This window comes from Microtus pennsylvanicus, chromosome 3, assembly GCF_037038515.1.
Source record: "Microtus pennsylvanicus isolate mMicPen1 chromosome 3, mMicPen1.hap1, whole genome shotgun sequence".
Lineage (NCBI taxonomy): Eukaryota > Metazoa > Chordata > Mammalia > Rodentia > Cricetidae > Microtus > Microtus pennsylvanicus.
In genome coordinates, this window is record NC_134581.1 from 4493954 (window position 1) to 4638132 (window position 144179).

General features: G+C 46.9%; 1 protein-coding gene across 1 annotated transcript; it reads left to right on the top strand.

Annotated features, from left to right (window-relative positions):
• Positions 1-19918: 19918 nt before the first annotated feature.
• Positions 19919-90971, top strand: Scn11a (sodium voltage-gated channel alpha subunit 11). The gene is made up of 26 exons (XM_075967683.1): positions 19919-20185; positions 24461-24579; positions 27530-27622; positions 30033-30161; positions 30891-30985; positions 33216-33389; positions 34137-34203; positions 36143-36284; positions 37217-37414; positions 38328-38501; positions 50222-50351; positions 51847-52085; positions 53496-53687; positions 56543-56899; positions 59601-60002; positions 61412-61525; positions 62495-62609; positions 63371-63525; positions 67514-67687; positions 73667-73768; positions 74199-74468; positions 75712-75765; positions 78493-78634; positions 83507-83607; positions 86111-86381; positions 89421-90971. Exons 1-26 carry the CDS (start codon positions 19919-19921, stop codon positions 90440-90442), a joined length of 5298 nt encoding a protein of 1765 aa, XP_075823798.1. The 3' UTR covers positions 90443-90971.
• Positions 90972-144179: the final 53208 nt, after the last annotated feature.

Below are 144179 nucleotides of genomic sequence, written 5' to 3' on the forward strand. Positions count from 1 at the left end.
TACTGTTCATGGTGTGTACTGCTCATGGTGTGTACTGTTCATGGTGTGTACTGCTCATGGTGTGTATTGCTCATGGTGTGTACTGCTCATGGTGTGTACTGCTCATGGTGTGTACTGTTCATGGTGTGTACTGCTCATGGTGTGTATTGCTCATGGTGTGTACTGCTCATGGTGTGTACTGCTCATGGTGTGTACTGTTCATGGTGTGTACTGCTCATGGTGTGTATTGCTCATGGTGTGTACTGCTCATGGTGTGTACTGTTCATGGTGTGTATAGCTTTTTTAGAAGACTAGAGTTTGACTCTCAGCACTCACACCTGTTAGACCACGATTGACTGTAATTCCAGCTACCTGGGATCCAATAACTTTTGCTTTTCATTAACATGTGCACACACACACACACACACACACGAGAGAGAGAGAGAATAATAAAAACATCTTTAAATTTTTGTGTCTTTTGTATATCTGTGTTGTATTTTCACTTAATTTACTTTTGTCAACCTTCCAGATTACTGATTTTCTCTTCATATGTGTCTAATCCGGTATTTAAGTGTGTGTGTGTGTGTGTGTGTGTGTGTGTGTGTGTGTGTATCACTTCTTGTTACTATGAGAAAATATTCCAACAAAAGCAGCTTAAGAAACAAAGGGTTTACTTGACTCTCAGTTCCAGGAGACAGTCCATGGTTGTAAGTAAGTCACACTGAAACCGAACTTTGTAAGATCTTTACAGTCTCTTGTATTTTATTTTTTTGTTTAAAAATTTTCCATCTATAATTCAAATACTGAGTTATCATAAAGGACCTGTGTTGCACCCTCAAGCCTCCCAGAGGCCCCTGGGCACTTGCTTACCTTCCACTCCACGTGTAGCCTGTGACATTGGACTCCCTTAGGCATTTGATTTTAAAGGACCCTGGGATTTTTGCCTTTCTTGTCTTGTGTATCCACCTGAAAGGAAGCATCCAGCACCCAGAGCTTGACAGAGGTGTGCCAGGTAAAAACTGTTTCCGACACATTCATTCAGCAAGAGGTGGCTTGTGCTAGTATCAACTCACAGAATGCACAGTCACCTGGGAAGGAGGGCTCCGTGAGAGACCGTCCAGATCACAGGGGTCTATGTCTATGCAGAGACAGACTCGCTTGTTAGCTGAACCAGCCCACTGTGGGCAGCGCCATTCCCTACGCAGAGGATCCTGCACTGCGTAAAAATGGAGGACGTGGGCAGGATAGATGGCTCAGAGGTTAAGAGCACTGGCTATTCTTCCAGAGGTCCTGAGTTCAATTCCCAGCAACCATATGGTGGCTCACAACCATCTGTAATGAGATCTGGCGCCCTCTTCTGACCTGCTGTCATACATAGAGACAGAATACTGTATACATAATAAATAAATGAATAAATATTTTTTAAAAAAAAGTGACGGATGTGAGAAGCGTGCAAGCATTTGTGTGTTAACTCACTGCACATGTCTTGACTGCACATGTCTTGTAACTAGCAGCTTCACGTTCCCAGCACGGTACTTCCCTGGCATGAAGAACTGTCCCCTGGATTGTGACCCTTTGCCCTGTAAGTTGCTTTTGCTGTGTTATTTTAGCATATCAACAGGAAGTAAAACTTAGATACAAAGGCTCCTGCTTCTTTTATAGGTTGCTCTTTAAATCATGGCAGCTTTTAAAATGTTTTAAATTTTCATCTTTGATTGCTTTATTCATTGTGTTAGTTGTTTTGATTTCAGGAATTATTCGAAGTACTTAATTCTCCATTCTGATGGAAATATAATTCTGGGCTCTTTAAGCACCATGGTTTTTAAATATAAAGTTATTCTCTTATCTGCCCTTCTTTGTTAGCATTTTAATTTGTGTGTGCGCACACACACCACACACACACATCACACACATCTGGTATTGGTGTTGACTTCTGATTTACAAGGAGAGGCTGTGAGCCTCTAATTAACAAGCTTGTGAGAAAGCTTTTTCTCTTGAAAAATGAAAGCTTTACTCAAAGGATTCTGGTTAATGGAAATGTTTGACTGTTTTCTGGTGATAACGCGGAAGGTTGGGAATAGTCTTTAAACGTGAGATTAAATATGAAATGTGAGTGAAAACTCGGGTCTTTGACCTTACACCTGCACCAAATCGCAGCGCCCACCTCCTCTGCTTCAGCAGTCACAGAATCGCCTCTCCATCCTGTTGGTTAAACAGCTCTCAGACTCGCTGATCTCAACATTTTGATGTGGACTTCAAGACGGTGTCACTCAGACTTTTCAAGGGTTGTCAGGTAAACATCGTGCACAGGATGTTTTTTCTGTCAGCCAGCTCCGTGTTCCCGAGTTTTCCTCTTTGCTGCTGATGTTATCAAGTGTTCTCCTCCCGTCCATCACGGGGTTAGTAATAAGATTCAAGACTGGCAGGCTATCGTCAAAATCTCCTCCCTCCTTTTTCCTTTGTCTCTTCTTCCTTCCCTCCCTCCTTCTCTTTCTTTCTTTTCTTTGTTAGTTGTACAACTCAAGAATGTTACCTGGGGCCTGGAGAGACGGCTCAGCAACTAAGAGTGCATACTGCACTTGCGTGAGTGTCTGAGTTCAATTCCCAGCACCTACACCAGGCAGATCACAATCATCCAAAATTCCAGCTCCAGGGATCTGACACGCCCTCTTCTGACCTCCGTGGGCACTGTATTCTCATGCAAATACCCACACATAGTTATATACATAATTTTTTAAAAAGTAAGAGGGGGATGGAGAGATGGCTCAGTGGTTATGGGTGCCTACTGCTCTTATGAAAGACGAGAGTTTGGCTCCCAGAACCCACATTAGGTAACTCTAACTGCAATGAATCTGGAGCCTCAGACTTCCAGGGGCACCTGTACTCAAGTTCACATACCTACCCACCCCCACATAATTAAAAAAAAAGAACCAGCATTAATTGCATATATGGGGATGTACGTGTGTGTGAGGTCATGCATGTACAAGTACGCATATGTGTGTGGAGGACAGAAGTCGAATGTGAATGTTAGTTTTTAACAAACAGCCATTTGTTTGGTTTTGTATGTGTATGTGTCTGTATGAGTATAGACACAGGTGTGTATTCCAGTTTGTCTGCCTGTGTATGTATGTGGAGGCCACAGGAGGGCATTGGGTGCCCATCTCTGTCACTTTCTGCCTGGCACTTTGATGCAGGATCTCTGTCTGAACCTTCCGACTTGTGCTTTCTTGGTTAGACTGGAAACCAGCAAGTTCCAGCGATGCCCTGGTCTCTGTTTCTCTTGGAGCCAGTGTCGCAGGGAGTCCGGGGCACCTGGCTTGCTTTGTGAATGCTAGGATCTGAACTCTGTGGATGTTATTAATGTCACTAGATGCTTCAAGTTCCTGCCACTCTGACGTCTCTTGCAGTGATGGAGAGCTACCGGGAATTGTGAGCAGTGCTCTTAACTTCAGCCCCATCTCACCAGTATCTACCGTACTTCGGGTCTCTTCCTGTTTCAAAGAGGCTGGTGAGCCCTAACCTGTCCCTGGGACCCTGGGATCCAAGCATGCTACCGCACCCTGTCTCTAATGTGGACCCCGAGGACTGATAGGTGTTCATGCCTGCACGGCGAGCATTTGACCCACTGAGCCGTCTCTCTAGACCAGCGCTTAGCTTTCCTTAGGTGAGGCAGGGTGGGGCCCAGTCAGGGGACGGAGGGTGCTCGGAGCCAAGAGCATCACACTACTCCCATCCTCTTTTCTTTGGGCCACTCTGTCTTCAACGGCTCGAGCTTTTTAGGGGACCAGAGTGCAGGTAAATGGGGTGTGGCCCCTGCTGAAGCTGGGAACTGAGCCGTGGTCCCGGGGTTAGCTGTGCCTCCAGGTGGCTGCGTGGTCCTTGAGAAACCACAGCCAGCGCCTGCAGGAGGTTTTCTGTGTTCTCACCTCCACCCCGCAGAGGCAGGCCCAGCTCCGAGGTTTTTCTCCAAAGCATTTTTTCCCTCCAATTAACTGTTCATAATAAGAAAGAGCGCAAGCAAGTGATTTAAGTAATAATCTCTCATATTCAGTACGCCATTAACAGCCATCTAGTGTTTCCTTCGCCTTTTAAATGAGCTCTGGTTCTGATGCTCAGTTCTTCTGTGCATAAGCTTTTAGCCTCCCTCCCTCCCTCCCTCCCTCCCTCCCTCCCTCCCTCCCTCCCTCCCTCCCTCTCTCCTTCCTTCTGCTCCTCCCCACTCCCGCCGTCTGTGAGTTTCAAGTCACTAGCATTTTTGTGGAAGCAGCTGCACCATCTCTCACCTAATGGCTTCTGTCCCATTTAACATGAAACGTGTTAATTAATTAATTTTTTTTTTTGGTTTTTCGAGGCAGGGTTTCTATGTGGTTTTGGAGCCTGTCCTGGAACTAGCTCTTGTAGACCAGGCTGGTCTCGAACTCACAAAGATCCGCCTGCCTCTGCCTCCCAAGTGCTGGGACTAAAGGCGTGCGCCACCACCGCCCGGCTTAATTTTTTTTTTATGAGACAGGGTCTCATGCAGTTCACGCTGGCCTCACACTGCTTACATACAGAAGATGACCTTGAACTTCTGGCCCTCCCTGCCTCCACTTCCTGAGTGCTTGGATAAAGGATGTGGTCCACCATGCCTGGTTTTATGCAGCACTGGGATTTGAACCCAAGGCTTTGTTCATACTGAGCAAATGCTCTACTAAGTAAACCATGTCCCTAGTCTCTGTGGGTTGACTTAGTATGAACTCCAGGCTTCGTTTTGAGAGATTTGGGGAAGAAGATACAGTTTTTGTCCTGGACCAGCTTTTAGCCTAACCGGACAGACAGGGTGTGGTGTGCATCAGGGTCCATGATGTAGGATAGGCTTAGAGCCCGACACAAGTCAAATGTGGAGCCGGGAGGTAGTGGTGCATGCCTTTAATCCCAGCAGGATTAAAGGAGGAGGAGGAGGAGACAAGTGCACCTCTGTGAGTTCGAGGCCAGCTTGGTCTACAGAGTGAGTTCCAGGACAGGCTCCAAAGCCACAGAGGAATCCTGTCTCAAAAAGCCAAAAGGAAAAAAGAAAAAAAAAAGAAGTCAGATGTGGAAAGAGATGGTTTAAACTAGCAAGAAATGTTAGCGTGAGTGGTCAGCTAGTTCCTGGAACAGAGTCAAAAAATGACTAACCTAGATTTTTGGTTCTTCTCCCTGGTAGATTTTTGGCTCTATTTTTCCTGCTAGAGGGATCTTTCACCTAGCGTGTGTGAAGTCCTGGGTTCGAGTCCTGGTGCCACATACACGAATGTGGCGCTGCATATCAGCAGTCCTAGCAGTTCAAGGCTATCCTCAGGTACTTTTCAAGTTAAAGGCCAACCTGGGCTACACGAACCCTTGTCTTAAAAACAAAGTTAGGCTGGAGATGTTGAAAGACATATGCTTCATTGCCGAAAGGAAGGGGGGTGGGAGAGAGTAGATGAACTGAAGGTCTAGTGGGCGTGGGGAAGGTCGAGAAAGATTCCTTATTTGTCTGCCTCCCACAGAAGCTCCTGGGAGAGCCATGCTGTGTCTTACTACTGCCGTGGAAACAGCAGGTCAGAAGAGAAGGTGTCAGGGGTGGGTATGGAAGACATTACAGAGACAGTGTGCTCCAAACATCTTTGTAACATACTTGGTCACAGCCACCCCTCACATTCACCAACTCTTCCCTGGCCCCTTCCTGTGCTCATGTGTGTAGGACCAACTACAGGAGCATGGGCAGCCTAGCAGGGGTCACACCTCTGAAGGAAACTGGCTGTCCCTGACCCAGCAGGATCGGCTCTGGCATCAAGTGATTAACTCAAGGCTGAGAGAGAGCTGGAGGAGGGACTTCCAGTCAGTCTGTCTGAGACCCTAATCGTCCTGCTGCTGCCCTTGGACCTGAGTTTTCGGATGTCTCTGCTGGTGTACATGAGTCACCGATTCACTCCCAGATGCCGTTAAATTTCCCCCAGGAGTTCTAGCAGTCAAGTGTGTTTCTTCCTGTCACTGCAGCCCAGTTTCACTGTGTTCCCCAAGGAGTGGTCCCCAAGGTATGATGTCATGGCAGGACACTGAAGAAAAAAGTTGGTGTGTGTGTGTCTGCTTGAGCACCGGCGCATATGTCCTCACGTATGCACGCCAGAGGCCCACTTTGTGCGTCCTCCTCTATTCCTTCCCTCCCTGTTTTCCCACAAAGAGTTTGTCACTGTGCTTAGAACCTGCCTTTGTGGCTAGGCTGGTGGACCAACAGGCTCTCCGATCCTCCTGTCTCTGCTGGGTGGCCCCACCTTGATACACCCACTTTTATGTGCTGCCCCTTTAAGACTCCACCTCCCCCACCTACCCAGTTAGGGCCAACCAAGAAGAATAAAGCCAGAGTAAACTGAAGAAATATTTAAAGCCTATTTAGCATGGCAACAAGTTTATTGTGATTCCTAAGCTGATTATATCCCTTTTGACTTCTAGCCAGTCCCTTCACCGGGCTTCCGTATAGACTTGGGCATCTAGCTCAGCTGCAGGCTGGCGGCACGCCTGTCTGCCTGCATAGGCCCAGCTCTCTTCCTCCAAGCAGCTCTTGCCCGCTTGGCTCTCACACTGATGGCTAGCCCACTGCAGCAACTGTTCGTTAGACGCTGGTGCGGTGGGCATAGAGAATGTCGAGTGTGTGCTGGGAGGTGGCTCTGCAGGTAACGAGCGCTTGCTGGGTAAGCATGAGAACCAGAGTTCAAATCCCCAGAACCCACATAAAATAATAACAGTAACAGTAAACAGTTGTGGTCACACACATCTGTAATCCCAACACTTTCTGGCCACCAGCCTAGATCCAGGTTCATTGAGAGATCCCGTCTCTACACGTGCACACAGGCACGCATGCCCGCCAAAGATATGGAATGTATGTAGAACATTTACCTCTGTAGTGGGGCTGTGGTGCTGAGTAGATCATACATGCGAACATGTGAACGTTAGCTTTCAACACGGCCACAGACATCTTGCCCTTGTTTCTATATATACCGTGAACCAATGAATCCATTGTTACCTGATCCTGTGATCATTTAAATCTCACAAACTTAGATGTTATCACTGAAGAACCAAGACTGAGGCAGCAGAGCAGCGTGGAGTCAAGGCTGGGTCTTATTTTAATTCTGAATTCTGTGTCTATGCGTTTTGCATCTATTTGTCTGCTGGCCAGCTTCCTGTTGCTGTGACAGATAAGTCAGATACATCCAAGATAAATAACTTTAGCAAGGAAAGGGGCTGGCAGGATGGCCTATCTGGTAAGGGTGCTTGCTGCTAATCCCGATGCCCTGAGTTTGATCCCTGGAGCTTATCTGGTGGAAAGAGAGGACAATTCCTGGGACACGGTCTTCTGACCTCTACCTGTGTGTCAGGTGTGGGTGAACGTGCACACAAACAAAATAAGTGTGTAAATTATTTCCTTTCAAAGGAAGATCCTTTCTGTTCAGGGCTTGGAGGTCTCAGTCCACATCTCTTCCTGTTGCTCTGGGCCCATGATGAGGAGGACACAGAGACAAGCGTGGCAGAAGAAGATGTTCATCTCAGGGTGGCCAGGCCGCGAGGAGAAGTGGAGGCGGGGTTCCGACAGCCTTCCTGGATGCTCTGTGTTAGTTACTTTCCTTGTTGCTATGACAAAACACCCAGCAGCAGCAACTGGAAGAAGCTGAGGGGATACAGTTGGCTGTGGAGGGGAAGCCGTGGTGGCTGCGGCTCTGCCTGTGGCAGCAGAAACTCACAGCACAGCTTGTAGATCAGCAGGCAGAGGGAGTCCCGACTGGAAGCTGGTTGGCTCGTACCCTGCAAGGCCCATCTCTTGGTCACCCGCTTCCTTAGCACCTGTGAACCAAGTGTCCCAACGTGGCGAGTCCGTGGGGACATTTCACATCCAGACCACAATATGTCCCCAGCCACCTGTTTTCTCCAGATAGACCTCATCTCCTGAAGGTCCCTCACCTCTTAGCCGTGTCATAGCCTGGGACAAAGCCTACAACCCGGTGCTTTGCGGGGGTCATTTAAGATGCGAACCACGAAAAGTGTATTAGTGCTCAAATAAGAGCCCAGCTGTACCTTGTTTAACCTTGTAGGGAGCAGAGAGAATGTTCATGCTGCCTCCTTTAATTTACAGTGGGACAATATTGCCATTTCGGATTTCTCTTTCCTCCATTTTCTTAATGTGAGTGTGTATGTGTGCATGCGCTCATATTTGTGTGTACACTTGTGTGTGCATGTTTGTGGAAGCCAGATGTCAGTGTCTGGTGTCTTACTTAATCTCACTCCACCGTATCATTCTTTAAAACTGTTATTTGTGTGTGTATGTGCCATACGTGTGTGGGTATTGTGTAGCAATTTCCTTCAAGATAAAAATCTGCCCATCTTTGAAGAAAGCTCGTTAAGGCATGGGGTGTTCTAAGAGGAGGTGAAGTATCCCATCCTGCAGGGAAACTAGGAAGTACACAGCTCAAGGGTTTTAGGAAGTCCCTGAAACCAACTAGATTCACTAGACCCCTCCCTCCCTGAGCTTATAAAGGCTCTAAGAACTGCTAAGAGATACACCCAGACCAGACAAGCTGAATAGCTGGAAGAAGCAGACACCAGACCGGCTGCCTGGAAGAGGCAAAGAACAACGGACACACATGGAAAGGGCACCCTCCAACCTGCTGAGTGCCTGTAGGCTGTGCAGTGTGCTCCAGGGGTCTAGCTTTCATGAACCATTTGTTGCTCATGTGCTGGGTTGGGCTTCTTGTGAAGCAACTGTCTTTGAATCATTTCCATCTGTGGTAGTTTGAATGCGAATGGCCCCCATAGGCTGATATATTTGCATACTTTGTCCTCAGTTGGTCAAACTGTTTGGGAAGGATTAAAAGGTGTGGTATTTTTGGAGACATGTGTCTTGGGGAATGGGTTTTTGAGGTTTCAAAAACTGACTCCATTTTGAGTGTTTCTCTCTCTCTCTCTCTCTCTCTCTCTCTCTCTCTCTCTCTCTCTCTCTCTCATTCTTGTAGATCAAGGTGTAAGCTCTCAGCTACTGCTGCCTGCCTGCTGCTATTCTTGCTATCATGCTGGTCAGGGACTCACCCTGTAAGACCCTGTGAGTCCCAAATAGACTTCCTCTGTAAGTTGCCTTAGTCATGGTGTTTTATCATAGCGATAGAGAAGTAGCTAAGACAGGAGTTGGTGCCAGGGAGTAGACTAGTGCTGTAACAGGCCTGACCATGCTGTTTTTAGAAGAACGTGAAAGACCTTGGGACTTTGGACTAGGAAACAAGCTGAACACTGTAAACAGGAACTCCTCACCCATACTCCCTGTCCCATACTCACCCATACTAATCCCTGTCAAACTCATTGACTTGCCAAGTTGGGCTTCAGTGGTATTCTTACTCTGGTTTGTTGTTGATAGTGGATATCTGTGGTTGCCAGAGCAGTGTATCAGATTCATGGGAGCTGGAGTTACAGGCAGTTGTGATCCTGTGGTGAGGTGTTGGGAACCAAATGTAGGTCCTTTGGAAGAGCAGCAAGTGCTCTTAACCACTGAGTCATTTCTCCAGCCCCACCGTCTTTGTTTGTTTTGTTTTTGGGAGACAGGGTCTCCCACTAAACACAAAGTGCATGGATTTGGGTAGACTGGCTGGCCAGCAAGCTCTCGGGACCCCCACGCCATCTCTGTCCTTCCCAGCACTGAGCTTAGAGAAGGGCAGTGCTTGCACCTGGCTTTTTAGTGTGGGTTCTGGAATTTGCACTCAGGTCAGCACTACGCTGTCTGAACCATCTCCCCAGCACCCCCACTTGAATTGGGGTTGCTGAAAGAGAATTTCTTCCTAATCCTTCTGGTGGTGCACAGCGTCCTGACCCCATCTCCCTCCCTCTGCACATCGGTTCAGAGTCAGGCTACCAGTCAGTCCCTTCTCTAGGAGTTTTGCACCTGGAAGTAACAGAGGTGGACACATAAAGACCACAGCAGAGGGTGCATGTTTCTGTTAGGTCTGACAGGAGCACAGTGAGACAAGAGAGCAAAGAGGCCATTGCATAGCTGCAGAAACAAGAGACAAGCAGAATTCGAATTCAATCCAACAAGGACCATCGGTTTCGTTTCTCTTGGCTTCCATATAACACCCCAGTTCCCTGTAATGAAGTCTCCATTCTGTATTAGCTAAGGTTAGGCATTGGTAATGTGCAGCCGGAGGAATCTCTAATAATAGACGCAGCAGCTGGAAAGTGGAGTGCACAGAGCTTTCATCCAGGTCCAAGGGATGAACTGTGGAGTCAGGGAATGGAGCAGTTCTTACTTTTGTACTGCAAGGAGTTGTAGGAGCTGGGGTTTGATGACTTGGTTAGCACTGGAGTGCAGGCACAGCCATTTAGGAGACCCTGTATACATGGAAACTGCCGTGTGTGTGTGTGTGTGTGTGTGTGTGTGCGTGCGTGTGTGTGTGTGTGTGTGTGTGCACGCAGGTATCTGTGGAGGGCAGAGTACGGTCTTGGGTGCCATTCTTCAGGAGCCATCACCTTTTGGTTTGAGTCATGTCCTCTCACCAGTCCCGGGCTTCCTTGGTCCCGACAGGCTGGCCAGTGAGCCTCTGAGATCCTCTGTCCCTGCCTCCCCAGTGCTGCAGCTGCCATTCTTTTCCTTGTTATTATTTACTTTTATGTGTGTACATGTGGAGGTCAGAAGAGGGCACCAGATCCCCTGGCACTGGAGCTACAGGTGGCTCTGAGCATCCTGGCCTGGGTGCTGGGAACTGAACTCAGGTCCTCCGTGGCTAGCTTTTTATATGGATTCTTTCTGAGCTAGCACCCAAGCCTCCTGTAAGAACTATCTTCTGTGGTGTTTCTGAGTACACTAGCTGTCTTCGGTGCCCCTGCAGCATTCCCTCAGCTTGTCATTGATTTTGGCTAACCCCATGCTGGCCAGCTTTCTTGTTTACTAAGAGCCTCCCACTCTGAGGTTTGCCTTTTGTCCCTTGGTTTTCTGTCTCAGTGGGTGCTTTCTGCAGGCTTTGAAAGCTCAGTCCTTGAACAAGGACAACCCGTGGTTTGGAAGGAGATAAAGCTCCCAAGGTGACTTACTCCTGTAGCTGCTAAGTTGGCTCTGGCTGTTGTCAAGAGGCCTCAGTTCCTCCAGCTGCAGACTCTGCACAGGGCTAAGTGTCCTCACAGTCTTGTGGCTAGCTTCCTACCAAAGCAGGCAGCCGAGAGGGTGGCCCAGAACAGGCCACTTCTACATCCAAGCTTCAGGGACCACAGACGTTCATGTCTTAAATAGTGTGTCAGTGACATGGGTCAGTCTGTTTAGTTTGAGAGGATACTACTTAAGCAGATGATACTCTGGACATTAAGACCTCCTCACTGTGGAGGTTGGGGACCATTGCTCCACTGCCATCAGAGAATGTGAGTCAGAGGATAAATGTCCCAGACTCCTACTCTGCGTATATATTCTTCATGGCTCCTCAGAGGGTCCCCAGAGAGACTGATCACCATATTAGCCACAAAGACACATCATTATTGGCTTCTGCTCCTTCGCTGGGTTCCTTCTCTCTCTCCTTTGGTCCCATTTCCTGTACACATCTTCTGAGTGAACGCCTGCACACTGAAATGTTTGTCTGATGCTTTAAGAGGAGCACAGCCCTGAACCGAGAGGGAAGGTCTTGAAGGCTTTGGGAACGGATGGAACTGACTGTTACAATGCATGCTGCACTAATTAAACATGGTCGTCTCACGGGTTGTCTCGGTGTCCTGGTTTCTTTCTCACTGCTGTGCGAAAAACATCCTGGCAAAAACAGCTGAAAGGGGAAGGCGAGACACAAGGCTCCTTGCTCAAGTGGCGTGTGCTTGTGTATGTCTCTCCCTGTCACTAACCCTTACACTTGAAGTCATTTGCATTTACCTCAAAGAGGAATCTACAAGGATTCTTTGAAACTTCAGGAAACGCAGATACAACTTAATAGCTTGGAAAAATATTTGAAAAGAATTGGTATTAAAAAAAACAAACTAGGGGAGCTCTTTAAAGATAATGGGCGTGGAGGCCTCCTACTTCTTCAAAGGCTCGGGCTTTCATTCACGTAAGAAATGTGCCTAGTGGTTCTGAGTACGCCTCCTCTTCTTTACCCTCCTCTTATTCTGAGAGCTGTCCTGACTCACACAAAGGCTGCCAGTTCTGATTCGTTCTTTAAAGGCCAGGCTATGTGCACCGTGTGAGGACACAGGCTGCCTCCATGTCTGAGCTCTCAGTTCTTATCCTCAGGACCTAGGATGCTGGGTTGGTAGGATGAGAAAGCAATGCTCAGGTAATGGATTGGAGAGATGGCTCCGTGGTTAGGAGTGCTGCTGTTCTAGAGGACCCGAGTTCAGTTCCTAGTACTCACACGGTGACTCACATTGTGTGTAACTCCAGCTCCAAGGGATCAATTGCTTCTGGCCTTAGCGGACACCCGCACACATGTGCACATACCCAAATGCAGAGACATGAACATGTATGCGTGATTACTGGTGGCACACGCCTTTAACCTGGCAGAGGCAGAAACAAGTGGATCTCTGTGAGTTCGAGGTTAGCCTGGGCTACATAGTGAGAACCTGTCTCAAAAATAAAAAATCTTAGAAAAAAAAAAGCAACAAAAATCCCTCAAAACCCAAACCAAAAAACAGCAAACAAAGCCAGGGGTGGTGGTGTGTGTTTTAATCCCAGCACTGGGGAGGCAGAAAATGGCAGATCCCTGGGGCTTGCTGACCAGACAGTCTCACTCAATACTGAGCAAGATCCATACAGGTGAGAGATTGTCTTAAAAGAAAGGAAGAGAAAAAGGAAAGTGGCCAGTGCCTGTGGAATGACATGAGATGTTATCTTCTGACCTCTACATACAACGCGTGTGCGCACACGCAAACACACACACACACACACACACACACACACACACACACACACACCTAGAGTCTGTGAGGTTGCCAGGTGTTTGCCAGTTACGGCCATATTCATTCCCAACAGAAGATTTGAAGGAGTCATCCCATTTTAGAGGGAGAAAACTAAGGCTTGGGAACTTCTGCATCTGTCTAGCATCTCAGGTTAGAAAAGTGGGGAGAAGATGGTCTCCAGTGTCTCTGGGGCATTTGTCCAATTTCCTTCACACCCTCCTTTGGGCAGCGGCTTCTATTGACTGTCTGCTGGTAGAAGCTAGCTGTACATCTGCTGGTCTCCTGACTAGGACAACCCCTGAGAATGGTTTATAGAGGGACATGTGCCAGGCAGACTTTTTCATACATGAATACACTCCGTTTTGATCATTTTTACCCCCAGTCCTCCCCATAACTCATTCCGGATCCATCCTCACCCCTCACAACTTCACATCCTCATTTTTTAATTAATTTTTTTGTTATTGTTGTTTTTCAAGATAGACTTTCTTCGTGTAGTCTTAGCTGTCCTGGAACTTGCCCTGTATACCAGGCTGGCCTTGAACTTAGAGATCCACCTCATTTTTTCTTTTAAATTTAATACTCTAAGTGCAGTTTGTTGGGCCTATATGCTCGTGGGTGTGTGACCACTCACTGGAGCGTGGTTGACCCATCAAGGACCACACCCTCTCTTTCCCAGCAGCCAACAACTGTTCCTATCTCCTGAGCTCCTCCCACCTCCACCCTGGAACGAGGATTGGCTTGGTCTCGTGCAGACAGCTGCTCTGAGCCCATCAGTTCTGTCCTGTCCAGGGAGCTCTGTTTCCTGTGAGCCTCCCTGGCCTCTGGCTCTTATAACCTTTCCACACCCTCTTCTTTGATGTCCCTGAGTCCTGGGCTTGGGGGTGTGACATAGACTCCCCCTTTGCGGATTCGTAGTCCCTGACACTTAATCTCTGCACTCTGACCAACTGGGAACCTCTGCATTAATCTCCATCCTGTGCACAAAGAGCCTTCTCTGAGGAGGTCTGAGAGCTGCATGAATCGCATTCTCCAGAAACTAAAAAAATGAAAAAAACAATAAGAGCAACAACCACACAGTCCAGCAGCTTACTTGGAAGTCTTGGGGCTTGGTGACAGGACCCCTGCAGAACTGGTTTGGTAGCCAAGGCTGTCATCTTGGCTTCTCTGTGGTTCCCACATGAGCAGAGTATATAACTCTCCAAGGTCTAGATGATGGTATAAACGCACAAGAAAAAGAAAGAGGGTGGAAAGCTGACTGGACCCCTTGCAAGGGACAACATGAAATGTAGGTTTCAACAGCTAGGCTCAGGTGGCCCACATAGGCCTAGGTGACACAGAGAATGGTTTTTCAGAGAGAATTTTCTGTCTTCTCTCACACTCTTGGATGAGGCTAAAGAGAAAAACCAACCTGTTTCTTTATTAATGATGCTCTCTGCAGAGTTAGATTAAGCACTGATTAAAGGCAAGATGTAAGTACCCTCTCAGTCACTTCTCTGGTTGCAGGGCTTCCTTCTCGACTCTTTAGAATCACTTTGGCTCTCTTCCCAATTGCTGTCCTCCTCACGCTCCACCCAGCTTCCCAGCTGCCCCTCCCAGAGCTGCAGCCCACTGCCAAGAGCGAGCGTCTCTGGAGCCGGACTCTGCCGTGAGCCTCCTCACAGAAGGACAGGTAAGCCGTGGGTCGGGGCTACCCTGATCCTCTGTCTCAGAGAGCTTTGTTTGTGTGTGTGAGGTTAGGGATCAAGTCCTTTTGTGATCATACCCCACTGAAACCAGAGGTGAGACCAGACAGGAGATGCACGGTCAGGTGACAGAACCCACCAGGTGCTTCTCAGAGAGCCTGAGAGAAGGAGACAGGAGAGGCTGCCATGCTCTGATGGGCACTCACCACTCTGGGGACTTGATGCCAGAAATTGGGGTTTTCTAGAGAAGGTATGCATCAATCTTGTCTCACATTTAAGAGACTCTGGTACAAATCTCCCAGATATTTTCTGGGTCCCCTATGGACTCTTAACCAGAAACTATCGAGCAGTGTCTTTGTTGAAGAGCTAATCTTGTGGTTGGCTTTCTATGGGGGCCATTGCGTGAGCTTCCGGGCTTTCTTATGGAATCTATTAATGGGGATGGCATCCTTTTTGCTGTAATCCACATCAATAAACATGGCTTAGGGGTCGCCAAAGCTGAGAACGTGGTCAGCACCATCACCCAGCATGGACAAGGAGGCACCGTGGAACATACTGACTGTTAGCCTACCTCCCTGGCGCATGGGCGAGCATGACCTGTGGGGGGGGCAATGGGATGCCTGAGACAAACATGGAAACAGGAAGGTCCTGGGAGGCATGTCACACACAGTAAAAGAGCCGTAGGCCTTGCTCAGTCCCACTGGAAGCGGTATGACTTTCTCCTCCTGATCGCCTCCTCCTGCCTTCCTTGGGGTGAACAACTAGGTGGAATTACAGGGTAGCTGACAGTTTGAGACCTGGCAAGTGATTGGCTGGGCTTGAGGTTCTCGAGAACTTGCTTACAGGACCCTATGCAAGGCTCTTGGCTTCTCTAAACCCCGGTGCCTACTGCTGTCAAATTGCCATGTTGCAATGCTGCCTACCTTGTAGACTTTCAGAAATAATCCACGACATATTGGGTCGACCTTTGATATTCTGGCTATACGGAAAGGATCCCATCCGAGATGTTCTTGGTGGGCAGTTGCAAATCTTTTGTGATTTCTTAGTCACTTCTCCTATTGGCTGGGGTGAGGGTCTGACCAGTCAGAGAGAAAATGAAAGCCCCTAGCTGAGAGCCCCTCTCTCAGATTGTTTTGAGAATGAAATGGGATTTTCACACCCACAGTTTTTACCTGGAACTGAATAAGCACCGTTAAGTGGTAGCTACGGCTGTTAAAGTGTTTATGATCCAGGGCTCAGTGAGAAGATGACCACGTATAACGGCGAGCAAGTGACAATGACAGCCGTGCGGAACATGAGCCTGCAAAGGAGACTGACGAGAAATAGGCCGGCACATTGACCCTGCATGTGTTTGGTGGCTGTGGCCTGTGGGAGACAATTTCCTTTCTGTCCTCTCCAAATGCTATTGAATGGGTGGCTTCACCAGCTACAGCAGGAAACAGATGGCACTTTCAAATTGGGCATTTGGAGAATGTTTTAGTGAAGGGACTTTGTAAAAAGGTGCAGGGAGGTCCCAGTCACGGAAACAATCATAAGTTCTTCCTTGGGGGGCTACACCCCATATCAGAAGGGGTAAGGAAAGGCCAGCAGGACTGACTGGAGAGATGGCAACCTTCCAGTGTGGCTGACAGCCAGCGCCAGGAAGGAGGGAAGAGGATATTCCTGACCCTTCTGTGCTAGTCACTGTCTAGACACAGCCAGAGGACAAAGGACCCCAACCTTTGGTCCTGAGCGAAACATGGGTCCCTTCAGGGCACTGAGCGGGGCTGAGGGGATGAAGGTGGTGTACCAAACAGTAGTCATGTCACTTTGATAAACTTTATAAATGGAGCCCAAGGGCATTGTGCAGGCACAAGTGTCTTCATGCTGTGACTCTGGCTCTCTAGGGTACCATCCTCTCTCCTCCTAGGGGAGTGGCTTCCAGCTCTTCAGATCCCACCTTTGTCCCTATGCACAGCTTCTGCGTTACCCATGTTTGCTCTCAGCCGTGGATGCTTGAACTCCCAGGTTCTTCATTTATCAAAGCTTAAGTAACAGTTACTGAATTGTCCGTTAGTAAGACAAGGATGGAGTTTGCTAAGGGTTATTTCTCCACCTTCTCTGACCCTTCCAGTTTTCTCACTTGTGATTGCTGCTTACTTATTGTTTAATACTTTACTAGTGTACGTTGACTGCATAGGACAGCGGGTGTCCCTGTATTTCCATATGCGCACATAATAACTTTTGATCTCAGTCCTCTCTCCCTTGCTCTCCACTTCCTCTTCCTCAGTAGTCATCCCTTAGGACTTTGTCCCCCTATCCAGGTTCCACAGGTGAGAGAAAGAGTCTGACTTGTCTCAGTGAACATGGCAGTCTCCTGTCCCATCTGTCTTGCTGCAGGCACCATATTTTCATTTTTATTTATTGTTGAACAGCACACATATATTTAATTTAAAGTGATGCTCGTTCATTGCCGAACTTTGAGGGTGAGTCCAAAAGCTGGATATCGTGAGTGCCCCCAAAAGCCGTGGGTATGCAGCTATCCCTGCTGGGTGCTGTCTGAGTTATCAGGGTGTAAATTTAGGAGTGTTGTATCTGGTCTACACGGTACTTCTGTTTTACGGATTTCCATAGCGATTTAACAATTTCCTTTCCCACCAGCAGTGTGTACAGTTTGCTCCCTCTGCCTCCTCAATGGCCTTTGTTTGTTTGTTTTAATTATAGGCAATCTAATTAGGGTGAGATAAGATCTATCTATCTATCTATCTATCTATCTATCTATCTATCTATCTATCTATCTATCTATCATCTATCTATCTATCATCTATCTATCTATCTTTCTATCTATCATCTATCTGTCTGTCTATCTTCTATCTATCTATCTATCTATATCTATCTATCTATCTATCTATCTATCTATCTATCTATCTACTATCTGTCTGTCTATCTATCATCTATCTGTCTGTATATCTTCTATATCTATCTATCTATCTATCTATCTATCTATCTATCTATCTATCCATCCATCCATCTATCATCTTCTACTTATCATACTGAGGATTAAACTCAGGGCCGCCCACGTGCTAGGTGTACTCTCCACCAATGAGGTGTAAGCTCCAGCCTTAGATGTAACCTCAGCGTGTCTTTGATTGGCTCTTCCTTGGTGGTTAAAGACAGTGAACCTTTCCTATACATTAGCCACTTGTCCTTCCTCTTTAGAGAGTTGTCTGTGACCCTTTGCTCATGTCTCGATTGGCTTATTTGTCCACTTGGTGTATTTCTTTATACATGATGCACATTAATCCTATGCTGGACAAATGGCCAGGGAAGATTTTCCTCCCATACTGTAGGCTGTCTGTTCACTCTGTTTATTTTTCCACCGTTATAAGACACTTTTCAGTGTGATATAATCCCAGTTCTCACTTCTTGACATTATTTTCGGAGATACTGGAGTCCTTTTCAGAAGGGCCCCATTTCTCCCTTTGTTTTTTGTTGTGTTTAGCTATAATACGGTGGGGGGAATCTCTCATCTGGTCATGACGCCTCCTATACGCTTATGTCCATATCTTTTCCAAGACTTAGGAGGGTTTTTTTTTTTTGACACCATTACCCTAAACACTTTTCTGTGTCTTTGCTCAATAATATGTAAATTTGGTCTTTGATTTTTGAGACTGAATGTCATGTAACCCAGGCTGGCCTCAAACTCGCTGTGTAGACAAGAATGATGTTAAACTTCTGGTTTTCTTGCCTCTCCCCTCCAGAGTTCTTAGGATTTTTCTTCACCACTATCTACTGTTCTAGCTCCTCACTTGGGCTCAAGTCCTGAGGCTCTCTTCTGTTGGAGCTGGTCCCAGAGGGAGTGGGGCTTTCTGCTCAGATCTTTTTACTGGCTCAATGAGCATTTCATTCCCAAGACTTGCTTTGCTTTTTTAAAAAATATCTTTTTATTGAATTTCTCGCTCGTATCCTATTTTGTCTTTCTTAGTTTGTCCCACTATTTTCTTGCAATTCAGTGATCTCTAAAAAACTAATAGTTTTGAATTCTTTATGTAGCGTTTCACCCATTGCAACGTCTCGGGGTCAGTTGCTCGTGCACTCTAACCTCTGGAGCGACTGCTGCCTTGCTTCATTGTATTGATATTCCAGTGTTGGCATCAATTGCTGTGTTGGAATGGATATATTTCCTACTTTAAAATTTTTTAATTTTTAAAAGTCTTTTGTCTTATATATATGGGTGTGAGGTCTGCATGTATGTCTGTGCACCGCATGCTTGAAGTGCCCACAGGGACCAGAAGAGGACGCTAGATCCCTTGCAACTAGATATATGGATCATTACGATCTTTATTGTGTGGGTGCTGGGAATTGAACTCAGGTCCTTTAGAAGAGAGCAGTCAGAGCCCCTAACCTCTGAGTCATCTCCCGAGCCCCACTTTCATGTGAGTCTTTGTAGGAATAGTCGTCTCTGAAACGTGGACCTGAGGTTTGGGCTCTTGTGAAGTGCTGGAGAGGTTTCTGACCGCATTTGTAGGCATTTCCTTGTTACTCTTTGACAACATTTTACCACGCCCCCACCTCTCTCTCCCTCCACCCGTGTTCCACAGCATGGTGTGGACTTACTAGAGTTGGTTCTTTCCTTCCAGCATATGGGTCTGGGGGAGTGGGCTCAGCCCATCAGCCTTGATGACAGGCACACTTACCCCCTCGTTTCTTCTTTTGAGGAGATGAATGCATTTTGAATCAATGTAAGTTACTTCCTTTCCTGTGGGTTCTTCAAGAGCGTGCTATCACAGCAAGTGGTACGGATGCCCCCTGGGCAGTGTGCTTCACTGCCTGCAATTCCAGCTCTGCTCTCAGCAGCCTTGTGTTTTCTGAAGGGTTGGCGTGCTCTGTGCTGTGGGCTCTGACAGAGCCAGGCCCCTGGTCTGCTTCTCTCTGCTATCGCAGCAGGAGTAGGCCTCCTGGCCCTCAGACATACACGGAGTCTGGTTCCAGTTGGTGCTTTTATCTCCCTTATCCTTTTATTGATTGAAGGTGATCGTGTGTCAAGATGCTGGCTCTGGGGCTGGAGGGATGGCTCTGTGGTTGAGAGCACTTGCTGCTTTTCTAGAGGACCAGTTTGCAATGTATACATGCAGAACCCTTTCTACAACATGAAAGTCACACAGAATATGAAGCGCCCCTGTCTGTCCCTCCTGTCCCCTATCAATTCTATGCCGCAAGTTTCTACTGCGTCCATATGGTAGCCCTCTCCTGTCTACCCCACAGACAGCCAATACCCAAGCCTTGTCACCTCAGCATCTATAGACCGCCAGGACAATGTCCCCACCCTGAGAGCTTTGTTTCTGCCACACATCTCTGTCCCAAGGGTGAAGATGGAGGACAGGTACTACCCAGTGATCTTCCCAGATGAGAGGAATTTCCGCCCCTTCACCTCTGACTCCCTGGCTGCCATAGAGAAGCGCATTGCTATCAAGAAGGAGAAGAAGAAGAGCAAAGACACGACAGGGGCTGAGCCCCAGCCTCGGCCTCAGCTTGACCTCAAGGCCTCCAGAAAGCTACCTAAGCTTTACGGTGACATTCCTCGTGATCTGATTGCAAAGCCCCTGGAAGACCTCGACCCGTTCTACAGAGACCATAAGGTACTTCCTCATGGATGCGGGGTGTCCCTGTCCTGAGCTCACAACCACACTGGTTCTTGGGCTGTGTTGAGGGCAGGCAGCACCTCTCTTCTCCCTTGCTTTCACCCTTGTCTTTGTAACTCTGAGAACCAACTTGTGGTCTCATCTGCTTTCTCTAACGCTTGTGCCAGGGAGGGAGATGAGGCTCAGTCCGCAGAAAGGTTAAAAGGTCAACACAGGGAACAGGCCAGCGTGGCAGACAGGGAAGGGAGGTCAGGCCACTACTGCTCGAGACTAGCTTCATGACTCCAGACAAATGGTCACCCGGACCCTCACTTCCTGTCTCTAACGTGGGAACAAATGGCTGATATCCCCACCCCAGGGCAAGACAAGCTGTGGAAGCACTTTCTAAACTGCCAACCGTGCTGACATCAGCAATGGACAGCCCTGTGAAGGGATGCCCCTTTCAGATGGCATCTTAAAGACATCTGGACAGTAGGCTTTCTAGGCTGTTAGGTGAGATAAATGAAAGTCACACGGATTGATGTAGAGTATGCACTCCGTCAGTGAAGGCTACGTGCGTGGTACACAAGCCCCAGGTGACCCTGTGGAGGCTCCACGATTTATCTACTGCATATATTCTGCTCTTTCCTTTTGTCACATTTATCTTTCTATTTTGTGTAAATGCATGTGTATGCATGTACCGTGGCACATGTGTGGAGGTCAGGGAGCAGCGTTCGGGGAGTGGGCTCTCTCCTACCACATGCCTTCTGGGATCACTCTCAGGTTTTCAGGCTTGGCAAGAGCCTTCACCTGCTGAGCCATCTTCCATCCCTATATGTAATTTTGCTTTTTCTAAATTAGTTTTTAATTTATGTACATGGGTGTTTTGTCTGTATATGTGTGTCTATGTACCATGTGTGTGGAGTGCCCACAGAAGTCAGAAGAGGGGGTGAAATCCTCTGGAACTGGAGTTGTAGATGGTTGTGAGTTGTCATGTGGGTGCCGGCGACTGAGCTCAGGTCCTCTTGAAGAACCGTCAGTGTTCTTAGCCACGGAGCCATCTCTCCAGCCCCCTTAGATGTAATTTTCTTTTCAGGAAATTGTAGAATGATTCTAAAATAAGGAAGTATGATTCTGGGCTCTCCTTGGCTCCTTGGAAGCCTGGGCTGTGAGGCCATCACCCTGATAGGATTCAGATTCTCTCTTTTAAAGGGCTCAGAAGACCTTGCCATCCTCAATTGTATGGTCCAGCAGAGGATTCTGGGAACTTGGGGGGTAGTTTTAGTATAATGACCATGGTGCTAACAGCATCTTTTGGTGGCACCAGTGGAAACCTGACCTCTCAAAGAGTGCCTGGGTGTATGTTGTTTAAGTGGAAACATCAGACTTGCCAGACCAATGGGGATGGAGATGAACCAGTTAGAAGAAATGGGGAGTACATGTGGAAGGGATGGAGAGATGACGAGAAAAAGAGAAGGCTTCATTTTTCCTTTTAATTATGCTCCAGAAACCCAGGTGCCTCTTGAAGGCATGGTTGTAGGAGAAGAGTTGGTTGGGAGAATTCTCTCTGCCTTGGAGCTGGCTAGGAAGCCCACAGAACAGGCAATGACTTTGTGAGCCACAGACTCCTCATGGAGGGGGCAGGATCTGGGTTTAGGGCCATCACTTCTTAGCCTGGGCTCACTCTTTGAACTGGAAGGCAAGGAGCTTGTTTTGAGCCCTGCACACCTATCATCTCAGGTGGTATGTGTGCTCAACACTGATGTGAGAGGCGCCACCCTAAAGAAGAGGAACCCCGGTGTTTATAAGGTCCAACAACGGGGACCTAATCTTAAGAGTTACTTAGTTCTTGGCGACTTAGGTCCCCGCTCCCTCCTTTGGGGATTCCTCCACAGGAAAGAGGTGGGATGTGTCAGCAGGTTGGAGGAGCTGCACCCTACCCTTCTGTCGTTAAAGCCCTGGCAAGTGTTGTGAAATGCATCATTAGCTAAAATATTTAAAGCAGCAAGTGGAAGCCTCAGGACAGCCACAGTATACAGGAGCAGGACCGTACTGTCCCCCTGTCGTCAGGGGTGACCGTCCTCAGACAGAAGGCCACTCTCTGTTCTGGAATTCAGTTTACGCAAAGGAAGGCACAGGACCCTTCTAAGAAGTCTTGGACTCAAAGGCTGCTAGCACTGAAGGACCCCACGGCCCGTTTCATATTGTTGTGTGGGATAAGAAAGGTTCTCTTGCAGACAGATGGCTTCCAGATCAGTGCGTCCAGCCACTCACTGATGGGAGAAGTGGCCGGAATGACCTGGTGTAGAGCCAGAACTGCATGACTCTCCCAGCTCTGGGTTTGTCCTTCTTGTCTGAGAACATGCTCGATCACGAGGACGGGCAGTGTTTCCCTAACACCAGGGGAGCAATGGAGTGGAAGAGGGCGATGCCTCCCACTCTGTGAGGCTGTTGTGACTGCTGCTCTCCATACAGCTAGGAGAGCAGGTCTACTGTTAAATGAAAAAGAGAATTTGGTGCAGATGGCAGAAGCCGGTGAGTGACAAGCTCTTGTCCAGGGCTGCTTTGTTCCCAGAGCCCAGGAGCACAAGTTAGGAAGAGCTGAGCACCGTATGTGCACTGGTTGGTTGGTTGTAAACTTGATACAGGCTGGGTCATCTGGGGAGAGGAAAAATTAGTTGAGAAAATGCCGCCATCAGATTGATGTGGGAGGGCACAGCTCACGGTAGGAGGTGCCACCCTGGGTAGATCATCCTGGGCTGTGTAAGAAAGCAAACTGAACAAGCCATGGAGAGCAAAATTAGCAGACAGTGTTCTTCCATGGTTTCTGCTTCAGTTCCTGCCTGGAGCGCCTGCCCTGACTTCCTGTCAAGACGGACTGGGATGTTTAATCCCCTTACTCCTGAGTTGCTTTTGGTAATGGAACAGAAAGGAAGTAAGAAAGCCCTCTGGGCTCTGTCGAGGTGGGGACTCATCATTTGGCAGGGCTGTCCCGTGTCTGGCACCTGTGGATCTCCCCAGTAAGAGCCAGCAGAGCCCCAACCACTGACAGATGGCAACGCCTCCATGCCTAGGGACAGTACCCACCTCCTTCCTCAGGCGAGGACCACAGACAGATCTGCCCTGCTGTGTCGGGGATGAGAGAGCGAGGGCCTTTGTGTGGCGGCCACTCTTCTTGTGGTTGTTGCCAAACTCCTGTCAGGAAGCAACTTAATGGAGGAAAGGTTCTTTCGGCGTCACCCTGTGGGGCTACAGTCTGTGAGGCCAGGAGGTCCTGGTGGCTGGTCACATCTCATCCACAGTGAGGACGTGGGGACTGAAACTGCCGCTCTGCTCACTCAGTCAGGACCCCCAGGCCGTGGGATCGCATCACCCACATCTCGGATGGGTCTTTACACTTTGACTAACACAACCTAGAAAGTCCTCGTAGATGATTCCAGATATTGTCAGCTCAACAGTCAACATCATCCGTCACACTATATAACAACTGACATTTCCCTGGAAATTTATTTGTTCAATCAATCAATCAATCAATCAATCAATCAATCAATCAATCAATTTTAGTGTGTGTGAGTGAATATGTGTGTGTGGGTCTGTGTGTGTTGTATGCAAGCGCATGTCTTAGCACATGTGTGAAGGCTGGAGGACAGCTTGCCAGAATCAGGTCTTTCTGTGGTCATCATGTGGGTCCTCAGGATCGAACTCAGGTCTTCAGACTTGGCAGTAAGCACCTTCAGCTGCTGAGCCCTCTCCTCAGCCCCAGACGTATTTTAAAGTTTAGGAACAGATTAGTTATTTCATTAGAACTGCTCAGACCTGCTGCGTAATGACCATATAGACTCCAACTCTCTTTGTCTCATAAGACGAATTACAGAAATGTCTTTGAGAATGGTAGTAATTTAAGATACCTGCTATATGTGGCTATTCAAGCTCACTTCCTAAGCGGGCTCCTTCTAGTCCAGCTCCACACATATGTCCTGTGGAGTGTTCCACATCAAAGGTTGGATTGCCCGGGTATGACTCCACACCCTGCTTTCCATGGCTTTGGGGCTGTGTTCTCCAGCATGTGTTATAACGTTAACAGCCCACAGCACACTGATCTTGGATCCAAGACCATGTAATGTGAGCCGTTGGCCTCCAAAGTCACAGGGTAGCTGGTCAACCATTTTGCCACCAGAAATTGCGGTTACTAGTCAGGGCTCAGGCCGTGGTGCCCTAGAATTCGCTCCAAATGTGTTCTTGAAGAATATTGTCTGCCAATGTGTTAATGTCTGTGTTGTGATTTCTTCACAGACATTTATGGTGTTGAACAAGAAGAGGACGATATACCGCTTCAGTGCCAAGCGGGCGTTGTTCATTTTGGGGCCTTTCAACCCTGTCAGAAGTTTAGTGATTCGGATTTCTGTCCATTCATATCCTTTCCCTAAGTCCAGGCTGTGGGAAATAAACATGTGCAAGCCCCAGGGATCCATGGGTGTGCTATTGTTACCGTTATTATCGGTTTGAATCAGGGCCAGGCTGTCCTTGAAATGCCTATGTAGCAGAGGATGATCTCAGACTTTTGACCTTCGGGCCCTCCTCCCACCTTCTGGGGTTATAGGAATGCACCTCCACACAGTTTATGCAGCGCTGGGAACGGAACACCAGGCTTTCTGGGTTCCAACACACCAGGCAGGCACTCTACCAACTGAGCCTCCTCCCAGCTCCAGTTTCAGAGGAAGCCAACAGTCCTTGCTTCCACAGTGCTACTGCGGTGCATCCGGTACTGTGTGGGGCGGTGTGTGTGAGGAGCTGGTCCAGGAGCCTCAGCTTCAGGAGACAGACCCTTAGGCTCTCTGTTCTAAGTGAGCATAGAAACAGCAGGACAAGCAGATGCTGCAGAACTCGGGAGGCATCAAAGTGGCTTCTGGGAGTACGCTGGCAGCCCGTGCAGCACACTGTAATGGAGGCTGCATTTGTTTCCTGGCCACCCAGACCTGCATAATCACAACACTGGCCAATGGCTCAGGTGTATTCCTAGCTAACTCTTACATCTTAAATTAGCCCAATTCTATTATTTTGTGTATCACCACGAGGTTGTGGCTTACTGGTAGAATTCTGGAGTTCTGCTTCAGTAGTTACATGGCATCTGCCTCACTCCGCCTTCTTTCTCCCTGCCTTCAGTTTAGTTTTCCTGCCTACCTATATTCTGCCCTGCCACAGGCCAAAGCAGCTTCTTTATTAACCAATGCTAATAAAACATATTCACAGCATACAGGGGGAAATCCCACATCAGCACACCGTGCTGAAGGATGTACCCTGATGGACCTGCACAGTGTTTGAAACATCTCGGAGATGTTTTCTTTTTTCTTTTTTTTTGGTTTTTCGAGACAGGGTTTCTCTGTAGCTTTGGTGACTGTCCTGGAACTAGCTCTTGTAGACCAGGCTGGCCTCGAACTCCCAGAGATCCGCCTACCTCTGCCTCCAGAGTACTGGGATTAAAGGTGTGCGCCACCACCGCCCGGCTCGGAGATGTTTTCTAACATAGATATCCCTATTTCCAGGTTTTCTTCCTCCCTCCCTCCCTCCCTCCCTCCCTCCCTCCCTCCCTCCCTCCCTCCCTCCCTCCCTTCCTCCCTCCCTCCCTCCCTCTCTCCCCCTTCTTTCTTTCTTTCTTTCTTTCTTTCTTTCTTTCTTTCTTTCTTTCTTTCTTTCTTTCTTTCTTTCTCTCTCTCTCTCTCTCTCTCTCTCTCTCTCTCTCTCTCTCTCTCTTCTTTCTTTCTTTCTTTCTTTCTAAAGGACTCTACCTCAGGCTGGGGAGATGACTTAGTGCCCCCTACAGGCTGGGGAGATGGCTTAGCGCCCCCTACAGGCTGCGGAGACGGCCTAGCTGGTCAAGCATTTGCTACATGAGTGTGAGGACCAGGATTCAGATTCACAGCAACACTCGCATCAATGCTGGGCACCTATAATAACCTGCTTGTTATGCCAGCTTTGGGTTCCCCAGAGCGACATGTGTAGCTACAGTAGCTGAATGGGTGAGCTCTGGATTCAATTGATAAACCTTACTTCAGTATATAAGATGGGGGAGTTATTGAGGAAGACGCCTGAAGTTAGTACAGATGTGCACCTGTGCACATGTCTCATCCTGTCAACATTTGAACTGCACACACATACATACACATCACACACACATACACATCACACACACACTCCACATACTTGTGCACACACAAACAGCAGATACTCTAGCAAGGCTAAGCCTGTATTTCTCTCTGGCAAAAACAGTGTATTGAGAGGCCTCTATCTCTTAGGGGGGATTATGCTGGCCATTCAACCCCACTTCTCACCCCATGAAGCCAGCCATGGCTCAGTTCATAGACACATATGTTCTTCTAGGCTCTTAAGATGCAGAACTAGTAGCCACCGGTTTAAAGGGCAAAGACATCTGGGGATTATCACGCATTCTGCGTGTGTGGAGGTTGGTAAGAGGCTAAGTCGTGAGAGGGAAGGCCAACATGCACCAGACACAGAGGCATACTGCTGAGAATGATAATAAGTGTTTATGCTGGTCCCCTGGAAACAGAGTTTGTGGCAGGGACTCTTATTTAAGTGATTTAGCAGAGAAGAACTCTCTAGAAAGGGAAGAAAGGAAGCAGGCTAGCAAAGAGGAAGGGCTAAGAAGGCTGGGAGTGTATTGGGGAGGGGACAGACAGCTTGCTTAGCACTGAGCAAGCTGGGAGTGTACTCAGGGTAGAGTACCTACTTAGCACTGAGTAGGCTGGGAATGTACTCAGGACAGAGTGCTTGCTTGCTTAGCATGCAGAACATTCTGGGCTTTACCCTCCAGCACTGTAGGAGATGGGATGAGGATGTATCAAGCAAGGCTGCAGTCCCAGCTAAGTGAACCTGAGTCCTCTCTGTGAGGGAGTCCCTAGAACACATGGCATCAGAGGCTCATGTAGCCAGGCTGGCCTCAAACTCTCTGTGACCCAAGGGTGGCGTTGTATTACTGATACTGCTGGGATTACAGGTGTGAGCCGCTGTGCCTAGTTCATGCAATGCTGGGGACTGAGGCCAGGACCTCGTGCAAGCTGGATAAGGACTCAACCAATTGAGCTATATGCACCCCCAGTTTAGGGCCAGAGTATTATTTTTTCATCTCTATCAGCCAGATGTGTGGAAGGAGAGGGTAGCCCACCAGATGAGGAGGCTGCTGTTTGGCAGGAAATCTTCTCCAGAGGTGGGGAGAGGCCTGCATTGTTTGGCGTCTTCTCTCACAGAGACTAGATGCACCTGCATGCATGCAGCTTAGAGGTCTCCATCACCATCCCGTGGTCAGGATCATCCAACAAGGTATGTGCCTTAATCAGGACGCATCACACTCTTCAGCGTGTTTATCATCTGCACGGTGGTCGTCAACTGTATGTTCATGGCCAATTTTGCGGACAGAATTTCAGACATGGGAATTTCTGAGTGAGTACTGTCCCTGCGCCCACATACCCTAAAGTTTTTTCTTTTTCTTTTTTTTTAAAGTCTAGCTGAGGGCTTGGGGGTGTGGTTCAGTTGTAGAGTGTTTGCCTCAAAACCACTAAGCCCTTGGGTCCATGCCCAGCATGACATAAACCAAAACAGAACCTCTTCTCTAAATTAGACTCAAATTTTAAAGTCAAGGTCCCTTTAAAATATACATGTTGGTATAGCTTACCAGCCCCTACAGTGAAATGTCTCTCTGTAGTTAGGGCATTCACAGTCAAAAAATTCAAAGAAAACACAATGTATATGCAATCCAGAATCTTTGTGTTTTTCATCTTTACGTGGCTTTTTTTAACTCTATTACTTTTTAATATTTATTTTATTATCTTTACTCCTTCAATCTACGACTGTTTGTACTCTTTTTTCCCTCTGTTTCCTGAGCCCATGTACATTTTTAAAACACACTGTGTCTCATTTGGAGGTCTTTTACTTCTGAATCTGTCCTATTGTATAGCTGAAACCCAAACCCTTTTCTGGCAAGGAGCAGTGAGTTTTTTTTTTTTTAATGGTAAGCGGTGTGGTTGCTGCGGCCTTGGATGCTGGTTCCACCTCTCTCAGCCTCTCAGTATGGTGGAGGTATGTTTACTCCCAGCTCATATGATTGCAGCACTTGGGAGGTAAGACTGGAAGATCAGAAGTTCAAGACCATCCTCAGATATATATTGAAGTTAAGGCCAGCCTGGGCTACAGTGAGACTCTTATTTTAAAACAATGTATTCTTTCTTTTAAGAATGACGGTCTTAAATTGGAATTAGGGTGGCAGTGTGGGTCTTACTTCCCCAGCGTAAATGGTGGCAGGCTCAATTTTATTTTTGTAGATTAAAAAAAAACCAATTGGATTTAGAAGAATTAAAAATATTTCTAACATAAAAAATTGTAACAAACAATACACATAAGCTTTCATTATTTATTCTTTGGTAATTTCATACATGAATGTATTTAGATCATATGCCTCACCTCCAAACACATGCATTTTTGTGTCTAGATTTTAAATGATTTTCTTTGTGCCCACAAAGAAAGGACCCATTGTAAGGATCTATTTTGGCGGCTATATGATATTTTACTTGGTAAACTATAATCATTCAAGAGTTCTAGTATTTTAGCATCTTCCCAGCCATCTTTTTGTAAAAGAAAATACTTTTAGATTATTGTTATTTTCAGGATAGATGATTAGAAATAGCTTTCTTGAATCAAATATACATTATAATGTATTCAAATACATAGTCATATGCTGGCAATATTTTCTGAAAAATTTGTGTCAGTTCATTCTGCCACCATCAGCATAGGAAACAATCAAATCATGGTGTAAATTCACATTTTCCTGTGGTCAGCATGCTTCCCTTTTTAGCCAGGCAACAGTGACAGAAGCTTGTGGTACTGGCACCCAGGAGGCAGACGCTCACATATTGGAGGGAAGCCTGGACTACATATGGAGACTTGATCTGAAAAAAAAATGTGTTTAAAATACATATATTTCTTGGGGACTGGAGAGAAAGTTGAGTGGTTACGAGCACTCTGCTTCTGAGGAAGAGTAGGTTCAGATCCCAGCACCCACATCGGAGAGATCACAACTATACACAGCTCCAGCTCTGGAGGGCCTGATCACTCTTCAGACCTCTGAGTGCATCTGCATTCATGTGCATGTGCCCACACATATGCACGCACACATACATATAAATAAAATAAAAATAAATCTTTAAAAACAGTTTTCTATATGGGATGGGGCCTGACAGCGCTTGTTTCTCATCCCAGGACTCAGGAGAAGTTCTGCAGAGGCAGAAGGACCAGTCTTGGTCACACAGTGAGATTATGTGAAATTTTTTTTTAAAGTTTCTTTACACTGGGCATGGCTAATTCATCTTTCTTAACAGTCTTTGTGCTGTATATAATTTTCTATCCTTTACCTTCAACTCTTGTTTTTCTGCATTTAGGGTATTTTATTTTTATTTATATATTTTATGTGTATGTGTGTTTTGCTTGCATGTATGTCTGTATGCCACATGGAAGCCAGAAGAAGGCATTGGATCCCCTAGAATTAGAGTTATAGACAGCTGTCAGACTCCAAGTGGCTGCTGAGAACAGAACTCTGTTCCTCTGGAAGAGCAAACAGTGCTCTTAACCACTGGTCTTCCCTCCAGCCCCTTTGACCCTCCTGTTTCTGTCTCATCCCACCAGTGCTGGGACTACAGGTATGCACAGCAAGCCTGGTTTATGTGGGTCTGGGGGTCGAACACAGGACTTCATACATGGCTAGGTAATCACCCTGCCTGCTGAGCCACATTCCAAGTGGGTCCTTTCTTTCCTCCTCACTGATCGCATCCCTTCTTTTTATGAACAATTTGTTTTGTAGATACATCTTCACTGGGATTTACATTTTAGAGGCTGTGATTAAAATACTGGCAAGAGGCTTCATCCTGGATGAGTTTTCCTTCCTCCGAGACCCGTGGAACTGGCTGGATTTCATTGTCATTGGAACAGCGTAAGAGTGTTAGAAGATTTTTGTGGGAGACACTTGGGGTGGGAGCAAGGTCCCTTTGCTTCCTCTGGGGCTCTGTGCAGATTCACAAGAATGGCCAAGGTGACCTGAGGTTGCCGGGATCTCTTGGTGTAGCACTGGTTGATCCTGAACAACACCAGGCAGACTCCGGTCAGAGGCCTCCCGGCACACACCCATCTCTCGAATTCTCACTCATTCACTGACCAACTGTGGCTTCTTACAAGCCAGGATCTATAAGTACAGGATTGTAAGAACAAAGCACAATATAACTTATTTCACTCCCTGGCACATAACAGGCAATGAGGTTAGCATTTGCCTATGTTTTCCCCATTTCAGCGGCAGAAGTCATTAGAGGCAGTGCTCTTCACCTCGGTTTCACATTTGAAGATCACCACTCATGTGCTCCACGACCATGGGCTCCAGAGCAGGGAGGATGGCTCAGTCGGAAAAGTCCTTGCTGTGCTCCCCCATGAAAGCAGCTGGTTGTGGCCGCATGTGCCTGTAAACACCAGTTCTATGAGGCAGCTAGATCCCTGGGGCGTGTCCATCAGCTAGTCCATCCTAGCCAGGAAGCCCTCAGTGAGAGAGCCTGTCTCACAGCTAAGATGGAACAGAGATGGAAGAAAGCTGCTGCCAATCCCTGGCCTCTTGGAATCGTGATGTAGGGGCTGCACCAAGCAACCTGGGCTCTCCCTGTCTTTTGTCTCCTAGGATCGCAACTTGTTTTCCAGGTACCAAAGTCAATCTATCGGCTCTCCGTACCTTCCGAGTGTTCAGAGCTCTGAAAGCAATTTCTGTCATCTCAGGTGAGCCACTTCCAAGACTGACTCGGAGCTAAAATGTTCTCTGACATTAATAAGACATTTCCAAATGGGGGCTGGAGAGATGGCTCCATGCGTGGGAGCTCTTTTTGATTTTTCAGAAGAACCATCCCCATTGGTGGTTCACAGCCATACCCCATTGGGTGGGTTCACAGCCACACCCCATTGGGTGGGTTCACAGTCACACCCCATTGGGTGGATTCATGGCCACACCTCATTGGGTGGGTTCATGGCCACACCCCATTGATTGGTTTCAAGGCCACACCCCATTGGGTGGATTCATGGCCACACCCCATTGAGTGGGTTCACGGCCACACCCCATTGGGTGGGTTCACAGCCATCTATCTGGTTTTGCTATTGTGAGTGACACCACCATATACATGGGTGTGCAGACATCTCTACTGCATGCTGACTTTGGAGATCATACACCCAGGATCGGTACAACAATGTCCTCTGGTGGCTCTACGTTTAGTCTTTGAGGGTCCATGTTGATTTTTATAGCATCTGCATTGATTTATAACCCCACCAGTAATGTACAGAGACACCTTCTCCCTCCACCCGCGTTCTTGCCAGCCCCTCTCTCACTCCTTCCCCTGCTCCTCCTTTCTCCCTCTCCCTTCCCATTTTTTCTCTTCCCCCCACCATCCCGTCTCTCCTTCTAGACTTCTTCTCTTCCTCCTTCCCTCCAGTAGCAGTAATTGGAAGTAAAGCCTCTAGCTGGTGACTCATACCCTGACACTCTCATAACCCCTCAAGAAAGTATCTTTCTCTCCGTGAGTTTTTAGCTTTCGGCTCCTTTATGGTTAAGGATGCTGAGCATTCTTCTGTACACAAACTGGCCATTTGTTCTTGGAGTGGTAGGAACCACACAACCAGAAGAATCCAACATGTGTAACTCCTCTGAGGTGGCCGTTGTGGGCACTGGGATTTCTTTTTAATTCCTTGGACCATTAGCATGACTGGAATCAGACACAGCCAAAAGCACTTCTCTCAGTGACCCACTCAGAAAACGTGATTTTAAAGAGCAGCTTGTTTTGAGAAATGGGGGCTCGATAACCTGAAAATTTTCTATTTCTTCTTCAGTTTAAGACTGTATTAAATCATTCCATGACTGCTATTTTTTAAAGTATGGGTTGAGAAATTAAAATATACTTAATTTAATTTAAAATTTCTTGTTTAATTCATTTGCCCACTTAGTTACTGGATCGTTTTATTAGTGCTTAATTTTTTGAGTTCTTTGCTTCTTCATACTGCTCCTGTGCAGTTGTGCGGCAGGCAAAGGGCTGCTCCCAGGCTGTGAGCCGCCTTACTGCTTTGTTGGTTGTTCCTTTGCTGCTGATCTTGGAACTGTCTCCCAAGCCCTCGGCATCTTTTCCTGAGTGTCATTGCCTACCTGTGTCAGGAATTGTTCCTCCCTCATTTCTCTCTCTCTCTCTCTCTCTCTCTCTCTCTCTCTCTCTCTCTCTCTTTCTCTCTCTCTCTTTCTCTCTCTCTCTCTCTCTCTCTTTCTCTCTCTCTCTTTCTCTCTCTCTCTCTCTCTCTCTCTCTGTCTCTCTCTGTCTCTCTCTCTCTCTCTCTCTCATTGTTTCCTTTTTTTTCAAGGATTTCTCTATACAACAGTCCTGGCTGTTCTGGAACTCACTATGTAGATCAAGCTGGCCTTGAACTCACAGAGATCCACCCGCCTCTGCCTTCCAAGTGCTGGGCTTAAAGGTGTGCGCAACCAGTGCCCGGTTTCTCCCCTATTTTTCTCTAGCAGGTTCAGAGAATCTGTTTTTTTTTTCTTCCCTGCTATGTGACAGAGATTCTGGTCTTATGGTAAGGTCTCTAACCCGTTTTGAATAGACTTTTATGCAGAAGTACCAATCAAATTTTGATAGCCTGTAAGTGGACTTTCAGTTTGCCCGGCATCATTTGTTGAAGAGGTAGATACTCCTTTTCTGATGTTTATCTTCAACATTTAGGTGACTGCACCTGTGTGGCTTCATTTCCGGGTCTTGTGTTCTGTCCTGTTGGTGTCTAAGCCGCCTCCGTTTGCCTTTGCTACCATAGCTCTGCCGTGTAATTGGAGATCACGTACGGTGATGCTGACAGCATTGCTTAGCATCGCTCTCTCCACACGGCCTCCGAGACCTTCATTAACCCCTCCTCCACCCTTGCCTGTTTCTGGTCAGGGACTGAGGGGTGTTTCTCCCCAAATGTCTCATCCCCCCAGGTCTGAAGGTTATCGTCGGGGCCCTGCTGCGCTCTGTGAAGAAGCTGGTGGATGTCATGATCCTCACGCTCTTCTGCCTCAGCATCTTTGCGCTGGTTGGGCAGCAGCTCTTCATGGGGATTCTGAACCAGAAATGTGTCAAGACCAACTGTGGCCCTAACCCTACATCCAACAGTGAGTTCCCCCTCCTACCCTTTGGTTTGTGGGTGGTTGACTGCTCCCCATCAGCTCCCACTCATACTGTTTGGTTATTCTGTCTATCCACCCAGAGCTTTCCACATATTTTTAAGGGAATTCCCTCTTTGAGTTTCTTTGGAGAAGGAAAATCTGACTCACCCCCACAAGAGCAGAGACTGCCGCTGCATTTGCTCTTTAGATCTCAGCCCACTGATTCACCATGGTTTGCAGAGTGAGTTCAGAATGCCTGGATTTGGCTAAAGAGCACCAGACATTTGGTCAGAGGGAGCAAGACCCCCTCCCCACTTCAAGTATTTATTATTTTTGCTGTGTCAGTGCTTTTCCTGTGCCCACCTGCTCTGGCTTGAGGTCAAACTTACTGCGTTTTGATTGGTCCTGAACTTCACGTAGCTGCATCCTCTTCATGTCGGGCGCGGCTGGGTCTTGTCCAGCTTTCCCTTGGGACTGGGGAAGCACCCTCTGGTCCGTTTGGGGTGATGATGTGTGTTACTTGCTGAACAGGGACGTGATGGTGACAATCCATCCTCTCGTTTCTCCTGCCTTCTTTCCATTTACTCTCTTCTCTTTCTAAGACCTCCTTCCTCTCTGGAGGCCCATGTTGGTCATTTCAGAGGATTAAAGTCAGCTGCTTGAAAAATAGTCAGATATATTTGCTATTCTTTTTTTATGTTGGTCTTTCTTTTTTCTTTTTCTTAATCTGATTCTATGACTTTCATCTCTTAGAGGACTGCTTTGTAAAGGAAAACAATAGTGACGACTTCGTCATGTGTGGCACCTGGTTCGGCAGCAGGTAAGAGGTCCAGACTGTGCTCCTCCCACATGGACCACCCCAAGACCTTTCAGAATATGTGCAGACAGTCTTCGTGTAATGACTGTGCCCAGTGGGAGTGCCCAGGGAGGACTTTCCCGGGCCTAAGCAGGCTTATTGATTGATTTACTTTTAAATTAGTTTTAAAATTTTTATTCATTTCTATGAGTGCGGATTCTTTGCTTGTATGCATGTCTGTGTGTCGTGTGCATGCAGTATCTGTAGAGGCTAGAAGAGGGGTTCAGCTTTCCTGGGACTGGAGTTACAGGGGGCTGTGTGCTGACACGTAGGTGCTGGGACAGGAAGCTTGGTTCTCTGGAAGAGCAGCCAGTGACCTTAAAACTCCATCTTTCCCGGCTCCTAACTTTTGCTTTTAATGACAAAATCTCATTACAGACCACTCAAACTTAGCATCCTTCTGCCTCCCAAATAGCTGGGATTACAGGCACGTGCTGTTGTGCCTTTCTTACATAAGCTTAGACTTGTATTATTCAAATAAAAACTATTTCTAACTGGGCAGTCCTGGTGCACGCCTTTAACTTCAGCACTCAAGAGGCAGAGGCAGGCAGATCTTTGAGTTCAAGGCCAGCCTGGTCTACAGAGTGAGTTCCAGGACAGATAGGACTCCACAGAGAAACCCTGCCTTGGAAAAAAAAACCCAAACAACAAACAACAACAAATTATTTCCAAGTGTTGATAGCGGATTTCCCCCCAGTTATGTGGAATTGGTAGCTCACAAGAAATGTACAGAAAATTCAATGATACTTCAAATTTGGGGGATGGATCTGCAAGTCTCTGAAAGGGGACTGAGAAGTTAAATAAATGGAAAAACTATAAGACACCAAAAGATACTCCTGTATTTATCCATAAGAGAGCCGATGATACTCTTTCGTGAGACAGCCCCACAAGAGCGGCTAAGACATACTTCTGTGGGCTTATTAGAAAAGTATGTGCAGATGAATGAATAAATAAATAAAAAGTGTGTGTTTCTCTCTTCATGCAAAACTGGAAGCTTATAAACCTGATTGTTCCTGGCACCTGTGGTTAAGTGGGTGGGACCCAAGGCTAGGAGAGAGAGGTGAATGACCACTATTTATACTTTTTCTTAAGCTGCAGAATTTTTATTTTAAATCACGCAAATCACCATTGTCTCAAAGTTCATTCTTTTTCTGTTCCTCCCCCTAATTTCATCTTTGCTCCCTCTCATTTCATTTTTGCTTTTCAGTTTGTTTTGACAGTTTTGTACATGTATATGATGAATTTTAGCGATTTTCCCCATGGCCTCCTTATCCCCACTCCTTCTGATGAAATCTGTCTTCTTTCCAAAAATGTCTCCCTCCTGCGTTTGTGATGTGTGTGTGTTTGTGTGTGTGCATATGTGCATGTGTGGACGTGTGTGTAAGTGTGTGTCCCACCCAGTTTAATTAGGGTTGCTTTCACAAACACGGGTGTGTGGTTTTCTACTGGAGCACTAGCAGCTTACCAGTGGCTACACCCCTGAAGAAAGGGATGCCTGCCCCTTCTCCAGCCACCCTTAACTGTTAATAGTCCCTCATTAGAGGGCGGGCCTCTTGAGTTTCTCCTGTTTCCATAATGGAGGCTGGCAGGCCCCATCTTGTGCTGATACCCACAGCTCCTGTGACATGGGCTTTTGTATTGCTATTGGGCCTTGTGTCCACATTTAGTCTTTCAGTGACAGCCTGGCTAATATGATTTCTTCATCAATCCACTGGAAGTGTCAATGAGAGACCCCGAGGGGACATCATAGAAACTCAGCAGGCAGGGGGATCGGTGAGGTGGCCATTTTTCCTCTATGTTTTCTTGAGGGAGCCCAAGGTTCTCTGAAGGTTGGTGCCGTGGCAGGAAAGTTGGGCTGGGGGAAATAAAACCTCTTCTCTATTCCTTTGCTTCTAACATCTAGCTCCTGTCCCAATGATTCTACATGCAACAAAACCTCATTTAACCCAGACTATAACTACACGAACTTTGACAACTTCGGCTGGTCTTTTCTCGCCATGTTCCGGGTCATGACTCAGGACTCCTGGGAGAAGCTGTACCGACAGGTTCCTGTTTACCTTCTCTCTCTCTCTCCCTCGCGCCATCCCGACCTCTGCCCTGGATCACCAACTCATGCATCATTTATTTCAGACCTACCCTCCCACTCCCGCTTTGTCATCCAGTGCTTATCTACAAGGGCAGCACAACTGGATTCTGCTTCCGAAATAGCATTAGAAACCCCGAGACAATGGATGTTTGAGTGAAGCGTACAAACAGATCTCTTTCTACATGCATTTCCCCTGCCTAGGTTTCTACCCTTAGCAATTCTCTCTCTCCCCCCCTCCCTTTTTTCTGCCTCTCCTGTTTGGAAAGCCTGCAAACATCACTGAGAGAATCACAGACAGGAAAGTCTGTGAACGAATGGCAGTCCCACTGTGAGAGAGGACGTTAGGAGTGGCTGTGTGTCCAACCTGTGACTTCCCTGAGTCACCATGGGCCACGCTGCGCTTGCAGGTTGCAGGCCACACATATGCTTCTTTTGCGTGATGTTGCAGCAGGACTTTGTCATTCACAAAGTTCTCTTTTACGTACCATGCATGGCTCAAGAGCTAAAAGCACTGGTTCCTCTTAAGTTCAGTTTCTAACAACCATGTCATACAACTCACAACTGTATATCACTCTTGTTCTAGGAGACCTGACGCCTTCTTCTGGCACACACACACACACACACACACACACACACACACACACACACCACATACCCTTATGGAAATACACATAAAGAAAAAAATCTTTAAAAAATCCATGTGATTAAGTAATAAAATATTGCAAAATAGCTTGCATTTTAATAAGTTCACCATCTTGTCTTAGGCCACATTCAGAGCTGTCCTGGCCACTGGCTGGATACCCCTGCTGGATGTCTGAGTATCTGAGACTGTATTATCGTTCTGAGCTATGGGAGATAAAACAGAAACGAGCTATGTTCTGCCCCTCACAGATCCTTCGGACCTCTGGCATCTACTTCGTCTTCTTCTTTGTGGTGGTCATCTTCCTGGGTTCTTTCTACCTGCTCAACTTAACCCTGGCTGTTGTCACCATGGCGTATGAGGAGCAGAACAGGAACGTGGCTGCTGAGACAGAGGCCAAGGAAAAGATGTTTCAAGAAGCCCAGCAGCTGTTAAGGGAGGAGAAAGAGGTGGGGCTTAGACAGTGCGGCCGGCTGTAGAGTCAGAGGGGACCCAGAGGCAGTGTGATGGAAGCTGAAGGCTGCCTCTTGGGGCCAGGTTTCAGACCTTTGGTACCCTGCGTTTTGCTGAGAATTTAAGCCCTTTTTAGGCTGGCTATGCTACTATTATTCTCAAGCTGGTCTGGACACAGGATTCTTGAGAATGTAGTCTTGATGCTTTTTGAATTCTGGAAGCCTGTACCATCTAGAACAAACACAGATTGTAATTTATTTATGTGCAAATTTAGGCTCTGTTGCAAATTTTCTATTTAATTAATTAATTTAGTTTTTTTTTCAAGACAGGGTTTCTCTGTAGCTTTGGAGCCTGTCCTGGAACTAGCTCTGTAGACCAGGCTGGTCTCGAACTCACAGAGATCCGCCTGCCTCTGCCTCGCGAGTGCTGGGATTAAAGGCGTGCGCCACCACCGCCTGGCTGGGCTGGGTTCTTGCACAGCTCTAGGCCACCCCAAGTTTCCTTGGCATCTTCCATTCTCTGCTCCAATTCTAGGATTTCCGGGGTAGGAGCCCTATTTTTACACTCTGTGTTATCTTCTGTATAATACAGATTTGTCAGATGGAAGCCCCTGGTAAGACCTTAGTGTCCTCAGGCATAAATTCATATCGCCCCTAGCACAGCCTAGGGTTAGTCATGGGGAAACTGTGCAAAAGTTAACTCTGCTTTTGACAACTGTGAGGCCTGTGCAAAACCAAGCCACTCCTTGGATGAGCAAGAGCCCAGCTAACACATTCAAACGAGGCGAGGAGCAATCTGAAGGGTTCAGTATTAAGGGAGAGGAGAACAGCCCACTGAGGTTGAGGTCATCTGCATGATCATGGGGGGGGCGATAATCTGTTCATTAATTGCTTCTGTTCTCTTTCAAAGGCTCTGGTTGCCATGGGGATTGACAGAAGTTCGCTTAATTCCCTCCAAGCATCGTCCTTTTCCCCAAAGAAGAAAAAGTTTTTTAGTAGTAAGACAAGAAAGTCCTTCTTTATGAGAGGGTCTAAGACGGACAGGGCCTTGGCGCCGGAGTCGGAGGATGATTCCGCTAAAAACGTAAGTCCGCTCCCAGGGATCAGCCATTCTCCCGTGCACGCAGGGCCACGGATCTGCCGATAGTCCAGTGAAGGAATTCCTCTCTTCGTTCCCGTCATTTCTCTAACTGTGCACTCGGGCGCACCATCCTTCATCTGTGCCGTGATTCCAGTACACGTTTATAAATATCTGTGTGAGCAGTCCCCGTGTGTGCAAGACTTATGTTCCCTGTCACGGTGACAAGATTCCCGACAGAGCAACTTCAGGGACGGAAGGTGTGTCTTGGTCCACAGTTTTAAGGCCCTTAGTCCGACCTGGCAGGCAAGGCATGGCTTCAAGATCGGCTCAGACCATGTGAGCAAGAGACTGAGGCAGCACTGTGACTGGTCACGTGGCGAATGACCGAGAAGCAGAGCTAAACTGGAACAGGAGGTGTGACTTTCAAAGCCCACAGTGGCCTATGTCAGTCAGCGAGGCACCATGTTCCCGAGGGTCCTTAACCTTCCAAAAATAGGACTACCATCTGGGGATGAAGTTACAGAGAGAAACTTAGCGATTGCCCAGGAAGATGGAGAGAGAGGGAGGGGTAGAGGCAGGAGAGCCAGTGAGCGAGCGAGCTGGGAAGTGGGTACAGAGTAGGTTCAGGGTGCCCACTGCTAGGACTGGAGCACCAGAGTGAGCCAGCAGAAGCGGCTGGGAGCTGCAGAGCATCCTAGGGAGGGAGCAGGAGAAAACAGGGCTGGGGTAAAAGGGAGGATGGTCCCTGCAGCCAGAGAGAGTTTCTCCATGGCTTCTAAAAGCTCTTTTCCCAGCTGTATCAGGAACAGATGGAGCTGTTGGGGGGTGAGAGCCGTTGGGAACCATTATGTGGAACATTTTGTTTGGGTCTAGGGGGTAGTTCAGTAAGTAAAACATTTAAAGGACAGGGTGAAAATGCAAGTGTGGGGATAATAAGGAGAAAGATACGGAAGGGAGGAGCCAGAGTGAGAGGGACCAGAAGCTCACACAGAGGCGGAGGCTTTTGGCTGAATTTCTGTCTGGTCCTTGTGCCATGTCTCAAACCAGTTAGGATCTGTTGATGCGGAAGCAGCACTGTTTACAGAGGAGGGCACCGATCCCATCCTTAGCAGTGGTCAGTACTAGCCTTGGAGTACCACAGCAGCCAGAGTCCAGTGGGTCCTGAAGGCTAAGCTTGTGAGTCAGAGGTCTGTTGATGCAAAGAGGGTTTCAGTCCAGCTGTTTAGTTCTGAACACAATGCCCAGAGCGGCACCGAGGATGAGTTGGATGGCCCATGTCCCATCCGGCCCCTCTCAGGGATCACTTGAACTGTCCCCAGCAGTTTGGGGGCACTGATCTTCTTTTAGTTGCTTCACACTGTCCAAGTGGGGGCCGTATGAGGGACTGGTATCAGTCAGAGTGCATCCAAGGGCCACGATAAAACATAGCAGATGGTGTGGATCCCGAACCTTCGTCAGGAGGCGGGAACTGTATGACTATGGGGGCAACTGTAAGAGACAAAATGAATGACAACAAGGTTTTACATTAACATTATCATAATTTTTAGTCAGGTTGAATGCAATTGTACAAGTGGCTGGACTTCACGAGGTGACAGATCATTAGTTTTTATGTCTTAATTATTTTTAACAATTTACAATAAGTTAGCAGCATTTATAAGAATTAGAATATTTTGTAATTTTATCCCTGTTAAGATTTTGAGTCTCAAAATTACAGTCTTGAACTGAAGAATTTTTAGTTTATAGAATTTTAATTTATAGGCACAGTTCCCAGAGAGATTGGGAACCTCGTTTTCCTGCTGTTTTATTGCTTACTCTTACATCACAATTTTTTATATGTCTCAGTTTCTACAAATAGCTAAAACTTATCAAATTAACAAAGACAGGTTAGATATGCATCTTTAAACCAGTTTTTGTTAGTACAAATAGACCATTATAACCTTAGGAATTTATAAACCTTAATCATCAAACACATGTTATTATTAAGTCTTGTTTTTCATTGTTTAACTTATTTAGGCCATCTATGACTTGACTTTATGATGCAGAACACATGAAATGGAGGGAACGGGATGCAAATAATCCCAAGATAACTCCAAATAGAGTATTCTAAGGTTTTTCTTTATTAAAAGGAAACTCACGGATCACAGAAAGGAAATAGAAATGGGGTCCAACATCCAGGTGTGGCTTGTGGGAAGAAGAGATCAAGCTTGGCAGGACTGTGGCTTTTTGGTACCCTGGTCCAGCCTCTTAAAGGCGGTTGGCTGAAGGAAGTTCCCCATCATCCCCTTTTGTCTAAATAAGAGAGTTCCAAACCCAATACAAAACTACATACACTAAGAACAGGTATCTCTGTTGACTGAGGTTTCTGTCCCACCCAGTCCTGCAATCGTTCAGTTGCAAATAAACACACAGAGGTCTACATTAATTATAAACTGTTGGGCCTATTAGCTCAGGATAACTCTTGTCTGTGTTAGCCACGTGGCTTAGTACCTTTTTTGATGAGGCAGCCACATCTTGCTTCCTCTCTGCTGGGATGACGACTGCAGACTCTTCCCCAAAATTCTCCTGTTCTCATTGCCCCACCTCTACTTCCTACCTGGTTGCTCTTGCCTATACTTCCTGCCTGGATACTGGCCAATCAGCATTTATGTAAAATACAACTGATAGGATATAGACCATTGTCTCACAGCACTCCTCCCCTTAAAAAAACAAACAAACAAGAACTCCGAGTCAAATCTCCTTTGTTTAGTTTTTCGCCTGACCATCATCCATAACTACTTGTAACTAACATTCTAAACAAAGACAAACATCCATAATCCATTTTTTGGGAATGTGGGTATAGTTTTCCAGGCTACTTCCTGCTGATCGGGGACACTGATAATCTTATGGGGACCTAAAGAAAATTTAGAATTATGATCAAGTCCTGACTGGAGTATTCTGTGAGGCTTGATCATTTCCAGCAGCAGTCTTGAATCTGTTTTGGATGTAGAACTCAGACATCTGGGTCATTCACTTCTATTGGAGATTCTTTGGGGGGGGGGTCCTTCCTTGATCAAACCTGATTTTTCTTAGCCCAGAATGAATCCACAGCCTCTCGTTTCTTGTGGAAACAAAAACAAAATCTCTTCTCCAAAGTAGCATATCTTTTGACTTAAAATTTAAAGTCAAAGCATTTTATATATGTGTGTGTGTGTGTGTGTGTGTGTGTGTGTGTGTATGATTAATCAAGCAGGATTTATAATCAAATGTCTTTTAGCAGCTTTTGCTCTTTCCTCAGCCATAAAACAATTTAACAACAACATAATACATACAGTATCCAGACTCTCTGTGTATTTTTCATTTTTATGTGGCTTTATTTTAAACTCTTTTATTTTAAACTTTTATTTTATTTTAAACTTCTTTTGTTTTTGTTTTTAATTTTTGGCTTTTTTTAGACAAGGTTTCTCTGTGTATCTCTGCCTGTCCTGGAACTCACTCTGCAGACCAGGATGTCCTTGAACTCAAAGAAATCCATCTGCCTCTGCCTTCCAAGTGTTGGGATTAAAGGTGTGCGCCACCACACCCAACTGCTCTCTTTCTTTTTTATTTTAAGGACTTTAACCTTTTTATTTTCTCTCCCAAGTTCGCACATATATATTTAAACACACTGTAAACCATTTAAAGTTTTCTTTTTGTCCAAATCTATCTTTACTGTGTATCTCTCTTTCTCTGACCACATAAGTCTTTAATTTGCTAAGCGATATGGTTAGGATTAAAGCCGTGGCTTTGACGGCTGAATCCACCCCATTCCTTAGCTTTCTGAGAGTCTAGCCTCATGGCAGAGGTACTGGCCAGAGCCATGTTTAGTACCACAACTCTATGGAGTTTCAAAGTCCCTGCCACCACCAAGAAGCATGCTGTCAGCAATTCATAAACACCATTTAAATGTTTGGTGGCAGGGCCTCTTAAAAGAGCTGCAAAGTTTCGCAGCTAAAGCTGAGTCAGGAAGCCTCTCTTAAATGAGATGTACTTGCCTCCAGCAAATAGAGCAAACCCAAGAAATTGCTGCTAGCAAGAAGCCATGTTTGATGCTGTTATTTGTGTCTAGAATGACTTCCCAGTCTCTCCCAGGTTTCCTCTGGATGCAGTTGTCTACACATTGGGCACCATTTGTTGACTGAGGTTTCTGTCCCACCCAGTCCTGCAATTGTTCAGTCCCAAATAAACACACAGTGGTCTGCATTAATTATAAACTAATTGGCCTATCAGCTCAGGCTTCTTATTAACTCTTTTAACTTATATTAGCTCATAATTCTTGTCTATGTTAGCCACATGACTTGGTGCCTTTTTCAGAGAGGCATTCACATCTTTCTTCCTCTTTGTCTGGGTGACAACTGCAGACTGAGCCTTTCCTCTTCCCAGAATTCTCATTGCCCCACCTCTACTTCCTGCTTGACTACTGACCAATCAGCGTTTATTTAAAATACAAGTGACAGGGTACAGAGCATTGTCCCACAGCAGATATCAAGTATAAAAATTAGAATTACAACCAATGTAAGCTATATTAAGCAAGGAGAATATGCTAAATATTTTAATAATAATTTTATCCGAAGGAGTCTAAGTCTTGTATTAGAATGGCTTGGCTAGATCATAAGAGGACGGTAACTATGACGATCTATTCTTCAACTCCATTGAAGGCCTGAGAAGGGAGATAATATTACTTGAGTAGGCAGGAAGTGCAATCAAACAGCTTCCAAAATGTGCAGTAGATGACAGACACAACTGGCTACCTGGGCAATCACCCAAAGTCTCATTTGCAATATTAAGCAACCAACTTTGGCTCAGGCCTAGAGTAACCGATAGACCATTTTCAGAGGCAGGAAAAAATTTCAGAACCATCTTACTCTGTCATGTCTTTTTTTTTTTTTTGTATCCTGCTTGTTCAGTTTGGACATTATGCACTTTGTCAGTGATCAAGCCTTGGGCATTTCCGTGCCCAAAGGCCAGTTGTACCAATAAGAAAACAAGCTCCAAGTGGAGTGTCTTGGGTGTTCAACATTCTCTCAGGAATAGGTGGATGTTGCCAGGAGCACTCATATCTCACATCAACAGAATCCCAAGTTATTTATATGGCATGTTCTGCAGATCTTCAACGTGGTGGTTGAAGATTTGATTACCTATCAATGCAGAATACAGTCTCTATGTATCTGAAGAATCTAATTAGTCTGATTATAAGCATGACAAACATGGATGACTACTGACCTATAATACTTAATACCTATATAACTTAAAGACTAAGACTTTATATCAGAATATTAAACAATCTGTAAACAACTGTGCAGCAAATGAGGGCAGTGACCTCAAAATGTAAACAATGTATAAGCATCTTCATCCATGGTAGAATATGTAATGCAATATGATAAATATATCCTAAAATTGAATCAATATACAAAATGTCTTAAACAGATGGAGTTGAAGAATAGTTATAATTATAGTTTTCCTTAGTTATGATAAAATATAAAGTAGATATAAATATTGTAACTGTAATTCTTGCTTGATATCTGTTTTGTTATAAGTAATATTACTATGTTAAAGTTAAAATCTTCTTTTTTACTTAAACAGAAAAGGGGAAATGGTGTGGGAAGTCTTTCTGTAGATTTGTTGCTTTTATTGGTTAATAAGTAAGCTGCTTTTGGTCAATGGCTTAGCAGAATATAGCCAGGGAAGCCATGGTGCCACTGTAGGAGACAGATGCCTCCTCTGGAGCCCATTGGAACCTTGCCAGTAAACCACAGCCACGTGATGAAACACAGATTAATGAAGATGGGTTAGTTTAGTAAGAGCTAGCCAGTAAGAAGCTAGAGCTAATAGGCCAAGCAGTGATTTAATTAATATAGTTTTTGTGTGGTTATTTCAGTCTGGGCAGCAGGAATAAATGAGTAGCCTTTGCCAACAACTTTAGTTTTTGTGATTCTGTCTTCATCTACTATTTTTTTATCCTTATGGCAAAAATCATCATATAAAATATCTATCCTTAGCTTGGTGATAGTTGTGCCTGCCTTTAATCCCAGCATTCAGGATGTAGAGGCAGGCAGATCTCCGCGAGCTCAATGTCAGCCTAGTCTATAGAGCGAGTTCCAAGACTATAAAAAAACCCTTATCCCAAAAAACAAAGCTACCCTTACTAAAATATTTACTGCTACCTTTTTTTAAAATTTATTACGTATACAATATTCTGTCTGTGTGCATGTCTGCAGGCCAGAAGAGGGCACCAGACCTCTTTACAGATGGTTGTGAGCTACCATGTGGCTGCTGGGAATTGAACTCAGGACCTTTGGAAGAGCAAGCAATGCTCTTAACCACTGAGCCATCTCTCCAGCCCCTTATTGCTACCTTTTAAACTAAAAACATAACCTTATAATTTACATCTACTTGAACATTTTTCTCAAACCTATTCAATATTTTCTCTTATTTTCCTAGAAGTTGAATTGAAGTTATATTCATGGCAAGTTGTAGCAAATTAAGATTAGATTACCTGTACATAAATTTTTAACTATTAACCCTTTTTGTTACAAAATTTAAGCTAATTTTTTCTCTACTTAAGATTTTGCAGTTTTTTAAAACAGCAGTATTACAGATACTGAGATAAAGTTTACATTCCAGCAAAAGCTTCAAATATATCCATGATCTTGAGTATTCAGAAAAGTAGACATCTGTGATTATTATTAGCCATTCTAGTTTTTATATATAAGTTTCTTTTGATTAAAAAGATGTAAAACCAGACAGTAGTGCTGCATGCCTTTAATCCCAGCACTCAGGAGGCAGAAACAGGTGGATCTCTGAGTTCAAGGCCAGCCTGGTCTGTAGAATGGGTTCCAGGAAAGTCAGGGTGATACAGAGAAACCCTGCCTCAAAAAACTGAAACAAAAATGCCATTCTGTGAGATAAATATTAGTAATCCCTGTTGGAAGTGGTTTGTTTCTTATCTGAACATAAAGTCTTTTTTCTGGGATGTTCAGTTGTTTTCCCTGCTACAAAGTTATGACAAGAGATGCTAGAGAAAGCTTTTAGATAAACATGCTTGGGTCTAAAGTGGGCAGACAAAATTCACACTTCCAGGTCTAGCTTTTCAGTGAATTTAAACATGTAATAATTTTCTAATATTATCTATGCTCAAAAGACATTTGAATATAAGCTGAATTCTGTGACCTACACATCCATAACTAGTTTGTGTGTGTCTGCAGATGGAAGCAGACAACAGGAAAAGCTTAACAAGTATTCTTTTCTCTTATGAAGATATCGAGTTGCCAATAATATAAGTAATGTAACCTAGAGGGCATCTAACAGAAAACTATTAAAATACAAGCAAAAGCATCCAGGGTTGGTGGGGCAGAGAAAAAGGCAGATCATAGCCATAAGACAAAGGAGTCTCACCAACAGAAAGTTACAGGAATAGTTATCTCAGCTATAGGAACAGATTCAGAGACCCGGTAGAAATGGTTGGTATCCAGGCTCTGGTGTGGTGAGAGTTGAATGTCTGGATGAGAAGGATTAAGAAGAGCTAGGAGTTAGTTATATGGGAGGAGAGGCCTTGGACCATCCTCCATTCCATTTTATCACATCATTTAAATCAGTCTAGATATTAAAATGAGAAGTTCTGCATTTTGGCTGGCAGTGGGACCAAGAGCTGAACAAGTGAGCCTGGTTTTGGTCTCCCAAATGGGATTTTTTAGACTAGCTACAGACAGGCTAAGGGTGTGTCCTTTGGCACAGACAATTCGGAAAGGGCAGTGTGGCTTTTGGCTCCTTCTGAAGCAAAGCCAAAGGCATTAGAGTACAAGTTGATGACCTGAGCAGATGCCCCTGGCAGAGAGGAGTAGTGTGTGCTATGAGGAAAGGAAGGAGTCCAACAAAACCACATTATAGAGCCATGACCACCGAGGGTAGCTGGAGGTTAAACCCCATGGAGTTAGGGTGTTAGAGTTTATCTGCCTGCATGCCTGCCTGTCTGTCTTTCTGTATCTGTATTTGTTTTATTTCTGTATCTATATATGGATGTATTAATTTTAGCCTATCACTAGTTACAGATTGCTAGGAACTGGGGATCATAATTTTGCTTTTAATTTGCTGTGTAATGAGACAGAGGGGTTTAGGGTTACAAGAGGAAGCTCTCAAGGCGAGGCCCTAGGACATATGTATAGAGCAACCAGCAGCATCTGTTTGGTGCAGACCAACCTAGATGGGACTGGAGCAGGAGGAAGAGGAGAGAGTTAGAAGCCAATAGGAAAGATCCCCAGGAGAGTAGTGTCCAAGCCAAGTGGGATACACCAGGCAAAGGAAGAGCAGGCATTGCCAGTGGAGAAGGGAATGCGTGCCAAGGTCTGGAAGCAAAAATAAGCAGGAGAATGTGGCCCATTTAAAAGTGTGAGCGTGTGTATATTTGTGCACGTGTGTGTGTGTGTGTGTGTGTGTGTGTGTGTTTAGGGGACAATGACAAGAGTCTGGATTGGTAGAATGGGGCAATCACAAAAGATCTTGAAACAAAGCTGAGAAGTTCATTCAGTCTTTGTGCTGAGGGTAGGCGGTAGGAAGCTGTGAAGGGCTGTAACCAAGAGAATGAGATGTGTGTCTTTTGTTTTGTTTTGTTTGTTTTTGAGACAGTGTCTCGCTATATAGCTCTGGCTGTCCTGGAGCTTGCTATGGAGACCAGACTGACTTCAGACTCACAGAGATTCCCCTGCCTCTGCCTCCCAAGTGTTGGGATGAAAGGCATGTGCCAGTACTCCCAGTTAGAGGTTCATTTGTTTTTATTTATTTAGTGGGTTTTGTTGTTGTTTTGAGAAGAGGAGTCAATATGTAGCCTTGGCTGCTGGGAGCTTGCTATGCAGACCAGGTTGGTCTCAGTTTTACAGGCATCCATTTACCTCTGTCTCCTGAGTCCTGGGATTAAATGCACCACCAGGCCCAGCCGGTCCAGGCCCAGCTGGAGATGTATGTTTTTGAAACCCTGGATGTAGGTTGATATTAAAGTAACTGTGCTTTTGCATTGCTGACATTTACTGCTTGCTATTGGAATACAACCTTAACCACCTAAGATTTGTTTTCCCTCATTCCCACGCTCATCTCCTGACTGTGCTTCCTTGCTAATGATTTATTACTCGCTGTGGGCATTATATTTTTTTACTCATCTCAGTGGCTCCCCACCCTCCTACTGATGCGACCCTCCTGTTGTGGTGACCCCCAGCCACAAAACTGCTTTGTGGCTACTTCATAACTGTAATTTTGCTACTGTTATAAGTCATGATGTAAATGTCTGTATTTTCCGATGGTCTTAGGTGACCTCTGCGGAAGGGTCATTCAACCCTCAAAGGGGTTGCCACTTAGAGGTTGAGAATCTCCACTTATACTGTGGAAACAATGTTGGGTGAAATGAAGATGCTAGTGGTTTTTGTATTTGATTTCAAAATGGGTCGCAAGGCAGAAGAGAAGACTCGTGACACTGGTGACCGGCCCAACAGTACTTCTAGTGCAGTGGTGGCCCAGCAACAAGTCTCGCAAAGGAGACAAGAGGCTTGAAGATGAAGGGTATAGTGGCCAGTCATCGGAGTTGACAGCAGTCATCAAAGCCCATCCTTTTCCCACTCGAGAGAAGTCGTCAGTGGACTCAGCACGGACCGTTTAAGGCTGTTTGACATTTGAAGCACATTGGAGAGCTGAAAAAAACTCATGAATGCCTCATGAGCTGACTGAAAATCCAAGAGGTGCATTATTTACGTTACACAACAACAGGCCGTTTCTCTACTGAATTGTGACATTTGAGGACCAGCGCATCTCATACGACAACCAGGTATGACTGGTTATGACAAAGCATTTTCGACAACCAAGCCTGCTCCAGACAAAGGTCTCGGGCACTCTTTGGTGGCCTGCTGCCAGTCTCATTTCCTGCAGCGACATCATTGCATGTGAGGAGTGTGCTCAATAGGGGAGATGCAGTCAAAACTGCACCGCCTGCAGCTGGCCTGGGCCAACAGCAAATGGCCAGTTCTTTTCCACAAGAAAACCTGAACGTACATCACACATCGAGCTCTTCAAAAGTTAAAAGAATCCAAATGTTGTTTCACCTGCCACATTCACCTGGGCGCACCAACCTTCCACCATGTCTTCGAGCATCTTGACAATGTTTTGCAGGGGACACACTTCCTCAGCCAGCGAGTTGCAGAACAGGCTTTCTGAGAGTTCGTGGAAGCCCAAGGCAGGGATTTGTATGCTATTTGGATAAACACACTTAGTTCTTGTTGGCAAAAACATGCTGATTGTAATGGCTGCCAGTTTGATTAATGAAGGTGTGTTTGAGCCTGGTTATAATGATTTAAAGCTCACGATCTGAAACCGAAATTTCTTTTTCAACAAGCTAAACACATTGAAGAGAGGGGATTGGAGGAGACTAGAAAAAACCAATTAAGACGTTGCCACAGTAACCCCAAGCAAGAGGTGGCGGCAGCAGCTTGTGTGAGGACTAGAGCAATGTGTAACTTTTCCTGATGGAGAATAAAACATCTCACCCAGATAGGGCACCAATGACAGATCAAAGAAAGAATTCCACCCAAGCCTGGCTTGGTGAGCAAGTTATTTTATTGGGGTTTCTTATAGGCACACTGGAGGACTCAAAGACTCCTGTATTATTGAAAAGCCCTCCCAGGGCTAAGAGATGACTCACAAAAGCTGCACCCCTAGAAGCCCATGTCCAGCTGTGTGCAGCTCAGCCAGAGTCGGCACTTTCTGGCAGCTGCCTACTGCACTTACGGTCTCATGGAAGCAAGTCAATGAGACGGCCCAGGGGGTAAGGGATGTGCTTCTAAGCCTGAAGACCAGAATTGAATCCTTGAAACCGTATGGTGGGGTGGAAGGAGAGAACCAATCCCTTCAAGCTGTCCTCTACTCATATGCTGTGATACAGGCACCTGTCAAATAAACACAATGTTTTAAGAACCTCATGACTTGACCTTCTGGATCTTCTAATCTTTCAAATCTCTTGAATCTTGGGAGATTCCCTAGCTTTCTGAGCCTTAGGATCCTCTGTCATTCTGGGATGGAATGTTTGAATTCATAAGAAATAGCTAAAGGCAAGAATGAAGAAAGATAAGCAAGCTGACCCACAGAAAGTGATACCCAGTGAACGAGCTGAAGTAGGCCACATGCTCGTGGCTTATTGAGTAGGTGACATGTTGAGACAAGAAAGGACATACTTTAGGGGTGGGAAAGATGGCCAGTTCCATTTTGGATATGTAAGTGTTGACGTGCGCATGGGACATCCCAGAAAATATACTGAGTGGATCGTGTGAATCACAGAATTGAGACATGGTTAATGCTTGCTAGTAAAAATTATTCTTTTTTAAAAAAATATGCTAATATTTATTAATCCTTAAAAATTATTCTTATCATTAAGGTAGAGAATATTTGTTTGCTCTTTGTTGAAAGTGAATAAAACATAAAACCCAAAAACTCCAGAAACGCATGTGTGTAAGAACAGTGAATGGCCAAATCCCCTTTCTCTGATCTGTTTCACACAGGCAAAAAAAAACCCACAAAAAACAAAACAAAACCCCAAAAACCCCTGAGCATCATACATGCTGGGGAGATACAGTACACTGCTCCGTACAAATGCTTAGCATCTTTACTTGGCGTCTCTATGAGATGTGGGGAGTCAACGCCTGCCTTTAAAAGGCCCACTGCACTTTCTCTTGCAGCCACAACTCCTTGAGCAAACCAAACGACTGTCCCAGAACTTGCCCGTGGACCTCTTTGATGAGCACATGGACCCCTTCCACCGGCAGAGGGCACTGAGTGCTGTCAGCATCTTGACCATCACCATGCAGGGTGAGTTCCCCACTGGAGTTCTTTGTGTCCCCCCAGAAGCCCTCCACAGAGGCCATGGCGCGAAGGGAGACTCCTCGTGTCCCAGGAGCCCCTCAGTGGAGTGACTTGAGTGGATGGGCCTTCCTGGGAGTTAGCCCCTCCCAGTGTGTCCCTGGGTGGGAACGGGCTAGAGAGCATAGACGGGCAGACTGGGCAACCTTAGAAGATCTGAATGACAACAGTGAGCCAAAAAGAGCACTCAAGACCTTGCTGGGAAGTGGCAGTTGTTGGCTAAGTTAGAGCCAGGAACCTGGTGTTGGCCAAAGAAGACCTTATAGTTGAGCCAGGACACTTGCCCCAGACATGGGACCAATGCTCAAGATCATGAAAGCTGGGAATATGTGGGCCCTTTAGCACTTCTGAATTATTACCTGATCTTACTTGGCTTTTGTGAGTTCCTGAAATGGTACCCAACAAATCAGGGGTGCAGGCAGCTATGGGGCTGAGCCTAAGTAGCTGCCAGAATGCCTGAATTTGTTCCTTTTTTTTTCCATTTTGACAACAAAATAACCGAACAAAAGCTGCCTAAGGAAGAAAGGGAGGAAGGTTTATTTGAGATCACAGTTTGAAAAGCTCCATCATGATGGGGTGGGCATGGAGGCAGGAATGAGAGGTGACTGGTCACATTGTGCCTATAGTCAAGGGGGAGAGGGAGGGAGGAAGAAAGGGAAGGGGAGAGAGTGGGAAGGAGGGAGCAAGAGAAGGGAAGAAAGAAGAGGAAGAGATGGAGGGAGAGAGAGAGAGGGAGAATGGCAGGGGGGAGAGAGAATGAAGGAGAATGGGAGGGAGGGAGAGAAGAAGGGGAGAAGGGAGGGAGGGGGAGAAAGAGAGGAAGGGAGGAAGAGAGGAAAGGGAGAAGGGAGGGAGGGAGAGAAGAAAAGAGGGAGAAAGAGAGACAGAGAGAGAGAGAGAAGATTGCTGGTGTTCTTGCTTTTTTGTTTAATTCAAACCTCCACTAATGAAACAGTGCCTTTTCTTTTAAGGTAGGTCTTCCCACCTCTGTTAATCTAGGAAATTTCCTCACAGATGTGCCCAGAAGTTCGTCCCCTTGGTATTTCTAGATCCCACGAAACTGACAATTGACATTAACCATCACATAACCTTCCATTGCCTCCGCCCTTTTTTTTCTCCTGAGCTCTGGCACCCCTGTACAGCCGTAGTCTCCACCAAGTCCTCTCTTGAGAAAGCAGAGTCTGTGCTACCTCTGTCTCTCGCGGCCTCGTGGCCAATCTGTGTTGCTCTCTCTGCGTCTGTGTCAGATACACTTGACTTTGCGGCATCTTAGCTGTGTGCAGAGAAGTGTGTCTCCTCTGTGCCATGCTCGGCAGGAAAACCTGTGTGACTGGCTACGTGTCACAAAAATCCCGGGGAAGAGGGGGGTGGGGGCACACGCAGGCAGAGAGCAGCCAGGCTGGCTCAGAGCAAACGCCTTCCCCACCCTTCCATTCTCTTCCAGAACAAGAAAAATCCCAGGAGCCTTGTCTCCCATGTGGGAAAAACTTGGCATCCAAGTACCTGGTGTGGGACTGTAGCCCTCAGTGGCTGTGCGTCAAGAAGGTCCTGCGGTCCGTGATGACCGACCCCTTCACTGAGCTCGCTATCACCATCTGCATCATCGTCAATACCGTCTTCCTGGCCATGGAGCATCATGACATGGATGACACGTTTATAAATCTACTAAAAATAGGAAACTGGGTAATCTCAGGCTCTTGGAAAGCATACAGAAGCTTGAATCTTAACTCTGTCCAGGTGCAGACTTTTTCAGTAACCATAACCCAGACTACAACCTTGTTCCTGTAAATGGAATAAAGGCAAAAGGTGGTGTTGGATCAGAGGTTTTGCGCAGCTCACCTCTTTGGTTTTCACGGGCCTCAGTTTAACCTTCTAGCATGTTTAGTCACTTAGAAGCCATAGTGGACAATCCTAAAAGTAACGTTCTGAGTGATTTGAGAAAACTCAGAAGATGCTGACCAGGGCTGGGGATGTGACTCAGTTGGCAGAGTGCCTGCCTAGCCTTCATGAAGCCCTGGGCTCAGTCCTCAGCGCCACAAAAATTAGGTGTGGTGATGCATGCCAGTGATCCCAGCCTTCAGAAGGTAGAGGCAGGGGGCTCATTCGTTCAAGGTTATCCTCAGTCCCATAGCAAATTCAGCGCTAGCGTGGGCTACGTGAGACTCTTTCTCACAACAATCCCCCCACCCCGGAAAAAAAATGTGAACCATTTCCAGAGACCCACAGTAATGACCCCCAGGCCCCACTGTGTTACCGGGGAAACCGTTGTTGTAAAACAATACAGGTTTGATCCATAGGTAAATCCTCAGGAAAGATGAACCAGGCAGATATGGGAGGGTCATGCTTGTGAGAGAGTGTATCATTACTTGGTGGGGGAGTGGGGTGGGGACTTCCTGATTATGTGTCACTGGTTCTTACTGCACAGACGGAGTCTCAGTTAAAATGGGAAATTGAAGATAGGGAGGAAGCTGAACTTTGAACAATTGCTCAGTCTCATTCACGGTTCCTGTGGGAGGCATCTTCTTTTCCTCAAGGGAAAATGAGTCTCTTAGAGATATCAGATACAACACACAATTAGTCAGTGGCTGCTTTACTCTAATTAGCTAATGGATTGAAAAATCTTACCAGAATATCCAATCTTCTCCTCGTAAAATTTCATGTTTCTAGCTGAAAAAGCAACACGTTCTCTTAAATTCTTAAAATAAGGAAACTCTCCCACTTTATGTATTTTCCTGGGGTCAGGCTAGCAAGAGAGAGCCTGAGGAAAGGGGGGCAATGGAGGAGAAGGGTGAACAAGAAGGCATGCACGTGTCAAATGTCACGTCAACCCATGGCTTTGTATGATGAGTTAAGACTTTAATAAAAGTGGTGTAAAGCAGAAATGTGCTGGAGGTAGAATATGGGTCTAGCCCGACTTTCAGCGCCTCCTCGTGGGCTGCAGCTACCGTCATGTAGTGAGGTGCCTGTCGCCGTGTGCCTGGTGCCTGCGCCTTGGCTTGACTTCAGCCAGCATGCTGATTTAACGATTTCTTCCCAACTGCTGCGGTTCGCTCTGCCCATCCTTAAGCAGGAGTCTCCTCCGTCCCATTGCAGGTTTTCACTGGAATTTTCGTAGCGGAAATGTGTCTAAAGATCATCGCGCTGGACCCGTACCACTACTTCCGCCACGGCTGGAACATCTTCGACAGCATCGTCGCCCTTCTGAGTCTCGCTGACGTCCTTTACACCAACCTGTCTGATAAGAGCAGCCGCTCGAATCGCTCCTTCTTGGCTTCCTTCAGGGTGGTAAGGCGCTTCCTTCTGTTTTAAACTTATTTTTATTGCGTCTGTGTGTGGGTGCACGCAGTGGCACATGAGTGGAGGTCAAAGGGCAGCTTGCAGAAGTTGGTGACGCACCCCACCCTGTGCATTCTGGGGCCCAAATTCACACTCCGCAGGAAGTGTGTTTATCCACTGAGCCATTTCACCTGGTCTTTCTCCTCCCCTCCTCTCCCCTCCTCTCCCTTACCCAGCTTTCACCTTCCCTCTCCTCTCCTCCCCTCTCCCCTTTCCTCCTCTCTCCACCTCCCCACTTCTCTCCTTATTTCCCCTCCTCCTCTTCTTTCTTTGTCCTGGACTCACCAATATAGACCCTCCTGGCTGTGAATTCCTATAAAGCGCTTGCCTTTGCCTCCCAAGCCCTGAGGCTCAAGGTGTGTCACTATACCTGGCCCTGGCTCCTCTTTCTTGATTTACGGTGTAACAACATTCTGAATAATTAATACTAATACTACTACTAATAATAATAAAATGAGTGGAGTCAATGGCTATCTTGGACCAATTCATCTCGCCTTAATTCCAGGACACAATCTGCATATATACTCACCTCCCTGGGTAACCCAAGCTGGCCTCAAATTCCCAGTCTTTCCAAGGTCGGGATTACAGGTGTGTGCCACCATACCCAGCTAGCTGAGGTTGATTTCTTAAAAACAGTTTCAGAAAGTTTTATGTATGTGTACATGTGTATCTGAATGCACACTGCATGTGTGCGGGTGCCTGCGGAGACCAGAAGACGAGGTCAGATCTGGACGCTAGCACCCAGTGTGGGTGCTGGGATCTGGGCTCCAGATCTGGGTTCTCGGCAAGAGCAGCAAGAGTTCTTGACTGCTGAGCCATCTTTCCAGCCCCAGAACAAGGTATCTGCTATTTTAAATAAAAATACAGGGCTGGTGAGATTGCTCAGGTAGGGTAAAAGTCTTGCTGCCAAGCCCAAGGACTCGAGATCGATCCACACGGCAGAAGGGGAACTGATTCCTGCGAGCTGTACTTTGACCTTTGTTCTAGTTTTGTCCTGTTACTGTGATGTGACACTCTGGCCCAAAGTTACTTGGGTGAGTAAAGGGTTTATTGGCTTATACTTCCAGGTCATAGTGCATCAATGAGGGAAGTTAGGGCAGGAACTCACTCACAAAAAAGGAATCAGAGTAGAACCATGGATCCATGGAGGGATGTTACTCACCGGCCTTCTAACTCATACACACACACACACACACACACACACACACACACACACACACACATATTATATATACAGCACAACCCCACACGTGTAGGGGTGGTAATGGCCACCATGGACTCATCAACCAAGACAATATCCCTTAGGGTTTGCTCTGACCTGGACAGCCCTTCAATTGAGATTTCTCCGAACAACAGCCATCATATATGTGTGTTCCTCTCTCCACAAATAAATGAATAAATATAATTTTAAAAAGTTTTGGATAGGAGCTGGAGAGATGGTCTTGTAGTTAGGAGTACTTCCTGTTCTTCCAGAAGACCCAGGTTCAATTCCCAGCACCCACATGGTGGTTCACAACTGTCTGTAACTCCAGTCCAAAGGAACCTGACTTGAACTTCTAGTCTCCACCAATGCTAAACATATATGGCACACACACAGGCAATGCACCCATATATATAAAATAAAAGGATGAAAAAAGAGATTTAAGTAAAAAAAAATGTTAGATAAGACTCTGCCCCAGGTGAGTGTAACCAGTTTTGAAAGTCCTAATGGCCATGGCTGAGAAATGTCACCTGCTTTCTGGATAAGCTCACTGATATGTGAGCATAGCCCTGGATATGTGAGCATAGTTCTAGATTAGCTCCCTGATATATGAGCATAACCCCGGGTGTGTGAGCATAGCCCTGGATTAGCTCCCTGGTGTGTGAGCATAGCCCTGGATTAGCTCCCTGGTGTGTGAGCATAGCCCTGGATTAGCTCCCTGATATATGAGCATAACTCCGGGTTTGTGAGCATAGCCCTGGGAGTGTGAGCATAGCCCTGGATTAGCTCCCTGATATATGAGCATAACTCCGGGCTTGTGAGCATAGCCCTGGGAGTGTGAGCATAGCCCTGGATTAGCTCCCTGGTGTGTGAGCATAGCCCCGGATGTGTGAGCATAGCCCTGGATTAGCTCCCTGATATATGAGCATAACCCCGGGTGTGTGAGCATAGCCCTGGATTAGCTCCCTGGTGTGTGAGCATAGCCCTGGATTAGCTCCCTGGTGTGTGAGCATAGCCCCGGATGTGTGAGCATAGCCCCGGATGTGTGAGCATAGCCCTGGGAGTGTGAGCATAGCCCTGGATTAGCTCCCTGGTGTGTGAGCATAACCCCGGGTGTGTGAGCATAGCCCTGTGTGTGTGAGCATAGCCTTGGATTAGCTCCCTGGTGTGTGAGCATAGCCCTGGATTAGCTCCCTGATATATGAGCATAACCCCGGGTGTGTGAGCATAGCCCTGGGTGTGTGAGCATAGCCCTGGGAGTGTGAGCATAGCCCTGGATTAGCTCCCTGATATGTGAGCATAGCCCTGGATTAGCTCCCTGATATATGAGCATAACCCCGGGTTTGTGAGCATAGCCCTGGGTGTGTGAGCATAGCCCTGGGAGTGTGAGCATAGCCCTGGATTAGCTCCCTGGTGTGTGAGCATAGCCCCGGATGTGTGAGCATAGCCCTGGATGTGTGAGCATAAGCCTGGATGTGTGAGCATAGCTCGGGTGTGTGAGCATAAGTCCGGATGTGTGAGCATAACCCCGGATGTGTGAGCATAACCCCGGATGTGTGAGCATAACTCTTCTTCCCTTTTTGTTTGTTGTCTGTCTTCACAGCTGAGGGTCTTCAAGTTGGCCAAATCCTGGCCCACTTTAAACACTCTCATTAAGATCATCGGCCACTCCGTGGGTGCGCTCGGAAACCTGACCATGGTCCTGACCATTGTGGTCTTCATTTTCTCCGTGGTTGGCATGCAGCTTTTCGGCACCAAGTTCAACAAGACCGTCTCTACCGGCCAGGAGCAGCGCACGCGGCGCTGGCACATGGGCGATTTCTATCACTCCTTCCTGGTGGTGTTCCGCATTCTCTGCGGGGAGTGGATCGAGAACATGTGGGAATGCATGCAGGGCATGGACGGCTCTCCGCTGTGCGTCATTGTCTTCGTGCTGATCATGGTGGTGGGAAAGCTCGTGGTGAGTCCCCAGCTTCCTTTCCATCCTTTTCCTCTTCCCTCCCACCCAGCTCAGTAACCCGTGTAGTCCAGTTTGCACCGCTCATATTCTTGGCTGTGTAGCCTTCCCCTGAAGTGTGGTGAATTTACCAGGAGCAACACTTTTTTTTTTTTAAAACAATCTATTTTGCACATCATTCCCAGTTCTCTCTCCCTTCCTTCTTCCCGCTTCCTCCACATTCTCCCCACCCCACTCCCACCCACTCCTCAGAGAGGGCGAGGCCTCCCATGGGGATTCAACAAACCCTGTCACATCACTTGAGGCAGATCCAAGGCCCTCCTCCCTGTATCTAGGCTGAGCAAGGTATCCTTCCGCAGGGACCGGGCTCCAAAGAGCCAGTTCGTGCACTAGGGATACACACTAGCAGTGGAACCAGTATTTATCCCACACACCGCCCAAGCCACACAGCTGTCACCCACATTCAGAGGGTCTAGTTCTGTCTTATGCAGGCTGGGAGCAACATTTTAAAGAAAAGGGATCCTCTCCTGATAGCCATCAATTACAAATATCTCCTTGGGTAGGGGTGGGACTTCACGGCCCCTTCCCCTCTCCAGGCTGGGATTTGGTCCAGCTTAGGCCTGAACAGGTTTGTGCATGCTGTCGTAACTGCTGTGAGTTTGTGTGTTCAGCTGCCCTGCTATGGCTCAGTGGTCATGAGTCTTAGAAATATGCACAAGAGGGTGTGGGAAAAGAACTCACGTGGGAAGATCTCGATGTACAAGCACAAGGGCCTAAATTCCATCCCAGGACGAAGGAAAATGAAAACCTCTTGTGGTGGCTGGCACTTCTGTGCCAGTGCTGTGGGAACGTGGAGACAGGCCATCCTAGCCTACCTGGTGAGCGTCAGGCCAGAGAGACATTGTCTCAAAAAACCAAAACAACAGGCAAGATGGCTCCAGAGGAACAAGATCTGAGGTTGACCTCTGTCTGTCCAGCCCTCCCACACCACACATGTACACACACACATGCATATACACACATGTACACACCCACACCCATACACATGTGTATACACATAGACACACACATCACACACATACACACATGAAAAATGGTCCTCCCTCTGGGTCTTCTCATGACTCTAATTCCTAGAAGCATTAAGTAACAAAGTGAACAAATCTGTCTGCAGGGAAAAAAGGTCTTTGTTCTTTCTCCAGAACCTTCTACTGTTGGGCTTCCTTACTGTGGAAACAGCTTGAGTCTTTTCCTACAGCCAGCAGCTTAGATGTCAACAAGGAGGCCAATTAGACCCATATCACGTGAGGACGTGAAGAGATAAGGGCACATAAAGATCCTTGGACTTGAAACCAGAACCAAGTAGGGGTCATGGGGCAGATGTAAGGAACTGTCTCACAGATAGCTTTATCCGGAGCGCCTAGAAAATGGTCTGCACAGCTGGCAAGTGAGCCAAGGTTCCGGGGAGTGGACATCGCTAATGGGAGGCGGAGGAGAAGAACTTTGAGACAGGATCTGTAGACGGCTGTGACAGCTGAGAAGGTGCAGGAGAAACGCGAAGAAAGGTTCAGAGCGAGGAATTCTGGTGAAGCTGGAGATCTCTGACGAGATCTATGCACACCCTCAGAGCACTGCTCAGTAAAGGGCAGCTCACAACCACTGGGAGCCCCTGCAGCTGGTGGTCTGAAGCCTTCTGGGCTCCGGAAGCACCTGTATACACAGTGCGCATGTGCGCGCGCGCACACACACACACACACCCACACACACACACACACACACACACACAAACGAGTAAACAATAAAAGGAATCTTAAGTTAAAAAATAAATTTGTGTACAAGCATAATATATTAATTGTGACATTTACATATATAACTTATTGTTTTTTTCTTATTTTCATGTGTATGCAGTATGTCATGAGTGTGTATGCTTGTTCTCATGTGTATGGGCATACGTGTATCCCCAGGTATGTGTGTGTTGGAGGGAGGTGTGCAGAGAACCTAAAGTGATGTCAGAAATCATCCTGACCACTCTTCCATCTTGTTCTCTGAGGCCAGACCTCTCAGTCAAGCCCAGAGTGCCCAGATGTGGCTGTCCTGGCAAGCCAGCTTGCTCGGAGCTTGACTAGTTGTCTCTGAGCCTGGGATCCCAGGCGGGCTTCCATGTCCACCTGGCACTTAGGTGGGGATTTGAATTCTAACCATCTCCCTAATGCACAAGATTTGCCCTGTGGACCTCTTCCCTGCCCCCCTCCCCACCCCAGCAGGACCCTTTTTGCTTCCGTGTTTCTATTATTACCTCTGCCTCAAAAAAAAAAACCCCTCTTAATCTTGTAGTTTCCTTTCTATTTCATGTCTGACACCCACCCACTCGCCTACCCACTCATCCACTCACACTCACATACACTCATCTGCAAAACCTTCAAAGTGGGACCTGCATATGAGAGAGAACACCTGGTGTCTGTCTCTCGGTGTCCGGATTCTCTCGGTATAATGGTTTCTGGACAATTTGTATCCCTTCGCTTGCATTTTCTCTGTGTTTTCTCCCTGTTCTTTCTTGGTCTTCATCTTGTCACTGACTATGTAGGAGAGCTTTGCTGGGAGGGAGAGAAATTCTCATTTGGTGATAATTTGAGCCTTGGGGGGAAGGTTGTTCTAGGAACTCTGAGTGCCTCTTCCTTTGCTAAATATCCCTTACTACCTACCCCAGGTGCTTAACCTCTTCATTGCCTTGCTGCTCAATTCCTTCAGCAATGAGGAGAGGGACGGGCACCCCGAAGGAGAGACCAGGAAAACCAAAGTGCAGCTGGCTCTGGAGAGGTTCCGCCGGGCCTTTTCCTTCATGGGGCGTGCTCTTCAGAATTTCTGTTGTAAGAGATATCGGAGGCAAACCTCACTGAAGCCAAAAGAGATCCCAGGGAGTTTTGATAGTAAGAGTAAAGACAGTATTCCCCTGGATACAAAGCCCTGGAAGGAATTTGATGCACAAATGGCGTTGGACTCTGGGCACGGCAGGCCTCGCTTGGCCCCACTTGCAGAGGAAGAGGATGACTTTGAATGCTTTGATGAATTCAGAGCCTCACGCATCTCCCAAGCTGGTGCTGAAGTTCAGGTACGGAAGGTCCACAATTCAGATTAGGTGTGGTCGAAACATACAGTTATCATAGGGCATTTGCCACCTGTGTGTCCTAGGTTATGTTCAGGGATAGCTGGCTATAACATGTATGCGCTCTTTGACACATCAGCCTAATCCCAGGCTATGTCCCTGCATGACATGGCATGCCAGAAAATCCCTCCCAGCTTGACTAACCGGCAGTTTGGGTTTTAGTTGATCCCAATGTTGCCAGGTTGATAACCAGGAATAATCATCACACACCATTTTTAGATGTCCTTGTAGGTCACCACAGCAAGCCTTCCAGTTTTATGAATATATCAAATCTCCATTTTGCAGCTGGGGAGGTTACTCAGTGGGTAAGGTGTTTGGACCTGAGTTCAGATCCCCAGCACACACTTTAAAAGAAGCCAACAATAGCAGGCATGGTGGATAGCGCCCATGGTGTGGGACAATTGTCTACATTCTGTTAATTATATTTTAAATAAATGCTGATTGGCCAGTAGCCAGGCAGGAAGTATAGGCAGGACAACCAGACAGGAAGTAGAGGCGGGTCAATGAGAAGAGGAGAATTCTGGGAAGGAGGAAGCCCATTGCTCTGCAGTTGTGAACCTGCCATAGAAGAAGCAAGATGTGACTGCCTTGTTGAAAAAGTTACTGAGCCATGTGGCTAACACAGATAAGAATAATGGACTATATAAGTTACAAGAGTTAATAAGAAGCCTGAGATACTGGGCCAATCAGTTTATAACGAATGTAGACTTCTGTGTGATTTCTTTGGGACATAACAATTGCAGGAACTGGGCAGGGCAGAACCCCCGACAACACCCCTGTAACTAGAGCACTGTGAAGATGGGGACAGGGGATCCCTTCTCCTTGCAGCCCAGCCAGTCTAGCTAGTCTAGCCAGTTGGTGACTCTGTGTTCAGTAAGAGACTCTGTCTCAAAAATAGGGTGGTAAAATTGATTCAGAAGGACATCAGGTCTCTACATGTACACACACACACACACACACACACACACACACACACACACTCATACATGCACACACACACACGCATACACACACACTCATACATGCACACACACACACGCATACACACACACTCATACATGCACACACACACACACACCACACACTCATACATGCACACACATACATACAGTTTCCATCTCCCCCCACCCACAGGGATATTTTATCTTTGATTTAATTGGATGGGGTGAGTCTTATTCTGGAACCATAATGTTTTGATTAAGTAACTTTACAATACATTCCTATATCTGTTTTGTTCAGTAGTTTTCCCGGTCTACTTCCATGTTGAGTTTTTCAGGAGCAGAATTCACTCTCGCTTCATGTCAAGTGGACTGTCTAGAGAAATATTAACTCCACTTTGGGCTTCTGTGTGCCAGACCTGTGACGTCCCTCTGGAGACCAAGCAGCCTACCAGCCCAGATGACCAAGGTGTGGACACTGAAGTGTTCTCTGAAGAAGATCCGCATCTAGCCATACAGAGTGCTCGGAAGGTAATATTCCCAGGATATGGTTGGGAGGAGCATGTGACCCCTCCACACAGCTTCTCCACAACAGCCTGTGGGTCAATATCGGAAAGAATGAAGACACCATTGCCAGAGCTGAGTCTCACAAAAAAGCGTAAGTCAGGGGCTGTCAGTTTTGCTATACTGACATCACTGTGGGGGGCTTTCCTGTGAATTCTAGGGTGACTTCCAGCAACCCTTGGCCTCCATTCACTAGATATCAGGAGTATCCTCTTGTTGTGAAAATTTAAAATGTCTCTAGTTTTGCGGAGATGAGCCTGTTGGCAGATTGCCTGCATTACAAGCTCAAGGGCCTGAGTTTGATTTCCAAAGGCCACATGAGAAGCCAGCAGCCACGGGATGCTGAGGCAGAAGTAGGAAAATCCCTGGGGCTCACGAGCAACCAGCCAAACTGTTAGCTCCTGACCAGTGAGAGACTCTGTCTCAAAACAAAACAATATCAACAACAGCAACAAAAAAACCTAAGATGCTCAGATCCTGAGAAATAATATCCAAGATTGTGATCTGGCTTGTACACACACACGTACACACACACTTTTATTTAAAAAAAAAAGAAAACTTGAGGCATAGCCAGAATGCCTCCTACAGGGTAAAGCCAGCCAGAGCCACTGGCCTAACCGATTAGTCTATGAACTGGGAGAGCTGGAAATCGGGCATAGAGTAGCTTTCTCATTCCCTACCCTCTAACTGGCAGCCTATTAGGGTTATGATTTGTAGGGGGGAGGGTTGAGCTACTGTGAACACATGGACTTGCTGCTTATTTGCCGTGGAGACGAGCTAATTTTCTCCTGAAGTCAGGCTGATAGAGAACTTGAGAAAAAGTCCCCACAGGAGCAGCATGCTACCAACACCATCCTGTCTAGCAACCTTTGCCTCGCTGGCTTTAACCTGACTGTCCTGGTGACTGACTCTCTCCTCCCCCGCTCTGGCGTGCAGAAGTCTGATGCGGCAAGCGTGCTCTCAGAATGCAGCACCATTGATCTGAATAGCTTCCTAAATTTCCGAAACACGGATCCCCCCAAAAAGCAACCGGATAGATGCTTACCCAAAAGTAAGTGGCCTTATTTTTGCACACAGCTCAAGGAGCCTTTGTGTTCCCTGTAGCTTTGTGGTTTGGATGGATGCCTCGTTTCTAGCACTAGCGTTATTAGATTATTAGATTCTAGTAGAGGGAATTTCAGGAGACCCCGGGCTTCGATAGGCTCCGTTCACACAGCCCAAAAGGGTAAATACCTGAAGGTGCTCCTGGAAAACTAGCCGGGCCAACAGATCAGCTGCTCTATAGATCCTCGGGACATCTACTGTCAATGGAGGGACATCGAGGACTGAAGGGCAGCCTGGTCCATCATAAAGGTGTGTGTGTTGAGAGCAAAGACTGCTTGTAAACCCCTTTGCAATTGATCAAGTTCTCCCATGTGTGGGGAGAATCCCCAAAACCTTGGAAGTCCTCACCTCAAGTTTCCTGAAATCCTTTGGGTACTCTCTGTATGTCACAGCCTCCCCACCCTACAATTTTGGCATAGTTAATAACCACAAATCATTGGTGGTGTACAATGATAAATAGACCTCCACATCAGTTGACCTGGGCTGGCTGTCTCTGCTGAGGGTAGATGACTTTATTCATGTGGGTGCCAACAGTGAGGGGCTCAGCAGATCTAGCTTGAGCACATGAGAATTTCAGGTTTTGGAAAGAATCATCATTCCCTCTGATGTGGAAAGCTACAGTTCACAATGCAAGGGACACGAAGTGACGAGCTGAGGCCACTAACGCAATCCACTCCAGACGCTCATGCCATAAACTCTTCCTTTCAGGCCTCGGTTGCCATTTTCTGTGCCACAAGAGAAACAAGAGAAAGCCCTGCTGGGTTGTGTGGTGGAATCTTCGGAAAACCTGCTACCAGATCGTGAAGCACAGCTGGTTCGAGAGCTTTATTATCTTCGTCATCCTGCTGAGCAGCGGCGCTCTGGTAAAGGATGCTCGCGGGGAGGAGGTTGGGCAGCGGGGCAGCCGGAGGTGCTGTTGATGATGACCCTGGGAAAAGGGCAGTGAAGGGAGCTCTTCACTGACGGCTCCTTAGCGGGCAGGAGTCTGCACATCTAGAATCAGAGTCCCTACTCTGAAGGTGCTTTCTCTGTTGGAGAGTTTAACCAGGCCAGTGTGAAAGTACCTTCTCACGTCTAGCCCTTGGACTTGGCTTGCCCGCCTGCTCTCTGGTTCTCAAGGATTCCTAGACGTCTCCACTGTATCACATACTTTAGGCAGCTCCTCCTCTCGCGGTCCCTGAAGATCAGGGTGCTTTCTAAGACAAGATATTAAGGGAAGGGCTACAGGGAACAGATCAGGCTATGATCAGTTGCTTGGGTATTTCCTGTCAGTGCGATGTAAATCTCAGTGAGACTAACGAGTAACCCTGAGTCTACCTGCATTCATTTTAGGGTCCCCAACATCTTTCTGCTCTCAATTCATTCCTCCCAGCCACTCCTGTCCTCTCTCCAGCTTCCCTGATCACTTACACACTCCCCTTTTCCTTAACTCCCCCTCTTCCTCAGTTGCCTGTTCTCCCCCTCTCCTGTCTTGTATCATCCCTTAAAATGGCTCAAACTTTCACTGTCATACTAAGTGAACAGAATTATTCTTGATTTGGAGTTTGTAGTAGCAGAGATGCCAGAGAAGAACTCTCTTGGGTCCCATGCCTTCTGTCTAGCGCTTCATACACGTGTAATCCTAAGGGAAATGGCAGGTGGCGTATAGACCGTGCTCAGGGACTGGCACCAGTATAACCCCCACCCCCCATGCTCCATATACAGTAGAAATTATTCCTCAAACAAAAAAATACAGGTTTATCTGGAACCATCCTGGGATCTCCCCTGATGGACTTTGGTTAGGATTCTTTGGTAATTACATCTCCTCTGCTAGTGTGTCGTGAATAGTACGGTTGAATTTTATATTATTTCCTAAGTGGTGTTAAGCAACAGGAAGGCGGTGGAGCTTCTAGAAGGCCATAGATACACGATCTGCGGTGTCAGGGAAAGATGACATGACCAGAGACCTCCCAGCAGACAGAGAGCCCTGTCCTAGTTCCTAATCTGCTTTCCGAGAGGCAGGTGTAGGCTGGGCAGAGCAGTATAGAACACGCTGTATAGAGGACATCAGGAAAAAGGTCCGGCCCATCTTACTGTACATGCTTGCATAGAGATGAGAATAAGAAAAGTCTAACTCATCACCATTGCCTATGACCTCAGGACCAAAACTGTCTAGCAGCATTGGAAGCTAGTTTGAAAACCAAGTCTTGAGTCCTTCCAAACTACCGAATCAGAGCCTACATTGAAATAAGTTCCCTAGGTGACGTGGGTCTTGTTAGACTCTGAGAAGGTTGGATCTGGACAAATGCACAGTAGTAACAAGTGTCTCCTTATTAAAAACTATCTCTGGTAGGACATGGGAGACTTTGAAATTCAGTTGCCTGTCTTTGACTCACTTAGCCAGCTTGTGGCTAAGGTTTCAAAAGAGAAAGCAAGTCTGTGACGCTGTCCAGATTTGTCTGTCATCTGCGGGCAGGTAATGGAGACGAAGACAGATGCGGTGATGATGGACCACAGTTGTAAGTGATGGGCTCAGAGCAGGAGAGGCTGAAGGGTAATGAGCAGGACCAGTGATCAGCTCAGCCTTGTAGGACAGGGCAGATCGCTGTAGAGTGTCCACTCAGCTAAGTTCCCAAGGCTCAGCAGGAGCCCGCAGGATGGGGAAGAGCCGAGAGCTGTGGCAGTGGCTTTCACCTTGTCTTCTCACTCATAGTTCAAGGTGCAGCCCATCATGGTGAGGAAGGCATGGTGGTAAGAGCAGTTCTCCGCCATGGCGGCAGGAACGTGAGGCTGCCATTCACAACCTCAGGGATCAGAAAGTGATGAAAGGAAGTGAGGCATGGCTTGAGTTTGTAGACTCTGAGTTACACTTCCTTCAAGGTCACCCAGCCCAAGGTCCTCTACTACCTCCCTCAAAGAAAACAAACAAGAACAGTGGAGCAGCTGGGAATCAATTGTCCAAATACGAGAGCCTGTGGGAGGTAGTTTACTTCTGGACAATAAAAGGACTTTTTTTTTTCTAGTCAAAACTCAATTTGGTAGGTGGAAATGAGTTGGTTAGATTCTTTTGAATTCTTTTCCTCTAGGTTGTGGCCCTACCTTGTACCTAAAATGGGACTGATTTTTCTGCCCACTTTCAGTGTTTTCCTAAGTATCTTGGGCAGGGTTAGTACCTAGCCCCCTTTTCTCATGTCTTTCATTCTTACTATAGAAAGACTGAAATGAGAGACCACACCTAGCTCTATAGGCCCCGCAGCACAATCTCTCTCATATATGCACACACGCATGCACTCCCGCACACACACACGTCCACATGCAGACACACAGAGTAGGTGACAGAGATGTTTGGGTGTAGCATGGAGAAGGTTCAAAGTGTCATGTCCTATTTTTGTAATCACATTTAATGGATGTTTGATAGTCAAATTCCCACCAGGAGCTTTGGTTCAGAGCATCTCTATTTTAGTGTGTCTCAATATGGTTAGAAAGTGATATTATATGTAGGGTGTGTGCGTGTGTGTGTGGGTATGTGTGGTATGTGTGTGTGTGGTGAATGGGAGTTAGTCGTGGGAGATGATGAACTCCAGGCTTGCTGAGATATGGAGAAGAGAATCGAGAACACAATGGACAGGCACTGAGTACAGTTGCTAAGGCGACCTGGAGAGTTAAAGTAGTGGTCTAGGGCAATGGTATTTCAGGGAAACTTGGAAAGATACAACTAGCAAGAGTTGAAAGGGTTAGGACTCCCGGAAAATGCTCCAACAATGTATCGTGTAGGAAGACTCTTATATTCGGAGTACGTCGGTTACCTTTCTCACTGATGTGGAAAGGGCCACTTGAGGGGACGTTCTAGTTTCGCTTCTGTTGCTAAGACAGAAGTGTCCTGACAGAAGCAACTTTAAAGAGAAGGGACTGACTCAGCTCGTAACACCAGGTTACAACCCATGGTTGTGGAGAAGTCAAAGCAGGAGCTTGAAGCAGCTAGGAGGCCCACAGCCCACAGTCCCAGCAGGGTACATTCTCCGTCAAGCAGAGAAATGGATACATTCGCACTTACCTGGCACTCACGTTATATGTGTACAATCCAAGATCCCCTCGCTGCCAAGGAAAGGGTGGCACCCACAGTGGACTGGCTTTCCCACACTGATTATTGTAATCCAGACTATTGATTATAGACACAGACCAATCTGGTCTATACAATCTGTTATGCATTCTCTTTCCAGGAGATTGAAGACGTAGTCAATTAAAATGAGCAATAAAGCTGTGTTGACAACTAAAATTCCCCACCACTGAGAGAGAGCATTAATTTGGCTCTCACTTTGAGGGTGCAGTCTGTCACAGCGGCTGGAGCATGAGGCAGCTGGTCATATTGCATCCATAGTCAGGAAGGAGAGAGGGAGGAGAGAGAGAGAGAGAGAGAGAGAGAGAGAGAGAGAGAGAGAGAGAGAGAGAGAATACGGTGGTCCCCAGTTTGCTTTTCCTTTTTTATTTAATTAAAAATCCTAGCCTGTGGGCTGGAGCCACCCGTAGTTAGGTGCTCTACTATATATAAACCCTCTCTCGGACATGCCCAGAGCTGTGTCACCTAAGTGATTCTAGACTGTTAACTTGACCACATTAGCCCTCAGAGAGGCCAGAGAGGACAGACCATGAAGTCATCGGGGTGACAGAAATATGGATATGGAATTTTCTATATTTATTTAATCAAGAAATACATTTTAATGGGAAAGAGCTACCTTAATCTTTTTTTTTTATAACAAGATGCCATCACCAGATACCAACTAGTTTTTAATCATATAAAATAGAAAAGACTCAAAGTTGACAAGGAGCCTGCATATACTTACCCTGGCCCATGGCTGTGCTTTCTTCTTCCAGATATTTGAAGACATCAACATCTCCACACGGCCCCATATCGAGCGACTGCTAAGGTGTACCGATAATATTTTCACATTTATTTTTATCCTGGAGATGATTCTAAAGTGGGTGGCCTTTGGATTCCGGAGGTATTTCACCAGCGCCTGGTGCTGGCTTGATTTCCTCATTGTAATTGTAAGTTTACTGTCTCTGCGCCCTGTTTGGGTTGGGGCAGGGATGGGACAGGGAACCCTAAGGGGGCTACTGTCCATGTGGTCCTCATACAGTTGCCTCTCCAAAGAATCTCACTCACTGTTACAGTACTTACTGTGAACTGACAGCTGCCCACCTGTGGTCCAGCCCTCTTGGGCGCTGCCTCTCACACACAGACTACCCCAACCATCTCCACGATGACACCCCTCCACCTCTCTCTCTGAACCCTGCTTGTGTCTGATGAAAACCTAGAGAAACTTTGGACGTCCTCTGTTTTTCCTTCCCCTTCCAAGTTTTCTTTTTCTTTTTCCATGTTTCTGATGCTGGTGTTTAGGAAGTAAGAGAGAATGGTTGGCCTACGTTACCTTATTCAGCGCCCAGCAGTGCCCGATGAAGAATCCCACAGATCAGAAGGTTAACAGCTAGCTTCAGGGTGCAGAACAGATGACGTAGAACAGGATGGGCTCAGCCCCTCTAGGCCTGTAGAGGAGCACGTTCTGATGCTTTCTCTGTACCACTGTGGCCTTAACTTTTCCTGGGGAGAAACAGCCAATGACTGTCTACTCTTCCCCGATGAGCAGCGATACACTGAAGTACGATTTCGAAGTACAGCTTTGGTGAGACGGATGAGTCCGTTGGGCTTTCTTACCATCTGTGGGTGACCCTAGAATAGCTGTATCACTACAAAGTCCCGCCCCATCTGTCGGAAGGCGAGTCATGGAGCCCTGCTGTCAGTCAACCAGAATAACCGGCGCTGGGAGAAGGAGGGTCTCAGGAGGGGATCTCAGGTCTCCTTTCTTCCACCCCCTAGGGAATGCCCACAGCTGTGTTTCCATAGACCTGGCTAGCATTCTTATCAGTCTGCTCTAGTTGCCATGGCTACCAGGCACAAAGCCCAAGATGGCATCATGTTATGTCTGGAGACAAAAAAAAATCCTCCAACAGCCACATTATCTGCCACCTGTGCCAATGTCTTCTTCCTTCCACCGTGTAACCACTTTTTGTGGGAGGGCTTTTGTTTTCCCTGTATTCGGAACAAGAAAATAACTCCAAAAGGCTAAAGCCTGTTCAAGACTACCTGCTGAGAAGTGGTGGAGGTGAGGTTCAAATCTAGGAAGTCTCACTCTAGGGTGCAGGGCTTTAACACATGTGTTCTTTCCACCATTATACTGAGTCCATGTCTACTTAAGAAAGGAGGGAAGGGGCTGGGGCGGTGGCTCAGTTGGCAAAGCGCTTGACGTGCAAGCCTGAGAACCTGAGTTCGGATCTCCAGCTCCCTTGCATAAAAGCCAGGTACACCCACACGGTGCCATAATCCCAGCTCTGAGGAGGCAGAGACTGAAGAACCCCTGGGACTCGCTAGCCACACCGATGAGCTCCAGGTTCAGTGAGACTTGGTTTCTAAAGATAAGGTAGAGCGTGTTGAGGACGACACTGACGTTGACTTCCGGGCCTCCACAGGCACACGCACAGTGGTGCACACACGGTAAAGACAAGAACACCCAAGTGAAGACTGTAAAAAATTTAAATTTAGCCAATTCAAAATAGATAGTATAAATCTAGCAGCGATCCTTAAAAATATCAAACAGTAGTCTAAAGGCATGGTGTCAGAAAAACATCAACAGACCCAGATGGTTTGTAAAGCAAGTTTTACTGTTTTAATAAATTCAATACTAATCAAGTTGTTATGAAGAACAGTCAATACTAATCAAGTTCTTTTGAAGACTGGAAAAGGGAAACTGTAAACCATCCAAGTAAGACAAGCATAACCCTTGTTTGTTTGTTTTTGAGATAGGGTCTCTCGTAGGCCAGGCTAGCCTCAGACTCACTGTGTGACAGAGGATGACCCAGAACCCTGCTCCTCCTGCCTGACCTCCTGTGTGCTGCGATTGCAGGTCTAAGCCAAGTGCAATCTTGGTAAGAGAGTAAACAGGACAAACCTAACAATAGATGTAAAAAGCATAAGATAAATGTGTAATTCCGTGCCTCTGACTCACAGAAAAGGCAACCCGTGGTGAGACCCAGTGTTTACCTTGACACTGTAGACTGTGCTGAGGAAAGTCCCAGTTTCACGGCTCATCAGCTCCATGCCTGGAACCAGGAACTGATCCTGTGGACGTCTGATCTCCTCATTTATGACACAGCAAATGTCTTAGTTGCTGTCCTATCTCTCTGCGGAGAAACCACAACCGTGGTAACGCCTTTAAGAGAAAGCATTTCAGTGGGGAGATTGGGAGCAGGAACAGCAGGCATGGCAGGCGCGGTCCTGGAGCTGATCTGCAGGGACAGCCAACAAGCCTGGGTCCGGCATGTTCTTCGATACCTCAAAGATGCCGCCCCCTCCCACATGACACACTTCCTCTAACAAGGCCACACCTCCTAATCCTTTTAATCCTATCAAACAGTTCCACTAACTATGGTATGGGGGCCGTTCTTATTAAAACCACTGAGATGACATTCAAATTAATCAAGATTGCATACGATGAGGGCCACGAGGTGGCTCAACAGGTCCAGGTGCTTGTCACCAAACCTGAGAATCCAAGCTCAATCCCCGCAGCCCTTATGGTGGACGGAGTGAGCCAAGTCCTGCAAGTTGTCCTCCGACCCCTGAGCTCGACACAATGCCCTCCCACAGTAAATAGATTAATAAATGAAAGAAAAGCTTAAAAGAGTCCATACAATGATCCTAATGATAATTATGGAATAGAAAAATGCAAACCTAGTCAGGTGGTGGTGGTGCACACCTTTAATCTGAGCACTTGGGAGGCAGAGACAGGCAGATCTCTGTGAGTTCGAGACCAGCCTGGTCTACAAGGACAGGCTCCAAAACTACAGAGAAACCCAGTCTTGAAAAAGAAAAAAAAAAGAAAAGAAAGAAAAACACAAAAATATGTAAGTCTAGCTCCATTAAAATGTGCAACTTCTATTTTCTACTCGGCAATGCTAAAATTATAGTTAAAGACAAATTAGAAGCCAGGACAGTATTTATTATGTGCGTGACAAATACACATACATACATACACACATACATACATACATATATAATATAAAATACAGATGACAAGGAAAATGACACCCAAAGGATGCAGACAGGAGGAAGGAGAAGCCCGGCTGCTGACACACGTGTGCAGACAGGAGAAACCCGGCTGCTGACACGCGTGTGCAGACAGGAGAAACCTGGGCTGCTGACACACCTGTGCAGACAGGAGAAACCCGGGCTGCTAACACGCGTGTGCAGACAGGAGAAAGGAGAAACCGGGCTGCTGACACGCGTGTGCGGACAGGAGAAACCTGGGCTGCTAACATATATGTGAGTAATGGTAGACTCGTTCCATGAGTCAGCACAGAAATGCGTTTAAAAGTGAGTGTTTACATTACTCAGACTGAGAAACAATTTTAGTTAACCGATACCTGTATTAAGAAGAACATTGAAAATTAAAATCTCTAATCACTGCTAACAGTTTAATTGGGACAGCCATTATGAAGAAAATTTTGCATTATTCAGTAAAATTAAAAATTGTGCCTATTTGTAATCTAGACATACCAGTCCTTGTATAGGTCCAATGGAGACTCTTGGATATGGACCCAAGAAAAACACACATCTGTCAGCTTATTATATTCTTTATAACAAAGAAAAGGAGGCAGCTTAGATACTCACCAGAGGGGAATGGGTCTGTAAGATAGGAGCGCTTATGCCCTGTGATAGTCTGCAGCAGTTATAATAGCATGGGTCAGTGAGTTAGCATGTTAGGTGAAGGATCTTGCACTGAACGAGGTCATGGTAGGAGAGAAGAGACGCCTGCCGGTTGTCCTCTGACCTCTTCCTGGGTGGTGTGAGTGCATGTGCTCACATACATTAAAAAATGGGGAAGAAGTAGATTATGGTGTATGATATACAATTTATATTATACATCATGGGGTCTCAGAAAAGAACAGAATGATCGATGTAAGCCAGAAAAAAAATAAAAATAAAAAAGTCATTCTAGAATACCTGTCCCTTTGAACAGTGATAGAGAGTGGAAATAAAAATAAAATAAAAATAAAAAATAAAATAAAATAAAAATAAAAACAAAGTCATCCTAGAGGACTTATCCCTTTGAACAGTGACTGAGAGTGAGAAAGATCACAGCTGCTTTAGTGTGAGAATCTGACTGCTATCTCCAAATTTGATGGAACAGAAAGTAGCCTGAGGCACAGATGACTAGTGCACAATGTCCCCACGGGATGTCCCCCCCGCCCCCCCCGCCATGGTGAGAACCTTCTTTGGTACTCCAGAACAACCCTCTTCTCCATTCTTTCTCTCTGAGAGGGGTGAAGCAGAGGAGAGTTTGCTGGAACCTGCCTAAATACACTCCCAACAAAGTTAAAACCTTATTTTAAAAATGATGTTTTAATACACTTCTTATTTTTATTTTTGGGGTGTGCATGCCCATGCATGGTATCTGTGTGAGTGCACCAAGGGGTTTGGGTGTGCACCACGTGTGCACAGCCAAGCATGTCTGTATGACAACCACAGATGTCTGTCCTCAGGTGTCTTCCATTTTTTGTTTGAGGTAGGGTCTCCCCATGGCTTGGAATTTCATGTACATCAAACTAGCTGGCCTCCTGGCAGGTCTTCCTGTCTCTGCCTTCCATCACTGGAATGACAGGCATATGCCTCCACACTTGGCTTTTTATAGGGTGTTGGGGACCCATACCCAGTTCCTCATGCTTGAGAGATGGGCACTTTCCTATTATCTCCCCAGTTTTTAATAAAACTATTTAATGTCGATCACGCATTTTGTAATCTAGCCATCCAACACATGTTCCTGCCCTAATCTGATTTATGATCTTGTCCTGTGTGGTGATGTCAGGGCCATCCGGTTTCCTTGAATTTATACCAGCATCTCAGTGTCTTTCGAGACTCAGACGACATAAACATATCTCTCTCATTGTAACTGCTCTTGCCATTCCAGCAGGATCTGGCTTGTCACTGTGTTCAACATCTCAGAAATAGGGTCCTTGATAGTGCTGGAGAGATGTTGTGTAAGCTTGAGGCCCTAAGTGTGGAACCCTGGCATCCATGTAAAAAAAATCAGGCAGAGTAGCACACATCTGTAACCCTAGAACTAGGAACCAGGCAGAGTAGCGCACATCTGTAACCCCAGAACTAGGAACCAGGCAGAGTAGCGCACATCTGTAACCCCAGAACTAGGAACCAGGCAGAGTAGTGCACATCTGTAACCTCAGAACTAGGAACCAGGCAGAGTAGCGCACATCTGTAACCTCAGAACTAGGAACCAGGCAGAGTAGCGCACATCTGTAACCCCAGAACTAGGAACCAGGCAGCGTAGTGCACATCTGTAACCCTAGAACTAGGAACCAGGCAGAGTAGCACACATCTGTAACCCTAGAACTAGGAACCAGGCAGAGTAGCGCACATCTGTAACCCCAGAACTAGGAACCAGGCAGAGTAGCACACATCTGTAACCCTAGAACTAGGAACCAGGCAGAGTAGTGCACATCTGTAACCCCAGAACTAGGAACCAGGCAGAGTAGCGCACATCTGTAACCCCAGAACTAGGAACCAGGCAGAGTAGCACACATCTGTAACCTCAGAACTAGGAACCAGGCAGAGTAGCGCACATCTGTAACCTCAGAACTAGGAACCAGGCAGAGTGGTAAATATCTGTAATCCCAGAACTATGGAGGCAGAGACAGGAGTACACTAGGCATCACTGGGCAGTCATTCTAGCCCATTTTGGTTCCAGGTTCAGTGAGAAACCCTCCTTCAAACAGTGAGGCGGAGAACAATTGAGACAGACACCACAAATTGACCTCTGGTCCCCACATACACTCACATGCAGGCAGGCAGACATGCATACACATGAAGGGAAAAATGAGGAGGGGGCTCTTCAGTCTGCATTGGCAGTCTTGGCTGCCCAGGCAGCTGTCCTCACCAAGCCCTGTCTTCTCCCGCAGGTGTCTGTGGTCAGTCTCACGAACTCACCAAGCCTGAAGTCCTTCAGGACCCTGCGGGCCCTGAGGCCCCTGCGGGCGCTGTCTCAGTTTGAAGGAATGAAGGTACGTGTCCAGGTGGATGGGCAGAAATGTAGCGAACAGGACAGGCAGAGGTCAACTGTCCTTGTGCTTTTGTCAAGCTTCTCCTGGGGTCCCTCGTCACCAGATTAGGGCCTGAACTACAAGAAGTAGCGAGAAGACTAAGCCGTAGTCTGTCTCTTGACAGCCTAAGTAGACTGTCTTCCCTTAAACATCCTAGGTAAAGATGTGACCCATGTGCCTAACGGCGACTTCTCAGGGCACTTCTAAGGTCATCCCTGGTGGCCATCTGAGCAGAAAGTAGAGCTCACTGTGCCTTGGGAGAGGGATGTTCAGAGTAAAGACAAAATAACCCTGGAGATCCCGTCCTGCCCGTTGGGTCCCTGCTGGGAAGATGGAGCACTTGTTGGGTTCCCTGTGTGTAACCTGTTTTCCTCCGTCTCGCCTCCCTAAGGTTGTGGTCAATGCCCTCATCAGCGCCATACCCGCCATTCTCAACGTCCTGCTGGTCTGCCTCATTTTCTGGCTCATATTTTGCATCCTGGGAGTAAATTTTTTTTCGGGGAGGTTCGGAAGGTGCATTAACGGGACAGACATAAATAAATACTTCAATCATACTGAAATTCAAAACCGAAGCCAGTGTAGAGAGAGCAATTTCTCGTGGGAGGTCCCGAAAGTCAACTTTGACAACGTGGGGAATGCCTACCTCGCTCTGCTGCAGGTGGTAAGTGGGTCCGTCTCCATCCACGGAGAGAAAACTTGGAAGACCGATGGGTCACTAAAAACATAGTAACTCCACTGGGACTGTGGATTCCAGTCCCAGTCCCAGGGAGGCACGGGGGTGGGCCGGCGCCTTTGGGAATCCGTTCCCCATGGGCAGTGCCTAGCTTAGTTTCTTTCCTCATTTCTTTGACAAACTACCCAACACACTAGTTAATCTTCTGTTGCTGTGATAAAATACCACCAAAAAATCAAGCCACGGAAAAAAGGTTTTATTTTGGCTTATAACTCCAAAGGGAACCCGGTCTGTCCCAGAGCAATGCTTGGGGGAGGATCCGGAAGCTGACTGTGATCACGTTTCGTCTGTACACAGGAGGGGTGGCTGTAAAGCCCGTCCCTAGTGTCACACTTCAGCAAGGTCTGTCTCCTAGAGTTCTCATTGTGCACCAACTTCTGGGGCCAAGTGAGGGGCGTTTCTCTCTGAAACAACTTTAAGGCAGGGTTATTTTTGCCCATGGTTTGAGGGACTAGACCACCGTGGTGGGGAAGACATGTTGGTGAGAATTCTCCAGAGATGGCCGTGGGAATGTGGGGCAGCTGGCCACACTGACTCTACAGTCAGGAAGTGGACAGAAAGAGACGGATGTGGGTGCTCAGATCACCTGTTCCTTTTCAGTCACTTAGGGACCCCAGCCTGTAGGATGGTTCCACCCACATTCAGGATGAGTCTCAATTAAACCTCCTCAGAAACACCTTCGCCACATGCCCCATATGTGTCTCCTAGGTGACTTCAGAGCCAATCAGGTTGGCAATGAGGATGGCATCACACATGAATACCCCCTTCAGGGTCTCTTCCATTGGCCTTGTCTTCTGTGGCCCCCCACTCGATGCTGAGAGCACCCGCCAGACAGGAGAACCCTTCAGTGTAGACATTGTCAATGGTGCCCTTTTCAAGCCGCAGGTAGCACAATCACGTGCCGTCCGAAAGAGCCTTGCCAGGCTCTTCCCAAGCAACCAGAGTGTAGAAATGCATTTGTTTTAAAATCGTTAGTCTTGGGGGGCGATGAAGAAGAAAGAGAAATTGCACGGCATCCCCCACTATGTCCCTTCATAGTGTTCTTTTGTGTGGCCCTCTCTCTGTGGCAGATGGACACCGGCCCACAGGGCTTGGAAAGCTTGGGCATGGCACGCATTGGTCGATGAAAAAAGTCTACAGCTGTGTCTGTGTTTTTCTACTTCTGTTTCAGGCAACGTATAAGGGATGGCTGGACATTATGAACGCTGCTGTGGACTCCAGAGGGGTGAGTCGGTGTCTCACTAGGTTCCAGAATGTTAGGCTCAAGCCTGAGACATTGCGAGTACCCAGACAGCCCCAGACTCCCTGCCTGACAGCTTTATCCTCTCAGATCCTCTGTCCTGTCCTTCTGGAGGCAAAATGATGGTATAGACATTGACTGATAAAAGAGCTCTAATGTGTTCTGCTGGGTCTGACACCCCCGAATTCTGTAGTGCCCAACATTTCCTCTGCATGGCAAGAGAGGAAATGGAAAACGTTCATTTAGGAGATGGGGCTGGAACAAGAGAATCACCTGTGTCCTAGCTTGATTTCTCTTTCTGTTATAAGACACAGGCCAAATCTATGTGGGGGGGGAGGTGTAGGAAAATTTTTTGTTTGTTTGTTTCAACTTATAGGTTATAGGGCTATCATTGAGAGAAATCAGGGCAGGAACTGCAGGTAGGAACCTGGATGTATGAATTGAAGCAGAGACCCCAGAGAAGAACTGGCTTACTTCCTGTCCTTCTTAGGGTTACCATTGCTCTAAAGAAACTCCGTGGAAAGCAACGTGGGGAGGAAATGGTTTGTTTGGCTTGTATATCACAATCCATTGAAGGGAGAAGCAAAGAGGGGAACTCATGTCAGCTTGCTTTCTTAGAGCACCCAGGAACACCCTGTCCCAGCCCAGGGGTGGCCCCGCCCACAATGGGCAGTGTTCCTACCAGTTTGCCTATAACCCCATCTTATGAAAACATTTCTTCAGTTGAACATTCCTTCTTGCCAGTGACTCTAGCTTGTGTCCAGTTGACATAAAACTAGCAAGCACACGTCCTCAGGCTTGCTCATCTATACTCCTTACACAACTTGCGTCCACCTGCCTAGGGAAAGGTCCTCCTGCATCAACCAGGGATTTAAAAAATGCCCTCCTGGCTTTCCCTCAGACCAATCTGGCAGAAGGAATTGTCAGTGGAGGTTCCCTCTTCCTAGGTGACGTTAGCTTGTGTCACATAGACAGAGACCAAGCATCATAGCGAGGTACCCCGACCTCCCTCTAGCTCATCCCCAGGTGATGGAGAGGAGGAAACCACCCTTCAAAGTCTGCTTGTCTCAACCATGGGGAAGCATTACGATAGGGACTAAATAGAGCAAGGGAGTAACTTCTCATGGCTTTAGGCTCTTTGGAAAGTAAGGTGGAATTTCAGGGAAAGAGGAAGTGAGCACTGGACCCCAAAGTTGAAAGTGCACTTGGCAATCTAATGTTTCCCTTTCCTCATTTGGTTCAGCTGAAGGGTGGGAAGGGACAGTGAGCGGATGGTTGAGTCAAGGAAGGAGCCAATGGGGGAAATTTTCTTGGTTTCCCATCAAGATGCGCGTGTGGTTGCTGTATTGGGGAGCTGACAGAGTTGATGCCTGAGATGTAGCCAGGGCTCCAGACAGGAGGTCTGGGAGCAGGAGAGCTGCATCATCGAGGAGGGAGAATCTTCTTGGCTAATGCTTCATCGTAGCTCCACAGACTAGCATTCATTTTTTCTTGTTCCTAGAAAGCCAAAGTTAGCAGTAGATACTTAACTGTAATGTTACAATTTATTGTAATATTTATGTCTCATAATTACATATGCCATATATACAATTGAAATGTCTATTTTTTTAAGTTTCTTGTTTGTGTATGTGTGTATGATGTGTGTGCATGAGTGAAGACCAGCGTTCAGATCCCCAGAATCCACATAGATGCTGGGTTGGCATGGCAACATTCCCTGCCTGTAATTCTAGGACTTGGCAGGTAGAGATGGGATCCCAGGTGCAAGTGGGCCAGCTAGACTAGCTATACCGGTGAGCTCTGGGTTCAGATGAGAGACTCTGTCTAAGGTAGTGAGGCCTAGAAAGATGGCTCAGCGGGTAATTTGCCATCAAGCCTGACAACCTGAGTTTGATCCATCTGACCCACATGGTAGAAGGAGAGAACCAACTCCTGCAAGTTTTCCTGTTCTCCATAACATAGACTATGGCATACTTGTACACACACACACACACACACACACACACACACACACACACACACACGTAAGATTTAAAGGCACATTCACAACACATGTGAACAAGCATATACATATGCATGCATAACACACATGTACTTAAAATACATAGATAGATATACAGACAGACAGACAGAGTGAGTGAGTGAGACCCCGGGCTGAGAAGGATCTTGAGTGGTCTGAAGCGTGCCCTGAGCTGGTCAAACACGCCTTCATCAGCTAGTGACCACATAGGAGCTCACTCCCTCACTATTCACAGTCTATTCATGTGTCTCAAGAATCTATCAAAAAGTCTGCCACGTGCTGGTAACTCGTGAGGCACCAGCCACGGGCAGAATGTTGACATCTGGGAGTCGTGGAACTGCTGTGAAGCCCGGGCACCTCTTCCTGAGGTGGGTGTGTCCCGTATTGGCCTCATCCTCAATGGCATATCCACGGGGACATTTGGGAGACTTTCAAAGATAAATGCCACCACATTGATCTCCTCTTTTAATGTTTTTCATTGTTTGAGAGAAAAGCCCTAGCCTCCTGCCTCCCACCTCACCACTGTGTGCACCTTGAGTTAAGCAAGGGCTCCAGAGACGGGGCACCCAGTAGTTCACGATGCTACCTGGCCTAACTTGTTGGGGAAATCCACTCTGGTCTTCCAGACAAGGCGGTTTGGGCAGCTTGAATTTTCTTCAGTAATTGTTGTTCTCTCATTAAAATGTCCCCAACAGAAAGATGAGCAGCCGGGCTTTGAGGAGAACAGCTTTGCATATCTTTACTTCGTGGTCTTTATCATCTTTGGCTCATTCTTCACCCTGAACCTCTTTATCGGCGTTATTATCGACAACTTCAATCAGCAGCAGAAAAAGATAAGTGTGCATGCTGGCCCAGCTGGGCTGTCTCGCCTAGCTCTGCCAAGGTTTTGAGGGATGTGTTCACGGCCGCCGTTCCGATCTGTTCAAGAGCAGTCTTCTTAAAGCGAAGGGCACGCTATCTGGATTCTGTTCAGACATGGTATTTGAGTTCTGTCTTAATTCAGATCATTATTGTTGAGTTTCAGGCTGTTGCTAATTGGCCCTGAAGAGAATCGTAGCCAGTATGATTGGCATGTGTGACACTGAAGTCATATGTCAACATCTCAAGAGTCTTTTGTTATCCACAGCACAGTGATGACAAAAGGCCTTCCCGTCTGAGTTACTATGTCTTGGCTCCCACCAGCCTCAGTCCCTGAAGCTGCTCCCACAGATGACTGAGGGAGAGGCGAGCGAGGGAGGCTTCCCTCCCAGGAGATAACAATCTGATATTTCTTCTTCTGATCTGGAACAACCTCTAGAACTCTGAACTAACATTGGAAATTAAGAAAAATAAAAGAAATTTTAGATCTAGCGACATCAGTCAGTCACCAAAGGATGACCATTTAGACAATGCCTCACCATTTTGGCTTAATTTGAAATAATCCTCTTTGGTTAAAAAAACAAAAAAAAATATTTTGTTTTGTGTGTGCTGGTGTGGCTGAATGTACATCTACATACCTTATGTGTGCAGTGCCCATGGAGGCCAGAAGAGGGTTTCAGATCCCCTGGAACTGGAGTTAGAGATGGTTGTGATATGTGCATATGTACATGAACGTATACGTATATGCATACATATATCATATATATGTGTGCATGTATGTATCTGTGTGTATATATATATATCGCATTACTAGGATTATCTTATACTTTTAATTTTGAGATGTATGATCTCATTAGTCATAGCCCATTTTTTTTTTTTTTTTGGTTTTTTCGAGACAGAGTTTCTCTGTGGCTTTGGAGCCTGTCCTGGAACTAGCTCTGTAGACCAGGCTGGTCTCGAACTCACAGAGATCCGCCTGCCTCTGCCTCCTGAATGCTGGGATTAAAGGCATGCGCCACCATCGCCCAGCATCATAGCCTATTTTTTACTGTTTTTATTGAGTTATACATTTTTCTCCACTTCTCTCCTTTCCTCCCCTCTCCCCTTTCCCGTGACCCCTAATTGTAGCCTATTTTATAAGATCATTTTTGCTGTAAGAATGTTCAGGGCTGGAGAGATGACTCAGTGGGTAGGAGTGCTTACTGTGCAATCATGAAGACCTGAGTTCAAATTCCCCCATCCCCATGTAAAGAGCCTCTCGTGCTGAGGGGCACAGAGACAAGAGGGCCTCTGGGACTTGCTGACTTCCAGCCTGGCTTCAGTTCAGAGAGACACCATGCCACAAGGGCAGAAGGTGGAGAGAGACAGGGCAGAACACACAATGTCTTTCAGGCTTCTGCACACACATGGACACACACCGTCTACACACACGTATACAATGTGCACACATGCATGCGTGTACGTGTGTGCACACACACACAGGAGCTGAATTATAGGCCATAATTTCTCTTGTTTGTTGGTCTCTTTTTTACCAGTTAAATTGTTTCTGCAGTTCTGTCTGGCTTCAGCACTCTTAAAATTCTGGGTGTCTTTGATTGTTTTTTTAGTGTAACTTCCTGTAGTGAAAACATTAGAGGTGGTGCCCAGGGACCTTCCAGACTAAGATGGCCTTGTACTGAGTCCTAATGTCCTGCTGGCTCACTTACTGACTCTTTTCTAGACAAGATGCAGAAAGTGCCAACCGTGGTTTTTTATTCCCTTCAGTGATCAGGAGTGAGGTTATATGTCTTGTTCCAGATCGGTGGTCCTGACTCCTAGTAAGGACCATCTGTTTGCATCTTTTGACCGTTTTAAAGACAAGCTGCCATTCTTCTCTTTTGTCTGTCCAACCTACTGCATCTGTTTTGTGACCCTTCTTACATCACGTGTGTGTTTGTATACATGTGTTCATGTATGTGGAAGCCGGACATTGAGATCTCCCCCAGTGTCTCTCCACCTTATTTTTTTGAGGCAGAGTCTCTCATTGAACTGGAACTCACTGATTTGGCCCCAGGGATCTGCCTGTCTCTGCCTCCCCAGTGCTGGGATTACAGACATGGGCTGCCATGCTCAGCTTCTGCATACTTAATTTTTTAGTGTTGAGGTGAAACCCAAGGCCTTGTGGATGCTAGGCAAATGTTCCACCACTTAGCCACAATACCCAGCCCCTCACCTGGCTTTTTATGTGGGTTCCAGGGATCAAACTCAGGTTCTCGTTCTTGCATACCAGGTACTTTACCCACTGAGCCGTCTCCCTGCCCCACTTCTTACAATTTTTTTTAAAAGATTTATGTATTTATTATGTATATAGTGTTCTGTCTGCATGTATGCCTGCAGGCCAGAAGAGGGCACCAGACGTCCTTACAGATGGCTGTGAGCCACCATGTGGTTGCTGGGAATTGAATTCAGGACCTCTCGAAGAGCAGTCAGTGCTCTTAACCGTGGAGCCATCTCTCCAGTCATACTTCTTACATTTTTGCATTAACATTTAAAAAAACTTTTAAAGACTTGAGTGTTTTTGTGCAACCAAACTCTCCCTTTGGGCTTTCTTTCCTTTAAGCACACAGGTACTTCTCAAGCCCTCTGTCAGTGTTTGCTCTTTGGTTTTATAACTCTGCTAAGGCTTTGTAATATTCTTCCATTAGCCTGTTCTAAACCGTCTGAACAGCGCCTTGCTGCAGACTGACCTCTGCCTCTGCAGGAAGTCCCGTGCTGCTGTGGCACAGCCTTATCGAGTCTGCTGTGCAGGGAGGAAGAATGGCTTTGGGTCCCCTCTGTAATGCATGTCCTGACCGTGATCAATACCAGCCATTTGGATGTCAGCCTTGCAGCTCCACTCAACCCCGCTGCTGGGAAGCCTCTTGTGGATCACACCACGGCATCCTTTTGTTTTATTATGATTTTTTTATTATGGAAAATTTCAAAAGTGTACAAGAATATTCTAGCATGAATCTAAAACCCTCAGCACCCAGGGGAGCATTTACTACTGAAGAACGTTCTGCTGCCAGGAACGCCACCGCAGACCCCTACTGTGGGGTTTATTTCATTTCATCATAAATATTTCAAAACATATCTGTTTTTTATCACAGAAAATAAAGAACAGTCCCAAGAAGAGTTAAACTTTGCAGTCTTCTGTTTTGTATTGATTTTTTTTTTGATACAGGATTTTACAATGAAGCCCAGGATGGTCTCAAACTTTTTTTCAAATTTATTTTTAACTTCATTTATTATTATTGTATGTACATGTGCATGGTGAACTGGGTATATGGAACATGCAGAAATCAGAAGACAGTTTTGTGGAGCCAGGTCTCTCCTTCAATCTTTATGTGGGTTCTGGGGATCGAACTCAGGTCTCCAGGCTTGTGAGGCAGGCTCTCTCACTTGCTGAGCCATCTGGCTTGCCCACACATCTGGCTTCAAACACAGCCCCAATGTCATTACATCACCAGAAAACCTTTATATGAATTCTTGAAATTTATCAAATTGTCTCTAGTCAGGTCGTCACACCCTTTAATTTTTTGTTAAGATAGCTAGTGCTACTGTTATTATTATTACTGTTATTGTTGTTGACTTTTTGAGATGGGCTAGCCTGGAACTCATAGGCTAGCTCAGGCTGGCCTCAAACTCATAACAATCTTACTACCTCAGTTCCTAGGTACCGGAATTACATGCACAAGCTACCTCCTATGTCTTGCTTTATTTTTCTAAATTAGTATATAAAATAATGAATTCCATTTTGGCATTTTTTTGGGTGTGTCTCTGTATGTGGTGTGCATGTATCGTTCCTTTTGGTCTCAAGTTCTATTAATTAGATTTTTTTTCTTTTAGAGAAACTAATAGTGACTAAAGTTTTTCAGTCTTGTTTGTCTTTTCAGAGGACGAAGTCCTAGTTTCTTCACTTCTTCCCATTTCGCGAATCTCTGCCAGGACTGCTTTCTCTCTTCCCGGCCACTGCTTGCTCTTGTTTTCCTAAGTCCTCTGGGCAGACACGTCATTACGTTCTTCACCTGAGATCACTGACTTTTTTTTTTAAAAAAAAACATAAGTATTCACAGCTACCTTTAATTTTCCTGAAAGATTTATTAATTTTTTTTATCTTTTTTGTTTCTTTATATTAAAGTTTTGGGTCCAAATCAGGATTAAAATAAAACCAGACTCTCCTACTTGGCAGAATTTTTATATATGGAGTGACAGGAAGATCCAGGCTTAAGTTGGACCCTCTTTCTCTCTGTCTGCCTTTGGTTCATTTACTAATGAGTGCTGGGGCTTTTCAAAACCACAGTCTGGTATATAGACACTGTCATTGTTTCTAGACTTTTCCAGAGAGAGAGAGAGAGAGAGAGAGAGAGAGAGCGCGAGAGAGAGCGCTACTCCAAGTTCAAAGCTACAAGGAAACACAGATGTAGGAACAGGTGTCTGGTGGTTCATTCCCCTCTCTTCTGATATCTTTCTTTCTCTTTTCTACACTGAGAAAATTGGTCTCAAGAGCACAGGAGATGATGAAACATTAAAAGTTCTACAGGGAGGGAGCTGGAGAGATGGCTCAGAGGCTAAGAGCATGCACCGCTCTTGCAGAGGACCAGAGTTTGGGTCCAGCACCTCACTTGAGTAGTTCACAACTGCCTTTGTCATCCCTTACTCTAAAATCAATTTTCCTTCTGGTTCCTGGTCCATATTCTTTCAGCCCCCTTTGGAATAGGAACTATTGATGAAAATGACTTGTAACTTTACAATTGTTTCCAAAACTTCAGTACTTGATTTGTAAAATGGCTGGTGGTGACTAACTAGCTGTTGATTTCTCCGTGCACTTAGGTGGCCAAGACATTTTTATGACAGAAGAACAGAAGAAATACTATAACGCAATGAAAAAGTTAGGAACCAAAAAACCTCAAAAACCCATCCCAAGACCACTGGTGAGAGCAACTGCTACTAAATACACACACAGGATGCAAGACTGCAAGGGGCACAGGTTTCTTTAAAAAAATTCTCCTGTTAATTTTTAAAGGAAGTATTCTTATTGTTTTTAAATTATTTGTGGAAGTGTGTATGTTCATGTGAGTGCAGTGCTTACAGAGGCCAGAAGAGGGCATCAGATCCCCAGAGCTGAAGTTACAGACAGTTGTGAGCCACCTGATAGGGATGCTTAGGAACTGAACTCTGGTCCTCTGTAAGAGTAGCATACATTCTTAACTGCTTAGACTTCTCTCCAGGCCCCCAGGATCTTTAAAAAGTTTACATGTGCTATCTTAGAACTTAAAAAAAAAACCAAGAGGCACCCAAGTCCTTAAGAAAATTAGACATAAAAAAAAGAAAATTAGACATGCGTATTCATTATTTCACTATGAAGAACCTAGACAATATATTAATTTTCTTTTGACACAGGTCTCTCTATGTAGCTCTGGCTGGCCTGGAATTCATTATATATACCAGGTTACCTTGAATTCACAGAGACCTTTCTGCCTGTTTCTCAAGTACTTGGGATTAAAGACATGCATCCCTACATCCAGCAAAAATAAATCTTAAAAAATTTAAAACTTAAAAAAAGGAGTCAATGTTCAATGTCACTCCCAGTCATCCTATGAAGTACTCAGTTCTCCATCTTTAGTAATTGTTAGGCTGGGATGCTGTTTTTCTAGCTTATTCCAACCAGGATTAACAACTGACTTTAATGCAGAGAACTGCTTTAATGCATAGTTTTGCTGAAGCTCTAATTATTCAGAATGGACAAATGGAGCCTTGAAGTTGTCTGTTCCATTTTGTCCAAGATAAGTAGATGTTCTCTGTGTTCTTCTCTTGAGTAAATGCAGATGCAGTCATAGAGGCTCATCTTTATATTGTTGAAGCCTACATGAGCTGCTTTACCTCAGCCCCTTACCACCCCATCACACCACCACCCATCACACCACAGTCCATCACACCTCCATCCATCACACCACAGTCCATCACACCACAGTCCATCACACCACAGTCCATCACACCACCGCCCATCACACCACAGTCCATCACACCACAGTCCATCACACCACCGCCCATCACACCACAGTCCATCACACCACCGCCCATCACACCACAGTCCATCACACCACCGTCCATCACACCACAGTCCATCACACCACAGTCCATCACACCACAGTCCATCACACCATCATCCATCACACCACAGTCCATCACACCACAGTCCATCACACCACAGTCCATCACACCACAGTCCATCACACCACAGTCCATCACACCTCCATCCATCACATCACAGTCCATCACACCACTGCCCATCACACCACAGTCCATCACACCACAGTCTATCACACCACCGTCCATCACACCACAGTCCATCACACCACCGCCCATCACACCACAGTCCATCACACCACCGCCCATCACACCACCGCCCATCACACCACCGTCCATCACACCACCGCCCATCACACCACAGTCCATCACACCACCGCCCATCACACCACAGTCCATCACACCACCGTCCATCACACCACAGTCCATCACACCATCATCCATCACACCACCGCTCATCACACCACAGTCCATCACACCACAGTCCATCACACCACAGTCCATCACATCACAGTCCATCACACCACAGTCCATCACACCACAGTCCATCACATCACAGTCCATCACACCACAGTCCACCACACCACAGTCCATCACACCTCCATCCATCACACCACCGCCCATCACACCACAGTCCATCACATCACAGTCCATCACACCACAGTCCATCACATCACAGTCCATCACACCACAGTCCATCACACCACAGTCCATCACACCACAGTCCATCACACCACAGTCCATCACACCACAGTCCATCACACCACCGCTCATCACACCACAGTCCATCACACCACAGTCCATCACACCACCGCCCATCACACCACAGTCCATCACACCATCATCCATCACACCACAGTCCATCACACCTCTGCCCATCACACCACCATCCATCACACCACAGTCCATCACACCACCGCCCATCACACCACAGTCCATCACACCACCGCCCATCACACCACCGCCCATCACACCACCGTCCATCACACCACCGCCCATCACACCACCGCCCATCACACCACCGCCCATCACACCACCGCCCATCACACCACTGTCTGTCACACCTCTGTTCATCACACCACCGCCCATCACTCCACCAAAGTTGTCTTGATACTGAGGATATTTTTGATTTATGTCTTTGTTTTAAGGTAGATTTAAAAGTAAAACATAAGCACATAAAAACAGTCACCAAGTTGAATTTGAAGCAAAGCAAAATGGGAGCCTTATAAGAATTTCTTGTCCTTTGAAAGGGGTCTGTGTATATTTCAAGGGACCACTTTCATTGTAAGAGAAAACAACTTTTGTTGTTTTAATGACGTAATTATCTTCTTTCTTTTTCCTCCTCAGAACAAATGTCAAGCCTTTGTGTTCGACCTGGTCACAAGCCAGGTCTTTGACATCATCATTCTGGGTCTTATTGTCCTAAATATGATTATCATGATGGCTGAATCTGAAGGCCAGGACCAGCAAGTGAAGAAAATCTTTGATATTCTCAACATAGCCTTTGTGGCCATCTTTACCGTAGAGTGTCTCATCAAAATCTTTGCTTTGAGGCAATACTACTTCACCAATGGCTGGAATTTATTTGATTGTGTGGTCGTGGTTCTTTCTATCATTAGTAAGTAAAATCAGTAGCCAGGACTTTCCGTGGCAAGGCAGAAGTAAACCTTAAAGATGAACATTTAGGAGTGTGTCAAGTTTCTCTACAGAGCGACAGATGAGGCTTAATGTAGAGTCTGGGGAAAGGGGTGGGGAGTGGTACGGAAGGTGTGCCCTGGTGAGGAGTGCCACAGGCAGTAAGGGGAGCAAAGTCTCCCCACTAACAGCTATTACAGTGGTTCCTGACATCTCAGGTGGCTGAACTGGGATGCTTCCTCTTCTGTGCCACAGTGAGCCTGGGGGACGGTTTTTGATTTTAGGAGTTTGACCATTAGTACTAATGATGGTGCCTGTGTTCAAGACCCACAAGGGTACCAGATCAGCAGTCGGATCATAGGGTGTTGCAGGGGCTCCCTTGCCTCCTCCTCAGGAGTCAAGACTGCCTCGCATGATAAGCAGTCCCTGTTCTCCATCCCAAATGCCGTGTATAGGAGCCAGGGCATGGGCTGCTGTATGTGTCTCACCCACCAGCAAGCCTCATTCTACACTCAGTGGATTTTTCATAACCACAGAATGCTCCATAAACCATAAATCTCAATGGAAGAAAGATAATTATTATCCTATACTTGATTCTCTTTTTTTGGTTTTCTTTTCTTTTTTACTTTTTTGGAATTTTTTTTAATCATTTAGAAATTATGTGTATGGATGACCAAGGAGACCCAAGCCAAAGACATTGACTATCTCTGGAGCTGGAATGGCGGGTTGTTGGAAGGCCCTCGTGTGGGTGCTGGTGACCAAGCTCAGGGGAACAGCAGTAGTTCATGCTCTTAATCTCTGGGCCATTTTCCCACCCTCTCTCTTTTTTACCCCCAGTGCTGAGAACCAAGTCATCCGTGTGCATGTTAAGTGTATTCCATGTGGCTAAATTATTACAGTTTATTTGGGTCTTTAAAGTTCAATTTTAAGTAATACATTAATTTGATTTTTTTCTTTTTCTCTTTTGCTTGAGGAGGAATGTTAAGATAGCGTCTCACTCTAGTCCAGGTTGACTTCGACTTCATCACACAGCTCAGGCTGGCCTTGAACTCATGGAATTCGTCACGTAGCTCAGGCTGGCCTTGAACTCATTGAACCCTCCTACGCCAGCCTCCCAAGTGCTCAGATTCTAGGCGCCATCTACATATGACTTAATTTCACCTTTTACCTTAAGTAGCAGGGCCCATGAGGCTTCCTCGTAGTTCAGAAAGCCACAAAGACAAGGAGAACTGATTTTGCCAATGGTGCCTCAATCCTGTCTTGAAAAGGCTGCATCACAGGGCTTGGGTCCGAGTGCTTGGTTTCTCTTGCTGCCAAATGATGCAGATCGTGTCGGGGTCTGCCTGGGTTCGAAGCCGCGAGGTTTATGTAGATAGTTTAAACAGGCCCAGGTGTTGACAGCAAAATAGACTTACCATCTTTGTTATTCAGTCCCAATCACAAGTTCTGGTGGAACTGACATTATTACAATTAGACAGTGGTGATCACACGAGCCTGACCCCCTGCCCGCAGCACACATACACAAAGGGAGTGGCATGAGCCCTTCTGTCCACACGCACAGGGGTCATCATTTTTTTGTCCCTTTCACGGCGTGCTGGGCATTGTGCAGCTTCTAGAAATATCTCCGGGATCCTTCCAATAGCTCCTAAGGGACTGAAGTCACACATGCTACTAGGAGTTTTGCTCCCACAGAGGACAGAATCTTCACAGCAAGCCAAATCGGTTCCCTCGTGTGGGCAGGCAGGGGTCCATGGACCTTATGTGTCCACGGCCAACATCTGGCCCCCACAGTCTCCAGACTCCTTCCTCGGCTCACAGAGTAAGCAGATGTGAGCCTCTCTCCAGGAGGGAGCAAGCCGATTGAGGAGCAGGACTCACTCATTTGAGTTTGAATACCAAGTCATGTGGTTCACAAAAAAACCAAAAAACTCCTCAGAGAAAGGACAGATTCATTTAGGCCCGATTAGTCCAGGAAGTATTTAAGCTTTACTCAAAGGGCCCGTGAGGCTGGGCTGGCGCCTTCTTCCCTTGTTAGGATTAGCTGCTCAATCAGCACAGTCCTTTACATGCGCAGATGATGAGGTACAGCAGCAAGTCCTCTGTAGTCATCAGGAGACTGGCAGAAACATTTCACTGTCGTGATCCCTAATGACCTCAGAGCAAGGGGAAAACCATGTCTACACAAGGCAAGCATGTTCCAGCCATTCTATAATATTTGGGCCAAAATGTAAACTCCTTAGTGCCCCTTAGCTCTTGCCTGCTGAGCAGACACGGCGAGAACAGGGTGACATTTTAGACCCAAATATTCATCAGCTTGAGCAAAGCTCTGTTTGGGACTCACTCCATTTCTGGGGTGTCCACAACAGAGGACATGTCTCTCAACTTCGCGTATGAGTGGTCCTCGGGGTGAGCAGACCATCAAACAGGAGAGCTCAGCGGGCAGCATCCCAGGGATGCTACCTCCCTGCAGCCTGCTCCCAGCAGTTAGGCTGTCCTTGCATGCAGAAGGCTGTACTAGAGCCCCAGGTGAATGAGCACATGTTCCCTGCTGTGAAACTTGGATCTCTCAGATCCCACAATTTCCCCCTGTAACTCAATCAAGGCTTAAGCCAAACTTCAGTAGGAATGTCTCTGTGCAATCTCAAAGACTCAAAGTGTGAAGAAAAAAAAAAAAGCATGTTTTCTATCCGCATTCAGTAACTAGGGACAACCATGGTAGGCGTTGCCATGGGTAGTTAAAAAGAAAATGCAGCGTATATAATAACTCTTTATAAGCTGCCATAGTTTCCTTACTTACCTTCAATGGCATATGCATCCCATCCCCTATCAAAAGTCCCATCTAAAAATGTATCGCTCTTAGAGATTATTTTTCAGATTAAAGCACAGGTGGACATTTCTTAGTTTTGTGTATAAATGATTAAGTCTGGATAACATGTTGGCCCCAGTAGGATTCTGAGGTGGAAATCTAGCTGGGCTCCAAACTGGAGGGCATCCTGGGAATTCACTGGTCCTCCTTCTCTAGGTACCCTGGTTTCTGGCTTGGAGAACAGCGACATTCCTTTCCCACCCACGCTCTTCAGAATCGTCCGCTTGGCGAGGATTGGCCGAATCCTCCGACTGGTTAGGGCTGCGCGCGGCATCAGGACTCTCCTCTTTGCTCTGATGATGTCTCTCCCCTCTCTCTTCAACATCGGTCTGCTGCTCTTTCTGGTCATGTTCATTTACGCCATCTTCGGGATGAACTGTTTCTCCAAAGTGGAGAGGGGCTCCGGGATCGACGACATCTTCAACTTTGAAACGTTTTCGGGCAGCATGCTTTGTCTCTTCCAGGTGACCACTTCTGCTGGCTGGGATGCTCTCCTTGGCCCCATGCTGGTTTCAAAAGGCTCCAACTCCTCTCAAGACTGCCAGCAGCCACGGATAGCCATAATCTATTTCGTCAGTTACATCATCATCTCCTTCCTCATCGTGGTCAACATGTACATCGCCGTGATCCTGGAGAACTTCAATACGGCCACGGAGGAAAGCGAGGACCCTCTGGGTGAAGATGACTTCGATATCTTCTATGAGATCTGGGAGAAGTTTGACCCAGAAGCAACCCAGTTCATCCAGTACTCGGCCCTCTCTGACTTTGCGGACGCCCTGCCAGAGCCGTTAAGGGTGGCCAAGCCTAACAAGTTTCAGTTTCTAGTCATGGACTTGCCCATGGTGATGGGCGATCGGCTCCACTGCATGGACGTTCTTTTTGCCTTCACCACTCGGGTCCTCGGGAACTCCAGTGGCTTAGATACCATGAAAGCAATGATGGAGGAGAAGTTTATGGAGGCCAATCCTTTCAGAAAGTTGTATGAGCCCATCGTCACCACCACCAAGAGGAAGGAGGAGGAGCTGTGTGCTGCTGTCATCCAAAGGGCTTACCGAAAACACATGCAGAAGGTGGTCAGGTTGAAGCTGCAAGACAGGTCAAGCCCATCCCACCAAAAATTGTGCAATGGAGACTTGTCTAGCTTGGATATGGCCAAGGTCAAGGTTCACTGTGACTGATCCCTCGCCCCCTCCCCACCTCACAGTCTCACAGCTCAGCCCTCCTCCCCCCAGCTCCCGAGCTCCATAGCTTGGTGTATGAACAAGCAGTAGGTTCACTGAATAAGCCATTTAATTTTTTTCTCTGCTAAAAGAGGTAATATATTAGAGTTCATTAAAAAATGATGCTCGAAGGGTTTTACAATAAGGTTACCTGTGAGCCACTGGGACTAATTTAATGAAGACATCGGGAGGGGCCGCAAAGGATGTCGATAGGAATGGTAGGCTTGAAATACAGTCTAAATTATGTAAATATAAAAGAATGAGAAGGAGGAAAGTCTCATGAAAATCTTAGGCTGTGTTCTCGGTACACTTCCCAACGTGTTTAATGTTTCATGTCTCTTTTGCATGCTAAGTGAGAAGTCAGAACCTGCAATAAGCAAATAGCTTGTCGCAGCCGTCTCTACCAGCACTAGGAGTAATGGGTGTATAGCTCAAACCTGAAGCATGATCCTGATATGCCAGTTAGCACCGTCTTCAGAAGCTCTGATCTCTGTCACAGGCGTTTAACAAATAAATAGAAAACAAAATACCCAGCTTGCGTTTCTTTGGGACAGTGGGCTGAAATGTCCCTCTTGTTGTCAGTTGTGCGAACTGTGGTTTAATATGGCCTGGAGCCAGGCATCTGCCAGCGAGGTGTTAGCAGTGGGCTGTTCCCGAGGAAGCGGCCTGTGTCTCAGAAGTCACAGATTTCTGTGACGCGAATGTTCCCACCATGACTCATTCCAAGACACAAACACAGAAGTTACTGGATGAGGAACTGGGAAGAAATGCATGTCTGAAAGGCTTAAGAGCTAGCCCGAACTGGCTGCAGCCACCATGGAACCAACAAAGTAGTCTGGCTGATTCTGCTGAAAGTCCCTACAGAGTTAGAGCCAGGACCAGGGATGGGCCAGCTGGGAACTTGGATGCTGGGCAGCCACGAGGACCCAAGTTTGATCTCTGGCACCGCTAGAACTATCAGTCATGCAGGGGTGGCAAGCCCCCTGTATTCCCAGCACCCACGGGGACAGGGAGTGCCAGTTAGTTTTATACTTACCTAGAGTAACTTGGGAAGAGGGAAGATTGGAGAATTGTCTTAGTCAGAGGGTCTTTGGCCAGGTTTGTGAGGAGATGTCTTGATGAAGTTTGATTCGGGAGGGCCCAACCCACTGCAGGAAGCCTCATTCTTCGGCAGGTGGACCTGGCTGTATACAAAGAAAGTCAAGTGTGAGCCAGAGGGTAAGCCAGCGAACAGCGTTCTTCCGTGATCTCTGCTTCAGTTCCTGGTTCCGGGTTCCTGCCTTGACTTCCGTCAGTAATGGCCTGTTACCTGGTGGCAGAAGCTGACCCTGAACTTCCTCAAGTTGTCTTTGGTCGTGGTGTTGATCACCACGACAGAGAGCAGAACCTTGAAGCCTTGGAATCCTGATAGGAAGAAGAAGGAGGTGCTCATGGGACCAGGAATCTCGTGAGATGAGTCCCGGGGCTTCCCATGCAGGACTGTAGAGACCTTGTGGCAATCACTAGTCATGGTCCAGTTCTCCACAGGGTCCAGGCTGGTAAATGATGGAGCAGATTAGACAGTACCTCTGAGAGTGGGACCTTGTAGATCCCTACCAAGGTTTCTCTTTTCAATTAAAAAGAATTATTTTTCATATAATACATTTTGATCAGTTTCCCCTTCCCTGTCTCCTCCCAGATTCTCACCACCTTCTTGCCCATCCAAACCCACACCTTTCTCTCTCTCCTTTTAGAAAACAGGTAAGAAAGAGAATTGAATAAAAAAAAAAGAAAAAGCCACAAAAAAGGAAAATGAAACATGGAGAGAAAGAGACACAGACACGTTCATGCATATGTGTGTGCACACACGTACATACAGAGAACCCATAAAGACACAAATTGGGAACCAAAATATGTAGCATGAGTAATAAAAACTCAGAGACAAATATTGGGGTTCAACCTGAAGATCCGAAAAGCAAAGCAGCCAGCCACGGGCTCTTACCTCAACCTCAGTCTGAAATGGCGACCTTGCCTCCAGGAATCTCAGAATGAGACTGAGTCTGAGAGCTGTCTCCTCCCGTCTTATATTCCTCTCTAGGGCTGGGATTAAAGGCATGCACCACTACCACCCAGTTTCTATGGCAACTAGTGTGGCTACTGGGATTAAAGGTGTCACCATTGCCTGGTCTGTAAGGCTGACCAGTGGGGCTGTTTTACTCTCTGATCTTCAGGCAAGCTTTATTGATTAAAATATAAATGAACTTTCACTACACATTAGCTCTTATCTTTACCTCAAACCGGAATGAAGATCCTGTCTCCTTGAATCCTCAGAATGAGACAGAGTGTGAGAGTTCAGTCTCACGTTTTAGCTTCCTCTCTAGTGCAGGGATTAAAGGCAGGCACCACCACTGCTCAGTCCCTATGGCAACTAGTGTGGCTGCTGGGATTACAGGTGTGTGCAACCACTGCCTGGCCTGGATGGCTGACCAGTGTGGCTGCTGGGATTGCAGGTGTGTGCAACCGCTGCTTGGCCTGGATGGCTGACTAGCGTGGCTGCTGGGATTACAAGTGTGTGCCACCACTGCCTGGCCTGGATGGCTGACCAGTGTGGCTGCTTTGCACAGATCTCCAAGCAAGCTTTATTGATTAAAACACAAATAATATGCCAATATAAAAATATACATGCAAAAGGCCAGTATGAGTAAAAAACCCCAATAAAGCAATATAATACAAAGAAAAATCTATAAAAATACCACTGAGTTTGTTTTGTGTTGGGTGTTTATTGCTGAGCATGGGGCCTACCCTTAAGTGTAGTTTATATACCCAGTGAGATGCCATTGGATAAACTAATTTTCCCTTTGCAAGTTGTCAATTGGAGTCAGTGTCTTGGCCAGGGCTAGGAGCTCATGTATGCCCCTGCCCCCCATGCTCAGAGTTGAACACCCCCCTTCCCCTCTCCCACACAGCCAGTTTTCTAAACGGGCGGGCTTTCTTCTTAGGGAATGCCTCTCTGCTGGAGGTGGGACAGTCAGCCAGGATGGACTGTTGCCCTGCAAAGCACCATTCGTCCTGAATATGATCGCATCTCTGCAGAAGCTCCAATCTCTCTTACACAGGGGTACTAGCTAGGAATGGTTTCCTAGAGCCGCCTCTGAAAGTAAAACCAGCTCCAGCCAGAGGCGGAACTACACTTCCTTCACTAGGTGGCAGCAAACACCAAACTGGTTCTTCCTAAGTGCTCTGCCGTGATCCAGGAGAGCCTGGTACTACCACCAAAGCCAGAAGGCTGAGGGAGGAGACCCAAGGCAGGAAATGGAGAATTCCCCAAGACTTGGAGAAAGCTGCAGGCTCATCCTCCCCAGAGATGGCTCTCCCCGAGCAAGCACCAGGGTAGCAGAGGGACTTTATGGTGGAGGGGACAGCTGAGTTGGGGAAACACCTTGGTCAGTTAGAGTGAGGGCTTGAATTCAATCCCCAGAATCCTGTGATAAAACCACGGGTGGTGTTGTGCTTATAATCCCAGTACTGGAAACAGGTGTAGCCCCAGAGGCTGATCTGTCCCCCGGGCTGGGGACACACTGAATGTACCAATAAACTCCACAGACGTAGAAGTCCCCTACCCACTGTCCCTTGTCAATAGTCATGTCCTGAGGACCAGCCCAGCACACCTTGTTTAACAGCTGCTAGCCAATGGCCCTTGACCTCCAGAGCATCTATGCTAATTAGGAAGAGAAACACCCAGGTGTTCGCACGGTGATAAAACAGGACAGTATAACAAAGGCCGGAATCCGAGCATGGCTCTGCTCTCGGGACGAGGATGGAGGAGGGCTTCAGGGGAGAGTGACAGCTGGGTGAGCTTGATGGATGGGTAGGATTTTGACAAGTTAGGTGGCATGGCAGTGTTTGCAGTGGAGGAGACAGCCCCAGCCTCACCGTGGAAGCTAGGATCCATGAGGCAGTTTGAATCGCCCAACAGACTGCACGCGGGACCTCAGGAAGGAACTGCTGTGTTGGGGAGACAGCTCTCAGCAGTGTTCTCGCTGCGACAATAAGGATGTAAATCCAATCCTGAGAACTCGTGAGAAAAGAGCCGGGTGTGGTATGTCATGCTTGCAACCCTGGTGCTGGGGAAGCAGGCACAGGATACCTGGGCTTCACCTGCCAGCCACCCCACTTGACATCTGACCTGAGTTGACATCTGACCTCTGCATCTATGCACACACATCTGTGTGCACCACACGTCCATTTGTATACAAACACACACACACACACAAACTATTCATGGAGACACTCAAATGCTAGAGTGAGCTACAGCCCTGTTGGTAACGAGGAAGCATTGAAGGCGTTGGAGCAGTGCAGAGAAAATACCTGGAATAGGGTGGGCTTGACACTGGTCCTGGTGGGGATGAAACCTTGAGCCATGGAGGACACTTGGGCAATGTAGTGTGACCGTGATGCTGGGACCCGCTGGCTGCCTTAGAAGAGGAGTCTGGGATCCCGCAGAGTTGGGGACTGGTAGCAAGAGAGATGGCAGCATAAACCCCCAAGATGGGGCTGGAGAGATGGCTCCGTTCCAAGAGCGCTTGCTGCACATGAATGAGGGCCCCCGAGTTTGGATCGCCAGCGCCTATAGACAAGCTGGGATTGGTACCCGGCCTGTAATCCAGCAACTATAGACAAGCTGGGATTAGCCCCCCTGCCTGTAATCCAGCACCTATAGACAAGATGGGATTGGTCCACCTGCCTGTAATGCAACACCTATAGACAAAGCTGGAATTAGCTCCTCCCCGCCTATAACCCAGCACCTATAGACAAGCTGGGAATGGCCCTCCTGCCTATAATCCAGCACCTATAGACAAACTGGGATTGGCACCCCGCCTGTAATCCAGCGCCTATAGACAAGCTTGGATTGGTCCACCTGCCTGTAATGCAGTGCCTATAGACAAGCTGGGAATGGTCCCCCTGCCTGTAATCCAGCACTGGGGCAGAAACAGGAGAGTCGCCAATAGCTTGCTGGCCACTGGTCTAGCTCCAGGGTTAGGGAGAGACCCTGTCAAAAGGAACCGGCAGTGAGAGAGCAAGACTCTTGCTCCTTGAACCCTCCTCTGACCTCTGCATCCCCATGCACCCTTGTACAACAGCATGTACAGACACTACACACACTAAATAAATAAATAAACAAACAAACAAACATCTAAGGGGGAAAACGAAGGAACAAGATACCAAGGCACTGAGAGTAGGGAGATCCAGGTTTTGTTTCATTTCTTTTGTTTTCATGATTAGAGAGGAAGAAACCCCCAAATTGATTCAGTTTGATTCAAGGCACCAGATCATGCCCTTACACTAATTGACTGAGGTGTCTCCCCAACCCAGCCGTCCCCCACTAAGGTCCCTCTGTTAACCCTGCTGCTTGCCCGGGTAGAGCGATCTCTGGGGAGGATGAGCCTCCATGTTTCTCCTATGCTTGTGGAATTCTCCAGCCCCCCACTAAGCACCCAGAGCCATGTCCTTCCGTCTGTGTGCTTTGTGGGGCAAGAGTAAGCACTTTCCTTACAGACAGCCAGGCTCAGGGCCAGCTCATACCAGGAAGAGTCCTGGGATGTCGGCCCCAAGCACCCCAGGCCTTAGGAAAAGTTCAAGTCCCATACACTCTCCCTGTTGATGGAGGTGGAGGAGAGATAGAGCTCAGGTAGCCTGTTGCTTGGCAACCAGGATAGAACCTCTGGGGTCATTCAGTGGGCAATCCTGTCCCTCACACACAAGGAGCAATCAAAGCAGCTGCGAGAAGAGAGAGCTAACATTTACTGAGAGCTTGTTCTGGGCCAGGTCATCACGCCACCTGACACCTCACTGGCTTTTCTCTGAAGCTCCATTAGAAACTGCTTTTAGCCTTCTTCATCTAGACGAGGAAACTGAGGCAAGCAGAGTCAGTAAGAAACTTATTCACGGCCACATGGCCATGTCAGGATCCAAGCTCAAACACCTGGCTTGGGATCTCACGCTATCGATCTTGAGAAGACAGAAAGGAAAGAAGTGGGTGGAGCTGAAGGGGGCAGGGTGCAGTGTCTTCCTCTCAGCGCCTGCGAACTTTTTCATCCATTTCTTCTCTTTGAAACAGGATGCCCGACTACAAAGTCATGTAAAAAGCGTGTGCGTGCACACTGGAGAGAAGTGCTAGCCTACAGGTGTGCACCGCCACGCCCAGCTTGTGCAATGCTAGGGACGAATGCAGGGCGGTATGCCCGTTAGGCAAGCACACTACCCACTGAGTTACAACTATAGCCTCGGGCAACAGAAGTCTGTTGCTATAGACTCTGCCATCCAGACAGTGGTATCATGAAGAGGCATCTTTGTAAGTATATTTTAGAAAATATAAACTAATCTAGAACGATAAAAACCAAACTAGTCATGACCTGGCGGGGGCCAGGTTGAAGAGAGGAACAAAAATGTTCTATGGGGAAACGTTCTGAGATGTGGATAATCACTGCCTTGCCTGTTGTGGCAGTGTCACATATAAAGAGACAAATGTCCAGTCTGTCAAATTGCACATTTTTTGTTTGTTTTTGGACGAGGTTTCACTACGGCCCCATTTAGCACGTCCTCTGCCCCCTGAGAGCTGGATTATGAATGCATACCGCCACACTCAGCTTTGGATTGTACTATTTAAACATGTGCAGTCTAACTTCAAGATGTGTGTGTGTGTGTGTGTGTGTGTGTGTGTGTGTGTGTGTGTGTAGGTATCTTCCTATATTGGTATCTGCCTTATTTTTGTGTGGCAGAATCTGTTTGCTGGACCTGGAACCATTTGCTGGAACTGGTTGGCCAGCCTGCCTTTGGGATCCATCTGTCCCCACTGTTCCAGCATTGAGCTTACATGCCACACCCAACTTAAGGAGTCTATTTTTAAAATCTAGCCTTAAATGATCATCTCCCCAGGCCTCTGAATCTCTCATTTTGTTAACATCTGAGGGAAAAGTTGGCTACTGTTCTAGGGATGGCTGCTAAGCCCCCATGCCTTCCAGCTACCTGGAAAACAGAGCAAAGGAAGATGCTTCTCTGAGAGAGTAGACAGGCTCTTCATGTTTGGGGGGGGATTAACGTAAGAATTAGGAGAGCTCCCTCGTTAGGGAATGCCACTCTTAGAAGGTAGGCGGCACCTTGCCCAACTCCTCATCGCACAGGTGCCAGAATGTGGTACCCAGCGATGGATACTGATTAAAGCTGTGGATATGGGAACCCCAGGGGAGGAGTGGTTCAGGAGCAGGGATGGAGGCCTCCATCTTGTCTACCCACTATGCTGCCATCTCTCATGATTGCACAACTTGCTGCCCGAGAGCTGCTGGCTGCATAGTCCCTGGCTCCACCCAGAGTTGGTGAGAAACTCTTGGCCACTACTGAGCACTCTGTATCCTTCCAACGGCCTCTCCAGGGACCTCACTCTCACTCTTCCCAGGAGAAGCCTCCATCAGTGGCTGCTACGGGCTTTCTGCACCCAAGATGCTGCCCTAGGGGGTAGAGGCACTTTCCCTATCCCCAAAGACCGTGTGAGCTCATTCTGGTAAAAATTTAATGCCTGGAAGTCAATTACTCTTAAGAACGCTCTGATGAGCCATTGACCATGGGACCTGCAGCTAGCATCTCTCCCTGACCCCGTGTGCTAAGAAAGCTTCCCTGCTTTTCTTCACAGGCAAGGCAGGTAGATTTCTTTCTGTCAATGTGCTGTGTGACCTTGAGCAAGAGCATCCCTTTTCTGGGCCTGATTGACATTTGTAAAAATGGAAGCATTGGCTGTGGCTGATGATTTTGATAGTGTGGGCTTCATCTAGTCACCCTCATGGACTCTGTCTCTGGACACACTGAGTTATGGGTCTGTGAGGTGGGACTGTAGGCAGGAATACCACCAACTACAGGGTCCGAAAGAAGACCATCTGGGAGCTCTGGCCATTGAAGAAGAAACCTGCTCTGAACAGCATGCAAAAGAGATGTGGCTATTTTTCAGGGTAACATCTTACTTCACTTCCCCAAACACAGACTTCTCTGTAGTCGATCCAAAGGTGCCAAGCCGGCCTCAAGTCCCCAATGAGTGGCTCAGGCAAGGCCCAGAAATGGCTTCCCACTCAAACCATCAGTGTTTTCTGTTCCTACTCCCCTTGCCGACCAGTTATCTACACCGGAGAGCTTTGCAATTGATCTCTAGAAGCTCCTATGGTTAACTCTGTTCATCCGATGGTGGTCACGGATATGGCCCTAGCTCCATCTGAGGACATGGGAAGTACCCCACCATAGGCCACTGGGACCCTACAGAGGGTGTCAGCCTCCGAAACAGAATAGCCGAGCAAGCATGAAGAGCAGTTTGATCCCTAGAGCCTGTATGAATGTCAGGTGGGTATGCTGCCCAACCTGTAAGTGTGGCCTCAGAAGGTGAAGATGGGGTTTCCAGAGTAAGCTAGACACTCAGACTGTATTGACAAGCTCTGGGTATAGAGACACTGCCTGAACAAACCTAGAAAGACCATGAAGGGAGACTGCGGGAATCAGTCTTGGGTCTCCATATCACAGGGGCACACGTGCACAGGCACACACATGCACGTGCACACACATGCACAAGAACACACATGCACAGGCACACACATGCACAGGCACACACATGCACAAGAACACACATGCACACGCACACACATGCACAGGCACACACATGCACACACATATGCACAGGCACACACACGCACACACATGCACAGGCACACACATGCACAAGAACACACATGCACATGCACACACATGCACACACACATGCACAAGAACACACATGCACACGCACACACATGCACACGCACACATCACAGGCACACATGTATCACAGGCACATGTATCCTAGTCACATCTATCACAGACACACACATGCACAGGCACACACATCACAGGCATACGAATCACAGTCACATACATCATAAGCACACACACACACACACACACACACACACACACACACAGAGCACCTGCACACATAAAGAAGGGATGGGGAACATGCTAACCCACAGGTAACACACTGTCATTTGGAAAGTTCCATCTTAAATCTAAAATGGCGACTTCCCTGCGTCGGGAGAAAGAAGAGCTGGCTTCACAGTACAAGGGCCTGTGGGTAGGCTCTGATTTCCCGACCCAGTTCTGCTTAGACTGTATTCTCTCAGCTACCAGTTCTGGCCAGAGGCAATACTCAAAATGCCCCTCCTCCGGTAAGTCATGGGCACTGGTCCCCGAAAGGCTACCGGAGTTCTTGAGGGGATACTTGATGCCGGCCAAACAAGAGGCAGGAGCCTGATGAGGGTTTGGCCAGGCACCACCCTTTTGTTGTGGATCCCAAGTACCCTTGGATGTGGATGTGTCTGAAGAGAACATGTAGAGGTGCTGGCCAGGGTCCTCTAATCGCAAGGTCACCTCAGACCCACCTCTGCCTCTCTCCAGTCTGTGTCTGAGAGGAGAGAACCCTGTCCACTCTCCAGTCTGTGTCTGAGGACAGAACCCTGTCCAGGCTGCTTCAAACCCTCTCCCTTGCTGCCTGATTTCCTGTTGGGCCCAGGAGATGGGATGCCAGATGCTGTGGCAGACTGCACTCCAGGAAGCAGATGCGTTCCTCTGATGCTACAGAGCTAGGGAACCAAAGACAGGCAGATCCCTGGGCTCTCTGGCCAGCTCTGCTTAGCTACTCTGGGCTACTTGACCAGTTCTAGTCCAGTCTTAAAATAACCAAAAAAAAAAAAAAAAAGAAAGGAAGGAAGAAAGAAAGAAAAATGAAGGAAGGAAGAAGGAAGAAAAGAAAAGAAATGAAAAAGTACAACATTCAAGGTAGCTGTTTTTTGGTTAGCCTCTGCAGGAACATGTGTATACATGTATGTATACAAGCTCATTTATGCCTGCATGTATGTAAACACATATGCACAGAAAGACTGTGAAGCTTCTGTTTTGGACACCCTTTGACTTTCTTTGTTTTGGCTCAGGCCCCCAGGCTATGACATGCTCTATAGTGAGAGCCCCAAGTCTTAACACAGAACAGTCTAAATCCTGAACAGCAAGTAATGGCAGTTTGCCTACAACTCTTTGAATTACTTCAGAAAGACCTGCAGCCATGGGAAAGTCTTGAGATGACTTGGATGAGAGTCACCTCTGCAATCAGATTACCACGATCTTGAGAGATACACTGAGCCATAGCCATCAGGCAAAGGTGATTTCAGATTCTTGGCTCTCGGAAGGTGTGAATGATTATAAATGCCATTGTCTCACACGGCCAAGGGCTGGGCTGATTCGTTACACGCTATAGATGCCTCACATGGCTGCGTGGGTTCCTGTGTAGTCAAACACAGCTATAGACGTCTCACACGGCTGCATGTGTTTTTGTGTAGTGAAACTGTTGCGTGAACAAGGGGATTCTGCTTGCTAATAGAGCTCAAGGCTTCAGTCTGCATGGAAATAACACACTTGCTAGTTAGTTCCTGTTTATGTGAGCGAAATACTTGCAGACAATTTACAGGAGAAAGGAGTTTTTTGGGCTCACGACATCAAGAAGATTCAGACGGCAGTTGTTGGCTCCATTTTACTTGGGTGGAATACCATGACTGCTGGAATTTGTGGCAGAAGACAGCTGTTTGCTACAGGCCTGGAAGGAGAGAGGAAGGAAGGAACTAGGGACTGGTTGTCACCTTCAAGGCCAGCCCCTAGTGACCCACTTACATCATCTAGGCTGTACCTCCCGAAGTTTCCAGAACCTCTCAAAGTAATACCACCAGCTAGGAGCCAAACATCAAACACATGAATCTGGGAGGGACGCTGAAGGCTCAAACAGTCACAGCTGTCTCAGGGACAAGATGGTGGTGCTGGTGTGTCTGACCCAAGGCTCTTCTCGTCCATCCCGGAAATACATAGGAAGTTTGGAATGAGCCTCAGTTTCACCAGTGCACAGGTGCAGGGATGAGAAGGAAATAAGGGGGGAAGAGGAAATGAGAAGAGGGAAGTATGGGAGAAGCCAGAGAGAGAGAGAGAGAGAGAGAGAGAGAGAGAGAGCCTAATAAAAAAAACCCCAAAAATCAGGTGGTGGCGGCACACGCCTTTAATCCTCAGGAGCTCAGGAGGCAGAGGCAGGTGGATCTCTGTGAGTCTGAGGTCAGCCTGGTCTACAGGGTGACTTCCAGGACAGCCAGGGCTACACAGAGAAACCCTGTCTCAAAAAACCAAAAAAGAAAAAAAAATCCAGGCCAAGCCATGAGAGGGACTGTTAGAAAATCAAGGTTAATGATGCCTGAGGATCAAGCAGCATTGATCTCTGGCCTTCATACACAACCACACACAACCACACACACACACACACACACACACACACACACACACACACACAGAACCTTCATTTCAGGGTTTATCTGCTCTGTAGCAAACCCACCTAACACATCAAATGAGACCGCCACAAGAGCCCATGAGAACACTGTGAAGTTAACACGTTGTCCCCAGGCCCGTGACACTGTGTACACGGTACCATTACCTGCAAGCATTTTCTTTCAGGTACGGTACTGTGATGGTCTATACTGTGATGGTCGATGTTGGTTGCTAACTTGACAGGCTCTAGAATCACCCAGGAGACAACGCACATATGTCTAGGAGGGACGTGCTCTTAAAGATTATCCATTTAATTTTATGTATACGTGTATGTGTACCGTGTGCTTGCTGGAACCTGTGGAGGTCAGAAGGCTCGGATCCCTCAGAACATTAGTTATGGGTGGTTCTGAATTCCCATGTGGGTGCTGGCACCCGAACCCAGGTCCTCTGCAAGAGGAGCAAGCACTCTTAACCTCTCAGCCATCTCTCCAGACCCTATGGGGAAGGATCTTGATTGGGTTAACTGAGCTGACACCATTTCCTAAGCTGACTCCTGGACCTGAATAAAAAAGGAAAAGCAACCTGAACTCGGCATCCGTAGCTCCCCACATCCTGATTGGGCGAGCCATGTGACCCGCTGCCTGCCACGGATTCCCACCACGATGGATTGGACCTTCAAACTGGAGCCGAGACAAACATTTCCCTGCCTAAGAAGTCAGGCGTTTTGTCTCAGCAACTCGTAAAATAAATAAAAGAGGCACCAAACCCTGACTGCCTGGCCAACATGCTGAGGTGCTGTTCTGGCTCTGGGAGCAAACAAGCCGGCCGCTCTCCAGGCCCCAGGGAGCAGCCTTGCCTGGAGAAGATGGCAGTGCCCCCGCTCGTAGGCGGGATACTTTCCTCCCTGCAGTTGGCTGAGGCCAGCAGCCAGGCATTACTGCACAGGGGGCCCCTTTGTGAGGTGGAGAGGCCTCGGGGTGTCCCTCTGTGAGTCACTTCCTGTTATTTCCCTCCAAGAAGTCCTGCCATTCTTTAGAGCAAAATCTGACATTTTTGGCAGACTAACTTCTGGGGCCTTTTGGTCAAGAATTCGTGGTGGGGAGCTCTGCAGAGATCCTTTCTTTCATATTTACAAAGCTATTAATTGGCTTCTTTTTAAAATTAGTCTCCATTATGAGTTCAGTTGGAGCAGGAATGGAGCTTTATTTAGCCCCAAGTATCAAAAGGTTTTAAAGAGTTCTTTTTAACAAATAAATCTGTGGCAAGAAGGCTAGCAAAATCGCTAAGGGGCCGTTAGTGTCAGAGCCTGGGCCCCGGTGGCCCAACAAGCCAGGATCCGTCACCATCCTCAATGGGCCGATTACAGGCACAAGTTCTACTCAGAGTAGCTACGGTGGGAAAATGAACAAATAGAGGTCCGATGACACCCGACTCCATCTTTCGGTCCTTGATATGAAGGAAGTTTAGATTTCAATGGAAGGAAAGGGGCTGGAGAGATGGTTGAGAAGTTAAGAGCACTGGCTGCTCTTCCAGAGGACCCTGGCTCAGTTCCCAGCACCCACATGGTAGCTCACACTGTAATTCCAGTTGCAGAGGATCTGACACCCACTTCTGGCCTCCTTGGGCATTGTATGCACACAGTACATATATATACACCCATACAGATAAGTAAGTAACTAGAAGGGAAGAGGTGTCATCCTAGGCCTCCCTGGTCAAGCTGCAGCCCCGCCCACCAGGACCCATCATTATTCTGGCCCCTCTGTCCTGTAAGACAAATCTCCAGAACTGTGTGAAGTCTCTTCCTGGGAGTTCCCTCTTTGGCTGGCACCAGGCTTCAGCCTTTTCCTTTGCTCAGCATGCTACTCCCGTGGAGCTTCCAGTTCTTTGGAGACCGTGTTTCAGTGTTCTGATAGTCCAGGGGAGGGGCGCAGCTTCTCTGTGGAGCCCCAATCCATGAGTTTGCCAGTTATTGAGCCATAAAGGGGGTCACCTCCACCTCCCTTGAGTTCTGAGGCTCTGGGAAGCAATCTCTATCAGTGGATGATACCTGGGGCCAGCTGCTACATCACTTTTGTCTTTCTCCATCCTGATTCAGGGCTCCCAGAGCTCTGGGTGCGAGGCACAGGCACACCTTCAGTTCAGTTCCACAGGGTGGAGCCTGGGGCTCCACATTTCTCAAGGGGATACTTCATTCCAGGACCACACATGAGGAGCTGACAGCATGGAGCATGCTCTTCAAATGGCCATGGGAAGACTGAGCTCAACTGCCTCACTGCAGTCCCGGAGGAGCAGACCCCTTAGGCGCTGTTAAGCTTGTCCCACAGCCCTGGAGCAAGTGCTTCTCAGGGCTCATTGTGAGTCTCCCAGGAGCTCGTGAAAATGCAGATGTAGTCAGATTCCTCACTGCTGTGGTGAGCAGAGGGGCTGAGCTCCAACAGCTCTTTGGAGACTTTCAAGCTGCCCACCAGTGTAGGGACCCCATGGGGTAAAGGAGATCTCTAGACAGGCGGTTCTGTAGCTCGGGGGGCCTGACCCCACCAAAGTGCATGTTGGCGTTTAGTAATATTGCAACAGTGCAACAGTGTTAAAGTGGTGGGACATGAGAGAGAGAGAGAGAGAGAGAGAGAGAGAGAGAGAGAATGTTGACCTGCATGTGTGTGCGTGCGTGTGTGATACAGTCTTTAAATACAGGTTGACATTAAAAAGCAAGACTTTTTTATTAATGCACACACACACACAGGCAGTCAGCGAAGGTTCAGCCTCAGATGTCGTTCCTCAGGAGCTGTCCATGGCTGGCTTGGAATCAACCAAGTAGGCTAATCTGGCTGACTGGTGAGCGCCAGGGATCTGCCTGCCTTTGCCTCCCTGCTTCTGGGTTCACCGCTCACCCCTCTGCCTGACTGTTCGTATGTTCTGGGGTCTCAAACTCAAGTGCTTACGCTTTCAAGTCTGATAGTCTACCGACTGAGCTATCTCTCCGGCCCCAAGGCGTGGCACGTTGGAGAGGTGATTACGCTGTGTGGGATCCGGCTTCATGGCTAGGATTAATAATTTTAATATAAATGTTTCTAATAGGGTGTGCCCAGCCCCTTGCCTCTCTCTGCCCTCTGCCTGGTAAAAAAAAAAAGTCTCAACAGGTGCCCATATCCAACCTTGGACTCTCGTTTCCAGAATGGTAAAGATATTTTTTTCTTCTTTCCAACTTGCCCCGCCTCAAGTATTCTATGATAGCAACACTACCCAGCTAAGATAAGTGGTATTAATGCTGGTTCAGGGGCCCCAGGCACAGACACACCAGGATACCACCAAGCCAAAGGTGCTCATTCTCCCTTCCTGCCCCATCCCAGCTTTGTCGGAAGGCTGCTGTTGGAGGAAGGCTTCAAAACAGAGTCAGGGACCTATAGCAGGGATCTAATTGTTCTAAATATTAAAAACCGGGAGTCAGATAGCAGGCTGAAATCTGAGAGATCAGAGAAGCAGAGCAGCCAGTCACTAGAGAGTTTTTACCTCTACCAATGCTCAGACTGCATCTGAATTCCTTTCTCCTCCTGCCTTATATTCCTCTTTCTGCCCAGCCATATCACTTCTGTCTCCATCTCCTTAGCGCTGGTATTAAAGGCATGTGACCCCAAGAGTTCGGATGATATCTGTGTGAGCTCTGTTTCTCTTTTAGACAATCTCATGTAGCCCAGGGTGGCCTTGAACTCACAGAGATCCCTCTGCCCCTGTCTCCCGAGTGCTGGGATTGAAGATGTGTGCCACCACTGCCTGGCCTCTGTGGCTAACTAGTGGCTTAGCTCTGCACTCTGCTCTACAGGCAAGCTTTATTTGCTAGATTACAAACAAAATCACTACCAAGGCTTCCGATGGTAGGACTGACTTCCAGCATAGTACCTGTGAAAATGCCCTTGAGAGCAAACCCAACCTGACAACCTCAGTTCAAGTTCCGGGACTCACACTTCCATCAGCCTGGGTCAGGACCTGAGGATTCAGATGCAGTTTGGGGCCTATCATTGGACAATTTCTCTGCTGCGGCTCCCTCTGGGCTCATTTTGGGAGCTGTGGCCAGCAGGACAGAACACACTTGCTTTTACCAAGTGGGGTGGCTCCTGGATGATTCCGGAACCCACACAGGGCTCCTCTAAAGAATCTGGGAGGCATCCTTGCTTGTGTTGTTCCTGTCCCCATGACATAATGTTATAGGAGCTAAGAGTGCAGAGGGCACCTGCTGGAATTTCTAGGTCCTCGTATCTCAGAACAAAGAATTCAACCTGGTACATGTGGATGGTGGTAGAAATGGGATGGCTTATTAAGAAAATAGAGCTAGGCCAAAGAAGTGGTTAAAAGCCCAAAGGTCCTCCGGCAGGAAAGCCATGACCCCTTATGGGGCATTTACATACATTGTACATGACACACGTGTCCTGCACAGACTCTGTCCATTGCAGGCAGCCATGGGGGGCAGGGGTTTCCCGTCTTTCTGCTTATTGGCTTCTTTCAGGTTGCTTTCGATGCCTCTCTTGCCAGACCTATTCCCCTGCCCCAATTGCAACCGACAGAAGCAACTTCAGTGAGGAGAGGTTTACCCTGGTTCATGGTTTCAGTCCATGGTTGCTTGTGTCTACTCTTGAGACTCTCTGCCAAGACATCAGAACAGTATGCTGTAGAGAGATCTTCACTCTCGAAAACCAGCAAACAACAAGCGAGGCCAGAGGACACATCCCCAATGACCTGACCTCCTCACACAAGGTTCCACATTTTAAAAGTCCCAGGATCCATCAATAGTACCATGGGCTGGGGACAAAGCCTTCAGCACGTGAGACATCAGGGGACACTTCCGTTTCTAACACTTGCCCTCCCTCTCAGTGGCTCCATGAGGACTCATCAGAGTCCAGGAAACATGGGAAAACATTGGTTTTCTCCATCATCTCTGACTGAGGCCTGTGCCTCTTTGAGGTCACCACAGTTTCTTATTAGACGCACTTCCCCCCAGCTGCCTTCAGTCCCCACTCCCATCCTAGCGTGAGTCTTTATGGTCACAGGCGAGGACAGTTAGCTCGGTACTCACAGGAGTCTTAAACGTTCAGAGGGACAGGGGTCATCAGTGTGCCCTTTCTGGTATCTTTTTATTTTTGTAAGTAGTGAAAGTTTAAACAGAAATTCTTAACAATACAGATCTTCTCAAAATCAGCGTTCTGATTTCTCCACCAGTGCCCTCGAATGTCTAATGTAAAAGTCCCCAGAGGACTGGCAGATGGTAGCAGAAGTACTTGTCACCAAGCCTGACAACCAGAGCTCAATCCGTGGCACCTCCATGGTGAAAGGAAAGAGCTGACTCTTGCTAGTTGTCCCCTGACCTCCGCATATGTTCCAGGGAACTCTGGAACACACGCATACCATAAACATGTAATATAAGCTTCAAAAAGTTCCCTCAACTCCACATACATCAAATATGTCAAAATCATTCTATGATTTATATTTCAGATCAGTTCGATTGTGAATTACTTCCTCCACACTCACGAAAATCAAATCAATAGCTAGCAAACTGTAGATTAATTATTCACAAGGTGCCAGGAGCGAGGCAACAGTTCAAACCAGTGCCTCGTTTATAATCTACTAAAAGAAAAGATGTAAGCATGGAAAATACTGAACGATGAGGTCCAAGTATGGATTAAAAAATAGAATCTCCAACAATGTAGCATATAGTTAATCAATACACAGTTGTGTAGGTGAGTGGCTGCTGGGGCTAGGGCTGGAAGGAAATTAGAAAACTCTGCTCTCTCGGACAGGTGTCTGAAGCGCAGCCACTAACGTGCCAGGAGAGGGTCGCATCCCAGCCCTCGCCTGTCTGATGTCTTGCCTCACACCAACCCTGCATTTGCCATGTACATCACAATCTCAGAGAGAGTGATGTGCAATAAATATTAATATCTCTAGCTTGTCTGCCACAGTTTCTATTTAGAGGAGTCCAATCCCAGCTGCTGGGGGCCCAGTCTTGTGACCGGCCTCCTCCTCCAACTGTCCCTTCGTGGCTTATCCTTGGCTCGGGAGAACTGTCTCTGACCCAGGAGATCTCACCAGTTCCCTTCAGGGAATTCCTTCCAGAACTCTTGCTCCACACCCAGTTTTCAATCTTTTCCAATCATCAAAGTAATGTCTCTTCACTGTGGGAAAACCTAGAAAGCACGGGAAATTAATTGCATCGCTCAAGGTACACTTTGTGTGTGTGCATGTGCACGTGTGTGTATGTGGTGTGTTTTAAGCATGTGCACAGGTGCAGAGGCCAGAGGAGGATGCTGGGTATTCTCCTCTATCTCTCTCCCTCCACCTTATTCCCTTGAGGCAGGGTCTCCCACTGAGCCCAGAACTCACTGTTTCCCACTCTGTGGCCGTTGCCCTCCTCAGCTGGAGTCACAGATGCATTCAGCCATGCTTGGCTTTACGTGGGTGCTGAGACCTAACTGAGCTCCTCGTGCTTGTCCTGGTAGATGTTCTTACCCACATGCCATGGCCTCAGTCCCCTCAAAGTCTGTTTCTTTAAACCCTTCTCAGTTTCTGTCATTCATTCACTTAATCAAATAATTAACCCGACAAATATTTGGGCTCACAGTCTTCCCTGAAATGAACATGACAGAGGGAGAAAGGGAAGATTGTGGGGCAGTTCTCGTCCTGCATGGAATTGCTACATCATTTCTGGTTTAAGATATGTGGCTCATTTCAATTAAATATATATTGTATTGAAATGCTCCTTGCACTCAAATTTCATCTTAGATTGAAATCTCCATTAACATCCACTGTGTATTTCCTTTGTCCATTTAGATTCAGTTGTATTCCGATTCCCAGCTCTCCTGGGCATGCTGTAGCTCTTAGGGCACACCCTTGCTTGCTGACTTCAGCCTGCTCCGAGTTTTCCTCCTACCCAGAACTGAGAGAGTAGACATCTCAAATGGCTTCTTTTATGAAAGCCGCTTCCTCCAGCTTGCACAGCATCCACACGGGGAGAGGCAGCTTCCTTTGAGCCTTGCTCTACACAAAAAGTGCCATTGTTTGGGAGGCAGCCTCAGATTTCAAGGCATCTCTGGCTTAGGTGTTGTTTCTTTTACCTATTTTCTCGCTCGGAATTTAAAATGATAAAAACAGAGATCAATTATGACTCTGAAACAATTGTCATTTAAACAAATATGAATCTATTTTAAAAGATCATAATGTGTGCAGCTCTCTTCCCAACACCACCCCCACCGCAGGCAATTGTAAGGAGGAGCTTGGGCAACAAAACAAAACATATGTCTTTTAGTATTCAAATGAACGTGGTGCCAGCTTGCCAGCTGTTTCCTTCTGGGCTCTGCCTGCTCATATGGCCATGAACTTGTTCCATCTCTGTCCTGCTAACCCTGAACTACAGCAGGACAGGTTGACCCATGCTGTCCCAGTGGCCCTCTGGGACAGCACCTCTTTTATCCCATCAGCCTCTTGTCCCAGGAGCTTGGGTCTGGGGCTACGTCAGTGACTCTGCTCTTCTTGGAGCCCCAGGCTTCCCAAAAAATATCTTCTGTACCTCTCCACAGAACAGTGGTCATTCTTGGTTCTGGAGGGTCTCACAGGAGCCTTCTTGTGCTACTGTGTCGACTCTAAGGTCTCAGGTAACTCCAGGGCTTGACACTGACTCTAGCTAGCATTTGTGAGTTTTGTAGTCCTCTGGACTAAAAGTCTTTCCGAGTTCTGTGTCTAGATCTGTAAACTCAGGACAAAAATAAGCCAGCAACAGAAAACCATACACCCAGGGCCAGGGAGAGAGCTACTGTTTACCTGATAAGCATGCAGACGTGGATCCCGGGTGCTAGAAAAATCTGGGTCTGGTTGTGAGTGTCTCTGTAATTCCAGGGCTGAGAAGGAGGGCTGGGTGGATCTCTAGGATTTGCTGACCAGCAACCTTGCTAATCCAAACCAATGAAAGAGCCTAACTAGAAAAAATGAGGTGGATAATGCCTGAGGTTTAAAATCCAGTGGTGACCTCTGACCTACACACACACACACACACACACACACACACACACATACACACACATACATACACATATACACACAAATACACACACATGAACACGCATACACATGTATACACACATACACAATACACACACATACACATATACACACAAATACACATACATGGACACACATACACATGTACACACACATACACAATACACACACATACACACATATATACACATATAGAAGCACACACACACACACACACTCAGTAGTGGCCACTCTTTATCACGGTTCCCAGAACAAAAAGGCCACTGTGGCCCTTCCTGAGTGAGTGAGCGTCTTAGAGAGGCACCCTGCTTGGAAAACTGATCTCAGATGCTGGGAAAGCTGGGTGACCAGGGCTCAAGAGCCTAGCATGGGCGGCAGGTTCACTGCAGGTCTCTTAGGAAAAGAAGGCTCCCCCAAAACGAGCTTCTTGAGTCAGATCTTTGGAGTGGGGCCAGGGCTTAATCCACTTTAGCAAACCCCCGGGCTGCTGTAAGGAACTCTGTAGTTTCAGCTCCAGGCACCACACGGTACTTAGAAGACACCCTGCTGTTTACCTTAGAGAACTACGAGACCCAGACTGGAGAGGGAAGGTCTCCTAAACTATAGTTTATTGTCATTAAGACTTGAAATGTTCTCCAAGACTCCCTGTGACAACCCCCTAGCTAGCCACTCCCAGCATCCATTCTCCTGACTTCAAATGCTGCCTGGGGAGTCTGGTTCCAGAAGAACCTTTGCCACAGCTCCAGCAGCCAAACACAGTAGCCCTTCAGTTCTTGCTGGAACTTGTAAATCTGTGTCCTCTGTGGTCTCGCCACCGTGATCCAGACCCTTTGTCAATCTTTCTACAACCAGGACAGTATGAATGGACTGACTGCTCTGCACACAGATCTGCTTCACGACAGCTGTGTGATCTGGATGACTTTCTCTTCTGTAGAATTGGAATGGTGGCGCCTGCTTTTATTGTGAAGCAAGAGGAGGTCCCAGTGCCTGGCAACGCTGAGAAGCAGCTGTCGGGAGATGAGCAAGAGCGTTCACCTCACGATGGTGTTTACAAGGGAGGGAGATGTAGACCCTAGAGGCAGAGCATCGCAAGTGAGCTGCATGGTTCTCACGTGGTTCTCCAACCCATCAAAGAGTCGCTGAGTGGATTCTGCTTCAAACGCACATAAATGCATTTATCAAGACTCAAGCTTGCCTTTGGTTTTGTTTTTTGAGACAAAGTCATGTAGCCCAGACTGGCTTTGAACTCTCTGTGTAATCAATTCTATCCTTCTGTCTCAATCCCATATGCTAAGATTACATGAATATGACACCAAGCCCACTTTATGTGGTACTATAGATTCTATCCAGGGCTCACTAGGCAAATACTCTACCCCTTGAACTCTATCCTCAACTCCTCAAATACCATCTTTTATCTCATGCCTCACTGCCAAGGCCCTTGGGACAAGAGCCTAGCTGTCTTGGACCCTAGACACACAGCCGTGGAATGGGGGAAAGGTTCTGTATGCTTCATCCCTAGAAGGCTTTTTGAGTGACCTGTGCTCCCATGGCAAGTCAACATATTCATCTCTCATGTCTTTGCGTGTACATATTTGTGCATACATGTGTGTGAGCTTGTGGAAGCCAGAGACTAACTTAGGGTGTCAGTCCTCAGTTGCAGTCCACCTTGGTTTTTGAGACAAAGTCTCTCATTGGCCTGGGGTTCACTGATTGGACTAGACTGGCTGACCAGCAAGCCCCAGGGACCTGCCTGTCAGTGCTGGGATTACAAGCATGCGCCATCATGCCTTGCTTTTTCTATAGGTTCTAGGGGATTGAACTTGGGTATTCATGCTTGCATGGCAAGCGGTTTAACAACTGAGCCATCGCCTTAGCTCCATTCATCCTCCATGTCTTCCCTCAAGTCTGGGGCCAGATCAGAAGCCAATCACTACCACAGCTGAAGATGCTCAGTGAAGATAAACCCACAGGGGCCAGACATGGATGCCAGATCTCTTTTCTGTCACTATGCACTATGGACTCAAGCAGGGCACTTTGCTCTCTGACCCCTCTTTCTCTCCTATGGAACAAGCTAACAGAAGGACCAGTCTCATGAACTGCTACAAAGAGCTGGAATCTATGCCCTTGCTATGGGCCAGTACCTTATATTTTTTTTTTTTGCTGTTATAACAACCTCCTGACCTTAGAAGCTATGAGAGGTTGTTATAAGAAATATGGGTTAGCTTAAAATGTAAGAGCTAGTTAGTAATAAGCCTGAGCTATTGGCTGAGCATTTATAATTAATATAAGCCTTGAACAGTAGTTTGGGAAGTCTGCTGGGTATTTGGGACCAGGAAACATCAGCTTACAGTAGAGCCCCTTAAACTTTCTCCATTCACAATTTATTTACAGTCAACACATTTTGATGCAGTCTGCAATACACAGGTGTATAAAATAGGCTTACAAATCAAAGATTTGTTGATAACATCATATGTTTATTTTAAACAATTCTTTGGTATACATATAATTTTACCATTTATTAAAAACAAAAGAAAATTTACATACTCATGAGGTGGATATGTTTGTTTATTTTACATGAGAATTAAATCTTGGCTGAATGATACTGAGGACACAGAGTCTCTTCAACACTTTCAGAATTGATTGATATTTTCTTTTTATAAACATTAATTCTGGGAATAATGTTTTTGCATAAACTCATAATATAGATAGTAGACATAAGTTTAGGGTCATTCCAAGTTCACAGAATAATTGTTTTTATAATGAAACAAGTCAACAACTCAAATTTTTTAAAACCAAGTGCTCTTCTGTGTGGCAGTGGCATGTACCTTTAATTCTGGTACTCAGTAGGCAGAGGAAGGTGGAGCTCTGTGAATTTGAGGTCAACCTGGTCTACAGAGTGAGTTCCAGTACAGCTACAGCTCCACAGAGAAATCCTGTCTTGAGAAAGAAACAAACCCCAAAAACAAACAATCAAAAAGCAACAACCAAAAGACTAAGCATTCTCATCTAATACAATGTAAACTTGTACTATTTGACATATCGAGGGACAATGTTTTTTGGTTTTTTTTTTTTTGGTTTTTCGAGACAGGGTTTCTCTGTGGCTTTGGAGCCTGTCCTGGAACTAGCTCTGTAGACCAGGCTGGTCTCGAACTCACAGAGATCCGCCTGCCTCTGCCTCCCGAGTGCTGGGATTAAAGGCGTGCGCCACCATCGCCCGGCTATCGAGGGACAATGGTGGGGCAACACGAAAAGTCTCTCTTTTCTGTAGTTAAACTATGCTTCTCTAAGAGCAGAAGATTTCATATTTGCTGTACAAAAACATTGCAGTCCATCACAGAGAATAGTTTTGGATCTGAGGTGCTTTGGGCAACATCCGTGATGTGAATCATGAGTGTGCAATACGAAGTGTACATGCATGTGTGCTCAGAAGCGAGGCTGCGCGAAGTCACGTGGCTGAATGTGCCAGGAAGGTCTTGGACTTGAGGCCTTTGGTTTTTGATTAATTTGGGTGACTGAGCCTCCCCCAACCTTTCACTGTTGCCAACCTTCCTGTGGACCTCCCCACACCTAGTTATGTGACACCGTAAGAGGCCACGGTCTAGGACTTAGAAGATGGGTCTAGACCACTTCATCCACACATGTTCGCTTTCCATTCATGAGAGCTGCTGAGAGGCCCAGAGCAAGCAGGGCTGTTGTAGGGGCAGTTGCAGCGCTCATGGTCTAAACGACGAGGGGCTATTCGGTGACAGACTCACAGAGCAGCTTTGGGGGTCCTGAAGGCACACCAGCTGTAAGCTTCCCAGGGATCAGCTGGGGTGCTAGCCCTAGGCTGTAGCTCCATACCTGGTGACCCGTCCTGGCCATTTCACCCAATGCAGGCCAATGCTAGCAGGCCCTTCTGCTTTAGGGTTGCCTGCTGTACCTCATGACGCCTGCTTCTCTCCGTCAGTCCTGTCAGGATGCCCCCCTTCCATAGGAGCTGAACCAAGGACAATCTCTAGTTAACCTCCCAGCTTTCCATCTCTGAGCCTTTCTCCAGGACCGGCCTCCTGGAGCAGGAAATGAGCCTGTGTCTGCGGGTGTCCCACTGGCTCCCACTCCCTTCACTCCCGACAAGCACCGAATCAGTGCCTCGGCCGCACCTCACGGGGACAGATATCTCTGACTTTGTGGTTGGTCCTTCATGTCTGCATCCTTGTCTGGGTGTCTGGAGCTGCATTATTGTCCTGGTTCTTATTGTCCTTCTGCTTAAATGTACCATCTCAGAGACACCTCCTTCCGCACAGAGTCCTACCCATCAGTGTTTCTGTGCTCTTGTTTGGAGACAGAGTCTCACACGCACAATCCTCCTGCCTCAGCCTCTTGAGCGCTGAGATTCTGTGTGTGTGCCACCACACTCCCCTGAGCTTGTCCTGCCCACCCCTAGGAAGCCTCCCCCTTCCCTGTTTTGTACTCCACCCCAGACTTTGGGATCCCTACAGCATGCTCTTCCATCTGCAGTTCTGCAGGACCTCCCTCTCCCTCATCCGGAATGTCCCCTTCATTTCTGAAAACTTGTCGAGAGTGAGGGGGTTCTCACATCTCCAGCTCTGGGCTGCTCTGGTTCTGGCCCATACGCACCATAATCATCAACAGCACAGCTTCTTCCTCACTGGTTCGGAAGGGTGGTGGAACAGTTAATGTCATCGTGACGGGATCGAAACTTACCCAGGAGGAAAACCTCTGGGCGTGCTTGTGAAGGAGTTTCTAGGTTGAGGTAGGAAGACCCACCCTAAACAGGCTGGGGTTCTGGGGAGAATGGAAATGAGCAAGCACACGCTCCAATCTTTCCCTGCTTCCGGGCTGTGTGACCAGCTGCCTCACACTCCTGTGGCCATGACATCCCTGTCACCACGGACTGTATCCTCAAACTTTAAAGAGAACCTTTCCTTCCTTAAGCTGCTCTTGTGCAGCAGCAAGAAGAGAGACTGACAAAGATGGAGAATGTGCCTCTGTCGTCCTAACGTCAGCAGGAGCGTGCTGTGATCAGGAGCCCTGTGGCTCCACGTGCTGAAGCCCACCTTTGACTGGGGTGTGGCAGGAAGACTGAGATGCGCTGGTGAAGATGCAGGGGAGGTTGAATTTGGGCATCTGATCACACGTAGCGTATGCCCACAGCTGTCCCCATGGGAACGGTATCCAGCAAATCTCCAACTCTGAGTGAGAAGAATGTCCTGGGTCTAAACTCCCTCCCTCCTGTCATGGCCCTAGAACCCAGCGGGGGCTGATGTGGGCACAAGGCCAGCTCAGGGCACCCATAGCCCTCACCACAGGGCCTGTGGGGGACTGCAGCTGCGGGGACAGGGTGGGCAGGTTGTCATGGAAACCAAACTGCTGGCCTTTCTCTGGTGTTTCGAGTTCTGACAGAGGCCAGGCTTGGCCAGCACAGACTCCCCCAGGCTCCTCTCCGCCTTCTCAGCCTGTGTCCAAAGGACGCTGCCAGCAGAGATGGGTCAGAGCCAAGGAGCAGGAGAGCAAAGGGACGGAAGCTGGTCACGAGTGCCTCTTTTCTGATTCTGATCTCTGCCACAGCTTCTCAGACCAGGTACTGCTGGGAAGGAGACAAGTGTCACAGCCAGGAAATGCTTGGTGTCCAGAGCCTCGGGACATTTTGAGTTCTTGTCCCAGCTAGCACTTGACAGATGGGTGTCACGGGTAGAGCTTCTCAGCCTCCCCAAGTCCACTTTCCCCACATATGAGATGAAGACCGTTTAATCCACCATATCACATCCCCTTCTTTCTCACGGGTGAGTTATAAAGCCCCCATCTATTGTTGCTATAGCAGCCTAGGGAGACGATCTGCACTCGGAGTAATTATCTAAGTTCTTCTGGATACTAGCTCAGGTGGTAAATTAGGCAAATTCATCTTGTCTTTTTAACTATGGGGATTTGAGTTGGACCCTAAAACCCACCAGGAAGTCCTGGCCTGATCCCAGTGCTGAGGCAGCAGAGACAAGCTGTTTCTGGGGCTATTTGCTGGGTTCCAGGACACTAAGAGATCCTTAGAAAGAAAGTGGACTTGTTGTGGTGAGGCGTTCCTTTCACTACTGCTCTTGAAATGCAGAAGCAGGCAGCGCTCTTGAATTTGAAGCCAGCTGGCCTCCATAGAGAGCTCCAAGTCAGCCAAGACTATGTGGAGAGACCGTTTCAACAACAACAACAACAACAACAACAACAAATTGTTAGAAGAGAAAAAAAAGGAGGTCTGTGGCTCCTGATGAATGACAGCTGAGATGATCCTTGGTCTCCATGCATGAACACACATGTGCATGAATACTCATGTACATCTACACATGAATAAATAAACTCTCTCACACACACAAGAGTTAGACAGTCTGTACACAGTAGCACAGGCCTGTAATCCAAGCCCTGGGGAGGCTGGGACAAGACAACCTTGAGTTCAAGGCCAGCCTGGTCTGCCTAGCAAGACCTTGTCTCAGAAATCTGGAAGTCTTCCTTTCTATTCAAACCAAGCCCCCTCCCCGTGGGATGTTGCCAGTTCCCACTTCACTACCTACAGTCTAGAAACTCCCTCCAAGACACACCCAGAGGCTCGTCTTTTCCATGACTCTAGATCCAGTCAAGCTGACAATATTAATCAAGGCAGAAACAGCAAATTTGTATCAAGTGACAGCCACAGTAGCCAACGGCAGGGAAACCAGTGAGGAAGGAACAAGTGGCTGGAAGAGGTGCTCTATTTCCAGCCTGAGTTAAGCGCTCATTTTCTGTCTTCTCAAAATTCCCACTTCATTGGGTAGAAAAGAATAAGCCTGCCAGGAAGTCTGAGTAGACGGACAGAGACACAGACGTCCAGTCTTGAAGTATGTGCTGAGTGACTACAGCTCCAAGCAGCCAGGTCCGAGGAGCTGATCTCCGTGCGGTAGCTCGCTCTGTTAAAGGAGATTCCAGGGGCATTGCTGTGGCTGGTGCTTGTATCTGCCTCCCCATTATGAGCTCCCTGGACACGCGTGACACTCAACAAAAACATATTGCACAAGTGAATAAGTGAAATTGCATGAAGATACTGTCAGGGTTAGGTTTTGTCAACTTGACACGAGTTAGAGTCAGCTGGGAAGAGGGAACAGAGTTGTGGAAATGCCTCCACCAGCCCTGTGGCCATGCCTATGGGTGTTTCCATATGTGTGTGTGTGTGTGTGTGTGTGTGTGTGTGTATAATTGATATTTATTGAGCTCTACATATTTTTCTGCTCCCCTCCCTGCCTTTCCCCTCCCCTTCAACCTTCTCCCAAGGTCTCCAGGCTCCCAATTTACTCAGAAGATCTTGTCTTTTTCTACTTCCCATGTAGATTAGATCTATGTAAGTCTCTCTTAGTGTCTTCATTGTTGTCTAGTTTCTCTGGGATTGTGATTTGTAGGCTGGTTTTCTTTGCTTTATGTTTAAAAACCACTTATGAGTGAGTACACGTGATAATTGTCTTTCTAGGTCTGGGTTTCCTCACTCAAAATAATGTTTTCTAGCTTCATCCATTTGTCTGCAAATTTCAAGATGTTACTTTTTTTCCTGCTGTGTAGTATTCTATCGTGTTAAATGAACCACATTTTCCTTATCCATTCTTCAGTCAAGGGACATTTAGATTGTTTCCAGGTTCTGGCTATGACAAACAATGCTGCTATGAACATAGTTTAGCACATGTCCTTGTGGCACGATTGAGCATCCTTTGGATATATACTATGGATGTTTTCTTGATTAATGATTGATGTGGGAGGGCTTAGCCCACTTGGGATGGTGTCCATTGGGCAGGTAGTCAGTCCTGAGTTGTATAAGAGCACAGGCTAAGCAGGCCGGTGGGGAACAAGCCCATAAACAGTGTCCCTTCATGGCGTCTGCTTTAGTTCCTGCCTTGAGTCCCCTCCCTGACGTTCTCCATGATGGACTGTAAGCTGTACATGAAACAAGCCCTTTCCTCCCCAAACTGCTCTCGACCATGATGTTTATCACAGAAACAGAAAGCAAACAAATCCAGCATCCATATCCACCTTGACGTAGAGGACCAGTAACGGTATTCTCAAGGGAGGGATGTCTAGTCTGCAGAAGGATGGGCCAAAAAAAGAGGTGGGAGGAAGGAGATGGGTGATAGCTGAGGGAGCAAGAAAGAGCAATGTCTGAGAAGGCTCCCTGTTGCAAGAGTGTGGGGTGTCCGAGTACGGGGGTGCGGAAGTGATAGTGATGTACTAGAGTCGGGGACAATCTCCTAAGCCACCGCTGGGACCTGGGACTTCACTGTAGCAGCAAAGGGCAGACAAGGGTTCTTGGACAGGCACTTTCTGGTCAGTCAGCTGTTTCCATAGAGAACTCTAGTTGCTGAATGGAGGAAGCACTGTGGAGCCATGGAGTGACGTTGGGAGGTCTGTTGGCTGGTCCCTGATGTCATCTAGTGACTTGGTCATGAGGGCAGCCTCAGAGATGGAGAGAAGCTAATGGTTTGTCGTTCGAGGTCCTGGAGAGGGAAGGTTGTGGGTGAGATACAGGAGACACTCTTGGACAACCTCTAGCCTTCTGGCTGGAGTGTCCAGGGAAGCGTTAGCATTCTTGGAGGGGCTCCTCTGGGTGAGCATCATTCATAGTGGGGACAGGGTCAGAAATGACTAGTTCACTTGTAAACATATCTGGATGCTAGGTGGGGGGCAGGAGTGTAAATTCATGACTACAACACGTTGTGTATGCTTAAGTCTGGAATTCAGGGAAGAGGTTTACGATGGAGAGGACTGACGTGCGTTGTACGATGTTTTTTATTTTTTTACTCTTCTGGCTTTTTGAGGGGCCCACCATCCAGCTCCCAGATAAATCACACCCAGAGGCTTATTCTTAGTCAGGAGTGTCTGACCTTAGCTGGCCTGTTTCTTGCCAGCTTTACTTAACTTGTATTATCCCAACTGCCTTTTGCCTCTGGGCTTTTGTCTCTCTCTATTTCTGTATATTTTCCTTTACTTCTCTGTGGCTTGCTGTGTAACTGGGTGGCCCCTGACGTCCTCCTCTCCTTGTTCTCTTGCTCCTTGCTGTCCTTGGTTCTTCTTCTATTTATCCTCTCTGTCTGCCAGCCCCACCTATCCTTGCTTCTGCTTCACTTTGGCCGGTCATCTCTTTATTAGACCATCAGGTGTTTTAGACAGGTGTGGTAACACAGCTTCACAGAGGTAAACGGATGCAGCGTAAACAAAGGCCACACACCTGAAAATAACATTCCCTAACAGACTTGGGCGCCATCTCAAGGGCCACGGGACTGAAGGCCTGGGGAAGAGGCTTCAGACAGAATCTCAAAATGATTCCATAGCTACCAGCCAGGTGGAAGATGAGGAGGCAGCCATGGCCAGAGACGCTTCCCTGAAAATAGAAGCCAAGAGGACACGCTCTGTCTGCGAGGACCATGCAGCCAATCATGCCGAGCCCCTCAGATGAGAGAGCAACTGAGAGGAGTCACATGACCACAGAGAGAAACCTCTTAAGATTCTTGGTGTTCCGGGGTTTCTTCTGAATCCAGTCGTCTTTCTGATTTGGAGTATTGATCATGTTTCTGTTGTTCTGATAAAGCATCTTGACCAAGGTGACTCATAGAAGAAAGGGTTTGTTTGGGCTCACGGTTCCTGAGTGTTAGGAGTCTGTCACCACCATGGTGAGAAAGCACTGTAGCTGGCAACCATGGTGGTTGGAGCTGGAAGCCAAGAGTTTACACCTTCATCTGTAAGCAGGAATCAGAGAGAGGAAACTGGGAATGGTGTGTGGCCTTTGAAACCTGTAAGTCTGCCTTCAGGGCCACAGCACCTCCTACTACCCAAACAGTGCCACCGACTGGGAACAAATGCCGGGGACGATGGGGGACATGTCATTTGAATCAGCACACACAGGCACGCCCGGTCTCCTGTCTCATCAGATTGCTCTTCTGGAAGGAGGGTGACACATTAGCCTTTAGGATAATCTTCAGCATCACACACTCAGCCAGCACCACTACTTAGTGGCTGATACGCCATCTCAACAGCAGGAGCCTGGGCTCTCCAGAGAGGCTTCTTTCTACCTCAGACAGGCTCCCCAGCACTCGCAAGTGTCCCCAAGTCCATCGTCAGAACACCGAATAGCTGCCTCCGTTTCTCCTTCGTCCCTTTGGTCTGATTCCTATGTGGCATCTGACTGAGATGCACAGCTCAAGATTTGATCCCAGCCAGCAGGCTTCTCTGGGGAACAAGGTCGATTAGTGTGACCATAGCATTTTCCAGAAAACCGAACCATGGAACCTAGGACAGAATTCCAAGTATCACCGTGAAACACGCATGCACACAAACCTGAAATGCTTACATGTATGTATACACACATATATGTATGCACACATACACTTGCACATACAGCTGTGCCAACAGCATTTAAGGTACTACGACAGAGATTCGTGGGCCTCCCTGCCCTCCACATGTCCCTCCTGGAACTTCCCATCTGCTTTCACTTTGCCCTAGTATTAAAAAAAAATGTGACATTTTTAGTAAATTCTTTGTATGTATTTGTTTTTTGAGACAGGGTCTTTTATTACAGCCCAAGCTAATCTTGAATTTGAGCAATCCTCCTGTCTCAGTCTCCTACGTTCTAGGATTACAGTTTTGAGCCTCCATGCCCAGTTTAATTTTTTCCAGATGTCTGTATTTATTTTATATAAACGAATGTTTTACTTGTATGTTTGTGTGTGTATCGTGTGTGTGTGTGTGTGTGTGTGTGTGTGTGCGATACCTATGGAGGCCAAAGGAGATTGTTGAATGCGGTGGAGCTAGAGTTATGGGCAGTTGTGAGCCATGGTGTGGGTTCTGGGAATACAACACGGGTTCTTTGCAAGAGTGGCAAATGCTCTTAGCCACTGAGTCGTCTCTCTAGCCCTGATATTAAAAAAAATTCTTGACTGTTTACTTTGACATAATTTAAAATTCACAAATGGTTTAAAAAACATAACAGCTTCCATATGCTCCCAACTCAGTTCCTTCAGTTATAACATCTTCCTTAACCATAATACATTGCCAAACGAGGGACCTGACATTCGTACAATACTCTTAGTTTTGGCGAAACCCTATTTGGAATGCACTAACTTCTACATGGTATTTTTTTCTATCATTTTTACACTGTCACTCAGGTCAGCCTGGGACTATCATTATTTGTCCCAGGCTGACCTTGAACTTGGGGCAATTCTCCTGCCTCAGCATCCCCAAGTACTGGGATTACAGGAGCAAGCTACCACAACCATCAAATTCTGTAACATTTTAACACATAGGACGCTGGTCAAGCTCAGAGGAGCATAAAGCAAACAAAAGATTGTACAGGGAAGAGATTAGCAGGAAAGGCCGGGATAGGAATGGAGGAAGCTGAGAGAAGGTAGGAATGGGGAAAACAGAATGCTTGCAGGAAATTGTCAAAGAAATTTAACTTAAAAGTAATTATGATTATCCATAATTCTCCTGTATACATACAAACACATACAAAATTTCAGAGCAAGAGGGCTAGCCTTCCCTCCCCTCTCCTCCCCCATCTCTTCCCCTCCCCTCCCCTCTCCTCCCCTCCGCTTCATAATTCATCTCTCTGGGTGTGGTGGCACACACTTTTAATCCCGGTGCTTGGTAAGCAGAAGCAGGTGGATTTCTCCAGCCCAGCCAGATCACCATAATGAGACTCCGCCTTGAAAGTCAAACAAATCGAAACCAAACCGAACCAACGCCTCCCCAAATAGAATAGAATCTTGACCCAAAGAGGCTGCTTCCATGTTGATTTGGGAGTTTTGAATAAATGGGGCTGTAATGAAACGAACATGGCGCCCAGCCAGATTCCTGCGTAGAGAGAACAGCTTCCCACCGCCGCTGGAGAGGCTTGAACCAGTGCAAAGAAGTGAGCTCAGACTGGGGCCTTCTGGGCCGCCTCCCTCTTTGGGTCCCACAGCCCTGGAGACAGGGCTCTCCCTTACCCTGAGTTCTTTTCAACTCTCATCTGGGGCCTGAGAATATTTTTGTTTCAGCATTTCATTTGAAGCCACCGTTTCCCAAGACTTAGCCCGTCATGGAGTAGGTAGACAAATGACCCCAAAATGTTTTCAGTGAAGTGTTTCTAAGGCAAAAATAAAATAAATAAAAAAGAAGAAAGCAATCAAGCAAGCAAAAAGAAATATTTCTTTTTGGCGGAGAAACAGAACACATTTGACAGGGGTGAGTGCGTGCTTCTTCTGGAACACAAAACCAGAGTCTGGAAGGCCGCTTCCAATGGGTGCCATTCCGCCATGCCAGGGAGGTGGTGGGCTCGGCCCATCCCGAGGACGCAGCCTGGTCCAGGCTTGGGAGTCTGTCATGGCTGCCAGAGGCATCGGAGGCATCATTATCTAATTGCAGCCTTTTCTCTTCCTTAGGTTTCAGCGAGTCCCAGGAGAGCATTTAAAATCACATTTACTACTTTACCGTCTAATCACACATAAGCCTCTCCCGATACCCTCCACCCCCTTTCATTCAGAGTGTATTTTCTGGAGCTCCATCCAGCAAGCAGGGTGGAACTCGTGACGGGAAATGGGAACGGCACCCACGAAGGCGCGATTCCTTATAGCTCCTTGAGTGATGGGTAAGGTTCCCACCAGACACGACCAGTCGCCTTCACAGAGGAGCCCGGAAAAATGTAAGTTTTGCAGAGCTGGGATCCTTAACTTGCTTTTGCTAATGCTACCCTAGGCCTTTGAAAGGATTGGAGAACAGAACAGGCGGCAGGTGGGGTTTCTTCTTGCCATGCGCGAACGCTAAGCTGGCTTCTTCCAGGAGCCCGCGGTTTTCAGTAGAGGCAACCTGGGAAGAGAAGAGATCTCCGACATACAGAGCAGCAAAGGTTTGGCTGTGGGGTTCAGGGTCCAGTCTATGATGGCTGATTTAGAGGCGCGCGCTTAGGGGTGTTAGGAGGTGAATTTCGTGTTTTACCCAGGAACAAAGTGAGTCTTGAAGGTTGCACAAAACATTCTCTGGTGTGTGTAGAGGTCTGGTGTTCCCTTCTTCTGAATGATAAGGGAAGGAAGGCTGTGGCTAATTCAAACATTGGTCTTTCCCACATTCTCTACCAAGTCTATGCTTTCCAAAGAGTTGCACCGATATAAAAATGTTTTTAGATGGCGTGATTTCAGAAAGTCTTACCAAAACGATGGTAACAGATGACACCAATCCTAGGGGCATTGGTGAAGTCTCTAAGTTTAAAAAAAACATAGGTGCACACAAGAGCCTCTGCCGGCTTTGGGAGATAAGTTTTGCCGCAGCCTCAAGGCAGCAAACAGTCTTGGTGGAGAGATCCAGGTAAGAGGAACCGCGGCTTCTGTTCTTGGTCATTTTCTAGAATCAACAGATGTGTCAGGAGCAGCCATGCTGTGAGCCATCTCAGGGCTAACAGACGAGATCTGTAGTTTTCAAAGTTCTGAAGGGCAGCAGTAGACACTGGCGATGAGAGAAGACAAGTCGAGGTGCCAGGAAATGTGCAACCTGCTGCAGGGCGTCTGTGTTTTCAGAGATGGGTGCACAGACGCTACTCTGACCTGGAAAAGGGCTCCCTGGGGCTCTAGCTTTGTTTGGGCAGCAGCTTCTGCTAACAACTAACTACGACCACACCGACTACTACTGTTACTTTTTCCTCCTTCTTCCTCCTCCTCCTCTCCCTCTCTGTCCTTCTTTTTCTCTTCCACCTTTTCCTGTCTCTCTTTCCTCTCCTTTCTTTTCTTCCCCTTTCTTCTTTTCTTTTTCCTCCCCTTCTCATCTTCCTCTTCCTCCCCCTCCTTTTTCTTCTGCTCCTCTTCCTCTCCTCTTCCGCTCCTCTTCCTCTTTCTTCCTAGAGTGCACTTAGTGTAACATTCCTCTCTTACTCACGGTCTTGTTCTTTGAGATTACCTGATTGGATTGGTGCCACGGGAAAAGAGGAACGCCAGCTGCTTGTGGTTTTAAAACACAGTTTGAATCAGTTTCACTGCAAAAAGAAGCAGGCGGAAGGAATCACAGATACATATTTTCAGTAACAGAAGCCAAAGGTTGGGCTCTTTAACCACACAGTGTGGGAGGAAGGTTGAAATGACATAGAGAAATGAATTGCTTTTAGACTGATGGGCAAATTTGTTTTGAAATAGCATAAAGTTGGTTTGAAATGGTAGGAGATTTTAGAGTGGTCTTAAAATATGATTTCCTAGTTCCCTGTCCATTTGCTCAGCAAGCCGATGATGATGATGATGATGATGATGATGATGGTACACAATCATAGAGATGGAAAACCAGCATATTTCCCCTGGCATATGAAAGAGCATGTATCTGCAAGGCTGCTCCTAATAACCACAGAAGGAAATGGAGGAGAAATCTGAGAATGTTCTGGGATGGTAAAATGTGGCAGAGAGGTTGTTTTTATAGTCCCACCAATAAGTATCACCAAGGAAACGCCGTTCCAATAGGAGAAAGCCAGTCTTTAGTCTGGAAGCATGGAGTCTAATCAAGCCGGGAGGCTCCTCAGAACTTGGGCTTCGGCCCTAAACTTCTCCGAAGCCGCCCTGGTCTCAGCAGAGATGTGAAGGGGCACTGTGACGCCGGAGTCACTAACTCTGCCATGCCCCCATACCCCACATTGCTGCCCCTTGCCTCTCCGTCGTTCTCCATCCACTGCAGGCCTTCCCTGCGTAGCCCCTCTCCCATCCACCATCTTACCTGCCTCCCCAAGTCCTGGCCACACCTCGCTCTCCCACAAGGCACAGCCCCTCCTCGCCTTCCCCTGCTTCTGCCTCCTTTCTACCCGTGCTTATTTTCACATCTCCTGTCGAAACGCTGCTTTTGTTTGCCCACCTCCTGACAAATGTGGGTTTAGGTAGGGCAGGATCTCAGCTTCCTCTGTTTCTATGGCTTCATCAAGGCGTTGTACATGTTAACAGTTCCATGAGTACTGACTGAATACCATGGCTGGGTTTCCTGATGTCCATGAGAATGAGATTCTGATGTACAGGTGTACTCTCGTCATCCCTGCTAGGCAAATATATCCTCCCTTCCCTGTTAGCATCCTCAGATATCCCGTTGGTCCCTCCTCTCTTTACACCTCACACTTGTTCATCTTACCTTGCTATTCATCTGTGCTTCTCTCTGCATCTCCAAAGATGATGAAAACCATGTTTTATTAACTAGTGCAGGAGACTATGGCCCAGCCCAGGGTCCAGTGCTAAGACCACAGGCCCATGGCCCGAGCCAGACCACAGGGGTCAGTCTTGGCTGTTATTAGCTCCACAGGTTACCTTCCCCCTGCCTTTTGTCTCCACAGTTCTGAAAAGCCCACAATAAAACCCAAGTCACAAGGTGAGCGTAAGGATTAAGCTTGCAGGCGGATGCACAGAAAGGGATTGGCTTTTTCCACCAGCGCCAATGCCCAGGGTTATTTCATTGAAATTGAGACCTGGACTTTCTGTTCTGTGACTATTCAAGGTCTTATAACTGATTTCTGGCATAAAGAACAAGAACCCCTGTCCACTATCCACAGCTCGAGACATTCTTTGGCACTGACTGGCTCCAAGGCTTTGCTGACACTCTGTAGGGAGAAGCCAAGGCATTCAAAAGCACAGAAATGTCACAGGGGTGTAGCTTGACTTTGTCCTAGGCCTGGTCCAAGGAGAGGGACAGAGTGAGCTCTGCATTCTCTGTTGCTGTTTGTTGTTATTGTGTGGCTCACAGAGATGGTTATCAGCATACATCAGAGGATTTTTTTTCCAAGAAAGAGGGCTGGGGAAAAGGGATTGGGGGAGAGAACTTGGAATGGTGGAAAGCAAAGAGGAGGTCACTGTGCTCATGGTGCCACTGAAGGTAGAATATCCAGAAACACTTAGAAGGGGCTGGGTGTGGTGATAAAGATCAGAACCTCTGTCACCTCTGGATAAGAGAGGCATGCCTCTGGGCCCAGCTCAGAGGCTTCTGTTGGAAGATTTTTCTCTGTGTCAGTTGTGGTGGCCATCACAGGGGTGCCTGCACTGTTAGGAAGAAAACATCAACTATCTATCAGCTTAAGATAAGCAAACTTTGTGTGTGTTTGATAGCATGCCCCGAGAGCCATCAGTATTGGTGTATTTTCCTCATTACTGGGCAGGAGAGATAAGAATCAAGACTGAGATCTCCAGCCGGCTTTGGCTTTGGTTATGACAGCCTCCAGGCTGACTGCGCCTTATCTGCAGAAAAGGGTTAAAAGGGTCAGCCTCGTAGGCTGGTGCGTGCAAGGATTAAAACACTCTGTGTGTGTTCTGTGTTCAACCTTGTGCTCAGCACACAGAAGGCAAACGGAATGACGGTGCACGGTGTGGTTAGGAAAGCCGTCTTATTTGTGTTTGTCTTTTTAAGCAGATGAAGCTGTGATGTACTTTCTTATAGTGTTAGCTGGAGCCTTGGATGGTTATAGGCCAAGCAGTTACTCCACGGGGGCTGGTTCACCTCCCACCGGAAGCCGAGAGAGAGGAAGTTGGGCCACTGACTCAGAGTCTGACTGGAGGGGTAGTGTGGGTAGCTATCCTGACACTGTGGAACTGGTCCATTCCAGCTATGATTCTGTGGGATTCCAGCTTATGGGCAAGAAAGCAAGGGAAAGGGATCTCAGAATTGTGTGGGTTCGGGGTGTAACTAAGGCTGGAAACAAACCTTGGCTCGTCAATCCTAATGCTGCTTCTCGCTGGATGCTGGACAGGTCCCTGACTCACCTGACTCTTAAGTTCTCTGCCTGGTGGGGGGACAGTCATGTTTCTGAGAATCTGTATAGTTTGGATGTGAATCAGGTGTGTTGGCTATTGTTAAGTCAACTATTTAACAACTATAACACTGATAACAAAATTAATTCAGTGCTTTTTAGGCAATATATTTATATTCACGTATTTAATTCACCTGACTATGTAATGGTAAGTGCTATCATGGCTGCCATCCAGATAAATGGCGTGACCGCCTGTAATCCACAGCTAGTGATTTGTAAATTGGGTTTTTTTCCGTCGAGTTTTAACTATTATTTTATTTGTTTTCTGAAAATTCCAAAAATTCCCTACAAGTATACAATGAATTTTGATAACGTTTGCCCCCAACCTCTTCCCAGCTCCATCCAGGTCCTTATCCGCACATTTCCCTTCCACAGTCACATTCTTATTTTCTGGGCTACCACATGCTCCGGGGCAGGGACAACCTACCAGCCAGTGTGTCCCCACAAAAAGTGACTCTCCTTCAGTAGTTATAACTATGGGTAGCTCCTCAGCGAGGGGCGGGGCTTTATAAGCTCCTCCCCTACCACGAGGGGCGGGGCTTTGCAAGCTCCTCCCCTATCCATGCCTGGCTGCTGACTGGCTCAGCAAGGGGTGGGGCTTTGCAAGCTCCTCCCCTATCCATCCCGGGCAGCTGACTGGTGGGCTCATATGCTGCAGGTCTTGTTCCGGTGACCAGAGCTGTTGTGAGTTCGTCTGCACCATGGCCATGGCTTACCTAGAAGGAGTCCATGGCTGTCCTCCCCACCCTTCAGCTCTTACATTCTTTCCTCCCCTTCTTCTCTTCCTCCCCTTTATTCCATAAAGTGGGAGGAGGGTTAAAGCCAAAGATGCTGGCTCCCAAATCTAACATCACCAAGGTACTTGGTGCCTCTCTAAATAATGATTTTTTAATCAATGATATGAGGTCTGTTGTGCTGGGGAAGAGATCATGTGACATGTATAAAAACATGTACAGAATATTTCTCAGGAAATGCCGAGGCTGAACTCAATCTATTGCATGTTGGAAAGTCTGAAACTAAACATACGTGACAAAGTTTTAAAAGGTAACTATTTTCTTGGATCATGGCTTTAATCCAATGGCAATGTTTGATGCAAACAGTCATTAAAACCTCCTTGGACCATCTGCTTTGTGCTGCTCGCTGTGCCTGGCACCGAGAACACAGAGATAAGAAAGGAAGAGATGCCACCTCTGCCTGCATAGAACTCATAGGCAGCAGGACAGACAGATGTTGAGCAAAGAGAAGCACAGCTGTCGGGTGTGAAGAGGAGTAACAGAACAGGGTTCTTCAGGAGGTATCCTGGGTGCTCCTAATTCAGACCGCCAAGCCCCAGAGAGGCTCACTGAGGAAGCCGCATGGAAGCTGTGTCAAATAGGAGACACACAATTCAGTCACAACTCCTCACTTGGACATAAGCTTCAAGGACCAAATCAAAATGTGACTTCGGAACAAAAGGCAAATTCCTTCAATGCCAGGAGCTGCAAAGCAGCTCGGGATTTTCTGGGTGCCCTTTCCCTCCCCAGAATAAACCAAAGGGCTGCATTATATTGCTTGGCATTTACATAATGTTCACAGTGCTCTTGCCTTGGAACTTCGTGTCCAAAACCCATTTCTACCTGTCAATTTTTATTAGACTTTGCATATTTTTCTTTAGAAATTTAGCAAAGAAAAGGGGAATTACTCTTCACTAGAAATGTATTTGGCTCTGAAATAATTAATGCTTAAGAAGATTAGCAACCATAGAATTGCTTCATGGACAGGGGTCCCACATAGGTGCCCCTGCTTTCAGAATGTAACCAACAAAAACCAGATTTAGAGGGGAAAGGGCCCAGTGGGGCTCTCCAGACAGGTGAAAATTTGAATAATCTCCAGGTCCCAGAGCTCAGGGTGCACCATGCCCCTCCCACAGGGTCCCAGGGCTCAGGGAGCACCATGCCTCTCCCATAGGGTCACCATGCCCCTCCCACAGGGTCCCAGGGCTCAGGGAGCACCATGCCCCTCCCACAGGGTCCCAGAGCTCAGGGTGCACCATGCCCCTCCCACAGGGTTCTAGGGCTCAGGGAGCACCATGCCCCTCCCATAGGGTCACCATGCCCCTCCCACAGGGTCCCAGGGCTCAGGGAGCACCATGCCCCTCCCATAGGGTCACCATGCCCCTCCCACAGGGTTCTAGGGCTCAGGGAGCACCATGCCCCTCCCATAGGGTCACCATGCCCCTCCCACAGGGTCCCAGGGCTCAGGGAGCACCATGCCCCTCCCATAGGGTCACCATGCCCCTCCCACAGGGTTCTAGGGCTCAGGGAGCACCATGCCCCTCCCACAGGGTCCCAGGGCTCAGGGAGCACCATGCCCCTCCCACAGGGTTCTAGGGCTCAGGGAGCACCATGCCCCTCCCACAGGGTCCCAGAGCTCAGGGAGCACCATACTCCTCCCACAGGGTCCCAGGGCTCAGGAAGCACCATGCCCCTCCCACAGAGTCCCAGGGCTCAGGGAGCACCATGGCCCTCCCACAGGGTCCCAGGGCTCAGGGAGCACCATGCCACTCCCACAGGGTCCCAGAGCTCAGGGAGCATCATGCCTCTCCCACAGGGTCCCAGAGCTCAGGGTGCACCATGCCCCTCCCACAGGGTTCTAGGGCTCAGGGAGCACCATGCCTCTCCCACAGGGTCCCAGAGCTCAGGAAGCAAAATGCCTCTCCCACAGGGTCCCAAAGCTCTGGGTGCACCATGCCCCTCCCACAGGGTTCTAGGGCTCAGGGAGCACCATGCCTCTCCCACAGGGTCCCAGAGCTCAGGAAGCAAAATGCCTCTCCCACAGGGTCCCAAAGCTCTGGGTGCACCATGCCCCAGCCAGCACGATAGCATCATGCATATTACAACATAGCTGTCATTTAAACTCTACCCAGGTTAGGGAAATGACTCACTGGGTAGGTGCTTGCCATGCAGGTTTTAAACCATCAGAACCTGTGCAAAGCTGCGCACCACCCAGCACCTGTAATTCCCACGCTCCTATAGTGAGATGAGGGGCAGAAGATGGAGAATCCTGGAAGCTTGCAGCCCGGCTAGCTTGGCATATTCAACAATGAATGACAAAGAGACCCTGCCTCAAACAAGGGAAAAGCCACACCAGAGGCTGTCCTGTGACATCACACATGCCGTGACACACGCATGCTGCATTCACACACAGGAACACATACAGTCACACAGACATTCACAGTGTTGGTTTTCTTTGTTTTTTGGGCTCTCTACCGACAGCTCACCCAGGGCACTCACAGATACCCCTGTTACTTCTTTCACACACACTACTTTATTTCTTCAAACTGCATGGCCAGAGCCACGTGCTGGCTTTTCTTCACTGTTCTCTCCTGACCATCAGGGATTTGTTTTTCTCTGAATAGACCACAAAATAAATCTGAAAACATAGAACATGGTTTCTTGTTGAGATGGAAGACTTTAGCGTACAACCTAGACCAGTCCCTTCATTGCACGTGCGAGAAAGAAAAGATCCAGACACAGAAGTTGTCCAAAAGCTGAGCCGGGCTTGTTAGAGCCTGTGTCTGGGGCTGCAGCCTCCCACCTTCCTGCTTAGTGCTCTTTCCTCTCAATATTTCCTTCCTTGGTGCCTAACAACATCCAGTGCATAGCTGGATTCCAGCAATTAATGACAATGAAGTAACAGATTGAGAAAGAGTTGCGTTCAGAATCGTCCAACGTCTTATATCAGTTGAGCTCCCCCTCCGGGCTGTGATGATTTCCAGAGAAATGCTCTGGGCTGTCAAGAAACGAGGCTGTCGCCGCCGGCGCACGCCTTTAATCCCAGCATTCGGGAGGCAGAGGCAGGCAGATCTCTGTGAGTTCGAGACCAGCCTGGTCTACAAGAGCTAGTTCCAGGACAGGCTCCAAAACCACAGAGAAACCCTGTCTCGAAAAACCACAAAAAAAAAAAAAAATAAGAAACGAGGCTGTGTCCACATCAGGCTGTAGATGGAAACACAGAGGTCTGTGTTTACTCAAACAGATGCACACGGTGGTCTCTATTCCTCCAGGAGCTGCATCCAGAAAGTGACACCTTAAAAATGTTGGTGAGTCATGCCAGATGCATGGCCACGCAGCCCTGATACAGACTTTCCCAGATGTCACTGTCTTGTGAATCTCGCTCTCCCCACAATCAGGCAAACCCCTTAGATTCCTCACAGTCCTCCAGCCTCTGAAGGCATCAGGACAGGGAGTGATAATCCCTGCTATTTTCTGTATGGTAGCTGCTTCTCAGGGATGAAAATGGCACTCAACTTCAGAAGTCAGGTCAGCAGTAAGTCCTGGGCTAGATACTCCATGCCTCCTTCTTCTCACATCAGAGCTTTTCTCACTGCGTCCTGGCGACTCTTACTTTATTTTCATCCCTCCCTCCATTTCAGTTTCTTACCTTCATGTTTCAGCGGCAGACTTCTCCTCCTTCAGAAGAGAATACCAGTCGCATTCACCCTCCAGGGGTAGGACAATAGCTCGGGTCAAACAAAGGACTGACAGCAGAAACTAGACAGAGAAAGTGTGGTTCATGTATGGCACTTTACCTAAGCATCTCCGAGAGAGCTCCCTACGTCTCTCCACTCACTCACCCAGGTCGCATTGTCGGGGTGCTGAGGATGCAGCAGGAGAGAGACGGGCATCCTCACAGGCGTTGAAGGTTTGCCTTTTAAGACAAGTGTGAGCATCTCAACAGGGGATTGATGAAATGGCGCCACCGTGGTAGAGGCTGCCGTGAAAGGACACTGAAGATGGCCAGGGAAGACTGTTCCGAGGAAGGGATGCTTCACCCAAAATAAAAGAACAATAGCATTCAGCCCGGAGAACAGAAAAAGGACAGTGCTGAGGAACGGTGGCAGGGCATGGCCCAAGCGTGAGGGGACCCGAGCAGAAAGGAACGTGGAAAATTCTCGCAACTGAGAAACCCTGCGAACTTCCAGGAAGGAGACCAGGAAAATGGTGGTGAAAATGGGGAGGGGCCGGCACACACCGGGCTGTGCCAAGTGAGTGAATGCGGTCTGAAGCTGATGAGAAGAAGCCTTTGAAAGGTATTATCAGAGGAATAAAAATATTCAGTTTCCATTTTCAATGTTTGAAAATGGGGGCTGATGAGCGGGTTCAGCAGTAGAGGCACTGACTACCACCACCTGAGTTTGATCCCTGGGATCCACATGGTGAAGGAAGAGAACTGACTCTTCAACACACATGTCATAGCGTGTGTGCACATTCATATGTGAGCGGATACAAACATGCACGCATACACTTAAGTAAATCAATCAATAAATGTACCTTTAAAATGATATTGGTTGCTGAAAATATAGGGGGAAGATTGTGGAGACAGGCCTGTGAGTGAGCAAACACAGAAGCTACACAGCATGACCAGGACCTGGTGACTGAAGCAGGGGAGAGAGTGATTGGAACAAGGAACGAACATCTATAGGTCTATGATAAAGCCACTGGGTGCTTGCTGCCACCATTTAATGTAGTAGAAGATAGAGAAGAAGAAGCCAATCCAGCAGCGATTGGTATAGAGCAAGAGAAAGTAGGTGAAATGTCCGGCTGGCATAGGAGAAAGGTGTGGGCGGTTGTTGAAACCAAAGGAGGAAAGATTAGGTTACTTTGAGAAAGGACATATATAAGAGTGTTGGGACAGCATCCCAAGAGGCTCCGATATTTTAATGGCTTGGCAAAAAAGAAACCTTTAATGAAGTTCCATACAGAACATGCAGAGCAGATTTTAAGGAAAACGGAGTGTTCATTTATGTCATATCCTGCCAAGACAGGCAAAAACAGAGGCCCGAGAGTGTGCCTGGAATTGGCACCCTGGTGGTTGCTGCAGCTTAGTAAAAGTCATGTTGAAAGGGGCCATGGAGACACAGGGGAGTGGACTGAGAGGCACAGCATGGATGGATGCATTCGACATATGTCCTCTGCAATAACAGGTCTCCTAATGGAACCAGTGATGCCACCTCCCTAGAAAAGCTTAATCAAAGCTGGGGACATGGCCTGGCCGGTAAAGTGCTTGCTGAACCAGAACAGGGGCCTAAATGTGAGCCTTGGGACGTGTGTTGAAGTGCCAAGCATGGTGGTGAACTTTTGCAATCTCAGAACTAGGAAGGCAGACAGGTAGATCTCTGGGGCGCTTTGGCCAAGCCAGTCTCAGCAACAAGGAGAGCTGGGAGTGGTGGCGCACACCTTAAATCCCAGCACTTGGGAGGCAGAGGCAGGCTATCTCTGTGAGTTCAAGGCCAACTTGGTCTATACAGTAAGTTCCAGGTCATCCAGGGCTACACAGTGAGACCCTGACCAAAATAAAACAAAACAGCTAACAAGATGCATACCACCCAGGGCTTGCTCTGTGGCTTCCATATGCATATGCACACATATGTACACGCATTATTTGCACACACACACATACATTAATCAATTATTAATCAGTTCTTTACCAGGAAGTTTACTGATCACCAGAACTTTATAAACAGTAAAGAACAGTTTGCCTTGGCCATTTCAATATTCCACTGAACCAAGCCCATGCTTCATCCTCTCAGAATCTTTGGATTATTTAATTATACTTGACAATGGAAAGATGTGGTCTTAAAATGATATAAATTCAGCTCTTGCCAGCCACCCTCCAGAACTCTGTAAGTGATGGGTTCAAATTGGTCCTGTGGCATAGTATAGGAGTTGGGCGGAGGGGAGCAGATTGGGGACAGAAGAAAAAGAAAGTAGATTCTGTATGTTTTAAACAACAACAACAACAACAAAAAAAAACCCACCTCACCCACAGCATGAATTTCCTTCAGTTTCTTTGGGGTTATTGTCATTTAAATAACTCATTGAATGAGTACTTTTATTTTGGGCAGCTGAATCATATTCAAAGGCATTCACATACTAAAGATGGGGTGTTGAGAAATAAAGTAGAAAACTGTAAGTTCTTCATATTGAATTTAAATGCGAACAAGCCCACATGTTTATTTAATTTGTGTGCCTGAGAGCCAGCAGTGTGGTATGGAAATAGGCTAAGTGGCCATTGGCTATTAAATCACATGTGTAATGGGAACGCTGATGCTGGCCTTCTGCATTTGCACAGCACTTAGCTTATGAGTGCTTTCACATACATTAGCTGTGCCCCTCAACAGCAGTGTCAGAAGAGCAGGGCGGAGGGTAATCAATTCCAGTTGGAAACAGAAGTGAGAGCCATGGGCTTTCAAAAGACCTAGTCAGGGTTCACATTCATACTTTATGTCTCCAAGCTTTGTAGCTATCTCGACAAAACCTTGAGACCTCTCTGTATTTCGTATGCATGCATGTGTGTTTAGATGTGTGTGTTTGTGTGTATGCATGTGTGTAGAGACAACCTCAGGATTTGTTCCTCAGACACCACCCACCCTGTTGCTTTTGAGAGAGGGTCTCTCCCGGTCTATAACTCACCAAGCAGGCTCAGCTGCCTAGCCAGTGAGCTCCAGGGACCCTTCTGTCTTTATCTCCCTGGTGCTGAGATTGCAAGCTCACACCACCACACCTAGCTTTGTTTGTTTGTTTTAAACATGGACTCTGGGGATTGCACTGGCTCCTTCTGTATGCAAGGTGAGTGCTCTACCAACAAAGTCATCTCTTGGCTTTCTGTGTTATTAAATTCAAAGTATGTGGATCTGACCTGACTCATTCTGAGTTTCTTGGCCAACGGTGTTTCCAGATCATATGATAGGGAATGTCTTTTTTATTCTTGGTGAGCAATTTTTTTTTTAATTTTCTATAGTTTAGGGGAACAAAGACTCTTGAGAATCAATACTCCTTTTCTTCAACTTCATTTGGGTTTCTATTCTGGAGAATAAAATTACCTTGCATCAAACACCCAGCTTTGTTTAATTCTTTAAATTAACTTCTATCTTTGTATTCACACAGAGATGCAGCTAACCTCATCCCGCCAGCTTGCTGCTGCGCCAGAGGCTTGTTTGTGGTTCAGCACCACGGACAGAGCAGGGCCTGGCGGCATGGCTTCCTTTTGCTCTAGAAAGGGGACAGGTAGCAAGCTAGAACACCACTGGGCTCTCTCCTGACCCACAGGTGAGCTCTTTCTGGTGCCATGGATATCGGAGGCTCCATCTGTGATGACTGCACGGGGTCATGGCTAGTGCTGTCGCCTGTTCATTGCCGTGATCATACTGTTCATTGTCTGCCTTACTCACAGAGTAGAGCTGCTCCTGCTCTATCTCTTACCCGAACAGTTCATCTACCCAGAAACCCTGCTATTGCAACAACACATTGAAGATAAAACTTTTCATGACAAACATCATATGTTTATACATGTGCACATGTGTACACGCACACACACGCACTCGTGTGTACCCGCACACACAGGCACATCTCAGAAACAATCTCTAAGTCTTGATCAGCCTGTCCCCATTGCCCACCTGTTCCAAACCCAGGACCTTTAACCCCACGTTCCCATTGCAATGAAAAGCCCAGTGTGAGCCAGTGCTCAGGCTACTTTTGCTATTTGCTCTATGAACTAGAGAACACAACTCCGCCCTCCCCAGCGTCAGGCACATCACTCTCGCTCAGGCATGCCTACACCCAGCTACTGTTTCCTGACACCAGCTCAGAGAGCTCTCACAGAGACACAGAAGGTCCCAGCAGCCTCAGTCCCCAGGCTCAGCCCTTCGTTTCGCACACACCTCCCCATTGGCCAGCAGGACTTGCGGCTGCATATGGCTTCATTTGTGGGGTTTCTCTTACAGTCAGTTTGGTCATATTTATGCTTGTATGATGTATTAATCCTACCCTCTCTAGGACTCAGCAATCCAGCTGTGTCCTTTCCGTTTCTTGATGCTAATTTGGTTCCCTGGTCTGGGGAGCCGACTCACCCATGACCGTCGGTACTAAAATCGCCGCCTTACCAGCATAGCCTGACTCATTCTTAAAGCTTGGCCGCCTGCTCCATCCCCAGGCCTCGCTGGTTCTTCCTTCTGTTTAGAGGATATTTATTCTCTTTATTAATTTTATTTATTAATATTATTTTATTCATTCATTTTTATTTACTCATATTTATGCAAGTAGGGTAGATTTTAATATTTTTATCAAATATGATACTTTTTTTTTACAGAAACATGAGGCAGTTCCTAATCACCCTAGATTGACATTTCAAAAATACTTGTGATTTTTTTCCTGACTTCCCAAAGTTAAATCCTGAGCCAGATGACAAATTCTAGCCCATAAATATTTTATTCATGCCCCTTCAGGTCCCTTGACTAGTCATCCATTTTATTCAACAAATATTTGTTGATCTACAATGCACCAGGTCTTCTTTTCAGTGTTAGGGTTCCACAGCTAAGCAAACAGAAAAAAAAATCTATATTCTGGAGAAAACATTCCTACTGAGGGCGATAAATAAAGAGCAAGCAGAACTTTAACTTTAGGTGGTGAAAATGCTCTAAGAATCAGGGAAGGAAGAGGGACAAAGCGTGGACAACGACCGTTGTGGAAAGGGCACCAAGGGAACCTTGACTAGTCAGGCTCTAGTGGAAGGAGCATGTGGTTGGAACTGGGAGCAGAAGGCTGGGAAAGGCTGATGCAGAATGTCCTTTGTAAGCCCAGTGTAGTGGCCAAACAGCTACAGTCCCAGCACTTAGGAGGGTGAGGCAAGAGGATTGCAGGTTCGAGGTCAGCCTGGGCATCTTAATGACCTCCAGACCAGGCTACCTAATGAGAGCCTGACTCAAAGTTATATACTGTGTGTTTAAGAAATAGCAAGGTGGAGTGCTGGAGAGGTAGCTTACTTGGTAAAATGTTTGCTTTGCAAACCCAAGGGCCTGAGTTTGATGCCCCCAGAAACCATGTAGACAGACAGAGCCCAGCCAGACATGGTGATACAGTTACAATCTCAGCTCTGGCTCATTGAGCTTGGTGGCTAGCTCCCCCACCTGATCCCTCTTGTTCTCATCTCCAGCTGCCTCCAGTCCACCTGCAAAATCTATTGTATTTCCCCTTCACAGTGAGATCCTTAAATCCCCCCTCAAACCCTCCTTGTTACTTAGCCTCTCTGGGTCTGTGGATTGTATTATGACTATTGATTTCTTAACAGCTAATATCCATTTATGAGTGAGTACACACCATGTTTGTCTTTCTGGGACTGGGTTATCTCACTCAGGATGATCTTTTCTGGTTCCATCTATTTGCCTACAAATTTCATAATGCCATTATTTTTATGTCAATGGAAATGAGTAATAGTCCGTTGTGTAAATGTACCACATTTTCTTTATCCATTCTTCAGTTGAGCGGCATATTGATTGTTTCCAGGTTCTGGTTATTATGAATAAAGCCACTATGAACATAGTTGAACACAGGTCCTTGGGAAATGGTAGAACGTCCATGGGTATATTCCCAGGAGTGCTATAGCTGGGTATTAAAGGACATTGGTCCCCAATGTTCTGAGGCATAGGCATATTGATTTCCAAAGTCCCTGTACAAGTTTACATGCCCACCAGCAGTGGAGGAATATTCCTCTTGCTCAACATTCTTTCCAGCATGAGCTGTCACTTACATTTTTGATCTTAGCCATTTTGACAGGTATAAGATGGAATCTCAGAGCTATTTTAATTTGTATTTCCCTGATGGTCAAGGATGTTTTATATTAGTTTAAGTGTTTCTCAGTCATTTGAGATTCCTCTATTGAAAAATTCTCTGTTTAGATCTGTACCCCATTTTAATTGGATTGTTTGGTTTGCGGATGTCTAGTTTCTTGAGTTCTTTATATATTTTAGATACCAGATGTGGAGTTAGTAAATACCTTTTCCCATTTTGTAGGCTGCCATTTTGTCCTTTTGTTGGTGTTCTTTGCCTTACAGAAGCTTTTCAGTTTCATGAGGTCTTATTTATTAAGTGTTGATCTTAGTGCCTTGCAATTGGTATTCTGTTCAGGAAGTTGCATTCTCTGCCAATACATTCAAGGCTGTTCCCCACCTTCTCTTCTATCAGGTTAAAAACCTATATTCCACAAAACTGGAAAAATCTAAGAGAAATAACTAGTTTTCTCAATAGATGTCACTCACCAAAGCTAAATCAAAATGAGACAAACAATTTAAGTAGACTTAAAACCCCTAATGAAACAGAAGCAGTCATTAAAAGTCTCTGCAAAAAAAGTACCTAGGAACAGAGGGTTTTAGCATAGATCTCTACCAGACTTTAAAAGAAGAGCTAACACCAATACTTCTCAAATTATTTCACAAAATAGAAACAGAAGGAACACTGTCAAATTAATTTTCTTTTTTTTAAATTTATTTTATTGAGCTCTACATTTTTCTTTGCTCCCCTTTCTTCCTCCCCCCCCCCCGCTTCAACCCTCTCCCATGGTCCCCATGCTCCCAATTTACTCAGGAGATCTTGTCTTTTTCTACTTCCTATGTAGATTAGATCTATGTATGTCTCTCTTAGGGTCCTCATTGTTGTCTAGGTTCTCTGGGATTGTGATTTGTAGGCTGCTTTTCCTTGCTTTCTGTTTAAAAACAACTTATGAGTGAGTACATGTGATCATTGTCTTGCTGGGTCTGGGTTACCTCACTCAATATGACTTTTTTTTAGCTCCATCCATTTGCCCACAAATTTCAAGATGTCATTATTTTTTTCTGCTGTGTACCACATTTCTTTATCCATTCTTTGATCGAGGGGCATTTAGGTTGTTTCCAGGTTCTGGCTATGACAAACAAAGATGCTATTAACATAATTGAGCACATGTCTTTGTGGTACAATTGAGAATCCTTTGGGTATATACCCAAAAGTGGTATTGCTGGGTCTTGAGGTAGGTTGTTTCCTAATTTTCTGAGAAATTGCCATCCTGATATCCAAACAGGCTGTACCAGCTTGCACTCCCATCAGCAATGCAGGAGTGTTCCCTTTACCCCACAACCTCTCCAGCATAAGTTGGCATCAGTGTTTTGATTTTAGCTATTCTTACAAATTTAAGATGGCATCTCAGAGTTGTTTTGATTTGAATTTCTCTGATAACTAAGGATGTTGAGCTTTTCCTTAAGTGTCTTTCAGCCATTTTAGATTCCTTTGTTGAGAGCTCTCTGTTTAAGTCTGTACTCTATTTTTTTTATTGAATTATTTGTTCTTTTGATGACGAATTTTTTGAGTTCTTTGTATATTTTGGAGATCAAACCTCTGTCTGATGTGGGGTCGGTGAAGTCTTTTCCCATTTTGTAGGCTGTCATTTTGTTTTGTTGACCATGTCCTTTGCTTTAGAGAAGCTTTTAAGTTTCAGGAGGTCCCATTTATTAATTGTTTCTCTCAATGTCTGTGCTACTGGGGTTATATTTAGGAAGTGGTCTCCTGTGCCAATGTGTTCAGGTGTACTTCCCACTTTCTCTTCTATGAGGTTCAGTGTGACTGGCCTTATGTTCAGGTCTTTGATCCAGCCAAATTCATTCAGTCCACAGTCACCCTGATACCCAAACCACATAAAGATTCAGCAAATTTTCTTTATGATAAAAGAAGCAAAAATACTCAATAAAATACTTGCAAACTGAAGGCAAGAACACATCAAAAAGTTCATCCACCATAATCAAGTGGGCTTTATGCCAGAGATTCAGGGATGATTCAACATATGAAAATCAGTTAATGTAATCCACCTTATAAACAAACTGAAAGAAAACCGTGATCTTCTCATTAGATGCCAAAAATGTCTTTGACAAAATCCAGCACCTCTTCATGATAAAAGTCTTGAAGATGTTAATATATAAGGAACATACCTAAATATAATAAAGGCAATTTATAGCAAGTCAATAGCCTACATCAAATTAAATAGAGAGGAACTCAAGGCAATTCCACTTAAATCAGGGACAAGACAAGGCTGCCCACTCTCTCTGTATCTATTCATTATAGTACCTGAAGTTCTGGCTACAGCAATAAGACAACTAAAGGAGATCAAGGGGATACAAATTGGAAAGGAAGAAATCAAAGTACTTGATTCACAGATGATAGGATAGTATACATAAGTAATCCCCAAAATTCTGCCAGGGAACTCTTACAACTGATAAGCACCTTTAGCAAAATGGTTGGATACAAGATAATTTCAAAAGAAAAATCAGTATCCCTTCTATGTACAGATGATAAATGGGCTGAGGAAGAAATTGGGGAGACATCACCCTTTACAATAACTACAAATAATATAAAATATCTTAGGATAACTATAACCAAGCAAGTGAAAGACCTGTATGGCAAGAACTCCAAGTCTTTGAAGAAATAAATTGAAGAAGTTCTCAGAAGATGAAAAGATCTCCCACGCTCATGGATTGGTGGGATTAACATAGTAAAAATGTCCATCTTACAAAAGCAATCCATAGATTCAATGCAATTCTCATCAAAATTCCAACAAAATTCTTTACGGAACTTGATAAAATAATACTCAACTTTATATGGAAAAACAAAAGGCAGGATAGTTAAAACAGTCCTATACAATAAGAGTCCTTCTCAAGGTCTCACCATCTCTGATTTCAAGCTCTACTACAGAGCTGTAGTAATAAAAAAATTTCATGGCTGCATGGTATTGGCATAAAAATAAACAGGTTGATCAACAGAGCTGAACTGAAGACACGGGTGTAAATCCACACACCCATGGACACCCAATTTTTGACAAAGAAGCCAGAAGTATACAATGAAGAAAAGGAAAGCATCTTCAGCAAATGATGCTGGCATAACTGATGCCATCATGTAGAAGATGCAAATAGATCCATATCTATTGCCCTGCACAAAACTCAAGTCCAAGTTGATCAAAGACCTCAACATAAAATCAGATACACTGAACCTGACAGAAGAGAAAGTGGGGAATAGCCTTAAATGCATTGGCAAAGGAGACAACTTTCTGAACAGCACACCAGTTGCACAGGCACTAAGATCAACAATGAATAAATAGGACCTTATGAAACTGAAAATCTTCCATAAGGCAAAGGACACCAACAAAAGGATAAAACATCAGCCCACAGAATGGGAAAAGATCCTCACCAACTCCACATTCAACAGAGAACTAGTTTCCAAAATATGTAGAGTTCAAGAAACTAGACATCATCAAAACAAATAACCCAATTTAAAAATGCGGTACAGAACTAAACAGAGAATTCTCAGCAGAAGAATATCAAATGACCAAGAAATGCCCAAAGAAATATTCAACATCCTTAGCCATCAGGGAAATGCAAATCAAAATAACTCTGAGAGTCCATCTTATACCTGTCAGGATGGCTAAGATCAAAAACTCAAGTGACAGCTCACACTGGAGAGAATGTTGAGCAAGAAGAACACTCCTCCACTGCTGGTGGGAGGGGAAACTGGTACAGACAGGCACTTTGGAAATCAATATGGCTGTGCCTCAGAACATTGGGGATCAATCTCCTTTAACACTCGGCTATAGCACTCCTGGGAATATACCCATGGACGTTCTACCATTTCCCAAGGACCTGTGTTCAACTATGTTCATAGTGGCTTTATTCATAATAACCAGAACCTGGAAACAATCAAGATGCTACTCAACTGAAGAATGGATAAAGAAAATGTGGTACATTTACACAATGGAGTATTACTCATTTCCATTGACATAAAAATAATGACATCATGAAATTTGCAGGCAAATAGATGGAACTAGAAAAGATCATCCTGAGTGAGGTAATCCAGACCCAGAAGGACAAACGTGGTATGTACTCACTTACAGGTGGTTATTAGCTGTAAAGTAAAGGATCCACAGATCCAGAAAAACTAAGTAACAAGGAAGGTTCCAGGGGTGGGTGGGAGAGGTGGCACTTGGATCTCACTGTGAAGGGGAAATAGAATAGACAACACAGGTGGACGCAGGGAGAGGTCTAGATGCGGGTGGGTGGGGACGGGGACAGGGGAGATCAGATGATGGGAGAATGGAGGGAGCAAGTGCTGGGAAACACAACTGGAATCAGGGGCATCTCTGGGATGAGCTAGAAACCCAGTGCAATTGAAACTCCTGAGAATTGATGAGGGCAACCCTAGCTAAGACTCCTACCAATGGGAGAAACAGTCTGAAGTGGCCATCTCCTGCTACCAGGAAATACTTCCAGTGGAGGGGATTGGATTTGCCCTGCCTACAGGATATGGTGGGAAAAAGGTGTCACAGAAATTATGGGAGTGACCAACCAATGAGTAGTCTAGCTTGAGACCCATACTACGAGAGGCAGTCACCATGGCAACGCCTGGATGACTGGGACTCAGAGGCTGGACAGTCCAGAGGCCTAAGATAGAACCAAACATAACTAACAAAAAGAAAAAAAAATCAATGAACTGATTCCCAATGATATTCTGCTAGACTCACAAATTGTTGCCTAGCTCAATTGTCATCAGAGAGGCTTCACCCTGCAACTGATGGCAACAGATGCAAATACCCATAGCCAAACATTAGGTGGAGCTGGGGGAATCCTGTGGAAGAGGGAAGGGAAGGATCATGGGAGCCAAAGGGACCAAGGACATCACAAGAAAACACACAAAGTGAACTGGCTTCATGGGGGCTCATGGAGACTGAACCTCCAACCCGAGAACTTACATGGTACTGACCTGGGCCATCTGCACATACGTTACAGTTATGTATCTTGGTCTTCTTGTGGGACTCCTAGAAGTGGGAGCAGGCAGGGCTGTCTCTACTCTGTTACCTGCTTTGGGGACTCTTTCTCCTCATCCTGGGTTGCCTTGTCCAGCCTTTTTAGGAGAGGAGGTGTCTTGCTGCAGTTTGCTATGCCATGGCTGGCTGCTACACATGGAAGGACTGCCCCTTCCTGAAAGGGAAGGAGAGGGAGTGGATGGAAGAGCTGGGGGAAGGGACTGGGAGGAGAGGATGGAGGGGAAATGGTGATGGGGCTGGGGGAAATTAATTTAATTGATGAATTAATAAATAATAAATAAATTTGGTGATTTCTCATGTTCTGTGGACTCTGATAATTGGCTCTACTTTTCTAAGCAAAACTTGTTCAATTTTATCATTCCTGCCATATGTTCAACAAATACCTATTAGTGACAGATTCTAAATGTCAAGCCTTCTAGGGGAGCAACTGCCGGGCAGAACAGCTGCATTTCCAGGCCTCCCCATACTTACACTTTAGTAGGGGAACCAGAGAATCAAGAAGCAATTCTAGGAACGTAGGAGGCGACGGAAGCATGGAATGGGAATCTGAGCACAGACTCCATGCAAGGAGGAGGAAGGTGCTTTACAGTGAAGAATCCGAGGCTGAGAGGATTACCCAGGAAAAGGCAAGGCAGACAAGAGCAGCTGAGGGAAACAGAGCAGATAATCTTGGGGAGAAAGGGGGTGAACTTCGAGGAGAAGCTACTGAAGAGAATGATTGGGGCTCCAGCATTGGCGAGAGGAAACTAAAAGGAGGAGCACACAGCCATAGATGGGAGCGAGACAGAAAGGACCAGGCTGTGGACAGGAATAGGACTAGGCTATTTGGGGCCAGAGAGTCCTAGAAGATGGTAAAGGGTCAGAGAGGGTCGAAGATGATAATGGGCTCAGTTTAAGGCAGGCTAAGTTTAAGATGCCCATGAGACCCTCAAGAGGATGTGCCAAATGAGGTCCTGGGCCCTGCAAAAGTGAGCGCTGGAGACAAAGACTCAGAATCTGTTGTACAGAAGTGAGAATTGACCTGGTGAAGGGACGAGCTGCTCTTTGGAGATCAGAACCAAGTTGCACCACTTATTAGCAATGTCATCTTGGAACGTCTGATGTCATTTCTCTGTTCATACATTGAAGCATTGACCTGAGAGGGTCCCATGGTGATTAGGTAATAAAGTGTGTGAATTGCTGAACCCACACTCTGGAACATAATGGCATCTTCATAAATGTTGGCCATTATCAGTGGTGCAGGGGCAGCAACTCTTAAAAATATCACGGCATAGCGGAGACCCCAAAGACTGATAGCAATGGGCAGGAAAAGCTGGAGGAGGAGGGATTAAGAAGGAGCAGACATCAGGGAGAGAACCTGAGAGGTGTCACAGCAACTGGGACAAGAGAGTATGTCAAGAGGGAGGTGGTTAAGACAACCAACCAGACCATCAAGAGGGGACGGAGAACAGTTCCCTGCGTTAGCTTCCAGGGTCTCTGGTGTCCTTGGCAGCATGCATTTCCGTGGAATGAGGGAAAAGCTAAGGTGCAGGGACGTTGGAGTGACAGGAGACCCCCAGTGGGAGCAAGTCCTCTGGGAAACGCAGCAGAGAGTGAGGCTGGAGAGGAGACAAGGGCGGTGTGGGCTGTGCATCAAGCAAATGTTTACATTTTTGCTTATTATTGTGTGTGTGAGAGAGAGTGTCTATGTGTGCATGTGAGTGCATGTGTGCAGAGGCAGCAGAACAAGTGTGGAGCCCTTCTCTCCTTCCTCCTCTGTGGATTTCAGGAACCAAACTCAGCTCTCCAGACTCGTACACCAAGCGGCTTCACCCACGGAGTATCTCACCAGCCCCCAGAGAATATTTTCAAATATGGAATTTAATTTGTGTG

Bases quoted from the DNA above. Each gene is read 5' to 3' on its own strand.
- Scn11a (XM_075967683.1), top strand. From the start codon at position 19,919: ATGGAGGACAGGTACTACCCAGTGATCTTCCCAGATGAGAGGAATTTC. The intron at 24,580-27,529 runs ATATCCTTTCCC...AGGACGCATCAC, and splicing joins ATTCGGATTTCTGTCCATTC to ACTCTTCAGCGTGTTTATCA. The intron at 52,086-53,495 runs GTAATCTCAGGC...GTCCCATTGCAG, and splicing joins TACTAAAAATAGGAAACTGG to GTTTTCACTGGAATTTTCGT.